Source organism: Notolabrus celidotus, chromosome 7, assembly GCF_009762535.1.
Source record: "Notolabrus celidotus isolate fNotCel1 chromosome 7, fNotCel1.pri, whole genome shotgun sequence".
NCBI classification, from domain to species: Eukaryota; Metazoa; Chordata; class Actinopteri; order Labriformes; family Labridae; genus Notolabrus; species Notolabrus celidotus.
The window spans coordinates 17,563,124-17,676,435 of NC_048278.1; the positions used below are offsets into that span (position 1 = coordinate 17,563,124).

At 39.7% G+C, this 113,312-nt stretch overlaps 2 protein-coding genes across 2 annotated transcripts; one reads left to right on the forward strand and one right to left on the reverse strand.

The window, feature by feature from the left end:
* Positions 1-2,356: 2,356 nt before the first annotated feature.
* On the reverse strand, positions 2,357-50,337 carry palm3 (paralemmin 3). The gene is given in 11 exon segments (XM_034687308.1): positions 2,357-3,895; positions 3,928-4,167; positions 4,170-4,283; positions 5,325-5,378; positions 6,094-6,124; positions 7,090-7,141; positions 7,266-7,317; positions 7,995-8,133; positions 13,086-13,166; positions 14,471-14,523; positions 49,882-50,337. Coding segments are annotated over 10 exon segments (1,440 nt in total). The 5' UTR covers positions 14,516-14,523; positions 49,882-50,337; the 3' UTR covers positions 2,357-3,263.
* A 2,848-nt stretch (positions 50,338-53,185) lies between these two features.
* LOC117815348 (phospholipid phosphatase-related protein type 5-like) lies at positions 53,186-111,029 on the forward strand. Its single transcript, XM_034687002.1, is given in 10 exon segments — positions 53,186-53,618; positions 59,117-59,318; positions 59,320-59,355; positions 64,832-64,942; positions 83,737-83,925; positions 104,228-104,348; positions 104,770-105,020; positions 106,017-106,193; positions 107,361-107,491; positions 108,457-111,029. Coding segments are annotated over 10 exon segments (1,386 nt in total). The 5' UTR covers positions 53,186-53,559; the 3' UTR covers positions 108,566-111,029.
* The last annotated feature ends 2,283 nt before the right edge of the window (positions 111,030-113,312 follow it).

Consider the following 113,312-nt stretch of genomic DNA (forward strand, 5'->3'; position numbering starts at 1 on the left):
AAAGCAAAATTGGATAAAGCCAGATTAATTTGCTTTTATTTCTACTTGAATCTGTCAGTGTCTTAAGTAAAATAAAAAAAGTGGAATTTTAGCTTCTCAGGTTGACTGCTTGTTATAAATATGGGTTGTTGCAGGATTCAGATTAGTATAAGTTGTATTATTGGCCTCACACTATTTAGCCTGGCTGATAAAATTTCACAAAATAAATAAAAAAAACAAGACAAGATTTTTAAAAACTTGATATTTTTACATTATTGTTTGAGTTTGTTTTAAAGAAATAAAACTTTTATTTATCTAGCTTTGGAGGGCTGTTGTGAAGTGGTTTCATATAGTTTTAACAAATAACTTAAGACTGTTTCTCTGATTGATTGTTGTCAAATTTTGTGAAGTTCTTATTGCTGAATTCTCACAATCTCCCTGATGGGGATAATTTACTATCTTATCAAAAACAATCAAGGAAACTGAATGTAGTGAAATCATTTTTATTCTGTTAACAAATATCATCCCACAAAGTCTCTTGAGCCTCTGATTGTTTTCTCAGGGTTTTTGATAAGGCGGACAAAGCTCCACGTTGGGATCCATCACATAATGTTTTGGCAGGTTCAGACACTTCACCTGAGCCATGAACTCCTGCAGCTCCTTCTGCTCCAGCTCCCTCCTCTTGCTGAACAGGCACAGTTCCTCCGATTTATAATAGGGTGACTCCACGTTGAAGCTCACTACCACACAGTCTGGACATGACGTGTAGAAGATACTTCCACTGAACTTCCCCATCCTTCCAACATCCAACTTATAGTTGGGGCCTTCCAGTGTGACGCTTTGGTAGAAATAAGAGCACTCAGAGCCAATGAGATAGGCCTTGGTTACAGAAGAGTTATAAAGTTCAAGGACCATGCTGCTGCTTGGTATAAAAGGTTCTGGAGAGCGAATGATCCTCACACCGTTTGCAACCATAGCCCACCTTCCCTCTATGTCATAAGGGTCTATTCTATCCAGGAGCCTGAGCACATGTTTACAATCCAGAGGAGCCGAGTGACTCACAGACATCAGGCACAGAAGAGTGAGGGTGCAAACAGCAAACATGTCTCTGAATGGAGAAGTCATAACAGCTGTAGTCAGAACAAAGTCAGTCATTGCAGCGTTCGTCTCACAGTGGTACACATACACAGTGGGATCAGGCTTTGGGCTGCAGTTTCTCAATATTGACCAAGCAAAGTCCACGTGTTTTTTGTGACAATGAACACATGCAATACTGCAGTGAGTTTACTTTGACTTGGAAATCTTAAAATTGTGAAAAATTCTGATAGGAGCACTATTGGCCAAGACCTTGGTTGAAGCGCTCCCCATGTGCAGGGGCTATAGTCCTCATCGCAGCAGGCACTGCTACGACTTCTGGCCAGGGCCATTGCTGCATGTCTTCCCCCACTCTCTACTCCCACATTTCCTGTCTCTCATTTATCAATAAAAGCAAAAATGCCCCAAAACACAACTTAAATTTAAAAAAAAAATCTGAGTGGAATGTTCCTGTTAGTTATTCCCATCATAGTTTTTGCAACATCAGCAGAAAAGGACAACTTCTGGGAATGCATACTTGTGACCTGAATAGTTCAATGACTGTGGGTTTGTAATAAATATTTATCTTCAGTCCTTGCCAACTCAAAAGCTAACTCCCACCCCCCCATCCACCCACATCTATCTGGCACTGAGTGCATTTTTTTAAAAGCTCAAAACTAATCACATTGTCGAGAACTAAGTCGTAATGTCAGGCTGTTGTCATACTTATCCATTTGAGTGGTGTTAAAAGTTCATATACTTCTCTGGCAAATGTCAATACGTTCTGTTTTTGGCATTATTTTGCTCACTTTGAGGAGTGCAAACATCTCTCAAGACCTTGGTTGTATGCAAATAACATTTTTAAAATATTAAAAATCAAACCATCAAATTTTGATAAATGAAGAATCAAACTAATAGGGCTTGTACATTACTGTGAGGACAGAACAACAAACTAAATCATCAGATGCTGACACTTTTTACTTCACTGTATTGAATTATTTCATACGGCAGCAGTGCTAATAGAATTATCCAAATTATCAGCATGCTTGGTTACATCTTCATACTGACATGAGTGAAGAGTTAACTGATACTTTTACTTTCCAAAAGATCAAGTGTGTGATCATGAGTCTTCTGTCTATTTCAATTAAATACTGGTTCCTCATGTAATCGCAAGAATACAAATACAAAAACAGTAAAGTTTGAAACACATTATCCAGTGTGTTTGTTTTTTATGAGGCAGTGTGCAAGCTCTGGGACAGATCCACCGCTCGAGGAACAGAAAGGCTGGGTGAACACCAAGACATGTATCACAAATGTCAGTTTAATCATTCAACCATTCATCAATCATTTCAAAGCTGACATCACAGACACTCTGGTTTCCACTTTTTCCTGTATTCAGTATATACATCCACACACAGAGCTATAACAACAGCTCTGGGGCCTCTCTCCAGAAGGTGAGAATACAAAGGTCACACTTTCAGAATTTCAAAAATAATCTCTATTTTAAAACAGTCTAAGAATATTCAGCTGCACCAACTGTTGTTCAAAAATTTCACCATTTTAAACTATAAGTCTGCATACTGTTTACAGAGTTAATAGAAAAGTCCTAAGCTTGGATTTTCTCTAATAAAAGAAAAAAATTAATAAAACAATTCAGCTTTAAATTCATTAAATAAGAACAACAGCCTCTTCAGATCTTTGGATTTTTTCAGTTCAATCCGCTATACAGATGAAAAGAACCTGTTGAACTATAAATGTAAATACATCTGCTTAAAATAATTCTTCTTTGCTTGGTTAACTGCTGAACTTCATATATATGAATTTTAAGATCCTTTGAAAATGGGCAAAACAAATAAAACCAAAATCAAACAGTGTTAAATAAACACCTCATATTTTGGTCTATATTGAGGAATAATAAGGTTCAAATTACAGTTTTAGAGTAGTCCAGGGTAGAGAGCTCCTCTAGGCACTTTAAACACTGACAAGTCCAGTCCATCCCTCCATGTGAAAGAGTGTGAGTGGGATGATGAAATTAAAGATGAGTGCGGCAGAGGAGGGAGTAGCTTGTGGACATACTAATTTGAAAAAAATATAAGGGTATGAAGCAAAGACAGGGGGATTGAATATGGTATGTATGTAACGGCAGAGAGACAGACTGAAGGATGCTGCAGACTGAAGAGACAGAGCGGGAATGGAGGCACAGGCAGTGCTTACATGACTGAGCAGCACTGGCAGGTTTTGCGTTTGGGTGCCTGGGTCTCCTCCCCCTGGCCAACCCTGGATGGGACTGGTGTCTCTGTGCTGGTCAAGCTGTTGGCTTCTGCTTGCTCTGCATGGGTGACAGGGGCTTTGGCCTGTGACAGGAGGGGTTCCTGTTCCCCCGGTCCTACCTCCGTCCTTGGGCTCTCCTTAGGATCGGCAAGGGGAACCTCCTGGAACTGGCCTGGCACAGGGGGAGGGTTTTGGGCTTCTAATGCTGCCTCAGCTTGCTCTGTTGACTCTTCAGCTTTACCCTCTGCCTCCAAGTTCAGGGTGAGAACAGACGGTTGCACATCTGAGTAGACAGGCACTGGAGGCACTGGAGCCACTGTGGTGCCCTCTAGAGCATCAGTCTGGCACTGCAGCTGCAGAGAGGTTGGATCTTCTGATGGTTTGTCTGGTCCTTCAGCTTGTGAATCTGCTTCATTTGTACTCATATCATCCTTTGTGACTTCATCTTCAGTGTGTGGTTGCGCCTCTGCAGTTGCCTCACTCTGCTCTGGTTGAGTGAAAGTTTCTGGGGCTACTTCTGTAACCACTACCTCCCCCACCTCGTCTACCGCTTCTCCTCCCTCTTCACCTGCTTCTGTTTTCAACTTCAGAGGGGTTTCATCTGATCAATGGTCTCCTGCTGATCTTCTTGGGGTGTTAGATCCCCATGTACATCATCCCCTTCATCTGTTATGATCACACGTTCTGCTCTCATTACCAGAGTGCCTTCCTCTTCCTCCTCCTCCTCCTCCTCCTCAGTGTTGACATTCGGAACCTCACCCAGGTTCAACTCTGGCTCCAGCCTCTGGCTTACTTCCTCCTCTGAGGCTGCAACTGGTCCATTATAGGTGTGCTGATTACTGTCCTCTGAGGGCTGTGATTGGTGGTTATTTCTAATTCACCTTGCCCATTGGTAAGGACAGCTGCAGTTTTCATCCAATAGGGGGCTTTGGTCTGTTTTTCCTCATCTTCTACTGTTTCTGAAGATGAAACAGAAGATTCATATCACTGTCAGTAAAAGAGAAGATTTTTGTGCCATTGCATTGATGTAAGTAGCTAGCATTGTTCATGTATTTGAATTACGTAAAGAAAATGAGCAATCAATATGCAACACTGTCATTTATACTGATTAATAGCTTTTATTATGGTTAATATAGACACACAGTTTCTTGATTGCAATTAGTGGAAGCTTTATTTTCCAATATGTCAGTGCTCAGTACAGCAAATGTATGTTGCAATGCAGTCAACAAAAGATCTGCCGTCTATGAATCTGAATGCTCTACGCAGTCAAGTCATCCACTTTGCTGCTAATAAAAAATGCAGACGCTAATAAACAATGACAGCACTGTTTTAGCTGCAGGCCCATTAAGTGTATTCTGAACAATGAAGGCTTTTGTTGTTGGAGCGAAATAGACAAGCTCCAAAAAAGGAAAAAAAAAAGAAATGTAAATTATCATTTTCAGGCAATCATGCAAAAAAGCACAATTATATATAAAATACTTGAAATAGAAATCAGAGGTGTAGAAACTAGCAACAGATTATAGAACATGCCTCAGCAATTTTAGATCTGGCTGTCTGAAGTTATAGACTCTGAATGATTTAAATTTAAATGGATGGCTTAATTTCATCTTCAGAGCTCTCTTGTCCACTTCACAGCTTGGGCAGCATCCCCACCGACATGTTCACGAACCTACTGCCCCCAAAAAATGCAAGTTATGCACTTGAGAGCCTATTAGCATAAATATATGTGTGGAATAATAAGTTTCATGACAATGTACAAAGTAAAGGTGCCACCCCTGCATTTATGATGCTAATTTATTGAGATCACTGCATACAATGCATACATATACTCATTTTATAGGTGGTTGGATGGTCTTTAAAATGGGTTTTGGAAGAGATGGATTTAGACTTCAATGAAATAAAAGATGTGATTTAATTTCTGGAGGATGTTTTTTCCACTCTGCATACTGAGGTGCGTGTCTGTGTGTGTTGTATGACACATAGGTCAGCTCTGAACTCACCAGATCCTGTTTGATTGTTTTCACCATTCTGCAAAACAACATCTTGGACTATATCTGAGGAAGAAATAATACATTTGAAGCCACATTATCAGTTTAAATGTGCAGTACGGAAATAGGATTTTCTTTTACTCTTTTTGCACACTGATTTCCTAGGAAACAACACAGGGTACACTAAACTTGGCATTCAAAACATCTAAATAAGATGCATCTGGCAGTAACTAAAGACATAATAACAAAGTTGTCAAAACATCTGGATCTTAAATTCACTCATTTTGTCACATTAACAATGTATGAACTTTAATAGAGTCTTGACAAAGAATGTTTCCTTTTTATACAAAGATTTCAACTTGTTGTCATGCAAGCAAACAGATAGCAATGGGAAGGAGTCCAAAGTTTGAGCTAATAGAATCAAATGTGTACTGATGTAATTAAGTACATGTGGCATAAGGAGGCTCTGCCGTGGCTAGCAGGTGGTTGCAGCCGTAAGAGCAGTGTATCTGCTCAAACTGGTTTTAACATGATGGAGTTTTTTTACATGCTTGACATGAACTGCACAGTACACTGTGTTAAAAAGCTATTTTTCGCTCTGCCACCTGTCATAGACTGTGGATGTCAGAGCTTGTCAAATCAACTGAAAATGCTCATGTTAACTCCTCGACTGTATGAATGTCCATTAATTCATCACTCCTCTCTGGTAGAGAGTTTTCTAAAATGCTCACTATAATTTGAACATTTCTCTGTTGCAAAAGGTTTATCTGGTCCCACTTACCTGCCCCATCCTCTGCCACTCTCACTGCTTCCTGTTGAGTAAGACAGACAAGGGAGGAATTAAATTTACTCTGACTCGACTGGTGAAACTGATTGAGTTGTGTTCCCTGAACCTGTAGTGCATTTTGAAGTAAATATAAAAAGAAAACATTTGAATTGCAAATACTGGAGCATCACACACAGCTTTGAGGAAACAGATGCAATCCAGACTTGTGTGAACAAATTGAAATACAAGGAGACTAGACAAGTAGAGCCTGGATTTAAATAGTAAATGGAGGATATTGGAGGTGTTAAGGGTTCATGAGACTCAGGCAGCCTGGTCACAAGGGGGAGTGATGGAGCTTAAAAAGTCCTACCTGATCTGTGAAAAGTGTTCCTTTTCCATAGTTTGGCTTATAAATAATTACATCAGATGTGCACTATAATCATGTAAGCATATGTAGCTGTTACAGTTAAAAGCAGTCTTTCAGGGTTGAAAATGCTTTTCTAGTTTTATCAGAAAGCATCAGGCAAATGTGATAATTATCCTCATGTGCCTTTTTGAGTTGCCAGTTATTAGCTGTCACTCACTCCTGTACTGCCCACTAAACCAACGCTTTGCTGGCACAATATCTGTAAGCACTAACATCTTACACAGAGGATGGGGTCAAACATTCAAAAGCCTCATCTTTCCTTACAGTTACAGCTATTAAATATGTAATCCTCTGTTTATTCTCTGGTTGATTTTAGCTGAGCGCCATGGTTAAGATGAATATATGATGATTACAAGGAACCTCAGAAAAAGACCCTGGGGCCAGACGGCAGAAAAGGAGTGCCTCTTTTGTTGTAGACCTTGAGCGAGGTGAGGGAAACACATTCTAGCTCAGCTTGAGGTGAAACAACAATTCCAGAGAGTATCAAGTTCTGAATTGTTTATGTTACAGCTCTGATTACATTCATAAAGTTCCTGCTTTTGAACAAGAGGTGCTACATCAAAGGCACATTAAGAGGGGAATACATTATTCATGGCAAAAAGCCAGACACAGAAGTTGTGGGAAAATGTTTCTGGCCTAATGGAAGATGATGGAGGCAAGCTTGTTAAACACATATCCCAACCCCTCGGTGTCCAAAGAATGAGAAGGAGTGTGAGTGTGCGTGTGTGTTGTATGTGAGTGGTGTATGTGCAGTGCTTACATTTGGCCGTCCTCCATCTGCTCCGTTAGTGTCTCTTCCTCTCTGCCTCTAACTGAGATGGACAACAAATACAAAAGGCAAAACCCGTCAAAAATCTGTCTTAAATCTCAATTATGGTACTGCTAAATGTTAAGAGTTGATGCTAGAACATGATTTTGGAATAATTTAACATTTAACACTGCAGTGGCATTACTCCAATCAAATAGTTTTTTAAAGGCTGCATATTTAATTTTTATAGAGGCTTTGCACAGTGGGTGCGTGCACGTGTACATGTGTGCATGTGTGCGTGTGTGCGTGCGTGCGTGTGTGGAGTTTAATGGAAAGACAGGTGAGAGCTTTGACTATTGTGGTAATAAGATTGGGATCATTGGAGTGTATCGTACGAGGAACTGACAAGATGTCCACAGCAATAAAGAAAAGTCCAGTCTTGTCTGGCAACTGTTTAGGCTGGATCACATCTTGACTCTCTGTCGGGAGAATATTAACTCAATTCTCCAAAGCATACATAATTCACAACAACAGCAGAAATGACAAGAAAACAAAAATAGAAAAGGGAATGCTCCACCTATCAATTATACAGTGCAAGCAGTTCAAACTATACCAAAAACAACAGAAAGATGACAGCTCTCTCATGCTCTGTCCAGCTCTGCTAACTGTCTCAGGCACCCACCAGAAAATCTCCTCGTCTCCTAGCTCTACCTCTCACACACACACAACACAGTCTCACACACTGGCTATACTTGTCAATGGGGTTTTCCGTCTCCTGGGCCTGGGAGCCCCACAGAGGGGAGCGAGGGCTCTTGGAGTCTGGGGAAGTTGGGGACGAAGGTGGTCCTTCCATCAACCACTGGTCCCTCAGAGACTTTCTCTGGAGTGGAGGAAGAAGAGGGAAAGAAAGAGGGAAGGGGTGACAGAGAGGAGAGTGTTTTTTTATCCTTTCTATGAAGTGTTTCATAAGTGATTCTTTATAACAAAACAAACATGTGACATCATATTTGAAGCAGATATAATATTGATAATTGTAAGCAATAAATGTTCTAACAGATATTCTTACTGATTGGTATAAAAAAATAAAACTATCAAACAGTTTAGACAAGGACTCTTCAAATGTGTTTTAAAAAAATAATCATGTCTGAGATTTGTACTGAGCATTACATTTAAGTGTTGAGGTAACTTGTAGACGCTCCCTGGTTATGTAATGTTGACACTGGTAATAACTACTTGAACACACTTACTGGGTTGACATAATATCAGCCTGCTGTCTAACAGTATATGCTTAAATTATGAATCAGAGACAACTCAAGCAAAAAGTTCACTCAAAGAACCATAACATACTTCACCAGCTGAGCCACTTGTTGGACTCACAGAAGAGTAGACTGAACAACAGCAATACCGGCTATTTAGTTACAGACCTTTTGAATAGAACATTGCAGAAAAAATAATCATATCTTACCTCAAAATTTGTGGACAAAAAATTATCAACTTCGACAGTAGGGTAATAGACAATGACTAATCAAACACTAAACTAAGCTAACAGTAAGCATGCAGTAGAGCTGCCTTGTTAAGTCTGAGACTGGAGCCTCCTTAGCGTCTTAAAGTATTCACTTAAAACATTTTTTTTCAAAAATAGCCAGAATAAGTAGAGTAACTAAATATAACTGTCCAGCATGTGTATTTTTGAAAGTAGATGAAAGCTCTGTTAATATTTGCCTGGCGCACTTACAAAAAGTCAGTCACAATTTAGCCCAATTGTACAGCTGTTTGCTACTAGCACAAAATTTTCAACTGAAACCAAATGTTGGTGGCAGACTGGTGAGAGAGCTGCATGTGATCAGACCTGTGGACACCTGAGGGGTATACTAAGAAGAGAGTTCAGCATATCTAGTATCTTCTCCTGATCCATCTTCACTGAACCACAAGGAGACCAGGCTAAACTGTCACACAAAGCTGTTTATCAACATGTTGAGTCAATCCAGAATTACCCTGAGTGTGTTCACATGAACGGGGAAGGCAACATGTGACCACAGACACAAACAGTCTGTCGTCAGCACATTGACATGAATTTCAAACACTGCACTGTTATTAGAATATATTGAAGTTAAGCACATAGACTTATCCAGATTAACTTCAACAACAGATGAGTTTGACAACATGAAGGCATAACTGAGGGATAAGACAAAAAATATTTGAATGCGCAAGTTACGTCTTATTTCTCATCACTTAGTGCAGATAGATCTGATAATAATAACTCTGTTTATTCCCTGACAATGATCTTCTCTCAGATTTAATCTTGTGTCCGTGTGTAACAGTTTTAGACGTAATATTTCAGCTGCAGCCCTGACGGTAATCAACTGACGCGCTGTGGGTTAAAGGACTAATACAATGAGAACATGATTCAAAGTGATAACCACGCGCAGTTTATATTTATGCAGTAAAACAATTTCAACTCAATAATCTGACTTCAGACTCTGTTTAAGTATGATGTCAGGAAAGATAATCAATAACCTAACTGGCATCAGCCCACAGAGCTCTGTGATCGAGCGAGCTGATTGGTTACATGATTTTAATGGCTATACTTTAAAAAAAGGAATCATTACCAAATGAACAGCTTGTGAGTAGGGCTGCTGTAGTACTGCCCCCACATGATCATGCCAAATATCCCTAATGGTGTGGCGAAAGTAGGAGGAAGAAAACTGAAGAAGATGAAATTTCTTGAAGTCTATGGGGATGCAGGGTTAAAATAAAAAGGGAGGGTACAGGGCTTTTCTGTTAACACTTTTTATGCAAATATATCAAAGAAAAATCTGGATTAAGCGCCTGAAAAGAGAGAATTTTACAAGGAGAATGTGACTAACTATTGAGCATTGTGGCTAGCAGGCAAATGCTGTGCATTTAAATTTGGAGTTAAGTTAAGAAAGTTAAGGTAGGAGATGCTGGTTAAGTTTGAAACTCTTTGGGGAACTTTTTGTTTGTGTCAATTTTTGCTGGGGGAAAAATCTCATCCCACTTTCTTAAAAGCATCACACATTGCAAATCTTTGTCGTGATGAATATAAAAAAATGGCGGCATCAGCAGCATGTTGTTTATCAAAGGGAGCAGTTTCATTTAATAAAAATAGCTGAATAAACCATTCTATCTTCTTTATTGATGTCCTTCTTTGTTTGCTTTCATGGTCACAAAGAGGCATCAGTATTAAATTGAGTCAATTTTATAACCAGCTAATAACTCCTCACAGGAGCTTTAAGGGCTGAACTAAAGAAGTTTGTACTTTTAAGACTCTGCTGTATAAAGACAAAAGTATGAGTCATAGAAGACTACACCTGTCAGCAACTCAAAATGCTAATTACTACAGAACAAATTGATATGCTTGTCATTATGAGAATACTAAATGAGTGCTTGAGGAAGAAATCTCAGACAGACTCAAGTTAGAGTAGGAATAAGTAGTGGAAGAGAGGGGAGAAGAGACATGCGGGGAGCTGTGACATGGCCAGAGAGAGAACCGGGAAAGTAAACAGTGAATATTTGATGGTAACAAAGGGAAGAAAAAATAAGTGAAAGATGGAAAGTAAGACACATCAGTGAATCCATGGCGTTGTTTTTCACCTCAGCTATTCTATCTAGAGAATGCTAGCATGGATGTGTTAGTTGTGTCTTTCTACAACCACTACAGTAAATAGTCTTGACCCGGAACAAATGCTGCCTGAGGCTACATGCTATTCCCTTCTTTACAGAAAACTAAAGCAAGTACTTTCAAGTTCACAAAAAAGGCAATTCTCAGTAGCTTTTAGGACTGAGTCTCCTAGCATCTTCTCTAAACAGACTGTTACAAGTGTGTAACAGGCACACAAAACACACAAGCACAACTCTTTAGTTCCGATGCTTTGAAGTTCTTTGTTTTTGTGTTTGGTTCTCGAGCTACAACGGACATGAAGTGTTCAAGTCTACTTGTGTGTTTTGAATGTGACACAATTTACACACACAACACAGGTTAATAAACTGCATCAGTTCCTTGGCAAATCTAACAATCCATTTCAACCATTTCTTTCAATAGACATAATTAATTCTAGGCATAATGAAGTGACATTTTAATAAACAAATATGAAAAATTAAGCTTAACCTTTGCTTAATTCACTCTAAGGTATTGGGTACAGGGATGCACAGTATATACATACAGGTAATACATTGAAAATTCACCTTCGTAATGCATCTCTTTCCGTATGTTATAGTGTATTTCGGCACACCTTGTGTTTCCTTCAGGAATGAAGCAAATAAATCAGCGTACATTTACTTGCAAGAAAATGGTTTTAAAGTCACAACTGTCTATCTGTCAGGCTTGTCACAAATGTCTGCTGTTAGACACACCTCAAATGTTAAAACTGTTACTGTTTGATGCTTAACTCCTTTGTAAATTAATACATCTCTCCAAACCATTAGGGAGACAATTGTCAGGAAGAAAAACTTACATTTTCACACAAACATTACATGTAATAAGCAGTAGTGATCCCCTGCACGTCCAGACTTATAGCAGTACCTACAGGGTGACTTAGTACATATGAAAGCTGCAGTGAGTTGACCTCGGTTCAAGTGCTTGTTTGAGTAAGCATCTGTGCAGCCCTTGAGCCAGACAGTAAACTCTTGCCAGCTCCAGGAACGCTGATCTGTAGTTGACCCTGACAAGCGAAACTAAATAGAATCTGTTCACGAGAAACTTTTAGTAAATATATTATATTCTCATAAAATAAATGTATTATTATTTTTAACATGGATGTGATGCTTTTCTCTTTAAATGAATTCCATTCCATTCACAGCAGCTATGGTTCTCTTCCTGTGTGAAACTAGGCTCTGTCTGCATGAATCTGAAAACCCCACAACCCCTGCAGCCCCATGTTTTCAAAATCTGGCATCCGTTAGCCAGTAGCTGCTTACTTAACTATAAGCGTCACAAAATCATCTCTGTGTTTCTCTTGCAGTGGAGAACAAGCCCTGCTCTGTTCCCCTCCCTGTGCCTTTGGCTTTGCTGGACACAGCCCTCTCTAAACTTTCCTGCAGGTCAGGATCAGTGTGTGTTTAAGCTGCTGCTCCCTCTTTATCGCATCCTTACATCTACTCTGGGGTTACAGTCAATGTCAGAACTAATGAATGTAAAAGCTATGATACTATCATTTAGAATCTCTGAAGCCTCATGCAACTTGCATTTTGATTGCATAGATGCAATTCAGGTCCAGTAAAAAGATCCATAAACCCACTTGCACACACAAATAAGTCAAGAACAATATGCAAAACAGTTTATTTCAAGACCACATAGACACACACGCATACCTGAGTGCTCACAAACACATGCTGCAAAAATTTCACACAATTTGAGGAATGTGCCCCAGGGCAGTGTAACACAGTAGAGTAGGAAGTGGGAACGCCAGTGTGGAAATGATGTGAAAACAATAGAGCAGCTTTGTGACTTGCAGAGTGTGTAAACATTCACATAAAAACTGATTTCAGAAAAGGGAGGCTTGTTTTTAACCTTGTGTGTAACAGGCCGAATACAGGAAGTGTGGAAGGTTGTAAAGTTTGTCTGTGTGTGTGTGAGAGGATGTGTGTACGTGCAAAAAGGAAATAAATGTTAAAGATATCTGCCTGCTAACAAGCGTGAATAGGACAGCAGAGGAATTTAGCGCAGTTAAATTAAGGACGCATGCAGTTATGTGTGTGTGTGTGTGTGTGTGCGTGTGCGTGCGTGTGCGCGTGCGTGCGTGCGTGCGTGCGTGGTGCGTGCGTGCGTGCGTGCGTGTGTGTGACTGAATGAGATCAAACTGTGTGTCAGACCTTGAGCTGCTGTAGCCTGAGCTTCTCATCCTCCATCTCTCTCCTGGCTTTGTCCTGCTCCTCTTGCAGCCGGCGCTTCTCCTGACAGAGAAAGAGATGCAGGGAGGGATAGAAAAGTGAATAGAAAAATAGTGAGTGCAGACTTATAATAGTTAGGGCAAGGGGACTTCAATCTTGTTCACATGAAGAGAAGCTAAAAACAGTGATCAGAAGCCAGACACAGTTAGAAGCTAATGTGACTTCATTACAGAGACAAAGAGAGGAAAGAGACACAGTGAATAAAACATTACTGGATGAGACTTAAACAGGGACACCTGGTCAACCATCTGTCACAAGGACACTGTCACCACAGACATCTGGTAAACTCTATATCCCATAATGCTCAGAGCAGCTATTCCCTTGACAACATGGTATTGAAACCAGAGGGACACCCCGGCTCACAACATTGTATATTCAATTAATTATTTAGATGCCGCAGACAGCTTAGAGAGCTTAGTCTCTTTACCCTCTCTTTCTTTGTGCAGACGAATCTGAAATTTAAGTGAAAGGAGACGAGCTGCCACTACTGCTACAGAACTTCGCATGTAAAACTTCCTGTGACACTGATCCTTTAGGAGTTCCACGTTTAAAATGGTTGTTAAAGGCATACAATATAAGGACAGTCTTGAACCTATGACTTCTAAAACAAAAATAGTGGGGAGAGAAGTGTCAACAGAAAGCTAGACAACGTTTCTGCGCTGGAGATGATTGGCCATCCTAACAGTGAAAACACAAACCTCAAAGCTGTTTAGCTCTCCAGGTTTTGATCGCATCCATGGGACCCATAAGAACTTGTAAACATGAGAAGGTCTTCCTGGCTATCCATCTAAACCACCTCCAAACTATTAAAATCATAAGTGGATGCTACAGAAGCAGTTTTGCTATCAGCTTGGCTGTTCTTCTGCTTTCCAAAACCGGAAATTCAGTGACGTCAGCAGCCACTTGACAGTAGAAAAAACAGTTACACATTTAATCTTTTCTAACATGATTGTCGAGACCATGAAAGTGACTAATAAATCAAAAAAGTTGTAGCATGATGTGTTTAAATTAAATAGGCTCACTCATAAGTGCAATGCACAAGATAAGGAGATCAAAACACTTATAAATGAAACAATATATTGTCAGACCTTTGGTAGACTACCATTTTAAGTTCTACATATTTCCTGACTTCATTCATATAAGGGGGAAACTGCTGACCATGATAAACCTGAAATACTCTTTCTGCAGTCTGTGTTTATGTGTAAAGATTCACCCGGCTGTAACAGTATTGACAGACTTGCTTCAGAGTTCAAGATTAACATTAGCCACTAAGAAAAATGAGAGCGTGTGTGTATATGTTGACTCACAGCTATTGCCTCCAGCCGCTGTTTGTACTTGTCCGCCTCATCCATCTTGGCTCCTGTGACACAACAAGACAGAGATGAAGGTTAGGGGTCAGAGGTGAAACAAATATGAGACAAGTCGACCAGATCAGTGTTTAGCCGGCTCTGACAGTGAACCCAAGCTTTCATTTCTTTGGTGTAGTAGTAATTCTTTCAGGCTATATGGTTTCTGTTTTTCTGTGTAGTCTTTGTGAATGCAAGTGATGTCTGTGGTCTAAAGAGTGTGTGGAGAGGAGAATAAGCCTGTTTTTTTCTATTCTGTCCTCGAGACCCAGACATACTTCTTCAGAGGATATAGAGGCAGCTGATGAGTAGCAACACACAATCAAAGCTTGACATCAACCTTTTCCCATTTGGGAAGCTTGTCATTGCTCAAGTATCTTTATGATACGTGCCTTGGCCTGCTGAGTAACCATGGCCCACAGTACTCCACTCTATAAGCCCTAAAAAAATACAACTCCTCCACATCCTCATGACCCCTTTGGTTTTATCTTGGCACAGCCTGAAGAGTCTGGTAAAAAGAAAAGAGGGCCGACGCTTGTTTTTCCCTACAGCTGAAGACAAATGTGACAATATTTGAGCTCCCCAAAACTCTGAGGTACATGAGAGAGCATAGACTGGAGTCATGCATGGCACCCAGCTCACAGCAGCTCAGTCATTAGTGAGTTCCCACAATCACAAGCCAGAACTATGCTTTTAAGAAAACCTTCCTTTTTCAAACAACAACAAAAAAAAAAACTTCCCAGGAGAGAAACAACACTTATTTTGGTCCAACATATAATTCTGCACTGGGTGTGTTTTCATAAATAAAGAAAAAGAAAGTGGAGATTTCCAAGCAATGACAGCATCAAACTTCCAGTTGCCGACCATCCCATGTGGTAAGAAAAGACTGTCCGACATCAAATAACACTTAAGCCATCGCAGCAACTGAAGCCCAAGATCCACAGGATGCGTCGCGTTACGTTACGGCTGCGCCGCGCACGTCGCAGCAAATAGGTTCCCATTCAAGTCAATGCTCTAGAGTCCACAGGGCGCGCTGCGGCGCGTCTCAGCTCCGTCTCTGGAGCGTTCCACCGCGCCGCTCTGCCAGAGATACGCGGGGAGTCTATTTTCGCCGCTCCCCGCGCCCAGCACGCGTCAATCGACACAGAAATGATCGAACTATCCCGGAAGTCAGGCACGAGGATCGTATGCAACATCCGCTCACTTTCAAAATAAACACCATGTGCAAACACAAGATCGTAAATTTCACCACTTCTTCAACATTACGTCATAACCTGTGGCATCGGGCCAGACGTCAGTCTCAAAAGATATCCGACACCATGGACGAGGAAAAGTTTATACTGTGTTGTTCTCGCGCGTTTTGGAGTTCTCGAGGGATCTTGAGTTTCCTGCTCCGGAGTGCGTGCAGCTCCAAACACGCATCCTATGGACCAGGGCGAAAGCCCCGGGACGGAGCAGAGCCGTGTTGCAGCCGTAACGCCGCGCACAACATCCTGGACTCCCGAGTGAGATCTCAAATGATCTGAGTAACACAGCACCCTATTTCTGCTACAAATGCCAAACTGTCACAGTGGCTGTCGCTAATCGCCATCAAAGAGCTTTGAAGCACAAAAATGTGTCCATGTCAATGCACGTGCACGCATGCACACACATGCACACACACAGTTGTGCAACATGTTCATTCAGCAAAAAAAAACCCAAAAAGATGGAGATTACCTCAAACCTCAACAAACATCTGACCAGGATGCACCAGAAAAGTGAGATTCCAAAGTACTTGGACTTTTAAAGACCTTAGTTTTAGAATCTAACTGTAACGCCTCTGATTTGATCATTTGGTCCAAGATGTTTGGTTGGTTGAAATTCTGATTAAAAACAGGTAGGGTGCCTGCATTTCTTTGGTTCGTTAGATACATGCAGTGATCGAACCACATCAGAATCAATGAATATGTCTCCCTGAAATAGACAGATATGCCAACCAGATCTGTCATAATCTGATGTGATTAAATTAAATGTGATTTCTACACATCCAAAAGGTCCCACACAGTCAGTCAGCCTTGACCCAAGCATTATCTGACATTGTACCCCTGATCTGAGTGTATAATACCTCCATAATACTTGTGGGAAAACACTGATTGCTGGCATTGAGCTTGGTTTTATTAACATTACATTCTCAGCCAGCATCATAATGTTGTCATGCATTTTTTGTCACACAGTAACTGGGCTGAAAACGGTTAACTTTTGGGGTCTAAATGGTTCAGATCTGTGAATTAATTGTCATACTAATGATACCTAACAACTTATTTTAAATAGATTTGAGGCCGATATTGATAGTGTCAGTATTGGAGCAACTCTTCAAACAACTCATCTATTGTTGAAGGACAACAGGCTCAAACTTATATACCTCTCACTTTTTATAGATCTCACTTTTTTATATCAAAACACAACTATACAAAAAAAAACTACTCTGATACATTTCAATCCCCCGTCCTCATCCTACTTTTAAATATTCTACAAATAAGGTTTCACATTCCTCGCCAGAAGGTAACCCAGTAGAAGTGATCCCATTGTTGCTTCTTCAATAGATCTTCTAGGGCCTTAAGGGGTGCAAGTTAACAAAGTGAGAAACTTCTCCTTCTTACACACACTTTCAGGATTTTTGGTGCCCTCGAGGTGTGTGAGAGTGGTGGGGTTGAGGGAAAAGAGCCCATTTGAAAAGCGGTGAAAATGTAGGTGTAGTGTGTTTGAGGGGGAAACAAAAGTGTGAAAGAAGAAAAAGGAAAGGCAACATTTTTGATTGGGAACCAACCTCTAGCATGCCTTTCATTACACTAAAGTTCTTTTATGAACTGAGGTAAGAGGAAGCAAAGGCAGAGAGATATAAGGGTATACATAATGAGAATGAGAGACAAGGTATAAAAAGAGAAAATCTCATTTGGCAGTGTTTGAATGACTGGAGGTGCAGTGACAGCTTACAGTATGAGCCTCCACAGGGAGTGGAGGCTCGTGCCTCATCAGGGATCCAGGAGAGTGCCCAGAATAGCAACCAGAGATAAACAAGCAAACACAAACAGAGGCTTTGATGAGGAGGTATTGAAGAGATCCTGTAGACGCACACTGATTTCGATAATTAGACATGATACAGGAGGGGAGAGGAGGGAAGCTGACAAAGTCAAAAAGTTAAGAGACAGAAAGTGGTTGAAGAGAGGAGTGGAAGATAAGGAAGAGAAGAGAGGAGAGTAACAGGAATGGGATTGAAGCAACTGGTTTGAGGTTCAGGTCCCCCAAAATGGACAAAGTAGAACAAGACAAAGTTCAAGAAAGCTTACAGTAGGTGGATTAAATCCACTCTATCTCCCAGAGAACTTGGGTCAATCCCAGATAAACTTGATTTTTAGATACCGGTATTGATTTCCAACTCTGCCTAAACTGTGGAAGTGAGTATCAGTCAATGTACATGATTTACTAGACCCCTGAAAATTCAGAGAGGATAATCAACAACAATGCTGCAAGGCTAGCAAAGAGTGTGATGTTAGTCAGAGCAAATAAAATGTCAGTCTTGGGCACAAGTTAAGCTCATTGGCTAAAGTGCATGCCCATGAGGGAAAGCTGTACTTTTCGCTTCATATCTCTCTTTCACGGTTATCAAATAAAAGAAAATTGGCCAAAATAAATATAAAAGTCAGTCATCAGTTTTTTTTCTCCAAATACAGTCAGTATCACCATGTAAACCTTAACATGTTTTTTATTCATCTGGTAATTGGGATCATCTTCTGTTCAGGATTTGGTTATCAAATACCAATATTACTTCACAACAGTAGACTTTGCCACTCATCTGTAAAGTGAATGTCAACCTCCCCTACAGTGCCAGGGGGAATGGAAAATGGAGAGACAGGGTTCCCATAAAAAGGAGCCAAGTGATTCATCAACTGAAGCAGAGTTATGATGCTGATTTTCAGGTAATGGTTTTAAATTCTAGAGAAGGCCCCCGAGGAAGACCCAGAACTCATTGGAGGGATATATAACCCAACTGGTCTGGGATCGCCTCGTGATTCCCCAGGAGGAGCTGGAAAGTGTTGCTGGGGAGAGGGATGTCTGGGTCAATCTGCTGGGACTGTTGCCTCTGCGACCCGACCCCAGATAATCAGAAGAAAATGGATGGATGGATGGATGGATGGATGGGTTTTAAGTTTGGTTAAAAACTGTAATAGTTTAGGCTTGAATATCCAATAATTCACCTCAAAAAGGCCAGAATTAGGGAATAGTAAGAAAAAGCAAAGATTCTGTTTAAGGCTCAATGCCTCTATTTTTTTCTTAATTTTGGCACCTTGTAATCAACATCATAAAATCAACTAAATAAATATTATTGTACGTTTACGGATGTGTATAGAAAACTTTCAATGTACACCAAATAGCATATGAAAATGTGTGGTATTTACAAGTGTGGACTTGAAATCATTCATCATTTAACTTATCCGGATTATAAATAAACAAATTATGACTTCCCATTATTTTCAACAATATAAAGCAAATAGGAACTGTTTCAATGCAAAATCTTTACTTTAGCCATGATTCTTTGCACCTTAACTGTGAAATTTCACACGACTCCCACATTGCTCTTGTGCTACTCCAAAGCACAGCAACCCACACCTGTGCTGTGGGACACAAAAACAGTCTTCACATGTTTACAGCCTCTGTTAAAGCTTACACCATATCTTATCCATCTTCAAACCAAACAGCAGAAGAAGAAAAAAACTATAAGGCACATGGCCACACAGCCAGGGACACAGCTTGCCTCTTACAGCGTTCAATTACTGACACCTGTCCACCTGTAACACCTGTTAGATGCCAGCCCAGATGGTGGAGATGACTGAAGCCTCAGTTGCATTAAAACTGAGGGATTTTTGGTCCTTAAGGCAATAATTTGTATCCTACAGGAACGCTTGCCAGTTGAGCAAGCCGTAGGCTGTCTGACCTCAGTGGTATGACCTCCCACAATAGGCTCTGATGATTTACATCTCCCAGCCCTTTCCTTCTCCACACCCCACTCACACTCAGAAACACCATGGACTGAAGGTGCTCTGTGGCAAAAACTAAGAGTGTAGCAAAAGCTACAGAGGGAAGAAAAACACTGCAGATCAATGTCACAGTTAAATATTATTGTTTCCTCAACAGGCCTTTTCCATAGTACAACATTGGACCTATAATGAAACCACAGGTGTTATAATAGCATTAGCCTAGTCTCTTCAGATATATTTTCTCAAGTCATGACAGAAATTAGTTGTGATGTGCCTCCTTCAGACATTTTAAGATTAAAGATGATAATTCCAATATTCTGTATCGTCATCTGATAAGATTATCAAACAGTCAATTGTTTGATCTTCCAATTTCAGTAAAATAACATCCTCCTATTTCTCAGTATGTATAGTCCATAGAAAGACACAACTACAAGAAGTTTCTCCAAATTGAAAAGTCCTTGATAAATTTAGAAAAACATTCATGTAAAATTGCTGGACAATAGTTGACAAAAATGAAGGATCATAACCCATTCAGCAGAATTAAAGAAATCAATCAATCTCGTCATTTCATGCATTCTTTGTCCTTGTGAAAATCTGGCATCTAATAAAACTAAAATGTGGGAATGGCAACTATATGCATCCCCAATTCCAAAAAGGTTGGGATGCTGTGTACAATGTTAATAAAAACAGATTTTTTTTTCAGTTGAGAATCATTCAAACCCTTTATTTAATTGATGAGTGTGAAAAGAGGACACATCAAATGTTCAAACTGAAAAAATGTATTGTTTTATTAAAAAAAGAGGCTCATTTAAATTTGATGTTGGGCCTGTCCTGGGTCCATAGCGTAAAAAAGCATTATCAACAGCCCATGATATCATTACAGATCTATAGAAATCATTGTACAAAAGGGACAAGGCTAATAACTGATACTGGATGGCTGTTCTTCAGCCCTCAGGCACCACAGCTTTAAAAAACAGACATGACTGTGGTGGAAACCACTGCATAGGCTGAAAATCCCTTTAAGAAACCATCATCTGTAAATACAGTTTGTCACTGTTCCACAACGCAGGTTGAAAGTGTGCCTTGCAATGAGTAAACCATATATATACATGAACCACAATGCCGGCAACTTCACTGGGCCTGAGCCTGTTGAAGATAAACTGACGTGAAGTGGAAAACTGTCCTGTGTCGGATTATTCAATTTATTTTTGGGGGAAATCATTGACACATTGACATTCTCTGCTTTAAAGAGAAGAGGGACCTCCCCCACCTGTCATCAGCACACAGTTGAAAAGCCAGTATCCGTGATGGTAGGAATGCAGAAGTGCACATGCCATGGGTAGCTTACTCATGGGAAAACCTCATTAATGCTAACATACAGATTTAAGAGCAACAGTGTTTCCTTTTCAGGACAGACCTTGCATATTTCAGCGAGATGATGCAAGGTCTGTCCTGCATGTATTACAACAGCATGGCTATGCAGTAAAATAGTCCAGGTAATAAACTGGCCCAACTTGCAACCTAACCACCCATTCTTTAATTAAAAAAATAACCTTTTTTAACATTTTCTCATTTCCTTAAAGCTGCTGTTTGTAGGAATGGTGTAAAAAAGGCTACTTTTTTTCTGCTGGGTTCGGAGAAAAGGTCATAATACCCATCTGTACTCATTGATAAGTGGAGTAATTTGAGACTATTGCATAATCTCTGCGTTTTCCAATGCCTTTGTATCAAGCAATGTTATCATTCCCCTTGTTCCCATTACGACGGACTAATCATAGCTAATCTCCAATCTTCTGTCCTGATTGGTCAAGGGGCGACACCGACTATGTCCTCCGATTGGTTATGAGTCCGGCACTATCATGACTGCACACGCCGATCTGTGTGGGGCTAAGAGGAAATCTAGTTGGGAGGGATAGTGTTGACATTCGAAGTCCCTCTCTCTTAACAGATGTTTACTCTGCGACTACCAACAGTAGGTTAATATAAGGTTTAAATGATTGTCAACTATTCAGTTGTTTGTTAACATTTGCACAGCATGGCAGAGGCAAAGAGATGAAATAGGATGAACAGAAACAAAGCAAGAGGCTGACCGTGTAACATTTCAGACTATCTTTTGTGAGAGGACAAACCACACTCCAAACAACACATTCTTGCAAGCGTTGCTTTAACTACAGCCAGTAGTAATCTCTGAGAACTAAAGATATTGGTGGCCTTCCCCTTTAAAGGCTGGAGCCTATGAATGTGTAACATTGAAGAGATTTATCAACGAATTATGAATCAAATCACTTGAAATCCTTTTCTGGTCTATTAACTAGCTAATTAATCCCCAAAACTCTTTCAGCTATTAATATGAAATGTAGACGGTTATTAAAATAATGCCAGATGGATGAACTGAAAACAGTGATACATTGCAGCATTATAGTGAATTTAGGACAGCTTAACAGAGTGTGTTTAAGAGGTTTCTAGCTACTTGTCAGTCCTTCAGTTTCACTGCAAAACTGTCAGCAATAGTTTCTCTGCAAACATTCCTCCAGCCCTCGTACGAAAGAATGTATATTTGCCTTTAGTGAATATGTGCTTGTTTATATAACAATGTGTATTTGCCTAGCGGGGTGCCATGAAGTCTATATGCCGAGTTGCTGGTGTAGTGACATTAGCTCTGGGGAACAGATGGAGGAACAGTAGGGTGTCTGGAATGAAAACTTTTAAGAATCATTTAGTATCACATCTCGCTGCTTTTGGATATCTCTGGCACACATCAAAGGTAGAGCACAACTGAGTGCATATACGAAAGAAATGCTCCTACAAAAGCACAAGGCTGTATTGTTTTCTCTTTACTGAACAAAGCTCAGCTTCTCTTGGTAGTGGAAATCACTGTGAATGAAAAATTAAGTTTTCATTTTCACACAAGAAGTGAGCAAAATACCCCAAAAGTTGGAGCATTAGCATTTCATTTGCAGAAGACTTTAAAGGAAAGTCCCTGAGAAGATTTTTGAGAGAAGCAATCAGTGTAATCAGCCGGGTTGTCACAATGGAATTTAAAACTCTGATGGGAAACACATACTCCTACCTCTTTCGATGACAAGAAAGGGGTGTTTTTTTTCATTACCATCCTGCATAACGTGATAGTACAGAAAAGTGAGCGACAGCGAACACATTTGTAAGAAATTTTAATGGACACCTAAAGCAAAATAATCTATTTTCAGAAAATAAGAACACACTGATAGGAAAATACCCTACCAATCACTGGCAGCAAAAACTGACTCTCCTATTAGTCTGTATTAACTGCCATCTGTAATATAATGTCATCCAGCAGCTACAACAGATGTACAAACTGATGATACAAGGCCCATATTTTCAGGTTTTTAGGTCTCTTATCATATTACATTTGACAGTACTCAAAAAATAGCTTTTATAATACTCCTCTGCAGCATAAATGTGAGTAGATACATAATTAAGAAGACTAGAGTACAGGCTTATGGACTTGACCTCTTAAGGTTGAACAAGAAGTGAAATGTCGGTCATGAAATTCAAACAAGTGTCACAGGGTGCAGATTGCCCCCACGTTCTGATGGAGACTATCATAACAGCTATGGAGAGATGGACAAGTACAGGGGATATTAACAGCACCCATTGTGCTAAGAAAAAAGATGAGATCCCCTATTTACTGTTGTTATCATTATAATGACTGAACATAGCAATTACCAAAATCATTTCCAGATCATCTTCTATCCTTTAACAGGTTTGATAATCTCTTGATGGTTGTAGCTCTGTCTTGCAAGAGCTAAAAGTCAGGAGGGTGTGTAGCAGGATCAAAGAACTGTAGGCTTCTGAATTGTTCGTTTCAGTAAACACTAGCTGCTTAGTGCACAATGCGCAGGTTGCTAAAATAGCTTCAGGTCTACAGGAGGCGGGGGGCGGAGGTAGCCATTAAAGGCCACCCAGTGACATTTTTGTTTTAGTGTGATGATGCAGTTATGCTGCTGTTAGACCGCTGGCCACCCTGCTACTCTGCACTTTGAAGTTTCTGCTCCATTTCTTGGAGAGTCGTGGGATAGAGCAGGGGGATTATTATAATGAAACACATAGAAATAGAGAGAGGAGAGAGAGAGAGGAGAGAGAGAGAGAGAGAGAGAGGAGAGAGAGAGGAGAGAGAGAGAGAGAGAGAGAGAGAGAGAGAGAGAGAGAGAGAGAGAGAGAGAGAGAGAGAATCAGATGGTGATGTGTACCCTATTACATACAGTACCATGAGCACATTTGAGAATCCACATTAATGGCTGTATTAATTTCTAATACCTGTATTAGTGATGCTACACTTAAAAAGTCTTAGCTTTGAAGTGCAGTTCATCTTCTTGGCTCATTTACCTGCTGCATCGACATGTCTTATTATCCTGCTGTTATTAACATTGCTGAATCTCTTGCTCTTTTTCCCTCCTCAGAATTAAGAATAACACCAAAGTGCAACATGTATCGGGTAGAACTAAAACGAGTTCAACTGGATGATAGAAGAAAAATATTTTTTGGATTGTGTTCCAACTTTCACTTGACCTTACACACAGTATGTAACAAATGCAGCTTCTCTTTAAAAACAATGATTAAAGATGCAGTTTGGTGATTTCATTACATATCACAGGATTATGATAGTTGTGGCTGTCAAAGTAAAAGAAACATCGCAAATCCATTTAATGTGATTGAGGCAGGAATGACGTTCATAGCAAGATAATCTCTATAATATGATCTGCATTTCTGAATCAAGAATCTGTAGGCAAGTGACACAGTTAGCAGTCTGATGTGTTCTGATTACCATTTCTAGGGCAAGTAGTATTTTCTTTGCTACCTGTTGCTACCTAAAGCCCCTAAAGCTAATGTTACTCTTGTGAATGGTTAAATGGTCAGAGTCTCATGGTAGTGAAGACACTGAGCACATTATGCAGAAGTAACACAGCAAAAACTCAGTCAACTGGAAGACAGCTTTGAAACTGGGCCATCAACTAGGGGTGTGCCGATACATCGATTGTTAGATTCATCGCAATGCAACACGTGACGATTCAATTATGATTCATAAATGTTCAAAAACGATTATTTTTCATATTAACTAAATGACAGGAACACAACCGTTGCTCCCAGAACGAAAGTGAAAGTCGTGCATGCTGCCCGGACACTTGATGGAACGGACCAGGTGAAAATGGCAGCAGATAACACTTTGGCTACTGTTACTGAGCGTGAGATTCACTCATCAGGATTAAAAGCTAGCGTTTTGAAGCATGTCAGTTTTTATGAACATGAAAATGGAAAGGGCATTGACAAAACCTACTCCATATGTAAGGTTTGTAAAACCAGAATTAAGTACAGTGGTAACACTACGAAAAGTGACAGCACCTAGCGCGAAAGGGTGAAACGAATCTCATCATTCATCGCAACCTTTATCTCTAAGGATTTATGTCCATATGCTGTCGTTATCAACCAGGGCTTTCGTGCTCTGATGCGTACGCTGAAGGTAACTCCTAATCTTTATTTGTTGTGAATAAGAGCAGCTTTTTGTTGCATAGGCTGATGCTACAGGAACACTTTATCCTGTTGGTTCCATGGTTCCTGTTGGATCATTTGGTGAATTATTAAAATAAAAGATAATGGAGATAATTTGTTTGGTTGCTTTAATTAATGGATATGGACAAATATAATTTTCTAAATATGAGGTAGCCACAAAGTGAGGGAAAAAAGAAATCCTGAATGGGGAAAAAAGATGCATCGAAAATCGTTATAATAGTTAATATCATGATAATCGTTGAATAATCGATTCGTAGCACCCTGAATCGTAATCAAATCGAATTGTGAGGTGCCTTAGATGGCCCACCCCTACCATCAACCAGTTCATGCAACATTTTACTGATTCAGGGCGCTACAGACTGATGCACTCAGGCCTTAAATTCTAGGAGCAGCAACTGATTTGTATTGGTTAATCTTTACACCCCTATACCCCTGTAGTTAACAGTCTGCTGATGTCCATCCTGACAAATCTCGTAGGAAACTCAAAAAACAGGTGACAAAATGTTGACAACAATCTCTTGAAAACAGTCGTCAGATGATGGCCAATGGGATCAAGAGTTACTCTTCCTGTTTTCCTGTACACAATCAAAGCCTGCTGTTAAGAGTTTTCTCAGATTTCAAGCCAGACACTATGCTTCCAATACATAAAACGTGTCATTAATGTACAGATGATGCATTTTTATTCAATGCAGAAAAAACATACACACATCATATGATTTTTAGGTCTAATTTGGACAGCATGTCTTTACTTTCAGGCCTCTGACCCAGGCCTGTGACCCAGACACTAAGTGTGCCAAGGCCACTGTAAGATAGAAGTATCTTTCCACACATGTGCCTGGGAACAGGAAGAGCAAAAACCTTGCTGTCCTCCAGACGATTACAGAGAGACCACGAAACCTGACCGACCCTGATCTCTGAACCTGTGCATCCTCAGCTGTCATCACCATCGAATGCTCAGGAAGATCCTGACTTAACAAGAGAGCCAACTAACTGTAAAAAAAAGTCCCAGATACAAACTGAATTTGAGATGGTGCAATCAAAGAGGCAGAGGCTCTCCAGCTCGAGAGATGGACAGAGACAATCTGTTGTGAAGTGCTTTTTCATCAGCTATTGATTTTCAGCTGCTTTACAGACTGCAGCACAAATTGCATTATTGGAGATGGATATCCTCTTATCTACATAGAAATAAATCTGAAACACAGAGGAAGGCTGTGTGTAATCGTGTGTGTGGGGGTGGGGGTGGGGGTGGGCGGTATAGGTGGAATTTGTGTGACTTGGATGGTGCCGCTGCAGCAACACACAGCCAAGTTCCTCTGATTGACAGTTCGGGTCGAGGAAATGAAAACACTGCATTCCTCCAATGTGAGCGTGTGTGTGTGTGTGTGTGTGTGTGTGTGTGTGTGTGTGTGTGTGTGTGTGTGTGAGTGAGTAAAGGACAGGCAGTTAATGTGTGATATTTGTGTGCTTCTTACGTCACAGAGCCAACAGTGTAGTACACTCTGGAGTGTGTTGCGGATTATCAGAGTAAACCATTTACATCACAGACTGACTCAAAGTCATTTCTCAGCGCTGCACTTCACAAGCGAGACACTCCTACTTCAGCTGAACCTCTTAAGTTAAAAAAGAGAATAAAATTATGTAACTTCAAAAGATGTCATGAACTTTCAGATCACATATTTACCAGGGTGCTATCTTTGCAGATACATACAGTAAGCTGGCACAAATTATAACCACAGAACACACAAGCTTGAGAGCATCAAAAGGCATCACTGCGAGGGGAAATCTAAAGTCATGTTTAGAGAGGAGGGTGATGAAACAATAGCACCTCAAAGGAGAAAATTATTCTGCTCTCAATTAGTCTCAACATTATACAGTCAGAAATAGGATTGAGGAGGATCAGTGGAGTTCTGTCAGGTACCACACACACATACACTTTTGCAGCATTTACAAACACACACACATATACACACAATAAGGTCTCTGTTCAGCAGGAGGTAGGCTAGTCTAGGCCCTGCTTGCTTGGCCCTTCCCACAGTATCCCAGTGCGGTGAAATAACTCTTATATACACAATCACACCCTCCACTCTCCATCTGATCTGTTTTTGAGCTGATCCAGAAAGTTATGAGACATAGAGATTTCAAAACTATATGTCAAGTGTTCAGGGGCTCCTGGGTTGCTTTCATACCCTGAGTTTGGTCCAGTATTGCCTTTAGGAAGCCTACAGTCTATCCTGAGCTCACAAAAACTAACTCACAATAAACTCAGCCAAATGGTAGTGTCTGTCAGAGGCACACAGTCCTGGAGTAAACTACCAGCACACATTAGGGAGCTTGAGAACTATGTTACCTTTAAAAAGACCGTTTAAACATTGGTTAAAAACAAACCCGTCATGTACTCATGAATAATCTATTTTCTCACTTGTTGCCCATTCCAAGAGGCTTTGGCCTCAGCTTCCATCCTTTTATTAGAATGTCACAAAGGTATTGTATGTAAAATCTGTTTGTAAATCAGTTCATGTAGTGGCCCGTTAACTGTTTTGTGACATCCTTTAGTTTTAAAAACTTGTTGTTTTATGTTTTATGTGAGTACCTGCCTTAGGACTACGGATGAAATTTAGCTATTGTGCTAATTCCGGCATATTTACATTGAGGCATACTGTTGAAATGTTGATTAATGTGCATTGTCCTTATCAAATAAACTCAAATTAAATGAAATTAAATTAAACAAAGGGTAAAAATTTGTATTTATCGTATCATAGGCAACTCATATGGTGGTCGGTTTCATGATCATGGCTTGTCATGCTATGCTACAGAGTGACTACAGAGAAAAACACCCCTTCATGGCTGTTGCTACAGTGAGACATAAAATCATCAAGTCAGCTTGGCCCCTTTGTTGAGAAACCAGACCGGGTACTGGTACAGACGCTAGGCAATCAACTAATGTAGCTCTAGCGAAAGTTCAGACAGGAAGACTATAAAAGCAATCACAGCAGTTGTTTAACTCTCCTCTCCTTCGTTCAGTAGCTCACCTGCTTCCAGCTTCATGCTCTGGAGCTGTCATTGGTTAATCAGCGTCGGCTGTCATCCAAAAGCTCAGTGGCACACCCTTATCGTCAGCCTATCAACTTTCTGCTGTCTTTTTAAATGTGTCTCTCCCTCCAGCTAGTTCCTTCTTGCATTGATCTTGCACAGCCCTCCACCTCCCCATCTCCACCTGGTCTCTGCAAAGTCTTCAATTCCTGGAATTCATCAACCACCACCACCAGAGTCTGGACTCTAGGGGGATTTCTTCTGCTGCCAAATTCACACATCCTACGCTCACAAAATTATCCCCATCGAGTCCTTACGCCAAAGATTTCTGTCAAGTTTCATTATTCATTAAGTTGTGATAAATAACATTTAATCTTCAAGTTGTGTCTCTCCTGATTGAAATGTAAACAGGGTCAACTCTGCCACATTCTTTGGTACATTTTGAGAAAGTCCTTAACATAATGTCAGTGTGAGTTTAAGCTATGTTTGGACATTTTCCAGCACTTTAAAAGGGAATTTCTGTGCTTTATTTTTATTGCATAATATCCCAACCCATGGTCTTCACATGTTTACCTTATTATAATACACTGTTTCAGCTGAAGCTGAAATAACTAACTCTGTAGTCATAACTATCATGGATAATGTTTGGCATTTGTGGCTTAAAATTATGTCTAGCTGAAATGCACAGATATAATAATTAACAATGTATCAGTATATCACTAGGCAAAAGTTCAGTTTTAGGTGAATGTACATTATTTGAGCTTTGGCAAAGGAGAATTTCTGTCACTGTTGGGATAAACCAACTCTGTCTTTCTGTCTGTCTAAGTTGCATCTTTCATCTTTGATCCAAATAGCTAGTCAATGGCTGAAGGAAAAGTGTTGTGTCCAGGAATAGTGCAAAAATCAATGGGCTTTTAATAGCAGTTAATAGCGTAGCTTTCGTACTGGTGCCACTTTCCCACTTAGTTCCTCAGCAAAGGGGCGGAGCTAAACAAGATCGTCTGTCGGTAATACACCTATTACTGACAACTACCTCATACAACCCCACTGCAAATAAATAAATTAACTATGCCTTTAACATGTTGAGACACTAGTTCACCACTAGGTCAGGTTATCCTGGAAGTGATCGTTGCATCTTTAACAAGAGAGGAAGGTCAAAAATACTGAAGGACCAAAAGTGTGTGATTCCACGTGTCACTTGACAATAAAGTTCATTGCTGAATGATGACACTGCATGTTCAGGAGGAAGTGTCTGGGGTGTTCCCAGGCTGGATGGGATATATGATCCCTCCAGCAAGCTGTAGTCTAACCCGAGGTCTCTTCCTAGTTGGACCTGTGTGGCAATATTCCAAAGGGAGGCCTGACCCTAACCAAGAAGGCATCTTAACCAGATGCCTGAACCAACTCAACTGGCTCCTTTCAATGCCATGGAGTAATGGCACTACTCTAAACTCCTGAGCTCCTGACTGAGGAATACTAAGACTTCCCAAAGGACGCACTCCCCAACTGAAGGGGGTAATTTTCTAGCAGAGAACCATGGCCACAGACTTAGAAGTGCTGACCCTCATCCTAACCACCTCGCACTTGGCTGCAAACTGCCTCAATGCCTGCTAGAGGTCCCAGCCTGAAGAAGCAACCAAGACCATATCATCTGCAAAAAGGGCAGAGATGGAATTCTGAGACCCCCAAACTAGAGAGACTCCTTCCCTGGCTGGGTCTAAAGATCCTGTCCATGAGGGTCACAAAGAGAATCAGTGCCAAGGGCCAACCCTGACAGAGGTCAAAATGCACCTTGGTAATATTTCTCATAGTGATCTAAAATTAATCCACCTTGAGTTTATACTCAGCAACATTGGCAAAGATAAACTTTTTTACGACTGTCGGAAACCTTGACCAGAACCAGATTTACAGGCAGATAGCAAACTGCAACAACTAACAAGGATCTTTTCTTTCTTTTCTTATTACCTTTTCAAAAGGAGTTGTTTTACTGACAGATTCAGTGCTACAGTATATGATGAATAGCCATCATCACATGGATAGTTGACATTCAGCTAAATATTGTACAATGCTGCATGTTCAATATGGTATGCCGTGATGTACTAGCTTCTGATCAGTAGCTGTGACAAGAATCACCATCTGCTGCACGCCTTTAAGATAATAAGTCTGGAGGGATTTGGGGTGAAAAAATCAGTTCCACAGCCATTAAAGCTGAGTGGCAGATCAGAAGTGACAGTGTGGTGAAGCCTTTGTAAAACCTTGTCATCCACTCAGCAAATCAGTAGCAGGCCTACAGAGATTAACACGGTCATCCGGATCATACATATGCATGATGAAGCAGAAGAATAACATGATATGCAGCTTGGATGAGTCATCTTGGATTTTTGAGTATGATTAACAAGCAGGATTATCGCTTTAATCCAGCTGTGAAGAAGTCACATTGTTACATCGGTCTAACTATATGTGTTTCTTAGAAGGACTCTGCTTTAGAGGTGAAGATTAATTTAATGACAACAGCTCTGTGATTAGTAAAGTTGATTGCTCTTCTTCTTTTACCGGTTAGATGTTCAGTGCATTGAGTTAAACTGATGTCACAGTATAAAAGGGCTTGAGGGGATTTATCAGACTGGATTTAAATATGCTATTCATCGTATGGAACAGACCTTGGGGTCTTAAGAGTTACGTAATGTTGAGGGAGGGGCAAGATACTCAACCTTCAAATCCATACATAAACCTACAAATTTATGTTAAGCAGAAAAGCGTTTATTTGTTATTTATGCACAGAATGTGCTTTAGGCCTAGAGTAAACGTTACAAAAATTTGGATCCTATGCCAGGAAAAAACTATGTGGGGAAATTTAGTGTGTAGATTTGGTCAGTGTGTACAGCTGGTGAAAAATGAATCCAGATATTAAATCTTTAACATGATCAACCCGAAGATTTAGCTTAACGTTGCAGTTCATAGGGGACAGGTCAACATGACTTTATGCATGCTGTAATACTGTGTTAATAAAAGACAACCCATCTACCTCATGTAAATGAACTGATGGGTTGTACAATTACCTTTTTTTATGTCAGCAACACTTTCACTTCACACCATTCCACTATTGTCTTTCTGTCTGAAAAGGTCTCTGTTTTTATGTATTTTATGGGCTTGTAGTTTGTCGTTTCATGTTCATGTTCAAAGTAGTTAAATGTTTGCTTTACCTTGTCTGGCTTGCTGTTCTTGTCATAAGTGAGTGCTTATCTCTGTGTATGTACACTTTAAAGAAACAGAGTCAAATGTGTATGCATACCCAACCTACAAACTGATTCCGTCTTTGAAAGTAGGGCAGGAAGGAAGTATGGTGATAAGTTATTTTGTTATTGCTCATCAAATTTGCCTTGTGATTACAATGATTACAATTGAAAATCTAACTGTAAGACACAATGTTCCAACTCTATTGATGGCAGCACTTCCCATTGGACAAATTATAAAATTACCTCTTCAACATTTACCATCTGACTCTTGTATTCTTAAGGCTAATTTGTCCTTCTACGTCGAATCAACGGCATAGCCTATTCCGAAGGTCCGCGTAGCTCCCGTACCTCTGCAGAGGATCCCCGCACATCGGCCGTGTACTTCGTCTCCTCCTCTCTATTCTTCCCAGTAATCAGGTCTGTATGATAAACAGCAACATGTATCAGCTGTAGATTAACATACCACGCTCTGAATCGCTGTGGAAAAGTAAACAGAGATCGTAGTGGGCCAGATGCAGGTAACCGGCTATCGGAGAGACCGCACTGCCCTCAAGCGTTTCGGCAGAGAATTGCTGCACGTCACGGACACATCGACGCGCAAGTAATTGGTGCTCATGTCCTTGTCAGCCCCTGCTGCGTAGGGATGATGCAAAAGTATAAATCATTCTTTAGTGGCAGAGTTTGCCATTTACACATAGATGTCCAAAAGACTACGTTCCTGGTTGTGTAGACTGGAAACAAAATTCTGACTAACCTACTAGACCTACTGAAGGCAACTTAAGCAGCCTAAAAACAGTCAAATTTAGTCCAATTTATTGAACAGAGTGAAGAACAGGATAACAGAATGTGCAGGGTAGCGATGTTGAACTTAAGCAGAGCTAACACCACCAGCCTTCGATCCTCCTTGCAGGTTAACGTCCACATGCCTGTGCTGGTTGTCATCTACTATCTGTGCTTGTTTACATCCGAGTAGTAGGTCATGGCTTTGTGGCAGCAGCCATTGACTGACTGAAGCTACAGCCCACAGCTTGAAGCGCTACAGCTTATACACAACATTAAATACCATGAAATAAAATGGATAGAGTCAGTAAAGCCCTGTTTCATTACATTGATAAAGACTGTGGAGAACCCTCAAAAGCACTTGGAAATGTTTCTACTGAGTATACCACCATGACAGATTTGGTAAATTGTAGGTTCAGTGCCCAGCTCCCCATGTGCTGCACTCAGTCCTGACCTTGTGGGACTTCAGAGCTGGAGACAATGTGTTATCAACTCTGTAGGACAGACTGACTTAATCACTGTAGTCTCAGTGTTTTGGCAGTCATATCTGCAGCTTTATCTCCTAAAACATTGTGCAAACACAGTTGAGGCATGTATTAGTATTCACAATAAGAGGGGAAACACCGGTTTTTAACCCTAAGGTAAAATACAGTGTGCCTGTGTGTGCCTGTGTGTGCGCGTGTGTGCGCGTGTGTGTGCGCGTGTGTGTGTGCGTGTGTGTGTGCGCGTGTGTGCGCTAGTGTGAGTGTTGGGCTTTGAAGAGGAGTGAAGATTACAGGCTAGCTTGGTTTCATGGGAAACAGAGACACTGAGACTGCCACTAGCTGAATATCAGTACTTCAGCATTTTATTTCTAGTTTAGCAAACAGTGCCGGTGTCATGCCTGACATACTGTATATACTTCATCTCAAAGAGTGTGATGTAATGGTAAATATAGGGAATTTCAGAGAGCATTGAAAAAGTCATGTCTCCGTGTGATGAGGGCAAATTAAATTTGCGAGAGAGAGAAGAAAGATAAACAGAAGAAAGTAGAAGGTCAACTGTTTGAACTTTTTCATAAAGTCTCTGATCAAACAAAACCCACGTCCTCATGACCTCACCTGCCTCACAGCTGATGAATCATGAAGAGCACAGAGAAATCTTCAGAGATGAAAAAGAGGGGGAGGCAAGAATGACAGAAATGAAAAGACAGAGACATTGTGTAAAAGGGGAATCCTGCAGGGAAGCAAAAGTCAAAGCGAGAAAGAGATCATGAACTCCAGGGAGTTGTGTGAAGAGGGAGATCAGAGTTTGAGACACCTGTTCAGACAAGTCCTGACAAAACACACAAGGCTGTGTCACAACATAAACATTCTGCCTGCATCTCCACCAAAAAAATACTACTCAAAAACATGTGTCATGTTCACACCAAGCAACCTCACAACATGTGACAGTCTACATTTTGTCATGCAGACACAGCCCAGCTGTTTCACAATGCTCACGGTGTAACAGTAACCGCAGTGATGCACCTTCAGTTACAACCTTGGCAGTGTTATTTCTCAAAAAGAGAAAATAAAGTTTTGCAACTGTCATTTAAAATTGGCTATCTACCCATGAAGAGTAAAATGAAACGTGGAAATACTTATTTCCTCATTGGGATATTTACCCACCGTGACCACTTGTTTTAGCATTGTTTAGTGTTTTGTGGACTTATACAGGGACAACAGGAATATCAAGTGCCACAATTTGGTATTTCTCAATGTTAAAGTTGTGTTGGTGCAAAACCAAAATTCAAAGGGATAATGCTTTCCACATGTAACGGTACAAACGAGTATTAGGGACACAATGGAGAACAGTTTCTGATATGTCAAGAATGAAGACTCAATGATATGTGAGTAAGGTCTCCCCCTACGTATTTTAATTTTGGGGGGGATTTATTGGTATGCTTGGACATACTGTGATGAGTGTTTAGCTGGTTCAGAAACACTGAAATTAATGCTGATGTGTCCATATGATCTACCAAAGCAAAGCAGATCATCAGGATATTGACTTTCCTGTATAGCTATTCTACTGCCTGTCACCACGTCCACTGGGTCTTTGTTTGACTAAGGATTTAACAGCACATGGAGAGAGAGAGCTTTTGTTTAAAATTTACGATGAAGGATTAACAGTAAAACAATAAGCCACTTTTTTTTCCTGATGCTTATCTTTTCACTGCTTCATCCAAACAATGTTTCTAATGTCCATTTGACGTGACTGGCACCATTATCTTAAGTAGGAGTAATATCAAGATTGATACTGTATTTATTGCATTACAGCATAATATTTGGTACAAATTTTACCAATTAAATTAATGGCTTATCCTGTTGAAAATGACATCCACAATAGCTACTCACCACACAAGGCAGACTGGGAACAAAAAATCAAACGCACCCTTCCTAATACTCGCTGTGTTTAGGATGCTGCTGACAGCTATCGGTAGATAAGTCTAACAACAAACAATTAAGTTACACCTCTTGCTCACCCCTCAGAATTAAACACCTTAAAGCAAACAACCACCTGTCAAAAAACTCATTGCCCTCAATACTTTGGAGCAGCAGTAATAGTCTAGTTTGGCTAACATTAGCAGTTGCTATTGTATTAGCTTGCAAATGCTAATCAAACTCTCAGTTACTTTGTTGTGTTTAAGCTGGGCCAATTATATGCTAGCGTTAGCTTGACTATTGAACAAAAAATGTGGTGAGTAGTGACCGTTGTATGTCAGTAGAAGTTGTTTACAATGGTCTAGTGACAGTCATTTCATAGCACAGTGCCACCTAAACAATCTGCTGTATAATAATTTTCATAGCCTTACTAAACCATTTAGTTCTAGACTGAAGTGATGGGTGTCTAATAACAATATTTGTACATTTAAAATATAATTATAATAATTTTTGATCATAAAACATCATCTACGACATGCAAGGGCTGTCAAAGAATTCAAAAATAACCGCTGACCTTGTTGTGATCCAAACATCTCGGAAGACGTTAGCCTCTCTCTAAAGACTGAAATGCTTTATGGTTCACCAAGATGAGACAGAGCTCCTTTCATGTCTCCAAGAGACCTTGGCTTCATGGCCAACCGGACACAAGGTCTACACCTGAGGAGGATGTTGCTCCCTCCCCATCAGGTTATGTTAATCTGTGTCATGTTAATCTTATGTTAATGTTAATCTTTATTTACTTATTGTTTTGTTGATGGATCACAGGGCCGCATTCTGTGATGCATGCACAATTGATCAATGGATAGCCGTCTGTTTTGTTGTTAGTAATATTTGTGGGCTTGATGGTTGGTGGCACTCTAAATGTTATGATTGAGGATTGCAAAAGGCTGTCGAGTTTAATAGTGTCAAGAGACTACATGACTTTGGCATAGGCCACTTTGACATACTTGTAAATAATAGGTTGCACTGGCGGGTGCAGCCCGGATCACAGGTGTGTCATTATGCTGTATTTTCATTCATTTAGAATGACACATTTAAGCGTACAGTACATAAGCATAAAATCATATATCACTGTAGTTTTTTCAAATACATATTAAACAATTCAGTGAGTATCCATTGCTGTATTAAAGTTTTTTTTAAAGTTTTTTTTTTAAAGGCTTAGATTGTTTAGGTTGGCCAATAAAATTGAATACTTTTTTGGTGCAGGGACTGGTTGTACAGAAAAAATGGGGCACACCCAGTTTTTACTGATGCACACCCAAAGTCTCTTTTCTGGCTACGCTAGTTCAGCATACATGCCCGAATGTGTGAACGTGAGCGAAAGCAAGCGAAATAATCTTCAGTCTGTCCTGTCCACAACCGTGTAAACATCCACTGTAATAATATCTATAATTATAAAATATGTGCAGGATTTTCCAACTTTATGAGTGTCAGACTTACAGGAAATTAATATTTTGAGAAGGATACTCAAAGTTCTTACTGTAAATTTGAATAAAGATAACTGTTGATTTTTGATAACAGAGTTATTAGGGCTGTATATCTGAAGCTTTTGCATTAGGCGCAGGTAAAGATGCACTTTGGATAATTCAAAAGTAATTTGACAATTGAAAGACAGGTTATTTGTGTTTATAACAGCTTCAATGGAGTAAGAGGTGACAGTGGAGCTGCCTTGTAGGGAAGGCTCAAACAAGATATGAAGTCATAGTTTTGATTATTTTTTTATGCCTCTTGGATACTGCAATTTTGCAAGTTATTCCTGCGGAATAAGCGAGAAAAAACATTCTCGCGTTGGTATTTGCACGGAAAACGGTATAATGTATACTGTCACACAGCTGCTGGCTGCTTGTTGGTTTGTGCTGTCCCGTGGTTAAATTACTCACCACCCTGTGCATTATGTGGAAGTGGAACTGTGTTAATGGAAAGAAGGTTTTGACCACTGGTGAATGAATCACTGGAAACAAAGATACAAAGATTGATAAGTTATGAAATCCTTTTTTTCCCAACATTGCCGATTGCAGAGTGAGTCATTCTGATACTTTTGATTCACTTTAAGATTCCTCTTAATGAGTAAAATGAAAGTAAAGTTCACAAGTGCTTAATTTATTGTTGATGTAACGGTCTTCTTTGTACTTTGAGCAAGCATTTGCATGACGTGTGTAGGCCTGAATTGTGTGTCTGTGTGTGTGTGTGCGGATGTGTTTGCGTGTGTGTGTCAAACAGGTTTGGAGAGGAATGCAGGACTGTTGTAATCCGGTCTCAGTTCATTTTGGCTATTGTCATGGAGTCAAAAGCCTGTAGGTCTGTGTGCTGCAAGGCCTCATAGCCCTGACAATTACACACAGCGTCTCACATAATGCACACACACACGTTTATCAAACACAACAGCAGTCTTAGTCAGAATTTAGACACAGCTCCAATGTTACAATTTCATCTTTTAACAATTCTCAAAGTAAATCATTTACCCTCAAAACTTTGACTTTAAATAAACTGAAATATGACAACATACTCACTACTACCTGATAAGACCTTGCTCTGTTGACACACAGAGCTTTGTGTAAACCTATGCTCCAAGAAGAGTGTCCAGTCACTCTGAAAATGTCTAGTCAGGAAATGTACTGTTTAACTTTAGTCCCTGGTCATAATCAAGACGTTCCTGATTATTGTATGATTTAACAACATCACACTTGTTTTTCACTTGCAGCTGGTCACCATCTCTGCGGTGATAAGTCCTGAAGATGCAGAAGAATTGATTCACTTCATAATTACTTCTGAAACACAAATGTTAAAAATGTATAATGCAGCGCTAACTAGGACACAGTTCAACTCTCCTTCGTAGCATCGCAATGTAAACAAGATCCAAACTCATCTCAGTTGTGCAATGCTTGGACTACACCTCTTAATGTCAGCAGGGCCAAGGTTTCCCCTCCTTATGGAGAGCCAGCATAGACTTCTGTTTCCATACAAATAACAACAACTCAATTAGATGGGCTCTCTTTGGCAATGTTTCATTCTATTTCTTTAGATGCAGTGATCTCTTCATATTGCTACTTTCAATTATTTATGAAAATGATGGTGGGTCATTATAATTAAGTCATCTCTCACAGGTTTACCCTGCTTTTTGCTCTTGGCTGCAATTTATTTCATATTAAAACTTCGCATTTGAAATGGTCTTGCCTTTGTTAATTACAAACAGTCCTGTCTGCACCTTTCAAATAACCTATTGATTTTAGATCAGTAGCCTATTCTTTTCAAAATAAAATAGTTCAAAATCCTTTCCAGTGACCAAATGTTCCTTTGTTGTTCCTATGCCGCTTATTGTACAGACAGCTCTTCAAACCTGGATTAACCAACAGCATTGTCCACATGTTTAAAATTTCTTAAAAACCTTGACAAATTAATGTTTGACTGACTGTTCAAAAATGCCAGCCTTTCACAAACTATGTACAAAGTACACAGAACAATGTTTTGCAGCTCTTTTGAGGCATGAAAGCCCGAAAGAACAGTTAGACAACAGTAAGCAGTGTCACAGGGGGAAGGACAAACCACTTTTTGAAACTAAGCTTTCATTACATAAAAGTTTCAGGAACAATTTTGCCAAAGAAAAAAGAAACCAACTTAAAAACATTAGAGTATTGGATATCTATTTGCTGTAAAACTTTCTGGGCTGTTAAAATAAGCAGTTTCAACGACTCATTAAATTATTTAGTTGTTGTCAATGTCTGGCTCAAAAGTGGTTTGTACCAGGGTTAAATATCTCAGATATTTACCAGGACTCAACAAAACAACAACTCAGTCAACAAACCATCATGGCTAAACCCAGGTTAACATGCTGCTACTGGCAGATGCTTCTGCTCCCTATGGCAACATAGTTTGTTTTTACTACACCTCGGCCATAAACACATTGAGGAAACTATACACTCTTGACCTGGTCAGGCAAATAATATGTGGTATGTACCACTGGCTGGAGCGCTGTTACAAAGGAAAAATGGCACTTTACTACTACTCCAATGTCTAAAAAGGTTGGGCCTCTGGATAAAATGTTGAGAAAAAAGATTGAGATGGGTCGCAAATCATATAAACCCTATTTCACTTGAAAATAGGCTCTACATTAAAAACAGACATGACTCTGAAGTTTAAATCACTGCTTGGGCTCAAAATCACTTCAGAAAACCATTATCAGTTGTTACTGAATTCACAAGTGCAGGTTGAAACTGTGCATGCAAAGAGAAAACCATATCTTAACATGATCCAGAAACACTGGTAGCTTGTCACCCCAGGAGACATTTAGTGTGTTGTGGCACGAACAATGAGACCAACTGTTAAGTAGCTGAAATTCTATATCTTGCAAGAATGAGAAGACATTTCACTTTCAAAATAACAAACTTGTCTCCTCAGTTCCCAAACAACAGTGTTCTTAAAAGAAATGATGCAGCTTATTGGTGAACGTACCCTTATCCAAGCGTTCTTAAAATGTGTTGCTGACTTTAAATTCAAAATTAGTACATGTAAATTAGTGTTCAGTAACAATTTTTGATTTGCACAATTTTGTATTAAATTTTGAGGTTTCAATGATTTGCAACCATAGACTGTATAAATAATGGCCGTAGTATCCGTGACGCTACCCATCTGGACCTGAGCGCTGTTTTGAAGCCAATCGGTGGCAGCAGCCTTATTGGAAATGCGGATTTCAACCAGGCATAGTGTGACATAAAGAGGCAGAGTTTGAGGCTCCTAGCCAACAGCTACGTGTTCCCGTCCGGGAGTCAAGTCAGTCATGTCCTTATTTTGGCAAAAACTCGTAATCTTAATATCTTCTGAACGGTTACGTTAGAAAAAAAATTCACCCCCCATACAGTGAGTGCCGATACAGAAATTAGCTACGTAGAGCCAAGCCGTTTTTTGAACCAGGCTGTAAACATGTTTATTAATGCTGCAAATATCCTCTTTTTTGAATTGGTGTGTATGTGGTTTCTGGTGTTCCTGCAGCCAGCCTCAAGCGGATTCTAGATGATTTGCAGTTTATAACACTTCCGTTATGGGCTTCATATTTTGAGTCCGGAGGTTGCTGCTGGTTTGCAACTCATCAAATTCTTAACATTTTACACAGCGTCCAAACTTTTGGGGGATTGGGGTTGTTATAGACGAAGAAAAAAGCTAACAGTAAGGCAGGTTTTCTGCTGCAGAGATTAAGGAAAAAACTCCATCACAGGTAAATGTGTGTATTCAGTTACAGATATAACATTTACACTGGCATTGAATGTAAGTGTATTCATGCTGCTCATTTTACTAGTACAAAAGATTGATCCTTAATAGTCTAACATGGCCTTCTTTTAATGTGACAAGGCTTCCAAACCTGCGCCACTACTCTGCCCCAGAATATTGCCTTACAGTGTGATTGACAAATTCATTAATTAGATAGTCAGACTAGAGAGAAAAACAACTTGTGCTGATGAAGCTGCAGTGGAGAGTAGAGCAGCGAGAGTTGGAATATTTCATTTAACTGAACACCAGAAGAAAAAAAGACATGCCTATAGAGCAGCAAAAGAAACTGTGAAGACATCCCCAGCCTCCTCTGATGATGAAAAGGATGTTTATACACCATATGAATTTCTGCCAGGACTTTGAACAAAAAACACATCTACACAAACCACACAAACAAAAACAGGCTCTGTAAATCAGTTCAATGCAATGTGGGTTGTAGGCTGTTGACATTTTCAGAAATTCAGCAACAGGTGAATTTTTTTTTCAAACTGGCACAGCGAGACATCTCTCTCACCACTGAATGGACTAGAGAACAACATCACACATTAGCTGCAGCTCTGGAAGGACGTGTAACATTAGACAGCTTGTTGGCAGCGCTTAATTGTGACAACACCTCCATCTCTTCCTCCATCCCACCACAGAAAATACACTTGCAAGAAAATACATGGCTCTACTTCTGCTATTCATTGATTGCTTGTTGTGCTAATTCAATTTGGTGCATGTAACCAAAGCATATCTAATTTCTAATGTCCCATCATGCTTTGCCAGCATTCAAACATATTACCCACACATCATTTGGGTAATGGGTTATGAAGGGGATTTAACCATGAAGTGAAGCACAGAGGTAACACATAAATCCCATAGCTGTGCACTACAAAAAACAGTTACCACCTAAACATTGCTGCTGGTGGATAGGAAAAGCAAAAATGGGCTCATCTTGCTTTATGCATTATGAATATGCAAACTACACTGGATGTGCATTCTGTCACCACACCTAGGTTAAACTACTCCTGTCTAACACAACCATCCTGCAATTCTGCAAAGTCTAGCTAAGATAATTCTTCAGTTACTGTGGACAAACTGGCTCAAACTAACAGTTATTTTTAATTGCTGTCGTACTGACTGAATGAGTTCCAGTTTAATGTTTTCCTGATACCTGAATTCGAAAAAATTGTTTAGAAAAAATACCAAGAAAAGTAGTATATTAACCACGAATAGATGTGACATGATTGCTTTGCTTTTTCTATAAATTGGCTCAAGTAAAGCATGAGCAAATAGGGGTTCAACGATTAATCTGCTACATCGATGTATCGATTTATATTTCTATGATCCAACTACATCCCAAATTGGCCTTCCGGACAACATGTCTATCTGAAATCGATTTAAAAGGTAATAAATCAATTGTATTGATACTAGGAAATAACACACTGGATTTAAGCACGGCAGACTTTATATGGATGTGTTTTTTTGCACTTTAATGATAAAGACGTTAAACTTTACTCAATTCAGGCTGCCTGTCTGTGACGTCATCGCCACTCGCTAGCAGACAATAACATAACATAGCATGGTGGATGGCAGAGGAGAAGCCGGCGAGTGAGAAATTATCAAGCCACCATTGCGGTCCAGAGTGTGGAAACACTTTGGCTTTTGCAAAGATGGAGATGTTCTATATAGGTCGCTCGCTGTTTGTAGGATATGTAACGGTCAAGTAAAGTACCAACTTCTTTGAAACACTGAGTTTTTTAGTGTAGCTCTTAATGAATATCAGAAATCAGTTGCTCTTTGATTCTCTAAAACTATTACCAGTGTCTACATTAGCGTACCCAAAGGGACAGTGCAGATTGCTGTTTTGGAGGGGTGAGGGAAAAGAGAATTCTAGTGACACAAGTTTGGATTAGAAATAACAGTATTGGGATGGTGCATGCCAAATGCTGATACCTGATACCTTCATTTTTGGTGTCATCAGATGAATTTTAAATACTGGTATGTCAGTACGGTAATGTACAGCAAGCCATAGTTTTAAATTGACGAATAAAACCTAGAGGTATCACTTGTTTATCAAAAAAATTAATAAAAAAAGGCAGTCTCACGGCACCAGGTTTGGACATTAAAAATAAAGGTAAAGAGATACTCAATGAAAGGTCATCAATATTAATTTGAGACTTTTTCATAATCATCTAAAAACTCTTCTAAGTAGCTTTAAGATGACCATTACAAATGTAGGATTTCTGGTGGGTCTGTTTCTATTAGACTGCATTAGACTGAACAAGGTGTACCTTATACACCGACAGCCAGAGGGGCAGTATTTGTATGAACATGTGCAGGGTACAGCTGCTTCATTTTGACTGCCATCATGACAAAGATGTTAAAAGCTGTGGCATTAAGAAGCTAAAATATCCTGTCAGACATGGCTTTTTTTTCCAGAGGTATCTCTTTAGACCTTTACCTTTATAACAACCACAACACATTACTTAACTTTCCAATCCTTGTCTGTTTGACAAATGCATTGTTGTTGGTGTCAAAGCGGGGCATGTGTACAGTGCACAACAGATATTAAGTAAACTGAAGATGGTAAATGTCTTTCTATCCTCCTCCCTCTTTAACCTGCTGTCTGTCTGAATTTCTCAGTCTTTCAGTCAACAGACTTGCAAATAAAAAAGAATACCACACACAGGCACACAGGCACAATGATTAAAAGAGTGCTGTTTGAAAAGCGTGTTTTGTTCGACTATAAAGACACAAGGATAGGAGGACAAACAAAAGCTGAAGTCATTGAAATTCACAGTTCTGACTTGAATGTGAAGGCGTAGCTGGTATCTCAGGTATGTCAGGACTGACATGTTGACAAAATACAGAAACATGCTGTGGGTAATGCGGCCACAGGGGAGCAATCTATTGTCATTGTCTCCATTTCAATAATTGAAAATGAAGCGATCACAAGTTACACTAACACAGGCTACAATCCCCTGAGATTATCCTGTTTAAATGGGGCCCTCCGCCCATTTAGCCCATGAAGATGACAGCTAACATTGACCAGTTAAGAGGTTTTGGTTAGAGAAAATATTCCTGAGTGTGACATAGTGGTGGGCGATATTGAAAATTATGTTAGCACAATAAAATATTTCATATCAGTCGATATCGATAATTAGCACTATAAATATCAAATCATTATTTCATTTAAATTTAAAGTCCGATTTTTGCTCCTGAGTGAAAGCTGAACACAGTTTGTTATTTTGTATGTGGATTTAGTTTTCTGATGAACTTCTTGAATCCATCATTTCTGATGGTGCTAATAGGAAGCAGGTTTTTTGTGTAAAATTAGATTTTTGTGAAGTTTTAGTTTGTAAGCTACATTCGTTTTTTCTCATATTGAGGTTATTTCCATAATTTGATTTACATTTACAACAAATATACATCTAATTGTGTACCGTGTATCAGTTTAGTAGAGTATTGTTTTGAGTTGTGCTCTCCCCTTTAAGATTACTAAGGGTTACAGGCAGAGTAATGTTGTTTCCCACAGTGTAATGAATGCATCACAGTTCACATTCAGTGTTCAGTTGAAATACAGTCGCGGTTGACATTAAACGTGTTTGCAATGAATAGCAGAAGTTGTCTCTGTGCTCTTCCTTTACCCACATCCTGAAAGTATATTTAATGAAGTGTATTAAGTTAAAAGTTAAAGCAGAGTCGACACTGTGTTAGACTGACGACTCTGCTTTGAGCTGGTAGGTTTTGAGTTTTCATTCTGTGTCGCTCGTCTCAGCTGTGTTTACATTCTGCTCCGAACGTCTTTAAGCCCCGCACCCCTCTCACCCTGCGACACGATTGGCTGTTCAATGCCTCTTCTTCTTCTGTCAAATGTTGGGTGGCAACTAGTGTCTAAGGCTCATTAGCGCCCCCTCCATTTTAAGTGGCTGGGGGGTGGGGGGAATTACATGTTTATTTTTATCGAAAATGTTTCATATTTATATCGAGAAAATTTATATTGCGATAGTTATTGTTATCGAATTATCGCCCAGCACTAGTGAGATGTAATCATGTCATCAATGAAATTTAAGTTTGCGAAAGAGACAAGTGATTTTTAACAAAAGTTTAAAAAAGAAAAAGAAAGGGCATGGACTCTGAAAGATGTGGGTGTTTAAAATGCCATGAGGGTCTAATGTACAAGGAAAGCATGTTGCACTGGGAAGTGCAGGTTGTAGCATATTGAAGCTTGTCACTTGAATGTTGGTATATTTCGGGCTCTGTGGCATTTTGAGCTTTATTTTAGGAATCCATCTCTTCACGTGCCCATATGTATGTGACTGAAATTCTAAATGAGTGGATTAGCCCTTCAAGGCTGAAACTACCGGTAAATCAGATTACCTAAAAACTCAGACAAGAGTAGAGTCAATGATAAGAAGAGCATGAAATAATCATAATAGAGTATCATATTATAAGCTACAATAACACTTAATGTATGTACAAAATATAAGACTTCATCCTCAGAGGAAAATAACTATATTTAATCTCTTCCATTGTTATTCACCGAAATAATGAGATCTCAATTACTGGAAGAAAAATTACTTCCTGTGTGGCCAGTGTCTCACTGATCTGTTGTTTCCAGATGAACCATCTTTATTCACCTGGTGACGTCTGAAGCTAATCCTCTCCACAGCCATAATAATAACAGCCTGAAGCCTGTTTGTGCAATCTGAACACACAGTCAGAGCAGTGGCAATATGACACATATGGGGTATTATTACCCATGCTGTGTAGTCAAGCTGAAATATGGAAATGTACAAACAGTCACAGTGAAAATTGTTTCTGATTGATAATGATATTCTGTGTAAGAGGTAGCTCTGTGAAAATCCAGTATCAATGAAGCTGAGGATGGACACACACAGAGAAAGACAGACTGATTTTGCTTTCGGGCAAAATGGTAGCAAGGAATTTCCCTCCTGCTGAAAACTCATCCATCACCCAGTTTTCAAGCCAAGTAGTGGATTTCATCACTTCAAGCCACTCTTTGTCCCCTCGTCTTTATCTTTCAGTTTTTAATCTCCTGTGTTGTTGTCGGAGTCTGACTCTCCTGCAACACAATTTGAAAAGATAAGACTCCTGCTGATTGGTGGCGCTGACGACCACACAGTTTCCCTTTTATCCGTCTTTAACAGCTACCTAGCCAACTCTACCCGTCTCTGTGTTCCTCTTGCAGATTCACATCAAAAGTGAACTGATTTGAAAGTAATTATTACATCATGGTGTAGATACTTCACAGCATTTTGTTTGTTTCAAAGATTGTGTTTTCTGTAACGAAAGAAACTATTCAGCTGAACAGAGAAAGTGAAATTATTATTGTTATCTCTATGCGTGCTCAATGTAACAGAAGTGCACATTGAATACCTTATTTGAGGCTCAAGAGAGATGATCAGCAAGCATTTGGTTACAAGATATTCCAGGTACATATTTTGTAAATTCTAAGACAACAACAATAATGGAGCTAAAGATAGTCTACCATTTTTTCACACAAATCGTAACAAGAAATACAAATACATTAACTTTACAATGAACATATGGTGTGTTTTGAACAATAATTGCAGAGAAGCTTGACAGGACAATTTACAATTTTTAAATTGAACCCACAACTCTTTGTGAAACCAGCCTTACATAGTGACGTTTCCAGAACACTCTATTGATATTTCTGTACTTCAATCTGTTGCATTTCATTGACCAATATGCCACATAAACCAGTAACAGTGTGGCTATAATAAGCTATTGCACAAGAATCAGGGCAGACACACTACTGGCCACAGGAAATTGTACATTAAATATTTATTTGATGGCTTTTCTTTAATGTTGGGGATTAAGCTTTGGCTAAGTTAAGATGTGTTCATTTGACCTTTCTTCAATTACTTTAAATTAAACCACCAAAAATGTACTTTGTTCATCAATTAAGGGGCTTGAAGGTTGAGATGTTCAAAAACGTTTACCTGTAATGGAATCCGATATCTTCAAAAACAACTGTGCTGTGCTCACAGAGAGTGTCACGACTAGCAAAATGTATGCATTCAATAGTCTTCCCCCTTTAAAAGGCCCGTGTCCTTTAACGCTGTTTTATGTGCTGGCAGCACCAACAACCTCACTTTGAGATTGCTCCTCAAAAGCCTCTTACCCAATGCAATTCTGTCAAAGCGCTGGGAAGGAGGTCCACCATCACCATGCATTTGTACCATAGACCGGATAAATAATGGACGTCACCCATCTGTTTCTGAAGCACTGTTTAGAAGCCAATCGTCGGCGGGAGCCATATTGGAAATGCTGAACTCAACCTAACTGCTGTCGAGTTAGTGTGAGGTTCAGAGGTGGGCTTTGAGCCTCCTAGCCAACAGCAACAGTGTTCCTGCCTGTCAATGAAGTCAGCTGTGCCTCTCATAAAGGAATCGAAACTGCCGCGTTATGAAAAAATTCACCCCCAGTACAGTGTGTGCTCATCGAGAAATTAGCTATCCAGACTACACTCGTTCTTTGTACCAGGCTGTAAATATCTTTATTTCAGCTGTACAGATTTTTTGAATTTGTGTGTATGTGGTTTCCAGTACTTCCAGAGCCAGCCTCAAGCGGACACTCTGTGAACGGCAGTTTTTATCACTTCCGTATGTCTTCAATTCTCGCAGCCGGAGGTTGCCACTTGATTTCATCACAGCGTTAGGGAAGCATGAGAGGAATGGCTTGTAAACACCCAACAGGAGCACCACATACACTTAGACACAAGTGTACTTTAGGGAGGTTCTGGGGGTTAACTGAGCCCTCTGATGGCTCTTGGGCATGTTGGTCTTAAAAAGATGTAATGGGTGCATTGTTATCTTGAGGACAGATAATGTGAGTGCGCCATAAACCAAATTAAACCTGGTCTAAAGTCAACACTTAGGTTTTTTTTGCTGCTATTTAGAATATACACAAGCAACCCAGAGTAAAGAGACACAAGCAGCAGCGCTACTCACAAGGAAGCATCATTGTATCTGCAAACGCATTTAAACTGAGTTTCTTTTAATGGGACAGAGGGCTGGGAGATGGCCATCTTTTGCCTCCCTCATCTCTTTACATCATGTTACTGCTCTCAGTATGAGGTCAATCTGAAGATAATAATAATAACTGATATTTATATAGCGTCTTTCAAGAAACCCAAGGTGCCAAGAGACAACGACCCCTCATCTCTATCTCCTCACACTCCTGCTTTAACTCAGCCCTGCACAGGAAAAAATCTTCAGCTCTTTACAGCCCTGAGACTAACACCAAGCTCTCCATCGGCGCACAAACTCTGATGCACACTCTCTAATTCACAGATAAACAGACCCACATGTTCATATGCAGCCATTTAAACAGAAAAAATAAGTAAACAAATGCTTATAGCCTACCTTCCTTTGAAGTTAAGCACAAGGGGTGTTGCTAAGCAAAAGATCCTGTCCGACACTGTCAGTGTGTCCTGACATTTAACACCGTGTTCCAAATTATTATGCAAGTTGCATTTTTGTGAATATATTAAAACTATGTCAACAGTCGTTCTCAAATTTGTCAAGAAGTCAGATAGTGAGCATATTTCTTCAACTTTGTGGTTAAAATTATGCTTTTCAAAGTACGTTGGCTGTAGTTTTAAATAAATGCAGAATCTGCAGAAATGAGTGTGCCAAATTATTATACAAGTTGGTGATAAGAGCATATTACTTGTGAAAATTAAAAACTAGGCACCATTTTAAACGTTCTATTGATTGAAAATAATAATATTTAATACAACTGTATTCAAACTTCAACAAAAACAACAGTTTTCTTTACATTTGTATACAAAATAAAACTGTTAATGTCTTTGAAACATTTCAAATCTAAAGTGTTTCTCAAATGTCCAATACAATCTCCTTTTCTTTCAGTGAGGGTCAGAGGTCATAGGTAAACAGATTTAGTGAGGTTTCTGATGACTTCTCTGATGACACTGTGAGCTGTACCTTGAATGGCTTTCAAAAGCTGCTCTTTTGAGCTGTATTTCTTGCCATTACTGTAAATTATCTCCTTTATTATTGACCACAAGTTCTCAGTCGGGGTTGAGATCGGGTAAGCAGGCAGGCCAGTTCATGAGGCGATGTTTGACATATGATCTATAGTTTATAGATGCCATTAGTTGGTCTCTCAATGGGCCCACAAGGCTCATCTCTGGAAAAACGCTAGCAGCTGAGAATCTGTATCTTCTTTGTTTCCGGATTTTGTTTGTGTCACTTTGTTTTCTGTGGCAGCGTAATCCTTGCAAAACTGCATCCCTTTGGCTCTGTTAAATGCATCACAGTTCTTCTACTTTTGTGAACCCCCAAATTTAAAGTCCAAACTACGTCTGCTGGTGTCGGTCTTAGAAGAAAAAGTGGTGTTTGAGCATCTCTTCTTGGAGGCCCATTGGGGGGCCAGTCCTTAAAATTATTAGTGTCTCTTCCTGAGATGGGATCAAAAAATAAATAAAAAATGCATACATGTTTCATGACTTCAGTGGTTAAAAGATGAATGAGAGGAGTAGACAGATATGCACTCCGGCTAATCACAGAAGACAGCACTGAGCTTTATGATTGATTGAGATCAGAAAGTGCCCCAGAATTCAAAATAAGCACAACAACGCTACGCTCTTGAAGCCAAACAGCTGTGACAGTGACTGAAGCATGACAGAGTGACCACAGTGAGTTTAAACTGATGGATCTTAATCATGTGTTCAGTGGCTAAAACGGCTGATTACTTCACACAGTGCAGTAATAACACATCTCGAGTCTGGCCTCATTTTAAAGTTTTATCTATTAATTGAGAGCTTTTGAACAGGAAGACTTACTTTTCTGTGGACACATGAACTTCAGTGTATAATTATTTCCCAGGACAGTAATTGTCCCATTTATGGCATCATAAAACAGCAGTGATGATCAGTAATCAGCTTTTTTCTGTGGCTGCTGTGACATTTATATTTCCATGTATCCTGTGCACTGATCTTTTATGTGCAGTTTCTCTTTGAAACTTTGGGCATAAGTATGCTTGTTAGCAAACCCTCAAGAAAGTAACTTCTTCCTTAGTCAAATTAAGACAGAGGGTGTTAACTACCCCGGATATGGCCTCAAGGCTCACACTTTTTCATCCTGACAGACGAAGAGCAACGTCAGTATCTCCTACCGGGATTTCTGCTTGTAAATCAGTATGCTTAGCTGCATGCTTAGCTGTATGTTAAGCAGCATTTGTTTGATTGGTTTTAGGGCTGAATTTGTGTTTTAATGAAGCTGAAGCAAGGGCGCTTTTAAAAGTGATGAGACAGCTAAGAGTTGAGGAAGCACATGAGATTTAAACAAGGAAATGTGTGGTTAGATGTGATGCAGAGTGCTTGTGATCTTGACTGTATGATCTGTGCATGTGGTGAGGTAGGTGTGTGTGTGTGCACATTATGGTATGAAGATACAGCTGCTGCAGCAGCAGCAGAGAAAGTGTCAAAAGACAGCACTACTGCACCATAAACTGTTTTAAATGCCCTGCAGGCTTCAAGCTTTTGGACTTAATAGCTCATAAAACTCTGTACTGAGAACAAACACATGCAATAAACGAGCTACAGTAAGCTGAGAGAAAATAAAACAGACATGCTGCTGTAGAAACACAAAGGGAAATCTTACAGATAAAAAGTGCATCACCTGTGAAAAGATAGTCACAGTAAACAAGCGATCACAATTAAAGTATTCACGTGCTACATATGTTTGTATTAGTTTGGCTGAGTTTAAGGAGCAAATAAGTGTCATGGTACGGTTTGTCATAAACTAGAGACGTTTGAACAGTTTGGTTACATTTCAAAGAGATTTTTTAGTCATTGTTTGACTCTTTGGTTAGCAATGCTTAACAGAGGTCACACAAGTCAGCAGCTGCTAGGGCTGTCCAGCTCTTACTGGGCTCACTTCCACTACTTGGCCCACTTTCAAAAGTTGACAACCGACCATGAATCGCACCTAACTCTGTCCACATTCCTGACGAAAAATGTGCAAATGATCAAATACACCTACCTGTTAAAACTTGTCCTCTTGAAGTTTTTGAGTCCAATGAAGGGAAAACGATCCCAGAAGGAATGTGTAAAAATGAAGACGCGACAAAAAGAGAGAAATCCTCCTTTCAGCTTAAAGGATTATGTCGCAAAAGAGAGCAAAATGCGCAGAAAGAAATCCCTCACGGAGATGAACACCTGAGAAGCCTCCTCGCCAGGCTCGCAGACACGCCGCTCCTCGCGTGAACGACACGTTGCTGCGAGTAACAAACAAACTTTTACTGCTCTCTTTGTTTGTTTGTTTCAGAGGCAAAGCCGCCACATTGACACGAAAAAGAAATCAACTCGTCGCTAAAAGCTGGTCTCACCGCCTCCCTCCGTGCCTGGGCCCGTCCGTGAGGGGGAATGAGTCGGTGTGTCCGATGGTTACCTGACTCCAGTCATTACGGTGAGGCCAACCCTCCAGACAGCAGCACAGCAGCACAGCAGTCGCTTCATGTTTCCTGTTGTTGTCGCCCTGAATGACTGCAAAGCATACAAACATCTTTCCTCCAGCTTTCTGCTTTAATCTAACGAATAATATGATATCCCCTCTGCTGAATGAGACAGCTGTGATAGAAATCTAAAAGTTAAGCTATTTTTTATTTGGTCACAGCTTTTTTTAACAAGAAAGATCATGTTGACACTTTTAGAAGTATCTTATGTAATTCACTGCAAGTAGTTATTAGTTATTTTTTTATTGATAGGATACTCAATGCATTTATTTGTTTCTCATCATGTTGTCTCCGAGGACCCAGATAAATATTTATTGAACCATTTGGCCTCTACAAGCCTAAGAGGACCTCAATATATTTCCAATGTATTTGAATTATTATATGGAAGCCCTAAAGTGGCATCCATGTTTTATTTTCTCATGCAAAACTAAGTTAATTTTGGTTTATCAAGATCCCTACTTGTTTTTCTTGGTGTTTCAGAATAGCAAATCTGTTTTTTCTACTAAAACAGATGAATTTGTCTCATTATCTTGACAGAAAAAAGCTTGATAACAGGGTAATTTCCTGGTGGTCGAGAAAAGGCCAGGCACACCATTGACTGTATATCAATATGGACACTGTGGGCAGGCATAGGCAAAAGAAGACTGACATCACACAACTAAACACTCCCCATAACAAAAATCGCATTTCATTTAGTGATAAATTGTCAGAGATCCCTCAGGTCAGTACAGTCCAAAAAAGAGATTTTTGTATCTGTCTGATGCAGATGCTCATGGCTATGCAAAGTTCAATGACTCTTGTGTCGGTGGTCGTTAGGTTTTCCCTCACCATACTCTGCTAATCTAATAAAGACAATGCAGGAGCCCAAACTTTGAACAGAGCTGTCAATCAATCATCTATTTAACATCAAATAATTAATTAAAACTAAGCCTCTCTAGGAAACCAATTTTCTAGTTTAACTAATGTTCCATCTGTTAACATGAAGGAGGCGGGGCTAATGACATGCAGCAAGTCAGTAGAGCGTGGTCCAAATACTTTGGAGCCCCCCCTATAGGAGCATACAGTCAATGGGCCAGACCATGACAGGCCGTGCTGCCAATGTCCATGCTCTACTTTATTTTTTAAGAGTCAACATAAATGATTACTGCATCATATTTTAATACTGTTATATTTTAATTTTAAAATATCACTGTCCGATTCAGTGTATGTGTAAAAGTACAACTTCTTTCTCACCATGTCTTTTGTTCGGGTGCTCTGGGTCTATATTTTAAAGATATGAAGCATCTGTGAAAAAGGTAGGCTTGCGTCCTACTGTATGAATAAATACACTGATTTGCTGGTTGAATAAAAGGCCAACTATACATGTAATGCAAAACGTTTATTTTAATGAAAGGGCACCTTAGAAGTGTGAAATCCCTTTCAGCTCAAATTATGGATTCAACTTCCTGCCCTGACTTTTCACTTGAAAGAGAATATGGATGTTAAATGAGCACTTTACAGTTTAATGCAGTGCTTTTGGGCAGAACTGTAAAAACCGTTGCCTGTTTTATTTTTTGTTATAAAGAAGAAATATGATTTAATCTTTGTGCTTAAAAATAACAATAACACTTATAGAACAGTTACCCTATTTATTAGTTTACAAGGTAAAAATAAAAAGAGAATACTTGTTATAAATAGTATCCTCTCATCAAATAATGAATTAGAATGTGGTTTGCTTGTTTTGAATTGGCACTTGTAGATATGAATGCTGCAGATTTGGCATGAAACACTTATATGAACTTAATTTGATGCTGCTTTCCACAATGTTTTGCAGGGTCTTTGTTGGGGATCTATTATAAATCTAAGATAACTGCTGGGAGTAAGCTGAAACTCTTCAGTTAAAGGTCAGGTAAATACAAATACACCACAAACAGCACACAGCAGATTCATCAGTATATTCTTCCATTCAGGATTTGAGTTCCATGTGTGTGTTTTTTTTAGTGTGCTTGGATGTGTCCCAGGCTATTTGTTCTTGTGTTTTGTCTGCACTGTGCGTGACACAAATTAGTATTATGTGTTCAATCAGTTTATGTAGGTCGACATATTCTCTGGAACCTCTTAATTTCTTTAGTTTATGGAGATTTAACCCTCACTTCATATCATTTGTATTCAAGATAGGGTTAGGACACAAATCTCTTGGTACCACATTGTTTTTGAATTCATGCTAACGGCAGTGCTAGTGTGTGGACCTTTTTTCATTTTACATATTGATCAAAAGTGGAAAATGTGTCAGACCAGCGGAAGTCCGCTTCGTCAGACAACTGAGAAGGGAACGGCGACAGCAATGAACTTCAACTTTTTTCCTGAGCTAATCTGCAAACAAAAAAGGTGATGCAACTTCATTGATATGAAAGTGGTTAGCTAAAGTGACACATTTCTCCCTCATAATTTTTTTTAGTCGTGTTTTTTATTTAAGATTATTCTTTTGGGTTTTAAAAGTTAAAAAAAAGTTGAGATCGTAGAAACAAATTGAGCTTAGTTAATGGCAGCCAAGCATGTGACCCCTTCACCCCAAAATGCATTTGAAGTATTGTAGTAATGTCCAATCAAAGTTTGCCTTCATATTGATCAGACACCCCATCATTGCTACCAAAATATAAAGAAAGAAGAAAAAGTAAAGAAAGTTCAAAGGTAACATTTAATTTTAGCTCAATTCACATGGAATGTGCATTGACCCTTGACTGTGAACATTCAAATGTTTTGTCTATGAGTGACAGCAGGACAGACCAAAAAGCCCTTTTTAACTACTCTTTACTGTAGCTCAATGAGATGAAACTAGGCCAAGCTATTTTTATGTATATTTCATTATAGCTTACTCATATTTCATTAATACCACAAAACACTTCAGGCTCATTTTCTCCTGATTAATTGCTTTCTTAATATGCCCAAATCTGGGATGAGAACTCCTGAAGTACTAGCGTAACAACGTCTTTGGTGATGGTCAGTGTTTTAGCCACCTAAATGACATCTTTGCTAACCTGGGCTTTATCTTCTTTATAATCCCATTTTGCAAAAAATCTGATTAATTCTTTATTGCTGAAATTCCCCAGTATGGCAATTTGAAGCAAGGATGTCCTTGGCTGTGATCCACAGCAGTGGTGTATGAAATGAGCACATCCACGAACTCGGCCTACTTCTGATTCCCCAAGACAAGAGGGAGTCTTTACATGAGCAGCCAGATAGTGGGAGCACACAGGCTCATGTATCACACAGCTTTCCCTAAACAGTAAGGCAAAACAGTCCATCTATCTTTTGTGTGTGTGTGTGTGTGTGTGTGTGTGTGTGTGTGTGTGTGTGTGTGTGTGTGTGTGTGTGTGTGTGTGTGTGTGTGTGTGTGTGTGTGTGTGTGTGCTAGCTCTTGTATTTTGGTAGATTGAAGGTATTTGTTAGCAACCTCTTCTTAACAATACTATGTGCTTGTGCTTTTGTAACTGTGCATACATACCAGCACCTTCTCCTTTGTTTGCATGCATTTGGTCTGTATGTGTGTGTCTAGTGTCTGTGTGTCTGTGTGTCTCTGCTTGTATCTGCTTGTGTAGCACACTGTAGAAAGAGCAACATTTGTATTTGGGCGCATACAAACACATGTAAAAAGGGAACGACACCAGTGATTTCTATTGTAATGTCTGTTTCCAATGTGAGGCTGCATGTATATTTTAACAGAATGTTGTGAGCATATTGTGGAAGCCATTTACAGTACAGATGTTTGCAGATAAGCAGCTTGTGTTAGACCAGCTGAACAACACTTTGTGTAACCACTAAACCACCCAGGGCCATAGAAGTGAGTTAGAAAATACTTCATGTGTACCAACACGTATGAGGTGGGGAGATGAAAATCCACAAACAATCAAGAATGTCTAAGCTGGATGTAGGAAGTTTATTTCAAAAGACCCTAAACTACTTTCAGTGCCAGTGTTTGTTCTTCTTTACCTTTGATTGCAACATATTTGATGTGGTCCTTTATTTAAAAACCTACACATAAAGTTAACAGTATGGTTATTTTAAGAAAAATGATGTGCAACAAAAACAAGCAACAGTGGTCTTCTTAAAAAAGATGCTTTCATCCATACTTTACAAATACAGATGTCTTCAGGTTAAGGTACAAAATGGTATGAGGGAAATTAGCTGCATTTACTTGTTGTTAGAACTGGGTTTAGAACCCCAGACCCCTAAGTGAAGTTCTGTATTGTACACCCAGTCCATCACCCACAACCTCCAAACCAAGCTGATCAATCAATCCTTCAAATGTGTCACTGAAACCTGATTCCTTGAGCAACTTGTTTTTCCAAAGGTTCAGCTAACAGTTACTTTAAATCTCTTTTGCTTATGCAAACACTTGAGGATACTTTGCGAGTCTGTATGACACAGCCTTGGGAATAAGAAGGGGCTGATTTAACACATCCAGCAGAGACAGAACTTCTATTCAACAGATACTTTGTCAGTCTACTAATTAGTGCGGCCAAATAACATACAGTGGTAGTTTACATTTTTTCTGCTGAAAGCTCTCTACTTCACTTGAAAAAGACCCTGATGAGAGTTGTGACTGTGAAGCAAAGTAGAAAAGTTTGGGGCCAGAATATCAGAAGAAGGAGCTGGAAGACCCTTGAATACTTAACCCCCCAGCAAACTGATAATGTGCAGGCAGGTTTAACACCCTTTTATATGCTTCACAAGCAGTCACATGGTCCTGTCTGGAAGAGAAATATCGACTTTTGCCACTTCAGTGTTAGGTTAGGGGTTTGCATGAATCATACATATTCAAGTGTGTGTTACTTTCCTGTGGCAGGAGCTGAACTCTGGCCTTTAGATGAAAATTGGACACATCAGATGCCAACTCCAAGACCCTTTGATACAGAGCATGAAACCTACTCTGATGTAGATCATGAGATGCAGAAAAGTTGAATATAAATGTGATTTCCTGGGACACTAGGGGGGGGATGTGTGTTTAATCATCTTAACGCTATGCATGGCCACCTCTCTGCACCTGCTCTATTTCCAGAGCCCTGCAGTATCTTACCTGCTCTGTTTTGTCCTTGACTTTGACAACTGCTCTCATTCTTTATATTGTTAGACTAGGTGATGCCACATCACATGTATTTCTCTATGACCAGACAGGACTATCTATAAAAACATCACATGCATCAAATATGGGATGTTACTCATAGCTGCACACCTGCACAGTATGGGCTAAAGTGAAGGTGTATAAGATAATATGCAGTAGATGTCCTTCAGGAGGCTGTAAAAGGCAGATACTAATATACTCAGTGAAATTTGCTGCAGTTTTTCTATGTCCGATAGCAGCAATAAGGTGCTGTAGATACATGAAAACACAAACAGCAGACATGTGAATACAAATGTTCACTTCTGATAAGCTTTTAAGGCAATGCTTGCAGCTTCATATGTTATTTAGATTGTACAGTGGGGATAGGCTTGAGTGGACTTTCATGGTTCAGTCAAGTGGCAGTAGGGTTGATATTGAAAAGTACAGTGTGAAGCAATTATGCTGCCTTAACTAGCTTAAAATAACACGTACCTCTCATTGTGATTGAAAGGGCATGAAGGAGTTTTTGATAACAATGCCAGTGATTCAAAGACACTATCTTTTAAATTTAGATTTCAGTTCTCCCAGAGTTTTGCATTCGGAGCTTTTGTCCTGAACTTTTTCACAGTAGATTGATTCTGCTGCAGACACCACTGGGTCAGGCTAGTTTCATTAGACGAGTGTTTGTGTGAGACGGGGAAAAGGTTCAGTTTGGCAACTCAGTAGTCTGTGAGCAGGGCCAGTATTAAGTGCCACTTGTTCCTTCTACAGTGTATGTGCACTATTAAATGTGTAAGTGTGAGTGTGTGTATTTCTGCCTATGCACATTTCCTCACTTGTCATCCCACTCTATGAATGCACCGTGTTGCCATGGGAACTATGACATCTGTGACACCACGTGGTTTTATCCATCATTTTTGGGGAAAAAAAGACACTTTACTGTGAGTGGACTGGGGTCCCTCTCCAGCTGTGAGTGATTTGTTTGAGTGCTCCAAGAGGGTGGGAGGCTTTTATGATGCTGTTCCTCACACATTTGGATAAAAAAATATTTTAAAAGAAGTGATGTTGGGATGTGAGAAGGAGAGGGATGCTGCATGTTTTCCTTGCCCCCCTGTTGTTCTGAGATCTCATTTCCCTTAATGGCATACTCTGACTGTTTCCATAATTGCCACACTCTAACTAAGGATGGGGATTTCATGATCCTGGTGAAATTATGATCCATTAGTCATACATTTTTGGGGTTAATATGGGAACAGTCAAGAAAAAAAGCTGGTAGAGTAGAGCTGGTTGATCACAAGTTACAAGGAGGTTCAACCCTCTTCTGCATGTGGAGGTGTTCTCAGGCAAGATACTGGACCCCAAATTGCTCCCAAGCTTATCCCTAAAGCTCTATGAAAATACTGTTCTTTACAGTGTCCTTGGCAAAAGTTAGACCATGAGCTACACACATAGACTGTATAAATAATGGATGTAGTATCCGTGACCTCACCCATCTGTTCCTGAGCGCTGTTTTGAAGCCAGTCGATGGCGGCAGCCATATTGGAAATGCGGAACTCAACCAGGCATAGTGTGACGTAAAGAGGAGGAGTTTGAGCCTCCTAGCCAACAGCTATGTGTTCCCGACCAGGAGTCAAGTCAGTCATGTCCTTATTAGGGCAAAAACTCGTAATCTTAATATTCTCTGAACCGTCTCGTTAGAAAAAAATTCATCCCCCATACAGTGTGTGCCGATACAGATGTTAGCTACGTAGGGCCAAGCCGTTTTTTAAACCAGGCTGTAAACATGTTTATTAATGCTGCAAAGATCGTCTTTTTACCATTCATGTCTATGCGGTTTCTAGTGTTTCTGCAGCCAGCCTCAAGCGGATTCTCGATGAATTGCAGTTTATATCACTTCCGCATGGGCTTCATAGTTTGAGACTGGAGGTTGCCGCTTGGCTACACACCACAGTAAGTGTACAGCTCTACAAGTTGTCATAATGGCTGGTAAGAATTCAGGATATTGCTATTTAGCCTCTTTCTAGTTTGTATTATCCACACAATAATCAAATCTGAGGTTTGTGCGGTTCTTAATGTAGGGACTGAGTCATTTCAATAAAACAGAAATGAAACAAGAAAACATGTGGATTGAGTTAAGCTAATTCCCTTCTTTTGTAGATTTTTAGCCATTTTTAAAATGTTATTCTGAACAAGAAAGAGAAATATTTGTAAAATAAACAAAATCAAACATATACACTTTTGAAAAGATTCAACCCCAATACATTATACCAAAATCTCTTTTTGTACTATGCTGTAAACATGTTTATTTCTGCTGTGAAGACAGGCCTTTTGACATAAGTGTTAATGGTGTCACCCGGACTTTTGGTGCCAGCCTCAAGTGGACACTTAAGTAACTGCAGTTTTTTTACACCTCAACATGACGCTAATTTCTTAACATCCAAGTTTGCTGCTTGATATAAAGAGAGGTACTTACGAGGAATTAGTGGTTAATAAAGTGGGTATATTGTCTGTATTCAGATTAATTTGAAGTTGGCTTTCCACACTGTTCACTTTCAAAAAAAGCTAAAATCCACAGCAGGTACAGACCTGTATGGCAATGCCGCAGGGACACGCCAGTTGTCTGGCTGTCCACCAGTCCATCTGGGTGACAATGACATGTCTAAACATGGACATCACACAAGTATACACATGTACAGAAATACACACACACTGTCTTTGTTTTTGCCCTGAGGGCGAAAGACAATTTGTGGTGAACTAACCCATGCCATTATGCAGTATAGACACACACACACAAAACAGCCAAAAGCTGCTGGTAAGCTTTCACCTGGGGGCCTCTGACCCACATAGGTCCATGTGCAGGGTGCGTTCCACTTTTCCACTTTTCTGCTTGGCCATGCATCATTAACCCACTGTCTACTGTAACAAGGGTTGAGCAGGATTAAAGTCCCCACTCACCTGGCCACACTTTGTCATTATTGACTGCCTGGCTGAGTCTAAAGGCGCAAACACAAACACTGACACTACCTTCAGAGCAGTCACCTTTCTCCCACATGCTCTGACTTACCGTGTTCCTGTTAATGTGCAAACACACACAAAGACACGCACACACACAAAGCAAAAACAAATATACCACAGAAACAGAAACCTGTGCCCCATGGTTTCAGCTGATATCATCATGGTTTCCGGGGTACTAAAGTGCACAGTGTCTACCATCTTAGCCACCGTTATGCCTCAGTCTCTGAAACACACAGTCCCTCCTTCTCTCTCTCTGCTTCTCTCTCTCTTTTGCACATGATGGTTCTTTTCTGCTCCACTCCAGCTGTCTCATTCTCTTATTCCCTCTTCCCACTCTATGTTTTTTCCTCCTCCTCCTCTTTGCCTCCCATTCTCTTCCTCTCACACACATGCATGCAGATGCTCACACTCATACACACTCTCTCTTTCCCTTCTTCTTCTGCCTCTCTTCCTCTCCTCGCATCCACAGGCAACTGTGCCGAGGAGCCTCCCTCAGCAGCCTGTGGATCCCTTCACTTGATTAATTAGCCTTGAAGCGCTGTTGAAGATCATCATATTTAGCTTAGCGACCTAGCGGCAGAGTGCAGACAGATATAGACTCGGCTGGCTGGAGGCTGGCTGCCTGGCAGTGTGGCGAGCTCTCTGTATCTCTCTCTATTCACACACAGTGCCGAGGGGCTTCACAGTGGCAGCGCGGCGGAAGTGAGGGTCTGGTTTTTTGCTTTGAAAGAGACGAGAGGGGGCAAGGAAAAAAGAAGCAAGGCTGAGACCAGAACGCAAGCAAGGAATGGGAGTCCACTGCAGGAACAAATCCTTGTAGAGACGGGGACTCGGAGGAGGCAGCGGTCACTGAGCAGTAGCAGTAGCAGCAGCAGCAGCAGAAGCTTCCAACACACAGAGATTTAAGGTGAGAGTTTTCGAAACCAGTTACTGCTCTTTCTATTCGGGAACAGGTTGCTCCTGAATGTGTGCATGTGTGTGACTATGATTGTGCATCTTTATGACCAATATTGATGAACTTAAGGTGCAGAACAGGAGTGATTCTATGCTGGATGCTTTCTAAATTGAATGAGTTTTAATTCAATTAAAGGATTCATTGCCATAAAAGTTTCAAACACAATGCTTCCAAACTGTCAAAATACAATTTGTGCATGTGTTTGGACACTACTAAGTAACAGCTATATAATCATGAACACAACATTGAGATTAGGACAAATTATACATTGTTACTGTCAAAGTAAATATGTACAGTGTAGCTCGTATGTATAAATGTGAGTGTGTTGGCAGATGGTTTATGTTTCTCACTATCCTATATCTTACACACAAACACACACACACAAACACACACACACACACACACACACACACACACACACACACACACACAGCAACATCAGCTATGCAGCACCACTTGTTGGACCGAGTTGATATGTAATGATACCGGGATAATAATCTGTGTGTGTGTTTATGTGTGTGTGTGTGTGTGTGTGTGTGTGTGTGTGTGTGTGTGTGTGTGTGTGTGTGTGTGTGTGTGTGTGTGTGTGTGTGTGTGTGTGTGTGTGTGTGCCAGTGAGATAAAGAGTGGGTCTTTTGTTGCCGTGGTGCCAGTACGAGGCTTAAGGATGCACATCACAGTGAGCGACATGGACAGCCACACAAGAGACGATCAGTCATGCCAACCTTCTGCCTGCTTTGATTCTTAGATGGACACATAAAAGAACACTCAAATGCTGTATTTCCCGCACACAACCTCCTCTGTGTGTTTTTATGTGTATTTAAAATCCGTCTGTCTTCAGCTTCAACTTGTACAACCTGTTCTCTCTTTACCTAGGATCAATGAATGCTGTTTTACCACTGAAAGCCTAAAAGCTGTAGCTGCGCTCCACTAGTAGAAACTTGTACTTATATTGTAACAGTAGGATAATGCTGCGATTGTGCTTCCCATGAGGCACAGCTAGGGGATAGTGAAGAAAGAGGAGTGAAAACGAGAATATGAACCGCTGCATGAATAATTAACACACTAAAACAGAGTGAGCATAGTTTGTGCTGTTCTCTGTATTTGTGTCTGTTTGACATGAAGAACATCACTACACACTGCATTTAGAAATGCATACAGTGCAATGTGTTTGGCCTTTGCGAATACACACTGCAGGAAATCTCTAGGCGTTAAGACCATTTGAGGCCAGGAACATGTCTCATGTGACCAATGATGAGCAATCTGTGACATGGAACAAAAATTGCTAAGAGGGACTTCATTGCCAGATAATTGAAGTTCAAGTTTTTGGTCACTGTGACAGCACCTGAGGTGGTTTTGATTTTAAATCCTCCCAAATCCTGCAAGTTTAAATAAGACTGACCACTATTCAGCACATTCCTGTGTTGCTGTGAGTTATTTTGCAGATTAGTTACACTTCCCAAAGGGATCTCTTCAAAGTTTGTACACAAGTGTGTGAATTTAAATTTGTTGGTGGTTCAGATGTCTGACCATCTTTGGTAACAGTTTTAATTGAGATCATCACACAGTCCAAGATTAGAGAGAGTCTTTGTGATTTCTGAATTCTGGGACTATAGGATGGGAGGATAGTTATTAATACATGCACTAGTTCTCCTTTAAACATTTCAGATGCATGTATTCAATTTATATCTTCATCATGTAACAAGTTCGTGTATTTTTGAGGGAATGTTTCAGCCGTGCCTTTCTCTTTTATGCTTTTCAATGGAAAGTGAGTTGAAGCATTAGAATTGTTTGAGGCCGAACATGTACACTGTGTCACTGTTTCTTAATAATTAACATTTCTGCTGAACTATAGAGACATGGGCAAATTTCAATCCTGTGAAGTTCCTTCCTCCCCTCTCACCAAAAAACGACCATTGATTAGAGAAAGGGCTGACTCCGCAGCAGAGATTCGCCCTCAGCAATAAAGTCAGTGAGATAATTGTTGTCAAGGCGATGAGCGACCAGGCTCAATATCTGAGAGGAGAACCAATTGGTAGTAGAATGAATAAAATTATAAGAAAGGCTGCTCAGGGCATTTGCTTTATGATTGATAAAATCATAATTTCGGGGCTCTGGAGTTGTTAGAGAAATTGTGTTTGCTGTTTGATCCAAAAAGAACTGAGCAGAAACAGACATTTTGTAGTTCGAGTGCTGTCATTTGCATGTCTCAAAGCCCCAGGCATGTCTTAGTCTGCCTGTCTATGCTAACTTTCCTCAACAGCCTACTCCCCTGTTTCCCCTTATTCTCACTTTAAGGACCAGAGCTTTTTTTTCCAGCAACTTCTACCTGTTTTTCAGGCCCAACTGCTATTATTTCCCATTGCTGAGTTGGCTAGCTTTCACCCTACCCGGTCTACTTCAGAAGAGTCTCCAAATGTCTGCATCATGACTTTGTGTCTCTCTTATCTCTTTCTGTCAGGCTTTTGTTTTTGATCATCACTCCTCTGTTTTCCACTCTACTTCTCTTCCTTTCAACCTCATTTCTTCTCCATTCAACACCTTTGATTGCCTACCCGTGTGTGTGTGTGTGTGTGTGTGTGTGTGTGTGTGTGTGTGTGTGTGTGTGTGTGTGTGTGTGTGTGTGTGTGTGTGTGTGTGTGTGTGTGTGTGTGTGTGTGTGTGTGTGTGTGCGTGCGTGCGTGCGTGCGTGCGTGCGTGCGTGCGTGCGTGCGTGCGTGCGTGCGTGCGTGCGTGCGTGCGTGTGTTTCTACCTTGATGTATCATGCACAATGTATCATGCATTGTAGGCATCTCAGCATCTGTCTAGGTGGGAGAGTTTGTAAGTGTGTATAAAGTATATTAGTGTGGGTGTGTGCACAGAAATAGAGTTTTTTTTTTCTGCCTGATAGTTTCTTTTTCTGTGCACAAAGATGATAAGGTGTTAAATTGACAACCTGAAGCACATATGCTGTCAGCAGGGTTGAAGGTTCCCGGTTTATTAATGGATGGATCAGGATGTCACGTCAGAAGTTCTTAGTACAAACAAACTCATTATAACTGAAGATCTTAAGTAGTTGGACACACAGTGCTTCTGTTGTTTACACTGGAAGAGGCACAATTAGGTAAAGGTGCCTCAATGGAAACAAGAAAAATCTCTTATTTCAGTGGTAGAAGAAGGGATGGGAAAACAGAAAGACTGTGATGTATGCATAGCATTTTGACAAGTGACAGTCCTTTCATATGAAGCTATCTGAAATGAATCAAATTAGTTTTGCAATTGAAAAACAATGTAGAAGTATAAGTACCCACAAAACAAAAGGCATGTTTCAGTGTCTACTATTGCAGTATGATAATGCTTATGTGTTAGAGGATCAATTAAATATTAAAGATGCGGATGAGGCTCCTACACCATGTGCTAGGGTTATAAATTGGCAGGTGACTGCCGATTTGAGTTAGATACGATACAGTGATACAATGCGGTGCGTTACGGTACAATACGATACGGTACGGTATGGTAGGATACAATACGGCACGGTATGGTAGGATATGGTACGATTCAGTACAATACGGTACAATAGGGTATGGTACGATAGGGTATGGTATACGGTGTGGTGTATGGTATGGTATGGTATGGTATGGTATGGTATACGGTACGATACGATACGATACGATACAATACAATACGATACGGTATGATAAGATAGGGGTCACATGCCCCCAATAACAATAATACCACAATCTAGTGTCTTTGAAAATGGATGTATTGCAAGACAATCATACTGTATAACGATACATCTCAATATCAGATTTATTGAATGATATAAAAAGCCCTTTAAAGGTAAAGTGCAGACTATCCAAAGAATTAATGTAATTTCACCACAGTGTACTAACTTAAAGCCAGGTCTTTTTCAGTCAGCCTCAATTCCTTCATAGTCTTTCTATAAAACTCCTGCCATATACGCACAGGTGGAGCACATAGGCATGCACGTCAGTAAAATGGGCAGTAATCATCATGTTAGCCCACCTAAACTTAAGTGCATTCTTCAACTATCCTCTTGTTTCAGTAAAGAGAGATAGAAAAGCTTTGTCTTTCTTCATTCAGTTGGGTTTTGAAAGTGGCTGGCTCAACTCTGATCTTTTTCTTATCCATTGTCCGACATTATCTGCTGTCTTCTGCTTTTTCTTATTTAGCCTCTGTCAACTTCCTGTACAGATTCCCTTTAATTATAGTGTCACCATAAGGAGTCAGTAGTGACACGGTGAGTCAAATTGACAGGGAAATCTGTTTAGATTCAATATTTGGCGCAGGTGTACTGATAATTGTATCACATAAGTCAGAACAACGACATATTACTGTATCATTATTATGTCCCACACACACTTTGCACAGCTGGACAGTTGTCTATAGTTATACACTATAATGTACTGGTGTCAATATTTAAAATTGTTAATCCATATCTTTAATTTGAACTGATTTGTCAGATGATTAAAGTGGATTACAAATTGTGATGTAGAAATAACTTGAAAAGAACAAGTACCTCTAAACTGCCTTTAAGGGATTTACATCTCAACCCTTACTACTCATTAAGTTCATTATATGCCTTATATGAGACATGCACTATGGTAATCACATGTGGTCATCTCAGCTGTGATTTCAGAGGTTTAGCAAAGTAGAATATTTTCAGATAAATACTTAAAATGTAAAGATTCATAGATGCTGAACTTTTAGATGAAAGAGAATGAGAATGATTTGCCTCTTGGCTGTGAGTCAACAGACCATGAAACCTTCACCCTAAAATGTACTCTAAACCTTGAAGTGAATAAAAAGAGACTACTTTATTTACTCTCTTGTGTCATCTGGAATTCAAACGACTGTTTAGTGACATACTTTTATTTTTTAAGATATATTTTTGGGTGTTTTTGCCTTTATTGGTAGGACAGCTGTAGATAGACAGGAAATGTGGGGAATAGAGTGGGGGAAGACATGCCGCAAATCAAACCGGAGACCTCTGCGACATGGACTATAGCCTCTGTATGTGGACCAGCAGCACCCCTAGTGACTCACTTTAGTAACAAGGCTGAAAACTGTCAAAGTGATTAAATCGTTGAAATAAAGGTGCCTATTAGACCTCTGTCCTTACTAGTGAACCCAACCCTACCGTCAGAAAGATCTACACAGATACTGCAAAAATTCTTGATTTAGCCTAAAGAATTGCCAAAAATTTGGAAATTTCCACTATTTGCTCACTTCACAATCTTTGATCCATTTTTCTGTACTTGTGTGACACTATATTTGACTTATTTAAAGCTCAATACTTTCAATTTCAGCATTTTGAAAGCATGAAGTAGTTTGTTTTCCTGCTGCAGAAGCTCTATACCCAGCGTATCTTTTAACCCAGACTCAACAAAGTAAACTTAGACCTGACGACAACCTTTGACCCCACAGATGATTGGCGGCCAGCTGGCAGCACAGAGAAGGCCGATGGGGACCCTTTCTGAAGACAGAAGCCTGCAGAAGACCAGCACCTACATCGTGCCCTGCTTCCTCTTTGTGGAGGTGAGTGTTGGACCTTCTTTGTTCAAAATAAAGCTCTTTGGTTGCTTTTTGTGCTCATTGTAGAAAATATCATCCTAATATGACCTGGATTTTGTTGGACATATTTAAAGAGGTTGTTTCTTGCTTTCAGCAGTTTTAAACCTTCCACCACAGTCTACATTCTAAATTTTGGACAAAATTGTGGGCGCGGTATTTGAATCCTGCACCCATGTACATGAAAGTGTGTAAAGAACAAGCTATAAACTCCCTAGGTGGAAATCATGAATCACCCAGCACAAACTGATGGACACATGAAAGCACATTTTACAGTCTTCTCCCTCTCCTCTTCCTCTCTGTGTCCACTCCTCCCACACCTCTTCTTTCCATTATTTCACATGTTTCTCACGGCAGATTAACAACAAAGAGTGTCAGCGGGGAAATATTCTGAATTAGCTCTGTTTTTCCATTCACCGACTCCCTGAAGAAGTGATTGATTGAATCGCCACAAACGGGTGATTACCCTGTGGCTCAGTGATAACTTTCAGCAGGAGGTATTCTCACAACAAAGGCACTCCCATGTGACCTTTTTGCTCATAATCTTCTCGACTCCTTTCCTTCCGTTCCTCTGCTCTTCCCACGACTCTTCCATGCTCACTGTAATCCCTAAATGACCTGCTGGAGCGCTCATGGCCTAGGCTGCATCTCTTAATTAATTGGCCTAATTAAGAAAGGAAACCCAATTAGCCAATGCCACTGCTAACACGCTCCAAGCCCGCAGGTCGTCCGAGCTCCAACAAGCATAGCAGACCTAGCTGAAACAGCTGTTTTTAGATGTTCAAATGGAGCCTTTCCTTTGTATTCACCCTAAAATACCTGATGTTTCACTCTTATATGAGTCAGAATGTTGACATTGGAAAATTGTTCAGTCAAAGGGTGCTATACAGAGTTGTCAAGAAGATGGTTTTGCAATAGTACCCTTTAGCCAAACAAAAGGAAAGTCCTGGGCGTTTGTTTGTCCCGCCGGCTCAAGCAAACTTAAGTAAACAGAGAAGTTGGGAAAAATTTGTCTTATTCAGGGTTTGCATTACTTAAAAAATGCTTCTGTTTTGAGCTTCTGTTTTAGCAAGCTGCATCTTTCTTCAGAGCACCTTAAGGATCTCCTAAAGGAATTTCTTTAACCTTGCTTTTCTTCCCTTTCTTTGTGCCCATTCACTCATTCACAACATCCAATCGAGACTGTGCTGTATTTTTTTTCATCTGCTACTTATCCAACACATGAATTGTACCCTCAACAACACACCTCATTTACAGCTGCATTCTTTTAATGTGCAAAAATCACACAACCCCTGCAGGTTTACGTGCAATCTTTTTCTTCCTCTTACTTTCTTGTATTGTGCCTTTGTATTAGCTTGTTCTCAACATCCTCTCGAGGACTTGTTATAATGATTTTCCAGCTTTCTAATTTTTTTTTTAAAGAGTGTCTATGATATCTTTAGGCCTATATCTGTCAGTGCTGCTCCTCCCCTTCCTCCCGTATTCTCTTTGACGGTCTCTTGAGCGCTGCCCAGTCACTCTTTTCATGCAGATCCTCTACTTCATCCTCTCCAGCACTCATTCCCCTGAGTAATTGCATCTTTTGCACCATGGATCTCTCCATTATTCCCCTTTACTTGTAAAGCCTCATCTCCTCCTCCCACTCAGAAAGCCTCTCTGCTGTTCCAAAGACCACCACTCTACTCAATTTTCCTTTACGCTTCTCGCGGGCTTTGTGTTTCCTCAGGGGTCTACAACATTTTTTTTTCTTTTTGAATTTCTCCTCTTGTTTCTGGTCACAGCCAGCTTGTTTCTACTCTTCCTTCTTTCAAGTACACCTTGTCCTCATGTTCACCTCATATAACAGACAGGAGGGTGTCATGAACATCTACACTCCAGGAAAGAGGGTGGTTTTTTTTGTTATTTTTGGTTCTCTGTTTCTTCCCATTCGTCACCTTATTCACCCCACTCTCTGGAGGTGCAGTCGTTGGTTTTATTTTGTCCCAGCATAGCCAAAGGTAGGGTGATGTAACTCCAGTTTGACATTAATCACCATATATGCACCCACATGAATCTGTGTATATTGCAGTAGTTTAATAAAGGGCATTTTTAACCCCCCCTTCCCTCTGTCTGTTTTCATACTAGAGCTGCCTGCTGTAGCATAGCTCCCCCCGGAGGGCAGTCGCTCCTTTGTTGTTATATTAGCATCTCATTAGCCATTTCTTCTCAATTCAAACACTCACTCTTTTTCCTATAACTTGTGATCTAGTTGCTGATTCCTGCTTCCTCTTTGACTCACAATTCAAAACTCTGTTTCTCACTGTCTGCTTCCTCATCCTCTATCACCTTATTTCAGAGATATTTTAATATCACTTTGTTTCTTCTGGTTACAAATTCTGATAGTGAGAAGTTTTGGCAAATGCCAAGTACCCTCTGATACCACTGCAATCAAAAGAATATGCATATTATCAGTTGGAAAACCAGTTGTTGGTATTTTGACCACACAACAAAAGACTCTTTGTGAGTCCACACTATTTTTGTTAGTATTGTCACACAAAAATGTACCTAAAACCAATTGATTTTCTATTTTTATTTTGGGGGATGCCTGTTGGTTTATGTACTGGATTGATTCATTGGTTCATGATATTTGCCAATAAATGAAACAAAATAAACAGAACACATGATACACAATGCATGATACAAAAAACAGGATGCATGATCCATGATGTACAAAAAAAAATCTAAATACAGAATACATGAAAACAACACAAACTAAATAGAATGCAAAACATGATACAAGGAACAAATACACAGGGTACACGAGAAACAATACAAGAAACACAAAACACAATACACAAACCACAGTATATGAAACATAATACACAAAGCACAAAACACAAAACAAGACATATGGTACACAATTTATGACATGTGAAACATGATACCTCAAACATGACACTAGAAACATGATATGATTCAAGACATGTGAAACACAATACCTCAAACATGATACTCGAAAACATGATACATAATTCAAAACATGTGAAACACGACATGATACTAGAAAGCAAGATACATGATTCAAGACACTTACTGCTGCACTGTATAGAAACAGAATGATGGAAAGCAAAGTAGTTGTCTTTCCTCAGTGGATCTCTCACTCCTCTCTTTTTTGTTTTTACTCCGTCTTGCTGCTGTCTCTCTCGTCATGCTGCGAACGCCACACAAGAGACCGGACTGGCACTGAACAGAGAACACAGCTTCAAAGGACCCTCTTTAAAAAGTCATTTTGATACCACTGATTCCTGACTGGTTTCAGACACGGGATGGGTGGGTGGGAGGAGTGTTACTCGTTGGTGTGAGCCGGTCCTACTGTGAAAAATCTGTACTGAAGCTGAGTTTCAAAGTACTCAGAGAGACTACAAGTGGACTTTTTGAGTGTATCTCACTGAGCCGACAACTCTCAGACAGTGAATAGTTGTGTGATATGAGCTGGATTGATAGTAAAATGTGATCATCATTACTGTTTACAGTAATTGGACACCCTGTAGCTGCTAATTCATGGCAACTATGCTTTGCAATGTGAGGTCTTGCTGGCCAGCTTTTCTGTTCCTCCTCAACTGCCAGCTCATTGTAGCGTATCTTCCTCCTCTCCACTCCTTCCTCCTCATGCCTCGTTGGCTGCGTCCTCCTGTGGCACAGCAAGCCCTGTAAAGTGCACGGACCGCTGAGCACAGGACCACATAATGTTTCAGGTCTATGGCCCATGCTTCCTCTGATGACACTCTAAGGTGTTGGTTCATGTCTGCTCACATCTCTTATTTCTCCTGCCTTCCCTGTAGATGCCCTCATTTGTGCCTGCTCAGGAGTGTCTGCAACATCACTTATATCATCCTAACTTATTTTTCCATAAGTAGAAATTGGATGCATACTGTAGTTTTCTTTTTCAGTACTTATTTGCAACATCAAAAACACATTTTGATGGAAATGTAGTACATATTTTCAGCACACAATACAATACATGATTCAACTTAACAGGCAAGTCCCAAATATTGATACTGAATGTTTCTATAAAACATTCACAGATACTGTACATTGACTCCACTTACAGTACCCATGCCTAAAATTACAATCTGCTAATAGCATTAATGTAAGATTACCTCCAAAGTCTGTCAACAAGGATTACACTGCATATTGTAAGTGAGAAATAAGATGTTTGGAGTATTTTGATGCACAGGACAGAGCTGAGTGAAAGCTGATTAATGTTCTCAAATGATTTTACGTGAGTCGGCATAGTTGGAGCTGAAAACTACAGGTTTGGATAATAAAAAAATATTGTGTTCTTGTCAATTTATAAAATGCATAAGCGTTTTTAATAGATTTCTGTGTCTTGCTCCTCACCTCTTCCTCTGATAAGCAGCTTGAAGTTAAATTAAGCAGGGTATACTCTACCAAATTATCAGGATGATTTTTGGCCTTATTCCCCCCTTTTCAGAGAAAAGTCCCAACTTTTCAGATGGTTCAAAAGATTTTCCTGTGGTGTGAGCTATGTTAAGTGAGATAAGGGGGCACTGGTTTGTCTAGCAGTTTATGCACATGCCCGATATACAGGGGCTAGAAGGACTCAGAGGACAGCACAGCATACACTCTGTCGATTGTCATATGAACGGAAAGAGGTAGCTAAGCAGACAGCGACCTTTAGCTTGTCAGTCATCTTAACTTCCTGCACATCGTCTGCCATGTTGGTCTACTCAAGATTTCCAGATTTTGCGAGTCAGAACTTCATTAGTTTGTGAATAGAATCTGTTATTGTGTGGTGTGCTGCACTCCACTGTAAGAACAAAAAAATGTATATCTATCATCAGTTGTCGTCATATGTGGGGTCAATCACATTTTCACATCTGTTGAGATTTCAAACATCTTTTAATGTCTGCCAGGCTTAAGCTGTGACAAGCTTTACACCAGACGATAACTAGTGTGGGTGTTTGCGTTGTATTTGAATGTGGGTGGCAGTATCATTTCAGTGTTGGGAAAAGATTCAGCTTTTCAAAATATGTCTTACACATATTACTTATCAATTAACAAGATAAAAGCTTTTCAAAATGCACACGGCTCAACTCCTCCATAACTCCATGACTTAGTGAGCTGCAAAATCACAACTTGTTAAAATCGTTTTCAAAACATTGCTATTGAACATTATTACGTTCAATACATGATCCTTGTAGCCAAATCAGTTTTATAATAACATTATTAGCATGAAAAATGTTCCTCCAAAAAGGATAGTTGTTACTGACCGTTGGCTTTTTGGTTCTTGTTTTTGCTGCCTTGCCCAACAACCACACGACATATCTAAGCATGGACTGTCTCTGCTGTCTTTCACCTCTTTTTGTGGACTTTATATCAGAGGCTGCTCCAAGAGTGAAAAGCATGATGAATACAGTTCTTCTGCACAGCTCTCTCTGCGTCTGCTTTGACTGTTTGTGCTTCGACTTCTTTCCCCTACTCCCTGCTGTGTTTAACACTGCCTCAGAACATCCTCTGCCTCCCAGAAACACGTTTGTTGCATGTGTTTATTCTTTTCTAAAGATGTTTTGTTACTTGCGCAGAGACCGAGACCCCCCAACAAATTGTATTCGCATATATCCAAGCACAAAATATGCTTGCTTTAGTCCTGCATTTGTGCTTCTTCATGTTAACTACACAGGCATTTTGCAAAGCTGAGATCTTTGTGCTGTAGTAAATCAACCTCTAATACAGCAGCTCTTTAAGCTATACCCTAATATACAACTAGTGATTATCTTTAACTTCTCTTTTAACATCTTTATTGGCAATTTATACATCATCTACATTTTTTATTATCAGGTTAAAGAAATAGTAAAAGTAGGTGTGAAAATAATTCAGTTTTAACACGTCCCTGAACACATAAAACACTCAAAAGAATATCTTATCCATTAAATCTCCTGAGTTAGTTTCTTGCTCATTTTATGAAAATGCTCACACACATTTTTTTCATGTTCCCAATTTCTTTCCAACCCACACACACAAACACGCACATACTGGCAGAAAGACACACTAACAGCTCATTCTCACATTATTCTCTCCCTTGTTTCCCCCTCATTATCTCTGAGACTCCATGAATAGCAGCTGCCCGCCTGTCTGCTGCGCCGGGATTTCTCAGCACTCTGGGTGGATGTTTGAAACACTTGTTAGCTGCCTGCTACCCACCTGTTATTACCTGAGGGGGGTGGAGGGGAAAAGAGAGACCCTGTATATCACCATATAGGCTCACATCATCTGCGTACGTTGGATATAGTAGCTGCATATCTAGTGCTGCAGCTCGGAGGCCAAATTATCCCATCAGAAATAGAAATAGGAGACCCCTGCTGTCGGAGTAAGACTCTAAAATAAAACAGCTTGTGTGAGATGTTATTTCTTCCCTTGCTTTTGCTTCTTCCTGAGCTACATGCAATTACATGATTCAGAAATGCTGGCTGATCCTTACTGCTGCCCGTGCTGCGTGTTGCTCTGAAGGAGGTCAGCTAAATAAACTGTAACAGAGAAGTCTTCTTACAAAATCAAGATATTTGCAATTTGTGAAATTGGCATCCTTTCTGGCCCAGGGTCAGATTGCATCACAGTCAAACTTGTTAGCCAAATTATTCCCTTTCCTATGCTGAAACCGTTGAAAAAAAAGGATCTTTATTGGGGAAAAAATTAAGTCCATATCAGACAGTAGTTTACTTTTTTTAATGAATGAATGTTAATTATTGTTTATAGGTGTGAGAAGAGAGATTTGGATCTTACTTATCTTACTGTAGGGTTTTGTTAAAGGAGCTTGCATCTGCTTTTATTATTCCTATAAAATGCAGGGGCATGCTTGCTTGCATTAGAACTGGGGGTTTTGTAGAGTTATGTGGTTCTCATTGCAAAGAAAGAGAGTGAAGTGAATGTACAAAATAGTGAATGAGGAGAGTTATGGAGTAAGGCAGATACCGTAGATGCAGAGACACAAAGTGTGCATGTGAGCAAGCAGATACAGAGGATTTCTGACAGCGTGAATGATTGAGAGACGTGGAAGTCAATGCAGCATGAAGGGGGGTAGACTCAAAGAGCGTGGGTTTGGCAGTGATTGAGGGAAGATGTTATGTGACAGATAATTGGAGGGGGATGAGTTGAAGATAAACATGGCATGGTGATTTAATATACCCAGAATTTAGATGGACAAAAGAGGAAGAGGGAGAGAGAGGGGAAAAAGGGAGGGCATGATGCTGCCTGAAAAGATGAATGCCTGCTTTGATCCTCTTCTCCTCCCATGTTCCCTCTTTGTATTTTACCTTTCTCTCCTCTTCACCTCTCTCATATATCCTCATTTACTCTCCCCTCCCTTCCCCTGTTGTTCTCCCTTTTATTCTGCCGCCTTCCTCCGTTTTATTTCCCAGTGGCACACTCAGCTCTGCCCCGGTGCATTCTGTGATATACTAATGTCTCATTAACTGTTTTATCCATCTGTTTATCTTCCTCCACTTTCCATGTGCTGCCTCTCCCCGACCTCTCTTTAAGGCTGTAACTCCTCCGGCTTGTCCACTCGTTTCTGTTAGCCGCCTCATATATCTTGCACTACACTGTGTGGTAATACAGTGTAGTGGCACCAGGCGGCAGTCAAGCCCATTTGTTTGCTGGTTTTCCATGTTGATTTGATGATTTGTCCTTGATGGCGAATTTACTGGCTTCTTGCTCAAATCATTTAAATATGATTTATGCAGATGATTATGGAAGGGGAGGTGTGTGTGTGTGTGTGTGTGTGTGTGTGTGTGTGTGTGTGTGTGTGTGTGTGTGTGTGTGTGTGTGTGTGTGTGTGTGTGTGTGTGTGTGTGTGTGTGTGTGTGTGTGTGTGTGTGTTGTTTAGAGTCAGACCTTTTTTAATAGCAAATAAATATCCAGCGAATATGAAACCTCAGCAGCTGTAAAATATTCACTGCCTCTAATCATGTGACTGATACATTATGTGAGCTAATCAGGGAACCAAATCACACAGAAAGGATGAGGATGCTGCAGCCTATTTCATGCCTATTTGGGGGCAGATTTCAAATGTTATCAGGTGAAACCTCTGAAACCCTACGGACACAAATGATAAGAGTATGCTTATAGAAGTGTAGAGTTGAGAATGAATAACACATAAATGATGTGAAGTAAGTTCTGTAGATATAGTTTAATAACGAGGCCTGTTAGGCTGTGTAATATTAAGATCAGTATTTATTACCTTCCTGCTACTATTAGGTTACAGTTTATACTGGATTTAAGATCGATATCGGTCATTCCTACCAGCCTAATATATAGTATGACACAGATATAAACTAATGCCAGTTTACACATGGCATTAACCAAGATTTGAGATGGGAGATTTTATAAAAGTCTCTGGAGATATACTCTGTTGTCAGTTGTTAGTAGTTCCACTTGGGATTAGCTGTCCATTTGTGACTGAATCACATATTTATACAACTGCAACCTTAACTGTCTAAGAAAAATCTGTCAAATTGACCTATTCAATCCTGCTTTGTTTTGTGTAACACATCCTTTCAGGCTCAGTTTTCATTCATGCTGTAGTTTGGGCTAATTGAAAAACAGATCAGACACTTTGAGAGCAGGTTGAAGCAGCATGTCTCCTGAGCAGTATGACGTACATTTACCCCCAGCAGGGTGCTGTCATTTCCACACCAGCCTTCATACAAACGCTCCTACCTCCTGTAAACTTGTTTGACTATCAGTTGACTTTACCGCCATCTGGCCTCTCTGCACAGGCCAAGAGTAGACCTGAACCTCCCTTTCCAGCTTGCACTCAGCCCCAGGAGACGCTTATGATTCCTAAAGCTATGTTGCCCTTTTTCTTACCTTTAGAAATGTATCTTTGTCCATTTTTTTCAATGTGTGGTTAAAAGGTTTTTACAGGCAGGGGATTTCCCTCTGTTTCTGTCATATCTATGCCACATTAGTCTCTTTGATTTTCTCACTTTCACTCTCTTTGAAGTGAATAGGTATGAGCATTAAGTCTTAATTCCTCCCTTTGATAAGTCTTTTAAGTTGACTGTGTAAGCCAAAAAAGGGTCATCATGAAAAATAAATTCCCCAGATTTTCTAAATGCTGGGTTCACCCCGTGGTTAAATGTATGCAGACGGATTTTGGTAAATCACACCAGGTTCCATTGCATAACAGATCTCTCTTTTGTCATCCCTGTCAGTAGTATCAGCCCATATATTTAATTTATGAGCTGCAAGAATACTAACATTTTATGAATCATTTATCATTACCACTTTCTACCTCTGCTCTGATATGATGATTCCTGTGTGAAGGGAAAAAAAGAGAACAACAAGCACCAAACATTTGCAAATTGTGAACAGCATTCTCCACTTCTGGTTAGACGCTGTATTCACATGCATTAAACTCCTGAAAACTAACCACAATTTTCAGGGTGGGCTGAACCCACACAGACAGCATAGTTTTTCAAATTTTTCGCACTTCAAACTAGGGGTGGGCCCGACTAAGGATTTGCTTAGTCGAATCTGATTCATCAGATTTTGCCCATAGTCGACAAACAGTCGAATGCTTGTTGTTTTTCCTTATTGACCAAAAGTCTGCATAATGGTGACCGCATGACAATATCACGCATAACCATTTACAATTAAGAGACTCGTAGCTTAAAGTAAAAGGGACAACAGAATATTATAAGTATAAAACTTAGATTTTTTAAATCTATATTGCACCTCAAAAACAACGAGGGGATGGAGAAAACTCAAATAAGGCCACCATCCGTTAAACATGGAACAATGCGCCATTAAAGAATAAGGAATCAGGAGATATTTAAACAGTGTTCACACAGCGGAGAGCAGTGCTGCGGAGGGTAGTTTGTCCAACTTAAGGCTAAACATTTGTATAATGTTCAAAATCAAACCTGAACCAACTAAAGGGTTTTTAAATCTCTTAACAGAACCTTTTACAACAGTCTTTCATCGCATCTTTGTCCGCTTGAGTCTTTTCAAATTGTACGTGAGGAAAACCATCGTGTTTACGGGCAGAAGTGCGCTCCTTGCTTTGTTGACCGTAAATCCTGTCTATGAGAATATCCCCTCTTATGGCGTGGAGGTGGATGGGATGCTATGGATTGTTTTTGAGGCTTCAGACAGCTTTGGGTATCCCTCCTCGTTCTTTTGGCCCCCTACAGTTTTTGTGTGGTCCGGTAATCCTTGATCTCACAGCCCTCTTCATGAAGCTGCTCCTCATCTTCATCACTATTTTTTAGAATCAACTGAAGTTTTATTTCTGACATTTTGATCTGCCATGAAAGTAGAAAGATTTAAAGACCAGCTGAGGTACGTCTGCTCCACAGGTCCCGCTAAATGGTCCACCTTTAATTACCAGGGGAGATTTAATTACCACTTTAAGGAGATTTAACACTTCAAGAGCTGTTCTCAGAATTACATTAAATAAGTTTATATTTATATAAAAATAGGCTAAATGAGACACTATTTTCAAGGGAAACAAGAAAATAATGTAAAATTAGACATTGAGCACCCCCATGGTTTGAATGGAATGATCCACATTTCAAATGCAAATATTCGACTATGAGATTGGCAGTCGACTAAGGCTCGTTAGAACTAATCGTCCAATATTCGACTATTTGGGGTCACCCCTACTTCAAACCATATTTTTCCTGCCAGCCCCCTTGTAAAATGTTGGCAAGACGTTGGCAGGAAAACCCAGCAGAAAATATTCAGGAAAATTCACCATAAGTGATGGGAGGTGATGATGTTTTTAACCTGTGGCAGGTGTAAAACTGGAGAATGCACACAAAACAGGATAGATGGTGAAGCAGGAGAATCATTTAATGACAAGAACAGTGACAATGTCTGGACATCTGTCTGTCTGCATGTTGTATTGAAATAAATGCAAAAACTGTCATCTTATTCATACATATCCTCCTCTGAAGCAGAGACAAACATTAACACTCATGATGTTTGACTCTCTGGTCGGCTCGTTGTAGCTGTGCTTCTTCTTCTTCTTCTTCTTCTTCGCCTTCTTCGTCTTCTTCGTCTTCTTCGTCTTCTTCGTCTTCTTCGTCTTCTTCGTCTTCTTCGTCTTCTTCTCTGCATGTAATTGCAGATTGCATACTGCCACCCACTGTGTCGGAATGAGTAGGCTTATTTATTAGTAAATGAAAGCAACTTTTACAGCTTGTTTTTATGGGAGAAAACTGTATTATCAGAATAATAAATAATAACCAAGGATTCACATTGTCGGGCCAAGAATTGGCTCAATTATGCAACCCTAATTTTGACATCTAATGAGGAGCACTTGCATACTTGTGTAGCATGGGATGGAAGTTTCTATGATGCTGGACCTGGGAAATGACCAAATTGATTTGGTATGGGGATTTGTTGCATTTGATGCTTGGTCTTTAATCCTAAGTATAAGCTGTATTCCCAAATGATCATGCAAAGTAACACAAGGACACCACAAGTTGACATTAATTGAAGCTTTTGTGAAACCAGAGAGTTCCTTCTTTGAATATATCACCCTTAAATATAGATGCATTAAAAAGTTCTCCAGTTTCTCTTTCGCTTTGAGAGGAGCATACTTCAATATTAAATCTGAACTCTGGAGAGTTGCAATGAAAATGATGAAAGTGTCAGGTTTGGAGAATAAGGTAACAAGAAAAATTTAACAGGTGGATGCAGGCTAATATCAAAAGCTTTTTGGGACAGTGAGTTGTACATTAAAATGCACCGACCGTGAGAAAAAGTTTCTCAGTCAAATTCGAAGTGTTTACCTCTTCTGACTGACGAACACCTTACAGCTGCCATGTGATGATGCTGAATGAACTTACTGCATTTAGATGGCTCAGTGGACAGAGAGATATTGGCCTTTGTTGACCCTTCCCTATTCATCTTTTCAGTGGTTTCATACCGTACATGCACAGGATGCTTAAAAAATAATGTTTATGCAAATAGATGGTCCAAGGTGACTTGGGCAGGTTGTGTCCCACTGCTAATTAGTAACCATCAACTTTGAGTAGCTTTGACCTTTATTAATATTCTGACAAACTGGCTTTGGCTGCAGAATAAAAAGGAGGTTGCTTATTTGTTCATGTAGCAGGGTAAGAAGGCGAAATGTAATTTAAGAGTTCAAAGTCTGTAATCAGCAGGGGCAATTTTGATCTTAATGAGCTGTTCAGTGACTCAATTTACTGGGAGTTTTGTATTTAAGTCACACTCTTTTTTTTTTTTTTACTGCAATACTTTTATCACAGAGTTAACATTTTCAACTATCACCCCTGTATATTTGTGTGTTATTTAGCACACATGGCTATAAGAGCTCAGACTGACACCACAGTACATGATCACATTAGAGTAGAATGACATGCATAATCTCCCTGTTTTGTAGGCTTTGGGCAGCTGTCTTCAAATATTTGTAAAAACTTTGATGAGTGTTTTTGTAGACATCACTCACTCTCTCTCTCAATTCCGCCCACCTTTCTACACTTCCTCCCTCCCTCGCTCACGCCTACCATGGCTTGGCAAGAAGAGAGGGACGGATGATGGAGAGAAATGTTCAACACAATGTGGCTGCCCGAGTCAGAGTTCCTCCTCAGACATGGGAATTCACCCACATGCCTGCAGACACATTCAAACACACTCTGCACATGGGAACACTCACACACCTACTCACACATGGAGAAACAGGGAGCTGCTTGATATTTGTTGACTATATATAAACTTCAGGCTGGAGGTATTTGTACAAATTGTTAGTATGTGTGGATACATGTGTATGTTTGTCCCTCATGGTTAAGCTTTAAAGGGCCTTAGAACTAATGTGTTGAACGCACCGTCCTTTAGTATGACGCTCTCCTCACAGGGATTGAAGCAGACTAAATTTGCCATGGGAACATAAAGATCACTTATTTGATTTTTCAATTCATGTAGGGTTTCACGCTCAGGTTTTTTTTTTCATGTATTTAAATGGAACAAGGAAAATAGAGATTGCAAAGAAGCAGATCCAACAGTGGAGCAGAGTGTATAATATAAGGAGTTAGAATTAGGTCAGCCTCTCTCTTGCACATTGTCACTCTTCAATGTGTAATAAAGCTGAAATGTGCTACTTGTAACAAGTCTCCCCTTCCCCTCCCTATAGCATTAGATTGAGTGGGTTCTCTGTCATTCTGCTGAAAGGATAAACACGGTGGAGGAGGTTCTCTCAGTTGTTCATCACTTGTTCAGCCATCTGCCGCTGTGTCGCTTTTCCTGTTTGGTGCTGTAAATCATGAAAAAGGACTCTACATTAAATCTTGATATATTTAATTTTAGATAAACGAAAACAAAGTCAGCAAAACAGAGATAACTCGTTATCTAAGATTCTGAACACTACAGACTGTGCGTAGGTTACAGCTTTTTTAAGTTTTTCATTAAAAGGAAACAACTTGAAATTCAGATCTTGCTGCAGTCACATTGAACTAAAATTAGAGAAACAATTTAAGATTTTGAAAAGTTGCGTCATCAAGTTGAGGGTTACATAACAAGATTCCCCAATACAGTGACTTTAATCATCAGTGTAATTTTTCAAAGCTTTACTGACGTAACACATAAATTGCTGTGACAATCCAAGACCCAAACCAGCAGATTATCTGTTTTGACACAAACTGGTTGTGGCTAGAGCTGGCTCGAGCTAATTTGGTGCCCAAGGCGAGATGATCATTTGAGATTTAAATTTATTTATGGTGATTTCTTCTGAGAGTTACTATGACAAGTCAACAAATTATGCTCCCTAACATTGGAATCACAGTTTCTCTGCTACGGATTATCATTTTATAAGCAAAAAAAACAACACAGATCCCAATCCCTGATAATATTGTTTTAACTATATCTTAGTTTCTACAAGATGCTAAGATAAGTGGACATTATGGGGCTTTTTGAGATGGGTTCTCCCCCAGAATATATATATTTTTTTTTTACATATATATATATATATATATATTTTTAATATTTTTTGGCCTTTTTGCCTTTATTTTATAGGACAGCTGAAGAGAGACAGGAAATGTGGGGAGTAGAGAGCGGGGGAAGTCATGCAGGAAATGGTTGACCGGCCGGGAATCGAGCCGGCGACCCCTGCGACGAGGCCTATAGCCTCTGTATGTGGGGCACTTAGACCACAAGGCCACCAGCGCCCCTCCCCCAGAATATTTTTTAAGGAAAAAAAAAATATTTTTATGTTAATGTGTACATTCCTGGCAATTCATTTGTAACATAATTATTATTAAAGTTTTGTTAAAATGAAGAGTTCCTATTCACGCTACAACATATTTCATTTAAAATGTATGTCATGAGTTTCTTTTTTTTTCTTTGTGTTGTATTTTGTAGATTCCCCTAGTGTTTCGTGTATTGTTTCCGTTTCTTTCCTGTCTGTGTTAGATATGAGTTATCCCTGTCTTCCTTGTGTCATTTATTAGTGATCCATGTCTTGTGTTGTATTCCTTGTATGTGTTTGTGTGTGTGTATTTTGTCTTGTGTTTCTTACTCGTCTGTTGTGTTTCCTGTTTTATTTACTAGTTCTTGATCCCTCTGTGCCCAGTTTAATTTTACTTCCTGCCCATGTGTGTTTCCCTCCATTTTGATTACCCTCGTTAGTTTCACCTGCGTCTGTGCCTGTTGCTCGTTACCTAGTATGTATTTAGTCTCTGTTTCCTCCCTTGTTTTGTTGGATCATTTCATTGTCGTTTGCTCCCTGTGTTTACCTGCTTCCAGTGTTCTTCGTTGGTACCTTCTCCTGCTCCCTGTGGTTCCCTTTTGTTTTTTGCTTTGACACTCTGGATTTTATTTTTCCTGGACTTTTGCTCTTTTGTTTAATAAATCTTCACATTCTGCATATTCTCATGCCACTAGTTACCATTATTTTATTGTAAAATTACAGTGATATTGTAGTATATTATAAATGTTTACTGGTTATTTCAACATCGAAAGACACTTAAAATATACATTTTGAGATTCCGTTCATGCAGTGCTGTGCTGCACTGTTCACCAATAAGCAAATGCCACTGTCTCTACTTCATTTGTGTATTCATCATCCACTCTGTCGTAGTTCAGAAAAGACCCAAGAGCAGAATTAAGGTAGAGATGCAGGCAGAGAAGAGTGCAGTCCGTTCCAAAGTTAAAAACCTACAACAGTCCAACCAGGCAGAGGTACAGAGTCAGCAGGCAAAATCCAAACAGGGAAACAGGCAGAGGTCAAAATCCAAGGAGGCAAAAAAACATAAAGCCGGCTGGCATATGAAGCAGACAGGAGCACACATGACGATCTGGCAAACAACCTTTGAACTGACTGGCTTAAATACTAAAGGAGTGATTAACAATAGGTTGCAGCTGTGTGTGAGCAGGAGAGAGCAGACAGGGTGGAGCTAGGAGGAACAGGCTGCTCCAGTAGTGTCCATGACACTCTGGCTTTTTTAGAAACCGCCTACTATACTAGCAGAACGTAATGATTTAGCCAAAATTCAGTATTTAGTAAGCAGTACGTGAAAAAGAGCAAAATCTGCAGTATGCCAAAACTCCCCAGATGTCTACTGATTCAGGAAAATTTCACAGTCTGCCTCGCGTACTGTTTCCCATAATGCACAGCGCTCATTCCGCTTTTTCTTTTCTCTTCTTTTTTGACCGGGGAACTCAGTTTTTAGGTGCTGTGAAAATTATTAAATTACATATAAACCACTTCCTAACTTTTTAAATAAGTTCAGAAGCAGTTTCGCTATTAGCTTTGCCATTGTTTACTTCTGCTTTCTGAAACAGGAATTCAGTGTCATCTGGCCAAGCATACAGCAACACAGATCGAACAGAACATTCGTGCTACATACTAAATTCAAACACAGTAAGTAGTAAGCAGTGCCTACTACATTCGTAGGTAGTATGTAGCGGGCCGTTTCAAAAACAGCCTATTTTTTTTCTTTCTTCATCTGCTGTCTGTCTGTCTGCCTGCCTGCCAGTCTGCATACAGGAACACAGTGGGATGAGATGCACATTGGCTTACTAATTAAAGAACTGAACCAGTGGTCACGATGAAGAGAAATGAACACAGTGTTAAAAATCATCCTGAAATGAGAAGTTACAAAACACAAAGAGGTATTCACATACAGAGGCTGTCGGGGGTTAGGCCTGGGAACAGCAGGATGACCCAGGATGTGACATCTTACCTAATGTTGCATAACAGCAATCTTATGATACAGTGTTTTCGCTTTTTTTAAACTGATTACAAGACAATCATACCACGGCATCTAATTAACTGAAGAGTACAAAATGCCCTGAAAAGGTAAAGTGCTGGGTCAGTGTCAGTAGTGTCACTGCAGTGAGTCAGATTGTAAGGAATATGTGTTCAGAGAGCCGTGTTACTTTTAAATTAAAATGCCAATACTTGGCACTAGCAATGTGTGATACATCTATCACTAGTCAAGGCGATGATGCAGTTCAGTATCAATACTTCAGGTAGTTGGATAGGTCAAACACCTTTTGCCCAGGGTTCATTTCATGTGTCAAACCAATATAATATTGATTCATTTTTAATTTGAATTAAAAAACAATCATTTATTTGAACCCAATCTATGATCTTTTCCCACACCTATAGCCAAGCTGTTTTGGTGACTGTCATGTGTGTTGAAAAACAAGGAGAAGGACCCACGCGAAAGCAGATTTAGAAAAAGTATTCAATAAACAAAATGGCAAAATGAACAAACAAAACATACTTAAACAAAGTCCAAAATCAAATATCCATCAAAGAAAATCCAACGTAACAGTAGAGGAAGTGACACCAAAAACAAGAACGGATAATCCGCAGAAAGCAGTCCAAGGGATGAAACACAAAGACTGAATACACAAAGGGTAATCAAAAACAGGTGTGACACTATACACAGGTGAAACTAATTGGGCACACAATCACAGAAAAAGGGAAAACTTAGGAAGTGAAACTCGACTTTACACTGGGGGAAATACTACAAAATAAAATGGGAACATGATACACGCAAAGAGTACAAGAACATAAGGGTAAACAATGACAATACAACACACAAAATGACTACTCAATAACACCTGGAAAACTGAAACAAGAAAGATTCAAAGCTAAACAAAAGCAACCCATGACAGGTCAGTGATTGAAACCCAACTGGGAGAGTCATAGACCTTTTCCACTGCAGATTTCTTTTTACCTCTAATAGCATGAAAACCACATGTTATACTAACGACACTCTCCTTTCCAGTAATTATTGCAATGCAGTACAATTACTCATAGCATTAGTTACACAGTGTTCAGCAAGTCAAAATGTCTGCTGAGAAAAAGGTCCACCCTGCATGTATGTGTGATAGCTCTGGAAATCTGTGTCTAGTTTCAGAACTGGTATAAATGCAGATTTATTAACAAAAAATGCTGCACAATTATGCGCTTTAATTAATCCTTTATTTCAACACTGCTTGTTATTTATGTAAGTAATAATGAGGAATGGATATATGACAATATATGTACACATGTTCCACATGTTGTTCCCCCATTAAGTAAAAGACCAAATTGCAACCAGCCTCAAAGCTACTGATTTCTTTCCTGCATTGTTTACCTGGAGCTGTCGAACAGCTCAGCCTGCCAGAAGAGGCTCCTCGGTTTTTCTGCTGATACATTTGTCCTTTACATACAATAGAAGTTAATGGAGCCAGCTTTTAGGCAGTAGATTATGATGAAACCAATCAGCAGCTTGCTATATTTAAACACACATTTCTTTTTTTAAACTTGTAGCTTTTGTTTCCAGACGTTTTTTGCCTCAGGGTGAACAAATATTGCAAAGACATCTTGTTTAAAGTTATATATACAGATGAGCTCACTGCGCTGTTGTAAATGTCTCCTCTTGTAGACAACTGTGGAAAGGAGATAGTACTGTTTACTGGAGTATAAATGAATAATGGTAACTCATGCATCTGCTTCATCTCTGCAGAGTAACATTTTTTAAACTATTATCTATCTTTATCGCCCCCTCTTCCTCACTTATCCCATCACGCCTACAATCTGTCATGTATTGCCAACACATTTTTATTATCAAATTAAAATTTTCTGAAAGGTAACATGTTATACTTCATGGCTTGTATTTCAGTTCATATGGCTGAGTTGCAGTGTGGTACAAAGACAATTCAAGTTATGCAGAGTCACACACACATTCTTCTTGTCCAACCCCCTGCTCTTCCCCTGGTTCTTTTTCCTCCCCCTCTTCTTTTCCAGTCTTCTCTGCTATTTGCCTCTTTTTCTCTCCTTCCGTGTCTCACCCCCTTCTGTCTTCCATCCTCGTTCAGTTCTTCCTTTTGAATCCTCCATTCAGCGTCATTTTCTTAGATCAGTCTCCATTTATTTCTTTACCCTCCCACTCTACCCGCTGACATCGCTGAAGGGATCTCGCTCTCACTCTGTATCTCTGTCCTTGCTCTCTCTTCCTCCTCTGTATCTGACTTTCTCCTTATTTGTCTCCCTCTGTCTCTGTCTCTCCCTCCCTCCCTCTCTCTCTCTCATCCTCATCCCTCACTATCTCTCCACGCACACTTGATTCATTTTACACATTACGGTAGCATCCATCATTTTGCTCTGAGAAGGAAAAATCTCTCTTTTTTTAAATCGAGTCCACTTCTTTCTTTCTGGTGGTCTTTTATTTGTTTTTCTAATTCCTACTCTGTCCTGTGGATCCCATCCTAAAGCTGGAGCCAATATGTTTTATTTCCAGCTGGTCATCATGGCAGGAACCGTTCTATTGGCGTACTACTTTGAGTACACGGACACGTTCCCTGTACACATCCAGGGCTTCTTCTGCTTCGACAAAGCCTACTCCAAGCCTTACCCTGGACCAGAGGACAACAGCAAGGCGCCACCCGTCCTCGTCTACTCCCTCGTCACCGCCATCCCCACTGTGACGGTGAGTCTGTGCTGAACTTGTAGAAAAAAGCCTCCTCCACAGGTGCTCATCACACTCACAATCGATAACATGTGACACACACTCACACACACACAAACACACACACACACACACACACACACACACACACACACACACACACACACACGCACACACACACACACACACACACACACACACATTGATGGTTCCTCCTCATCTGCACGTGGTGATTGTGGCTTGAAAGAGGGGAGATAGGTGTGTGGGTGTGCATCCTCGTGGTTTCTCTGCTCTGTTTGTGGAGATGCGTTCCCTGTCATAACCATGGCAACGGGCACTATATTTGTCCTCCACAAAGACAGCTACAGTGTGCCAGATTCTCTTCTTATTTCCAGACTGCACAACGCTAAACAGAATAAAACATGCAGTCTAAATGGCTTCCCTTATTTATGCACAAGGGGAAGAGTTTCATTATTTTCACCAGACAGTCCTCACCCGAGATTTAAAAATGCAAATCAGAGCAGCTTTTTGATAATTAAACACACATACAGGATTGCGATTTGTAGGTCATGAATTTTTGGCAGCATGCACATTTATGCAGCAGATCATAAAATATTCTGCTTTTAATTTATGCAAGTGACTTAAGCATTTTTTACTGAGAATCATCTAAAGTCAGAAATTCAAGGTGCAGTAATTCTGCAGCAATTTATATGAGCTTTAATATTTGTAAGTATTCTTCAGTATACAGAATTCATTGACAGCAGCCAGACTTTCTGTTTGGTACAGTGGGTGGTTATTAATAATGAAGCAGCCTTGCACCCTCATCAAAGCTGTCTCTACAACTGTCTGTCTTGTCCCCCATGGCATGTCTCTTTGATGTCCTGTACTTAGGTGGCATTACAACATGGCCACTTTCAAGCTTAGGGAAGAACACACAAACACACATACAAATATAAACATAAACACAAGCAGATACACACGGAGCACATATATGCGTTCAATCTTGAGTCATTTGTTTTTGTATAAATGAGACTATTGCCCTAACATTTCTTACTTTATACTGCAAAAAATGTAGGTCTGTTGTACTTATGTATTGCTGACAATGACAATAACAAGAAAAATGTATCTCAAGGTGTTTCATGAGAATTTTTCTGAGAATTTTCAGAAAGCATTTGGCATCCACTTGTTTACACTTTTGATCCTAGAGTGTTCATAAAGAGAGACAAATTCCAGTGATTTCATTGAACACACCTGAACATTTACACCTTGACTGTTGCACAGGTGCAGTTTGAGTTTCTTGGAGTGACTGTTTGTAGCCCAACATACTCAGCAATGGATGGAGGCTGCAGGGACTAGGGTGTGTGATAGTGTACAGAGTGGGAGCAAGTGGCGTGATTTTTTTTTCTCTTTTTTTTAGCCTAGAGTGGTAAGCGTTTTTTTAATGTAAGAGCATTTGTGTTTTCTCACGCTCCAAGATACCGCATCATCCCACAAGCCTCTGTTCACATTCAATAACAGAGCAGAAATTCATAATACCTCTCTCTCAATTTAGACTCTGACTTTAAGCCTTTAAAGGTGAATGGAGGAGTTTCTCCAACTAACTGCATGGATGTTTCCTGTAGCTTCACATACTACCTGTGTGTGTGACAAGTGTATGTTTGTGTAAGTGTGACAGCCCAAACATGACTCATTAGAAACTCCTAATTTGAAACAGAGGCATTGAGTTAAACCAAAGACACAAAGATAGCCACATTTTTGCTGGATCCTACACTTCCCAGGATGCAACTCAAATGCTTCTTTCTGAGCCGGGGTAGGTAGGTATTACACAACGGTTTTCGCAGGATGAGTAATACACCCGATGATGTGTAAAATCCGTGGAGTGCCCCCAGACGTGTTTTGCCTCAATTTGCATCATCTTTAAGTAAATCTGTTATGTCTTCATAGAGAATGCTTTGAGCATAGTGCCCTCCATTCAGAAGCCTTGCCAGGCACCACTCAAGGCGAGTGGATGCTTAAGTTGCTGCCCCTCCTTATAGGCTTCCCACATATGAGAACATTACACTGAAACAGTAGAGCTTTAAACTTAAGCCAGTGAGTTTGAAGCTGCTTGATTGAGAGCTGTTGACCTCAAAGTGTCATAAATGTACGTTAACGTGTAATTACTTTCATATCAAATGTCTATTTTATGTTACTTTAATGTGAGTTTTTGACCCTTGAAAAAATTATTTGTTATTTTTGGGTCAACTGTGCCAGTCCTCATGTGTAGCAAGGGGAAAACTATATCAGAGGCACATTTCTGGAAGTCCAGTTGTCTCACCAATAACATGCTGAAGATCTTTAGAATTTATCTTAAAGTTTCATCAAGGACATCATGTAGCTCTATGGTATCACATTATGAAAGGGTATGGGTACTCATTCATTTTTCAGTTCCAAAATGCATTATCACTGGGCAGTGAGTGAAATGGCTCTCAAAGCACCAACCTCCAGTGTTGCAAAATTAAACCAATGCCAAAGTGCAAAAGTGTGGTTTCTCGAGGGTCGTCTTGGAGCTGGTTCAAAAGCCCAGATATCTCCATTAGGTCCCATATCAAATGCCCATTGTTACAGCAGAAATAAACGTGGTTCAGCCTGGCACAAGAAATGCTTTTGGGCTGCATGGCTCATTTTTCTATTTGAACAAACAGTGCATGAGTGTATTTTTATGAACCCGTCTGTTTTAATGATATCAAGTCTGAGAGTTCTGCATGAATTTACATCAGTAGGGGTGTGACTTAGCTGACTGACAGGTAGGTGTGTTGTAGTTGTTTGCCACCGGGTTCAAGGCCCACCTCAGCTCTACCTCTTTGCCTGTTTAGTTAATTTGTCAGTTTGAGTCATCATTTCCAATAAGATGAACGCTATTGTTTGGCCTTAAAATGCCTCTTCAGAAACCAGTGTGTGACATTACTCAGACTATGTTCATGTATTTTAGCCTGGGCTCTTGATGCAGTTGGACAGATCTATAACCAGTAAGAGCATGGCACTATGATTTAGTAATAGGCTGCAAGGCTAGGTAGGTAGCTGTAATATTCAATTAATAAATACACTGACATTGACATGATATGGACATTATCTTAGTTCTGATGAGGATAACATTCCGCATTTTGGAAGCCTTCTTGGTTGTCTTGAAATGACCTAATGGCACTTCAACCTGACCCATATTAGATCGATGGAAAGGATTTAGGAGCAGTATTGGCATAATGTTTCAGCCTACATCTGCCTATAACCATAAAAATCCCCTGCAATGGTTTAACTTTGTTTCATTGATAAACAACAGACAGTACTTTGCCAAGAAACACAGCAATAAGTACCATAGTAGGTAGTGAGGAAGCCTGCAAGCTAAATAATATGGGAAGTGGAATGAATGAAATAACTTGAACCTGAACCTGAACATCAGTTTTAAAATGCTTTCAAGTACCTGTGAGGAGATTTTAGCTGGTTATGAATCAGACTGAAATGAGCAGTAATGCCTCTTTGTGTCCTTAAAAAGCAAATGACAATATTAAAAACATGATTTGATTTTTTTTTGTGTAATTTTTAGTGCCTGAAACCACTGTGACTGTCACCAAAATCGACCAAACAGAAAGTTCCTCACAGGAGCTTTGAAAATACTGCAATTGTTAATGTAAGCCATTTTTTAGATAGAGAGGACAAACTTGAATATAAACTTTTGATGAATTTTTCCTTGGATTTCTAACTCCCTAATACATTTTGTGTTGTGGCATCTATGATGATGTTATCAGTGGTGCTGAGACATAGTTGACTATGAAAATCCATCAAATCCAAAAAAGAGAAAATTATTTTGATTCTACATTTTATGACTTCCTGAGGCCATGATAAAAGTTTGAGTTTTCTGGTTTTAAGCAGAATCCAACAAGTCTCCCGGGCCTGATGAAATAAAAAAATGTCTGGCTGAAAATGTTTAAAAAAAACAGAGGGATCTCTGAGGGCTTTCTCGTCAAAGAGAACCTGTGAGATCTGAACAACACACACCAGAGTTGACCGCATTTAAAAATCTGATGTGGTTCTAGGAGCCGAGTTGTGCGCGTATGTGAGGCAGAGACAAAGAGAAAGGAAGTGAGAGGGTGAGTAAAGTAGAGGCACTTGTGTGGTACTCTGCAAATATGCTGCAAGTTTCAGCGCATCAGTGAAGGTGAGTGTGTGTGGGTGGATGACGGCGCACATCTCCTCCACTTCCACAGAAATGGATTGTACGTGTGCAGGTGGGAGTCCGTGTTTGTGTGAGTCTTGACTGGAGCTGGGATCTGAGAAATGCTCAGAATAGCTGAAAGCGATCTCTGTGACTCTCGAAAACTGTAGCTAATTCCAGTCGCACAAACACACACATATGGGAAGCTCTTACAGCCCAAAAACGCATATAACACACATAGCAGAGGCAGCATAGGTGACATTACTGCTCTCAAGCCAGTTCTCACCGTTGCTTAAAAATTAAAGCACAGTTTAATTCATTAGTTAACTATTCATGCACATTTTTGCAAACGTGTTGTGTTATAGAGACTGTTAGTGTGTGCTGATTGCACATTGCAACTCACAAATCAGTTGATACAATTAAGCTGCAACCAAGCACAGGATTTATTGGTAATAATAGGCTTTAGATATACTTAAGAAAGTGTGAGCACACATATACACATTTGGCTTAGCTTACGAAGCCCAGAATGAATGAAGTTTTGAATGAATAGCATTATTCTTCCACCTTTCTTATGTGGGTCAGAAGCATAATGCTAAATACTTTTGCCCCAGAGAGAGACGCACTAATGCTACTAAATATAAGCCTCTCAAACAGCACAAGAAGGCGAAGCCAGGGCGCTCTTTGAGAGCACAGACACTGAGAGTTCAGAATTCAATGTGAGGAAAAGGGAGAATGAGGAGCTCAACTGAGGCTGTAAGAAGATAAATACAACAGAGATAATAAAAAAAGACATGGAGCAGGAAAGAGAGCAGCTGAGTGTCTGTCTGATGCCATTAATCCAATGCTCACTGTTTATAATTTGTTTTCCGCTGTGTGTTAAACCTCAAGAAGGGCTTTTATAACACAACTCCATGTGACAGAAGGATGGGGATTGAGGTGAACCATGGAGGCAGACCGTATCATCCAGTCAAGCCAAGGTTTTTTATGGGAGAACCTTTGATACACTATAAAATTGTGCTGTTGTTGCAGTCGTATCTCCAAAAACAGCTGGTGGATGTGGTCATGGCCACATTGTGTTGATATTTTCGTAGTTAGAATGCGGTCATACCTCAGCATGGAGCAATAGGTAAATCAAAGAGAAGTGACTGGTTTAAATGAATGCAGGAGGAAGGTGATGCTGTTTACTCCCCAAAGGTCAGATGTCAGGGTGAGAAGATGCCCAGCACTCTAAAAAAGGCAATAGCTTTCTTTTTCTGAGATATCAATTTTGTTCTTTATCTTTTGCCCATAAATATATATCCAAATACAGATAACATGGAACCTTTTGAGATATTGTTAGAGCTACAACAGTGGAGCTAGCCTTCAGAAAACAGTTCTGATACCTTTGATGTTAACAGCAAACCTTAGCGTTTCATTTGTGTCAAGAATAAAGATGGGGATCAAAAACTCTGTTCTATTAAAGACATTGTTCTGCATTCACCATAACCTGAAAATCAATAATTTTTCATCTTGTAGTTTTAAGGTTTCATTGGTCCTGTAATGTAACGTTGTATCCAGAGTAAAGAGACCTAATTAATCATATTAGTGGAGCAAAAACAGGACACGACCTCCAGAGCCAGGCACAACAGAATTGTGCATCAAATTAAACAAAAATGCAGAAACTTCAACTGTCTTTAGGTTAAAATACTCTGTCCGTTCCAGCTTCTGCTACTGCAGCTGTGGTACAGTCATCCTCCTTCACTCAAAGCAGCTGTGGAAAAGGCACCCAAACTTTGTGGTCCCTTTAGTTAAAAAAAAAAAAAAAGCAGTCCAATGACGAGGCCACTGTTGAAATCGGCAGTATAGTATAAAGGCTAATTTGCCAACTAAACAAGGTGACATGATGTGTTCGAGGTCGGTTCAGTCAAATGACTATTACTATAAATGAATGAAACAGTTGTTTTGGAGGAGATAGTTATTAGTTTTTTCAACATTGTGAAATCGATATTACAGATAGAATTAATACCTGTTAACTTCCTAACACAAGCTTCAATCAGCTTGTAATACATCATTAAAACTACTAACATAAAGAATTGAATGTAAAGTATTTCAATGAAAATACTTGAATTTATTTCCTTATCACAAATGACATGACTAAAAGTGACAGCACACAGTAGAAAAGTATCCACAGTGGTTTAGAAAAAGACTTGGATCATTAAGGATTCTCAGTAATGGTAACAGTATCTATAAAAACCAATGATCCCTATTCCCAGTCAAGAATGGAACTGCTTTGGACCTAATTAAATACTGGTAGAAATCTGCTGCAGAGGCTTGAACCTCCAGTTCTCAGCTAATAGCAGCTTAAGAAGAACAAAGGGTAGAAAATGTTACTCTGAGTGACTGCTACTTACACTTACTTACATGGAAATAAACTCATAAAATACATGTAAAATCATATATTATTAACCCTTATAATACCAGGTCACACTTAATTTATTCAAGCACTATTACCTCCATCACCTTGCTAGACACTGGGGATGAAATTATAAGTTACAAATCTCACTGTAGCTTCCATTGATCATTAGATTTGGTTACTTTCACCTAAAAACAACCGTCAGTGTTAACCTTTATTTCCCTTCATCCAAAAAGGTAGTGTTAAAAAACAAACAAACATGCCTTAGCGTGATTGTGTGAAATCACAAAGTTTTACTCCCATACCTTCTCTTACACTCTGCTGATTCTGGCAGAATTGTTGAAATTATTTATTTCAATCCAATTTTAGCTATTATTGATGCGTCATCTTTGGAGCCCTGGCGGATTTTGCTTTTAAGACCCACCTTCTTTCCATCCACAAAGCTCCCCCTCCAGCCATGGTAACATGCAGCAATATCACAAAATCCAATCCTCCTGACTAGACCTCAGAAAAAAATATGGAGATGTCAAATCTTACTGTTGCCTCTGGCACTTTTTTTCTCTCTGTCATAAACATTTTGGATGTGGGAATTGGTTTCTTTCTTTGCGCCTTGCTTACGTGTTTGAGGTCGAAACATATCATTTAAGTGGTGGGAGGCTGTAGGTGAGTCTTTGAGCTCCAATCATGCTATTGTTATTCTAATGTTTAGCAAATTATGTTGCTCAGGCTTTTCTTGTTCGTTCACTTGCTCTCGCCTCCCTATTCTATATTTACCTTCTATTGTTATTTTAATCAGAGTTGTCATCTTTGATAATCAGCATAAAAGAAACACCAACGCACACAGATGTACAATCACACGCTCCCTCATACAGACATAAAGGAAAGCTGATGAGGAAAGAGTCTTTAAAGATCATGAAACCAGGGGAAAAGTTAAGTTTATTTGTCCGATCATCCCCGTTCTTCTGACATTTTTGATGCAACTGCAATTGTCATCAGTCCTCTGTTATATAACCAATGCAGGGGGCGTGTACACACACACACTCAAACACTCACTCTAATGCCCATATGCATATTGGGCAGAAGTTTGCGTACTGTTAATCCTCAAGACAATCCTTCATGAATAATGGAGTCACATATGACAGACAGAAGAGGATTGGGAGGAACCATGGAGCTGAGACATAATCTGTGTAACAAACTCCTCTTTTGGTCTCTTTCCCAAACAATGGACAGTGAGGAGATCACTTGTCTTGATTTGCTTGAAGGAAAACTTTTTCCATTTCAGAAACCTGTGAAATAATTTTTTTTTATACTGCAGTCATTTAGTATACTCAAGTGGTATGCTCCTGATAAGGGGAACAATAGCATATTTTTGGGACAGCTGTATTAAGAGAATCAGATTTTCTCTTCAGTGCAGACCAGATGTGACATCCAGCTGGATGTAATACAAAGCACATTACAGTGTTGGCTAATGAAAGCAGAATGTGAAATGAAAATTAAGTTTGAAAATCAAATGAGACACAGGTGAGAGAAAACAACATTTTGAGAATGCAAAAAGAAAGAAAACTGGAAAGAGCTTGGAACAAAAATGTTATCATATCAAGAGCAGGATGACTGCGGTGCATGAAATTTAAGCAGTCGCACATGAGAGAAAGCAATGTTGTACTGGATGTCAGCCTGGCTGGGATTCACTCATTTACTCAAGGCTGCAGCCTGAGTGCTGAAGATGCTCAAGGCCCTGCTGATTGTCTGTACAACATCTCAACCTGGAGTGTGATATTGCTCTTATATAAAAGCTCAACCAGCATCATAGCAGTCAAAACTAATGAGCAACTGCTAATGTTATTTTCTTTAATCATACACTTATTCTAAGGTCATGGGTTTTCATTTTTAAAGGAAAATTTTAAAGTTGTTATTCCCGAATGGCAGAAAAACAACCATAAGCTTATATTGTGTGTTTAGTATGCCCCCTGTAGAAGAACTGTACTCTTGTTGCTCAAAAGGTCTTGATCGGTCTAACGTGATGAAATTCACTTTTACAGTTTGGCTTTTTATGGTTTCTAATTGGGGCTGACATTTTTTTTTGGGAGCCAAGGCAAGGCAGCTTTATTTGCATAGCGCATTTCATACAACTCAATGTGCTTTACATTAAAACATTAAAAGCATGGGAAACATTCAGACAGGCATAAAAGAACACAATTAAAATGACAAATATAATAAAACAAAAAAGAAAAGGAAAATTAGAAATATATTAAAAATAAAATTAAAATTTGCATTTAAAGTGAGTTAAAATGAGCTAAGATAGGAAGGCAGTGGCAAATAAAAGAGTCTTAATCTTTGATTTTAAAGAGGTGAGAGTTGGAGCGGACCTACAGCCAATCCCAAGTGGACACTTGAGGAACTGCAGGTTTTTTGCACTTCTTTCTTTGGCTTTCATTCTCAGTCTGTGAGGTCACTACTTGCTCAGGAGTACTTTAGTCTAGACTGAAAGTTGCTGACCGTTCCTGCAATGTTTTACATAATCATACACCAACAGCAAAATGCTGATCTGTTTTCATGCTGCAGTGTCTAAAAAACACCCTTCGGTTACCACATTAACTGATATATGTCCTCTGTATTAAAAAAACAATGCTTATTCATCATACACTAATATAAAATACACATAACATACTGATTTATATACTCGGATTGAAACTATGTTGATTGAGTGTGAGAAGCCTTGGAGCCGTCACTCAGTGTCAAATAGCAGAAACTCTAAAACAGAAGCTGAAGCCAGCATGTCGGAGTCTGTTAGTGTTCAACGATAAAGCTTCTGCTGTTGAATTAAATGAAGTTCAAAATGTTACGTTTTTGAAAGCACAGTCATTAAGTGTAGCGGCAGCCTTTTTATACACTTCGTCAGTGTTATTACGCTGCTGCGCACTTTGCACAAGTGGTCTAAAGTTGGACAGACGTTATGAATATGCTATGTGTACACCCAAAATTGAAAAAAACATAGATAATTCAGCATATGTCAGCGTTTGAGAGGCATTTTGATACGTCGGGAAAACGCTGGCTTAATCGTCAAGGTGTGACAGGGCCATTAAGGTCTTTTTTACTTACTGTTGGCACGGTATCCAGAGCCAGTTTTTGTTCTAGGCTGGACTTCTAGAGCTGACAGCTGATACCAGTGTTTCCTTTTTACAGGAGCAGCTTTTTATACAGGAATGTTAAACATGCCCTCGATGTACTGTGCAAAATCATGATTCAATTTACTCCATAAATACCGTAGACATGTCTCATATGAGTCAAAGAAGAAAAAGACAGCATATTCAGGATTAGTTTCTGACCAATGCTGATTCATGTTTTCACTCTGTCACTGTGAGTTTTGCCTTTTTTTTCTCCAGTCAATTCTCTGCCTTTTGACCCTTATGCTGACCTGTATGAGTGTTTGTTGTAACCTCAAAAAACAATTTCATCCTACTCACTTTTAAACTTTGCCAATGATTGGAAAAATAATAAAACTTTCCTCTGGTCAGTGTACTGATTACAGCTTTGTCTGGATCATCATCATCATCATCAGTGAAAGAGGTGACAGAAATTTAGAATAAGTGTACAGAAATAGTCAATCTTCTTGCTGAAGGTCTGACTTGTTTATGTAGGTCATACTGAGAAAGCAGAATCAGATTTATAACTGTTTCATTACCAGTTATAAACTCTTTGTAATCGTCTCAATACCGATCCCAGTGAGAAAAAAGACACATTTGAAGGTGTAATTAGTTTTCGTTCAACCATCACCATCCATCTGTCTCTATTTGTCCATCTACTCATGTCGTCCAGTTTGTGTGTGTTAGCAAAAGAGACAGACAGGCAGACAGGCAGACAGGCAGACAGGCAGACAGGCAGACAGACAGACGAGTGCGTCAGCAGTTGGTCTTATGAGCAGGAGCAGTGACAAAGGGCAGGGATAATAGGGGATAATCACAGCTTTATCCTGTCTCTGCCAATCATTCTGGCCAAAGGATTGAAAGATGAAGACAGCAGGCCATGTAGCCCCATATCGACACGCCTGAGCGGGTATCCACTCCCACTGAGATAGCCTGTAAGACATGCTCTAACCCACAGATGAGAACCGTAATCCAGTCATACACTCGTACTCTAACTCAGCTGGATTAGCTGCAAGGTCTCCACACAATGATCCAGGATCCCTCTGTTTCTGTGTGACAGTGGGCACAGCAAGAGAATCACAACTCTCTGGGCTATGAGGAGGTGTAGAGAGGCTGACGATAGTTAGGAAGATAAGGACTGAAAAGGAAGAGACAGGGAAAAACAGGAAAATTCTAAGAGACAAGAAAAGAAGGGGGAAGCAGAGGAGAAGAGAAAGTGAACCGGGTCATACGTCAAAACACATTGAAAACCGTACACGGTACAGCAGGATCAGAGCTGTGTGAAAAAGAGAACAGGAAGGAGAAGACACCAATTATTTGTCAATAAAAAGAAAGAAAAAAGAGAAATCATTTGGTAGCCTAGTTTCTCCTCCACAGAGACCTGGGAAAACTGCCCGGCAATGAACGAATCACAGAATAAAAGCAGGGTGAGACAGAGATAAAGAGACTGATGGAGATGGAAAGAGTGTGGGTGATGATGAAGCTGAAGCAGCTAAATTGTCATGGTTACCGTTGCTGGTGTGTGCGACACGGCTGCCTGCCTGGGTATGTGTGTGTGTGTGTGTGTGTGTGTGTGTGTGTGTGTGTGTGTGTGTGTGTGTGTGTGTGTGTGTGTGTGTGTGTGTGTGTGTGTGTGTGTGTGTGTGTGTGTGTGTTTTCAAGAAGAGCACTGAGCTCACAATATCAACAAATGTCATGTGATATTTGCAGAAGCTTTATGTCAACTGGGTGTATTCCTCATGGAGGTTTTTGTATTCCTTTCAGTCAGTCTTACATCATATTTAGAAGGTGTGCAGGTACAAAAGACTTTCCCTGAAACACACATTATACATCCATAAGCACAAAGATAAGCAATTTAGCACAGAAGTGAGTCACAATGTGGAAGTTCATGGTGTAAATGCGCAGCTAAATTTAGGGTTTATCATAATATCCCCAAGCTGTTAATGATGAACGAGGAGATTCTAAACACATCTGCTTGAAATGCAAGGAGACACTGGCGTGAAATTTCCACACTCCCCCCCCCCCCAGGCACAGGTTTCTTTTTATATGTTATGACGTCAAACTAGGAGTTAATGCTGCATCACTTGTTCCACTCCTTAATTTAATACTCTTACTCATTATACACAGTGTGTGTATGTGATGCACTGTTATGAAGGTTTTTGTCTGTTTCTTGCCTACACTTCCTTGTATGGATGTTGGTTTTGTTCATGTCTTTCTATGTCATTTATTTCATGTGTGTGTGTATTTCAGTTTTTTATTTTTTGCAGACAAACTGCAAATTGAAAATGATGCTTGAATGGATATCTAGGATGCAAAAAATTCACCACTTGACACCTTCGGTTGGCCCAGTCTGAGCTCATCATTACAACCCAACCATCCCATCACAGATTCTTTGAGCATAAGGCTTTTAACTATAAAGTGCCGTCATATGTTGTCACCACCTTTAGATTGTTTTGTTTTTTTCATGTTTTTTTCCTTTTGATCGTCTTTGACATCTTACATCAAACAAGGCAAACACACAGATACACTGTTTGGAGCTCACAAAAGTAAAAGAGAATCCAACAGTCAACTGCCTCTCTGTCACTCAACCTCCACAGCCGGCTCCTCTCCAAGCTACCCTTATTCCCACAGACTTCTTTTCAACGTATCTATACAGTTGTCAGAAATGAGTTGCCACCCTCCTCACGAAAAACTCTTATTTACAGCTTTCTCACGAGTTCTTCCTCAACAAAAGAGGCTGTGTTATCTTTCCTCTCTTAGGCAAGGGAAGACAAGTCGGTGTCACTCACTCCTCAGAAGCCTTTTTCTTATCCCCTTCTTCAATTTTTATCAACTCCTCCTTTTTCTTTTTACGCTCTCCTGACCTATCTGTCTCTTCTCCATCATCTCTCAGTCTTCTTCCCCTCTGGCTCCATCTTATTTCTCTCCCCTTTCTGAAGATTGTCTGTCTGACACCTAATCACGGCACCTCCTTAGACTTGCTGACATCTCTCCTTATATCTCCGACTATCCCACGATATGAAAAAGTGGACTTAAAAAACTCAGCAGTTGCCTCCAGAACACTGTCAACATCTGCTCAAAACTAATTGGCTGCCTGGTGGTTTTCACCTTGTTCCAGCTGATTTTCAATAGAGTGAAAAACTTTTCTTTCGACTATCTTTAATTTAAAAAAAGAAATACAGATTAAAAGTTAAAGCTGAACCCACTGGCAAGTCTCTCAAACCTGCACTTTAAAGTTATGAAAATACATTTCCCAGACAACTCTCAAGCTCTCGCAGCCTCTTTGCTTGCTTTTCTTATCAAAAATGAAACATCTCAAATCTGTATGCATTTTAATTTCCCTGACTTAAGCACAACATCTGCTTAAAAGGAATTTTAAGGCCTTACTCAGGGAGAATTTCCCTCCTTTCAATCAGGATCTGTCAGCATAGATTTTCACTTCTGTGTTTTGGACTTTTAAGTGTTTCTGTGAATGCATGTGTGGCCACTGTAGTCTCAAAATCGCTGGTTTGATGACACACAGCAGGACAGCACCCCACCCCAGCATGAATCAGAAGGTGCATTTTGCTTTGGGCTTCTTGCTGGCATGCCAACAACCCCCATCTGCACCTCTCCAAAAAAATCCACTCAACCCTAAAAAATACTCTCAAATAACCCCTCCGTCTTCCCCTCCATTAGAGGCAGACTAATGCACTGGAAAATCTGTTGTGTTTTGCATTTCAGGATCGCTGAATGTAAGGCTATCTTATCTACTTCCTCGACTCGATGGCTTGTCTCCCAATCTCCCATTTCCTCCTATTCTCTTATCTCTTAATTATACTTTTCCTTTCCACATGAATACTTGCAATCACAGACTCACGCATACACATATTCTTTGGTCATGTTCTTTGAGACTTTTTCATTAACTTTCTATGACTTATGACCCTTTGTTCATTTCCCAGAAATGCCTTTTCTTTGTGATTTTCCGTTTTCCTCGTCTTCTTTTTTTTGCCAGGTGTCATGTTGTACGGTGGCATTGAATTCGTGCAATTTCTCATCTTTGTTTTGCATGTCTGCAGGTGTGCCCCTGTTTTTGTCTGTTTGTTATCACAGACGAGATGCCAAAAGACTGCTGTCTGCACAGTGCAGTGGCTGTATTGTAAATGTCAGATAGGATTTGTTGTTTTTGCCTAACACATTGCAGCAGAGTGACAGAAGTGCTGTTGACATACAGCTGTGTATTTCTAAATGAAAGCAGGTTAACAGGGGGGCTCATATATGCAATATGGCAACTCAATGTCAATCTTGGTTTTACACCAGGATTTCACATTTATCATTTGTTTTTTATTGATAATAATTGTCATTTCACTGTATGCTAAAGTAAAATTTGCTCTTTAAAAGCCCCTTTTTATTAACTACTATCATAAAATCTATGTGACTTCATAGCCACTTACACATTGCAGCTCTGCAACAGTGCCAGAACAAAGTTCTGCCCTTGTCATTACATATGAAACTCTGTGCAATATTGCTAGGTATGACAGGGGTGTAGATATCCTGCCTTGAACTGACAATATGTAAGAGCGTTCTGTTAGCATAAACACTTTGGCTTCAAGCCTTAATTGTACAAATTAAAATGGAACTTAAGTTTACGTGAAAAAAGGTTAAGGGTGTATTTTATAAAAAGCCAAAACCAACAACAAGTTTTCTTTTGAAGAATGAGACTTTCAACACACATTGAGCTACATTAGCCTTCATTTAGAGTCATGTTTCTGTCACTTTTTGTCCCCTCTCTGGTCTACGCTAACATGACTTTTGAATGAAATCTGCATAAGAAGTCATATTTAAACTATTTATCACCACAGCTGTAACAAATAGAAATCTTTGTTTTAAATTTTAAAAATTCACTGTGTGATTATGTTACTGCTATGATATTCAAGGACAATAAGTATTTGTACACTATCTAAATAATGTTGGCATGAGATTTTGGAATGTGTTTTTGTAACAACACAGAAACACAAACATGTAAGTTATACCAAAGGTAAATGTTTACCTAATATTTTAACTCTAATCATGATCATTTTCTAGTCCTAACCAAGTAGCTTTTGTAGTAGTTTTAGTAGTAGTACACTTTTTAAGAAAAGATAAGTGTTAGTGCCAAAGTTAATAGTCTACACTTTTAATATAACACTGGACACATGATGTATATAGTGGTAAATACCATGAAAAGATCTGCTAAATATCTGTGAGCTCTGCATTCACTTTCGTGGGAGAACTACGGGTACGTGTAACAACTCAGTAGGAACCCATCATTGTTCATTGTAGACAGGCAAACACATTAGCTTGGAAATTGTCAAAAAAGTAATTGGGTGAATGATAAAGAAGCGTTTGACTTCACTGTGAAAAGCAGCAGGGAAATATGTGACTGAGGGAATAACAAAACCATTAAGTGCCTGATGTTATTAACTTAAACTGTTTCTTTATATGAGACAACCATTTTTAAGTGGTGAGGAGTACAGCCATCATACCAGGGACCTTTGAAGTCAGCATCAACACCAGTAGCTTTCATGTTATGAATATGAAAATGTAGACCTGTACATCATATGCATTTCTCTGTCTCTATTTCTACCTGCCCTTCAGTCACTTTGGATTCACCATATTCACACAGCAGCCATTACCATGTGAACAGTAGCGTAATATTAGTTACTCAGTACTTGATGCTGAAGTTAGCAGTTGTCTGAAAGACGCAAATGTCAAATATGTTACTTAAACTTGAACTATAAAGCAAAAACTCCCTCCATAGTTTTACATCGACTGTATGTTAATATTGATCGCACACCTCCTCTTCACATTGTAAGTAGCCGTTGAAATAGAGGAAGCAGGTTTTATCAACTTTACTGTAGCCAGTCACTAGGGGGAACTTTCAATTCAATTCAATTCAATTCAAAACCTTTATTTATTCTCGAAAAGACGTTGAGGTTTTCCTCTTTTCAAATGTCGTCGAGATCACAGGCACATTAGAAACAGCAAACAAACACACACAATCATTCACAAAATAATATATCAATTATAACAGATACAATTTGAGACACAGTGGTCCGAGATCCAAGTCTTAAAAACTTTGAAAAGTTTGGCTTCACTTTGGGGAAGCTGTTGTGCTGTCCTTGTTTTTATACACTTTTATGGATTTTCACACCCATTGCCTTTTAAACTGAAGATTAGTATTGAAGCGTTTACTATATATGATAATTAAATGTCAGATACCTTAAATTTATGACTCACCAACTGTAAAACCCAATGTGACACAAACAAGTGTTGTGCTTCTCAGCATGACATCAGAGGAGAATGGCGGCTGGGTGGAGAGTCAAATTGAGTCAACAATGATCCTTAGGGAATGTATAAAATAGACTCAACCAGGTGGTGAAGAATGTGTCTTTTGCATTTCACAGAAATCATATTTTATTTAGCAGACATTCAGAACATACATGTGTTTGATAGATTTATTAGAAATTACTGCTTTTAGGTTAGTTTGTAGCATCACTTAGATTAGCATAACCTGCTGCGGGAGCCAGTTTGGCAAGCTTGGAATGAGCCGTTGAGTTTTAATTATGTTTCAATCAACCTCTTTGCCTAATCTGTAATCTCAGTTTCAAGCTGACTAATTGCCATCAACAGCATTTACAAGTCTCTTATGCCTTCTGTCCTGTTGGCTGCAAGCTGACGATCATCAGTGAATGCTGTCTCCTCCACTCCTCTTCTTCCTCCTCCTTCTCTCCCACACTCACTTCACAAGAGCATCTCCCAGAAATACATCAGGACAGTAACGGTTTATTCAGCACTCTCTTTGCCAGAGTCTAAAACATGAGTGTGGATGACAGCGCACATCAATCTTACTTTAAAATCTACTAAATAGTTTCTGCTGTAGAAAAACTGTGATGAGTGTCATGGGGTTTGAATCTTTTTGTGGTCTTGTTCTTTTAATATATAAAGGCACAACCCACTGATGCTCCGATTCAGTTTTACACCAAAAACCTAGTTCAAAGAATTGAAGGATGTTGGAGTTTCTCTCCTATTGCCCAACACTTAAAACAGCATCTCTGTGGACACCCATGTCTTTGACCTACATTTGGGTTGTTGCATCTTTGATAAAATCTTCTACGAGCACACACAAAGACTGAAAAATGACAGGGAGAATAGCACTATATATTTTATATATCACTGTATCAGCTCAACATCCTCTATTGCTTACTACATTAGCATCTCTGCCATTTACCCATCACAGGGGAGGTCATACCTTCTCCCAGAGCCCTTATTTTACTGTTAGATATGAGTAACCCATTACCCACTCACAACACTGGCTCTAATATAATGACCTAAAGAATCACAGACCATTTGACCCTGAGAAAAAACACTCCTGAAAACATGAAGTCCTCAAAAGGTCTCTTTGATGTGTCACATTAAGAGAACATTAAAAGCTGGGAGCATAGATACTCTCTCCCATTATAGGAAGCTTTCAGGATTGTATTGATAGGAGACATTGTAGGAGAGCATGAATGAACTTTAATCTCCATCTAACATCATAGAATGAAACCTGCCATGTAGATGCACTATGAGTCCCGGCCTGATAAAAAATGAATACAAATATTAAATAAAGTAATAAGACCAATATAAAGATAAGGTAAATAAAACTGACCCAATAAAAGACAGAAATGCATTATTTTTGACTGTAGAATGACTGTCAGCTGCTCCAGCACTGTAATATTAGGATACTAAATAAAAAGTAATTAGAGACCAAAAATGTTTAACAGGTTTTTACTTTTGAATCAATATCTGCACACAATTCTAGACCCAACAAATCTTTTAACACTATATGGGCCTCTACCATAACACTTACATACGGCCCATCCAAACCAGATAATGGCATATAAAGTCTTTCTAAGGCTCTCAGTTGAACTGCTGGTGGGAGTGAGGAGTCATTTTTAACACTTGCAATGGGTGGAGTGATTCTGGAGCAGCCTGGAGGTAAATTAGTGCTGCTTAATAGCAATAATCCCCTGATCTGCGGCACCCACCTACTCCGCCAAAGTGCCTGCAGCAAGGTGCCAAACCTCCACCAGGTTTCATGGGGGTCTGGTTTTTAGCATGGAAAGTGTTCTGGTTTCCATTTACAATTTTTAGTCCGTTTCAGCAGGCTATGGAGTATGCAGGAAAAACTTTCAGTGTGGAGAGCAAAAGCAGGCTAAACGCACACCACTGCAATGACATCCCAGCTCCCATTAGCAGGGACCGTACTAGGATATGTTTTTTCTGTATAAACAGATAGGTTCATGCAAATCATAAAATGATGCAATACAAATTTTCAACTTGAACCCATATGCAATTCAATTTCCTGACTACTTGGAATGCATCAGAAATAATCAACCCGACCTCCGTTCAACAGACATTGTAAAAATCGTTTCCTTTCCTCTTGAGGACAGACCTGACAAAGTTTTCATTTTTCCTCTTTACTAGTGTTTACCATGATGTTGTTACTTCAGCAAACAGTAGGCTTGTAAACTGAGAGCGAATCACAAGAACATTGGTTTCTATTTTGGGGTCCATAGTGCTAAAATAAGTAATAGTGAAGCAGCTGTGTGTCCACTGTTAAGCTGAGACCTACTGGTTCTTGAAGCAGATGAATGAGCACAACCCCAGGGGATGTAATGAAAATGACAGCCTTTCCAAAAGCAACAGTTGCTTTTTAGAACAAGAGACTGCTATGTGCATGCCAAGTGTGATCATCCACTCTAGTTTTTACTATCAAAATCTTCCAGCAATACAAACTATTTTCTACACAACAACAACCACTCACTTTTTCCCCTTTTTTTCTTCATCTTTAGACATGCTTACAAACATTATATTAAATTTCTGCCAAATCTGTTCTGCCACTAAATACTACACATCACTTTGAAATTATTGTGTATATAAATATAAATATTTAGCTTTTGTTAGCTTACAATGAGCCTTTTGTATCTACACAAGGAACAGGCCCTCTTCCACAGAAGCCACCATCTTGAACTACTATGTTTTCACAATAGCATAGAGCGGACAAACTATACTCGTTTTTATAGTTAGTCCGTGACTGCCAGGTTGATGCACTGGTTGAAAGACAAAAAAAGAAAAAGAGAATTGGTTGTTGTTGATAGACATTTTTGATGGTAAAGAAAAATGAAGGATCACGCTTGTGCATCAGAGGAGCTTCTCATCCTCAAATGCACCCGTTGCTTCACCAACGGAAGTGATGAGCAAGGAGCTTTCTAAAAATCTCTCTGAAATCTGAATGCTAGATATCAGTAAATGTTCCCATTTCTACACACTGTACCTTTCATGTGGGTGTCTCCTGGGCTCTTGCAGCCATCTTCAAGTTGACTCAGTTATTTAACACTTAAAGTTGCCATTGGACAGTATCAGTGCTTACACATTTTTTCTGATTTGTTTTTAGCTTTTGCAAACCCAAAAGATAGACAATAGAAGTGGTCAGTATATTTAGTCAATACTTTTCTGCAGATCATATATATGGAACACTGAATTAGATTTATGAATAGAATTCAGAAAAAGTATAAAAGTGAGAATGACATCACAAAAAAACAAAGCATTTCTTGAAAAGAATGAAAACCTTGAAACTTTCTCCTTGACATAGGCAACCCCAGGACTGCATATACACACTCATTCTCAAGAGACATCATTTGTGTTGACACACAAGCCTCTCAGCTCTCCCTGAACCTTGCACTGGTGTTTCTTTGTCCATAACATGAGTGCTAGTGTAAACCTCAGCCTTCATCTGTCACACCAAGCGCAGAGAGCATTGGTGCATGAGCCTCGTCCCACGCTCCACGCTCTGGGCCATGCATATTGTATGAGTGTGTAACCTTCATCCATGCATGCTTCTGTCAGTAGACAGGTTAAGTGTGCAGGGTGTAGTGATGTCCAGGAATGTGTTACGTAGTGTTTAGTCAATTTATTCCCAAGTCAAAAGAGATCAGCGTCCTACTTGGTTTCGAAAGCTCTAAAAAAACTGCTTCCCAAATGGCTGCCAGGGGCTTGAGGTGTGTGCTCTTTAAAAGTGTGTTCAAAGTGTGTTATGGCTAATAGTAAAATATGTTAGAGAGGTTTTATTAAATGATGAGTTAATACCCTCTAAAAGATTTCATAAAATGGGATTAGATGATTGATTTATCAAATATGTGGCAAAACCCATCCCCTCTTTTGAAGTTATTAACCTGCATGACACAATTAATCACAGTATGGTAATGGTTTCATACAGTGCTGTGAATATGAAAAAAAAAAAAGGGGAAATTAAAAGAGTGAAGGAGATATTAAGGTTGACAAGCTCCCACTGATGAAAGTGAATGTGAGGTGTTAATGTTTGGATACACTAATGCAGCATAAAATCAGCTAAATGGTGAGGGATAAAGAGATGACTGGCCAAGAGATGTAATCATTGCAAGGAACACTTCCGAATAATTTTGCGGGGCACTGTATTTCACAGACAGAATATTCAGTGAAGTTGATAAATCTGCAACCACACAGTTTGAGCTTTCTGTTTGACAAAACTGATTTTGGTTTTCTCTCTTTTTGACCTAGATTCTAATCGGGGAAGTGACCACCTTCTTTGTGAAGTCGGAGGGAGCTCAGGAGAAGACCATAGTGACTGCTGACTGCTGTTATTTCAACCCTCTCCTTCGCAGGATCGTACGTTTTCTGGGTCAGTTAAGAGTCCTGAGCTTTAAAGGTTCCTGTGCTTTGACTAAATAGAGCCTCTGCCTTTTGAGATGAAGGCTCATTAAGACTTGTACATTTTTATTATAAGGGCAGAGATAGCCCATGTCTTTAAGCTCTCCTTTGGACTAATTTCTCTGTCCCCTCTCTTCATTTTCTGCTCTGTTAATGTGATCTTTTTCATCAGTCCAATATTTATCCAAGTGATTAGATTTCTGAAGTGGTGCATAGAAGCAAAGGCTATGTCTATGTGGCCTTTCACTCCCACACAGTTATCATTCAGGGTAACCGTTCAACTCACATCTAAATGCTCTTCTTTGGCTCCCACCTCAGACATTGATTCAATTATGTTGAGTTTACAAACAACCCCCACTATGTCTCTCACTTCCTCCATCTTTCTCACACAGGTGTCTACTCCTTTGGCCTCTTCACCACCACCATCTTTGCCAACGCAGGTCAAGTGGTGACAGGGAACCAGACGCCACATTTCCTGACAGCCTGCAGGCCAAACTACACAGCTCTGGGCTGCCATTCTCCACTGCACTACATCACAGAGCGCCGCGCCTGCACAGGAAACCCATACCTGGTGGCGTCCGCCCGCAAATCTTTCCCCTCCAAAGATGCAGCACTCAGCTTTTATTCAGCCATCTACACAGTGGTAAGTATTTTTTTATTGGATAGTGGGTCAAGGGTGATAGACTGGGGTCAATGTGGGATACAAAGATGGTATGTGTGTCAAAGTGCTCGACTGTTGTGTTTGTTCAGGGAAATTGTCAGTGTCAGTGTACCACAGGACAAGCTTTTGCTTTGCTCCAATATGACCAAACAAAAGTTAAAACCAGTTTAGTTAGTACTTTAGAATAAGGCATCTTTTATAGAAGGTTTACAAGTTGTAATGACGGGTGGTTAATTGTTAAGCGATCATTTACTCATCCTTTTTAGAGCAGTCATATCCATTAAAAAGAAAAACCATAGCATTTAAGAATGTAAGGGATGTGCCTTGTCTAAGCTAAACTCAGCCGGGCAGCTCAAAAGTTTTCCTATGGCTTCTAAGTGAGGAACAAAGTATAGTGAACAGGTTATGAAAATTAGAAGTGGAAGATTCACCTTACATCACCCCGTTTATTAATCAGATACCAACTAAAAACTCAAAACTAAAAACTGTTCATGGTTTGAGTTCATTTGTAGCAACTGGCAACTTGGAGATACACTCACCAGCTCTGCTACTGTTATCTGCATTGCAGGACAGGATCTTGCTCCACTTTTCTCAATCATAGATGGATGGGACTCAGTAGCTCCTTAGACTGCTCTCACATAAGTGACACCCTTCAAATATACACATTCTTCATTAGTAAAAACTTTTAGTTTTGACTTAATAACTGATGATTTGTTTTTATTCACAATGACATGTCCTTGTCACTTTAAGAAAGCAACAAACCAGTCCTTGCAGCTGTTATCACTGTGCTTTCTGTAAGTGCTATTCAGCTGCTCTAAAATCACAGCAGAGGGCGGCCTCTTGTGGCCTATTCAAGCTGTTCAAGCAATAACACTGTCTGAATTATAACAACAGGCTTACTGAAGACCTGTGGATTCAACACCTGTTTCAGCTCACCATGGATGAATAACATATAATTTTATTCTTGATATGATTCAGATGTATGTGACCCTGGTGTTCCGTACCAAGGGGACTCGTCTGACCAAACCCACCCTGTGCCTGGTGCTTCTGTCTCTGGCTGTGCTGGTGGGAGTGATGAGGGTGACTGAACACAGAAACCACTGGAACGATGTCCTGGCTGGGTTTATCACCGGAGGAGCCATCGCTGCCTTCCTGGTGAGAAGGAGGGATTTATGGGAAGGGAAAGGAGGAGGGCAGAGGAGTTTGAAGAATTAAAACAGGGAGGTGGAGGTATTAGGGGGTAAGATGGGGCATAAGGCTACAGGAAAGTATACTGCCTTAAGCCAGAGAGCAGACAACACAGAGGAAGTAAAGCTGACAAAAAAGGTAGAAAGAGTTTAAAATAGGACTTGTGTTGCACATAATGATAATATAAGTTCATTAGGATTTATTGTTGTTTGTTTTGCTACTTGTCTAATTGTAAAACTTACTTGCAAGCTAGTTCAATACCTCCATATGCATTGTCATACATTGAAGTACTCAATTTACAGGTAGCTCAACCACACAAAATTACATGCATTTCACAGTTGAGGTGCTGTTACAGCCTATCTTAGGTAGAAGTTTAGCATCTTTCCCTTGACCATGATTAAACATCTTTAGTCTCATTTAAGGGTATGAAATAAATTAAGTTGCTTGTTTAATTGGATTTTTCTGGGAACAGATGACAGCTGGGGGGAAATGAAAATGTTTGGCTTTTTCTGTGTCACCACTTTAGCTTGACATAGCCTAGTCTGCTTGCTAGCTTGTTTCAGTAACCACTTTGCTCTATATCTCTTTGGTCATGTAGCTGCTAATTTCACATGCTGTTTTCATGGAAGTTCTACCTTTCTTCTACCAGATATGTTGAAAGTAGCTGTGTTTAACCTGTGTTTGGCATAACAGTAGGATAAATAAGGAGAGGGGGGATGTAATGTAAGTGTGATGTGGGTGCAGGAGAGATGTCTGAGCATGAACTGATAATTAAGGCAGACTCACTCACTCACTCACTCACTCACTCATGATGTCAAATGAACTGAGATAAATCTTTACAATGGTACTTTTAATCATGTCGTTTAGCTTGGTCATCTTGACCATAACATTTTCTGGAAAATCTACCTGGGTTAGTGCTTCAAAGATAAAAGTGCTGTAGACCGCTGTCTTTCCAGGCGCCCTCCAATATTTCATTCTTTCTATTTCTCTTACAGCATGAGTGTCCTCTTTCCCATCAGTCCCAATGACACTTAGACATTTTGTGCGCCAGAAAAAAATCCATCCATCTCTTAGCCACAGTGGAGAAAAATGTTTCAATTTTCTTTATTACCTCTTGTCTCTGCTCTCTATCAGGTTTCATGTGTGATCAACAATTTTCAGCAGACCCAAAATGCAACGCAGACTCCTCCACCTCCACAGCGTCCAGAGCCTTCCATCGGGCTGCCCCTCCTTACCCTGCCCCGTGTGGAGAGTCCACTCGAAAAGTTAAGTGGCGTCCAGGTAAGGGATGGGGGAATCAACCAGGAAGAAGCTTTGATAACATATCATATATTTAGTGATTTAAATCTCTTTTAGGCCAATACTTTTGGCAAATGTTAGCTCTTGGGATTGTAGTGGTAATGTTGATGAGACAGTCCACCACCACAATGGTCAAAAATGAATACTCTCCCCAAGTACTGGATATTCATGTTCCACAGAGGAATGGCCGTCATCTTTTTAGTAATAGATATTCTCACATAAATTCCACATGGAAAAAACTAAATCAGTTATGGCATTTCATTTAGTTAGCAACCCTTTAGCTAGAGTTAGCATTATTTTACTCCACATCTGATTAAGTTAATTAAGCTCTCTGGAGTAACTTAATATACTTGGTTAGTGAAACTGAATATTTCTTCATACAGATAACAGCTTGGAAAAAAAAGAATGAGTAATAATGTATTCTTGGCTGTTTAACCAGCCGGCATAGCTTTGATATGGCCCTGCTAGCTTGTTTTAGCTCTTTAGCTGAGATAATATTGAGTCTTCAATTCAGCAGCAGTATCCAGAGCTTAAGTTTTGATGATAATTTAGGCATAGAGCTGGCTGGCACCAGGAGGTTTACTTTTGTGGTTATGTTCAAAACAGGAGCATGTTAGCATGTTTATTTTAGCAATAAGCTTAAAGCATAGACTGCCAAAGAACAACCTTACAGAGCTGCTTGGTCTTGAGTATTTATTTGCTTAATGATAACCCTGGTTTTTCACTGTATATGAGTTTGTCCTAGATTCTTCATTATGTCTGATATATCTTTTGTGTACACTTCTCTATCTTCTCTGTCATTTTGCTTTTTTTTCTCTTTTATCTGCTCTTTTCTCTCAGGTTTCACCTTCAAAATAATCTGTAAATATTTTGTAATCTCAAGCTCACTCCACTCTCCTAAACTTACATTTGTCCCTTTTCCTTTTTTTAGGCTCCAGGGTTACCGTATTCTGAGATCACATGACCATCAGCCAATCCCATCCCCCACCCCTCCCGATGTGCTCCTTCCCTCACGGCGTTGCCTCACCAGCGCAGTCTAGACCTGCCCATTGAAGTCACCCCACCTTGCCGAGCTCACCCTGAAGGACGAAATACTCTCAGACGAGTCAAATCCACCCAGGTCTAAAGGTCCAACCAATCACAGAAGGCAGAACAGGAGCACATGCTCACAGCAAGCATGGTTGAAACCTGTCATCTGCTAAGGACCGATAGGAGATGGATACATGTCTCCCTGCCCAATTCTGTCCTGTTTGTTCTCCAAGATGGCCTCCTCTTTCTTTCAGGTGAAAAAGACCCAATGGAAGACTCGCCAAAGCCAGAGCTGATGAAGCAATACTGTGTCCTATTTCCTTGTCCTGTTGTTCTAAAAGATCTAACAGTGACTCAAAAGACTGTTGGCTGGTGATGACTTGATAAACACTTGATCATTTAGAAAAACACAAAAGAGTTTGGGTTTTTTTAATGATCAAAGGACATCCTTATCACTGGATAATCGTCCTCAAAAAGACCATTTTTTAACACTCAGGACAATAAAATGCGGGGAAAGGATGGAGAACGAAAACTTTCATGTCATCAAAATGCAGGCACTGTTGAGTGTAACAGTACAGATCTTTTTCTAACTTAGAAGAGACTCAATCAAAGAAGAAAGCACCTTTGGGATAAATAGCACAGAAGAACCTTTTTAGAGTTCAGTGAACTGTGTTTGTATCTTATTTGTTTTGGGGAATATGTTTTTTGATCTGGCTGCTGACTGTACAGAAGAGAGATTTGAACACACATGCTGTGCTTGTGACACCAAATTTGTTTTGGGGCATCGGTTTATTCATACCTGAAGTGAAGTGAATGACATTGCCATATAATTACTATTCAGGTGTGTGTTAATAAATGTCTGTAGGTTAACGTCAAAGCTGTGAAATATTCAGAGTTTCATCCAATATTTACAACCTATAATCATATCAAGTTTTTATTTAGCTTGTGGAAAAATCTCACTTTGTCTTGACTTCAACACCTTCAGTATGTTCAAATCTGTTCATTACTTGATCAAATTCAATCTAAGTTTTTGTGTTTTGCTCATTTGGCTTTGCATAAGCATTTTTCTCTGACAACATTCAGTAGATGGGAAATTCAAATGCTGGCATGATGTGGAACTGCTGTGTTTCAGGCTGTAACGACATGAAAAGATACAATAAGATATGACACCATACCATACAAAACCAAAACAAGGCAACACGATGCGACACAACACAATACTATTCTATATCTATCCATACCATAACATGCTACATCATACCATAAAGTATGAAACTGTACACTATAGTACAATATAATTAATATTCAGATTAGATTTAATCTTAAAGTTATTTTATAGGTAACATTAATTACCATTCCAGCATATGCTGTTTCCTCAAAGTTAGCTAACAGGTCATGAAATATTTTTTTTACCTTCAATATGGTCAGATTTCCCACCAAAACTTCCATGTATTTAATGTCTTTGTAGTCACTGACAGATCTAGGAGCAGTGACATGATAATAATTTGTCCTATACCATACATTTATATCACTTACAACCTGGTACACAGCAGTCCAACATTATAACAGTACTTAAGGTTCCCAATCTGAGCATGAAGTCAGAGGAAAAGGGCTTCTGTCGGCATATGGTTAGTTGCATCTGATGTTGTTGCCTCTGTTCATTCATGGCATTGTTTCAGTTATTTACAGATTTTCCTGCAACAGTCAACCATCTATTTTCTCACACTGACTTTAAAAAGCCAGTGTGTACACAGAGGTAAGACCTCTGAGTTTTGTAGAGTTTTGTACAGTATATAGGTTTCTTTACACACTATATAAACTACATTATTAATTCGTCTAACTTGTGTGCACAAGTTGACACTGTCTGAAGTTGTCTTGTAGGTACACAATCTGAAGCAGAATGGTATAGAAGTGAAGAATGTGAAATCCAAAAGAGTACAGCCAGTGTGTTTGGCTTACGACTTGCTTTGGTTCTGCACCATTCAAAAAGACACTGAAGGCAGGGAGACGAGTTAGAGAGACAGCAATAGGCTATATAAAGAAGACAATGCTATGGATTTATCGTGTGTGTGTGTGTGTGCGTGTGCGTGTGAATGGGTGTACATTTTTGTGTGAGTGCTTGCTGGGATTTGTGTGTATTTTTTAATGAGCACATTGTATGGCAGCATAACTGTTAATTTGGTTATCTGTTTTCTTAAGTTAAACTGTCAAACGTAGCTGCTATAATGACACACCTGTGCTTGTGTGTAACTGCAGGCCTTTAGGAGGACCCCTGCTGAGGCGTCCTGTCAATGCCTGTTACAGCAGAAGGTGCTCATTACAGCTCTGAGATTACCTTCAGTAAAACTCTTCAGTATGAATTTTTGTAAACAACTGAAGAGGTATAAAACACCATAACTGTCCAAATAATGTTACTTTCATGTCAAAACGTCTCTGTTTTGTATTTATTTACCAAAATAAATCGTGATTACCACATTTTGTTGACAGGTATGTTTTTTTTCCACTTTATTTATTTTTCAGTAAGAGCAAAATGTGTTGCATGCTACTCAAAGTCATAAATAAACAATAGCTGTGAACACTGTAAGTTAAAGTATCAAGACATATCAGGGCAATCTATCTGCCTTTAATTAGTAATGGCTATTAGACTGGCTTTGTGCCTTTACTAATAACATAAACTATTGCTTTGTTGTATTGAGGGGTCCCAATAAGTGTCAAAGTAGTCCCACCAACAGTGTCAACAATACATAATTAGTTTAATAATGTGATGTTAATGTTTATAATCCGGTCAAATCTTAAAAATGTTTCAATTTGGACATTTAAGAGTAAGGAAACACCAATGGCAAAGTGCTGCCCCCTGGTGGCGTATCCAACTTCATATTAGACATAAGGTATGAATGCAAATGCTGCATATATTATTATCAGCCAGAACAATGTTCTCTGACTCAGCTGGTTATGAAGTCAGCACATTTGTAATAAAGTCTGTGATTGAGAGTACTATAAAAAAAATGTATTTACCACTTGGGACATAAGAGATACTGTAAAAAATAAAACCAGCAGGGAGGACCAGCTTGGTTCCTAAAGCTGCAGTCATGTACTTTGACCACATGGTGGCAGTGTAAGCATGGTTACCTGAAAACAGGATAAACCCAGAGAGAGGCTTTCAGAATTAAGCAGTTTTAATGTTTATGAAATCAAACAGGGCATTAGGGATGTAGAAAATATGCTAAAACAGAAAAGAGCACTTTAAAATGTTTTTCACTAGAGACCTCCGCTGGCCCACATTAGGCATTAGTCAGCAAGCTAATAAATGAAATGTAATAGCACAATTACTTTGAAATGTAGACACAGGCATTTCTCTCTCTCTCTCTCTCTCTCTCTCTCTCTCTCTCCCTCAAATGCCCAAACCTCTCCCTGCCCCTCTTTGTGTTCCTCTGAGTTTGTGTTTGTCAGTCTTGTTAACGACAAGGCACACAAATGCACACACACACACACACACACACACACACACACACACACACACACACACACACACACACACACACACACACAGACACACACACACACACACACACACACACACACACACACACACACACACACACACACACACACTTGCACACAGAGAGTTCTCTGCACTCTCTCTACAACATTATCTTTCCGGAAATTGCTTCTCAAGCACAGCCGGAGCCCCATTAGAAAAGAAGAGCTCTACGCTGTAACCTTTTTAAAAAGCCATTAGTGATGCACCTGCTTCTCTCTCTCTTTCTCTCTGTTCCTATTTGTGTGTCTTATTTGTCTCTCTTGTTAACACTGGCACACACACATGCACACATACATACATACATACATAGGCCTACACATATACACATGCACACATTTACACATAGTTTCTCCATGCTGATTGCCAGCCTCCATGTTCTCAGTCATACTAACTGACTGCTGAGCAGCATGAGCATCCTTCCTCTTCAATTAGAGTATGAGTCACTGACATTTAAAAGTTCCGCGTCAGAGTGCAACACCATTCAATTTGATAATTTACCTGTGTTATTCTAATGACTAGTGAATGTGTTGGACGTGAGAAATTCTCTCTGAAAAAAAAATGCACACATCAAATGTCATGTGACTGCAGTGATCAGGTGGCGGCCTTTTTCCACAGCTGAATGATAAAATTATTTTCATTCATGTTCAAATAAATTAAGCTTTTGATTTGATTTGAAATGTTGCATCATTGGTGCAAGAACCCCTTTTTGAAATCTGGGATTCCACATTGTATGGCTCTCTCCACTGTTGATGACTTATCTAAAACAAAGCATGTTGATTTTGATTTAAGGTTAAATGTGACTATCATTAGAGATACAATGTGTAGCATGTAGTGACATTTAGCAGAACAGACTTTGTAGAAATGAAATATAAGTTTCATCAGTATGTCTAAAAGTAAGTGTATAATATAAAAATTGTATGTTTTTGACAGCTCCTTTCCTATTTGTTTCGTACAATCAAAAATCTTTTCATAATCAATGGAGATGTTCACCGCTGACTGTTAGAAAGAATGCAAGTTTAATATACTGTCAGACTTACTTCACTTTTAAAACAATAGCCCAGCAACTACCCATTTAAAGTCTAACAAGAGAAAATATGGAGGAGAATCTCCAACAATTTTAAGACAAGGCCTGTACAAGATTTTGGGAAGTACTACCATAACTACTTATAAAGAAAAAAACAATATTATTCCTTTTGGTGTCTCAAAGCAAGCTTAAT